Below are 144,179 nucleotides of genomic sequence, written 5' to 3' on the forward strand. Positions count from 1 at the left end.
CAATAGGATGTCATTTAATTCACTCTGCTTCAAAATTTACGTCTAGGATATACGTAATAATAGGTGGCCAAGCTAATCAACATGCCTTTTGTTTCACTTGTGGAAATGGCATCGCGAGAAACTTATGCATTTATTAAATATTAACGCGCAATTTGCTTTACTTTCAGTGCGTCGAAGGTGAAACAGCAACTCCCGAACCAGAACACTGCTACCATTCAACCTTGTCCCTTATTTGGAGCCCGCAAAGTATATCTACGTAGCGAGGAACCCCTTCGGTGTCTGTGTATCCTTCTACGCCGACGCTTTATAGAGTCACACCTGCGGACACTGCTTCAAGCATTTCCATACGTCCTTCGAGGAGTTTGTCAACAGCCACACAGCGTGTGGTGACTATATTGCTGCATTTCTGTCCTAGTAAAAGCCGGGATTCGGTGGTAATGTTCGCTTCCGTACGTTAAAGGAAATCATAGAGGGCCCCAGAAGGTGGATTTTCAGTATCGTGGACTTCGTCGGTGTTGGTGAAGAGCATAGCCAAAAAGAGGAAATCGGAAGCTGTTATACCTAATCGGCGCCGATATACGCGATGAGGCCATATGCAAGAAAGGTGGGAAAAACGCGACACTGTTTGATGAGGAGGTGGCCGCCATCCTCGAGGAATGAAAGGTGCTATGGCTGAAGGGACTGAAAAAATTGGAAACGTCGGAGAAGACCGCAAAGCCCTTCGCAAGCACCGCCCCATCCGGACATGAAGCAGTCAGCTTGAACCGACTCGTAACGGCCGACATGATCGAAGCGGTGCAAGATAAACTTCGCGCTATTCACAGAGGTAGTGGGGACATCATGTCTTTATGAAAATGTTCGTACTGACTTCAGACCAAAAATATTCCCCCTTTGATTTTCGTACAGGAATTTATCCACACTTGCCCCATACGCCACTGCTTTCCTATATAGTAAAAACCCCTTTAATCAAAAATGAATCGCGCATATAGCCGTTATTATGAGCAAGCACAAGTTTGTCCAAGAGAAATGTTTGTGCATAGCCTACACTCTAGCATATTCTTAGCTACCGACCTAGTAAGACATACTCGCTGCGATGTATTGGACGAAGTGCTATAACATCGCTTATCAACTCCATCATGTCAGTCTGTCAAGTATATTAAGAGGCAGAGTACGTGGGCCTGCACAGTGCTACACAGCTACGAAGAGCGTTGAACGCAGCCTTCAGGCGTCTCTCCTGGATATACCGCAAAGTGACACCAACAGAGACTTATAGAAGGAGTTCACACCGAACCACGTGTACTCACATTGTAAACAGGAAAAACTCCTTTGCACACTTGTAATAAAGCGAAACACCAAATCATTCATGCCTCCGCACTTAGAGCGCATCTGCATTCGATTACACGATACATTTAATAGCAGCAGGGGCAGTTACTTTTGTTGCAAACAAACTCCTCCTGAAGAAAATAATACCCTTCATGTATTCCTTCAATGCCATTATTCACAGTTTCAATAACACCAGAAATTCGCAAACGTTTTATACAAATATCTGTTTTTTTTACCCACATAATCAAGTCAGCGATGTGGCATCATCAAATAAAATACCTCCATACAAACTAAAAAAATGCCTGTTCCACCGAAGATACTCTGTTTTCGACCGATGAATTTCTGTAAGCCGGATATCGGCAGGCTGTCTGGAACATATGACTACAATCGTATGACAAGAAAAGTAGAATCTGACGAAAGCCCGTCTGGTCGGGACCGATATTGCCACATGTCTGCAAACATTGCTAAGAACGTCCTCAGCATTTTTTTGTTGGTGTATTCAACTCAATGCAAAGTGCATGAGAAATCGTGCGCTAATTTTATATCAAAAATCAAACTAATTGAACAATCATTGTGTTTACACGCATTTCCAGCACATTCAATTTCGTTTATGTCCTGCGATCTATGCTTTCTATTGAATAAAATGAAAATGTTATCGCAGATTTGGTGGGGTTTCCATTTCTGCAGCAACGAAGGGACGTAGAAAGGCGGGTAGAAATGTGCGTGGTGAGAACAGGCCGAAATATCAAACAGAGTGAGACTGGTTAACGTATGTAGAACGAGGAAGTACGACAATGTGCACACTCAGTTCAAACCCAAAAACTAGGTGGGTCATAACTTTTAAGAAACGCCGGTATACGAAGCGGCTTCTGCGGAATCTGGCCTAAATAACATTCGAAAAAAAAAACACAACTTCTAATATAAATACCCCGTTCCCAACAAATAAAGACATACAAATGTGAAAGACCACTTCGAGCCCTCGCCTCGAGTGTAAGCAAATATTAGAGAGTTTTAGATGACCGTTTTTGACACTCCGCTATGCTCCCAAAGTGCCGCTCAGCACAACTGGAGCATCAGCAACCGAAAGGCTTTTAGCTAAGCGATAACCGTATCTCCCTCGACGGGGAATGATTCGCGTGACTGGTCGTTTCGCACGCGCGTGTAAACCGAAACTTCATCCTAAAGGAAACATTTGAATTTTTATTTAGTCGCCCAAACAAAGCAAAATACCGTGTTTCTTGGACTCATAGAATCTTTTTTTGTATAATGTAGTCGCTGACATGGTATAAGTTTTCTAAATATCAATAAACAAACCGATAAACTTTGGAATAGCCAAGCCAAGGCTGTCTTTCTCGGCGCTGCATAGAAGCAGGCCCGCGCTTCGGTCGACGCTTTTCACTTCCGTTTTAAAAATCTTTGAGGTGTGTGGCACCATTGCCTATATTTGGAAGCGCTTTCGCGGCTTCGTCGGTCGTGTTTCAATGGAGGAAACGAAGTTCGTGTTAGCGCGCTCACATCGCGGCGGAAGCCATGTTGTTATTCCGCACGGTAGCGTAAGCTGCCGCGACTGCCGCTAAGAGGTCCCGGTTAGCGGAGCGGGGCCCCTCTCCGGTATCGCCGGTAGCGGGCTAGCTTGCCACACACGCGCAATGGCACTCCCGCATGCTATCGGAGTGGAGCGTACCGTAAGAAACGGTCAGTAATAATGGAGAGTTTTAGTTTGGCGTTTTTACGCTCCGCTCCGCTCCGGGTAGCCCCGCTAAAGCGGGATTCACACGACGGAGGAGGAGGCGCGCGGAGGTGGATGGATATGTGACGTCAACAGCACGTTACCGGATTATCCGGCTTGGCGGCGCATCCACACGTGCCGAGCTACGCGGACTGACTAGCAGACGACAGCGCCGAGGAACAGGTTTCATTCCCCGCTGAGGGCCACCACCGCCGAACGAAAACATGCGGAGGCATTTTCTTTCCCGGAGCATCCACGGGCGATCCCCACCGAGGGGTGGAGCCTAAAACCGGTCACGTGAGCTGGTCCCGCGGGACAGAAAGAGAGGGTTTCTCCGTCGTGTAAATCCCGCTTAAGCAGCAGCGGAGCGGCGAGCGGTTTTCTCGTTTGAGTTACGGGTAATGCGCAGCGGACCGGTCTTTTTGGACTACCAGCGCCGCCTGGCCAAGTTTTGGCGTTATGAAAGAGAACCGAAAACCATTTCGCCACTTCAACAAAGTAAAACCAGTAGGCATAGCTCGTTTGTTTATGAAGTATTGACATTTGCAATCGTATTGCGTTACTGGTCAATTACAATGAATGAAAATAAATTTTAGACTTCACGATAGCCACACAATAGCCAACAAAGTTGCGTTCCAGATACATTCGAATCCTTTTCGACGGCAGCGATCCAACGCAGCGTTTTGTCGCAGTGAAATTCAATAGTTTTGTGCAGTTTTTTAATCGGTTCACAGTCGCCACGACTCGCAGCAAGCACAAGCCCTCGTCGATGCAGAACCGCTTTCGCGGTTTGCGCGTCAAACAAGAGCCTGAAGCTGCGGCGCTCGTCGCAGGCGTTGCACCCATCTTAGAATAAGCAAAGTCGTCGCACGCGCGCGAGAGGGCGCCCGCATCACCCCGCCGCGCTAGCGGAGAGGGCCGCGACTGTCCACTCAGGCGGCGTTTTAGGTGACCGTGCTTCTCGCTCCGCTAGCCCGCTTAGCCACTAAGCAGAGAGAACATGCGCAGTCGCACTCCCGCTCCGCTTAGCTGCTGAGCGGAGCGTAAAAACGCCCAACTAAAACTCTGTATTATTACTACCCTAGCCAGGTGGGGAGCTTCCCGTGTGCCGGTACCCGATGAAGATACCTACATTGTATTGCCGCATTTATTATCATCAGGTGGATTTATTCAGCTCTGAATACTCGAGCGTCACTCGTCTCATTACGTTATTTATGACTTCATTGTATTTCTATGCAAAACAATGTCTTCAAGCCTAACTTGGCCTCTTCCTTTTGGGTGAGTTTAAAGGTTTACGTAGCCAATGATCGTACTTCGCAGTTAGCGATGGGAATCTTTATATGCCTAGAGTTCCCAGAAATTTGCCTACGGGCGAGCAAAAACGCTTTGCTGCAAAGCCACATTTTTTGTGTATGGTCAGCAACAAACGGTATTAACTCTTCTTTCATCCAAAGTGTCAGAATGCATGTTTATTGTCGCCACACCCATATGAGGAAAACAATATGACAGTTGCCCGCTAAGACCACTGTGTCAATACTACTAGATTATGCGATTTATTACAATTATTTAATTTATGGTGGAGCTGCAAACATTTCAAATTCGTGTCGGCCGTCATTACATCGGTATCAAGGGAGAAACTAAAATTACAGAATACGGCTGTGACCGCTGTTTAATCAAGCCTTTCAAAAAAAATTAAATGGGAGTTGACCGCTAACTCCATTTTGTCACTTCACCGGTGCCTGTGTTTTGTGCAACTTTCGAGGCACCACATTTACACAGAAATTTGATGTTTCCAGGCTTGGTGCAGACAGTGTGTGAGAAGGAGAAGAGACTCCCAGCCTGCACCACCGAAGTATCGCATGCGCAATGGTTTTATGGCCAGAATGGTTCAACTTCGGGGCGGGATGGGACCATTTGCTTTTGGGTGTGGTCTAATTGTGCAGTCGCCACCAAATGAGAGAAATGTGGTCCTATTATAGTTCCAAGCAAAGGCTTGAACAATACGTTTCCGCGACCGCGAAACCTATACACCCGGCAATATACTGCTAGCGAAGCGAATACCCAATTGTGCTTAATATTTAGAAAACAGCCAGTGAAATCTAAGAGCGTGACAGATGTAAATTAGCTACACTGGGGATATATGCTCCATTTTCACAATATGGTATAAGTTCATATATGGGATCACGATTGTGGGTTCAATTCTAGGCATACAAGACATGCAATTTAGCAAAACTTGTTGTTGAGCTAGTTGGTTTATGATCCTTAAAATATTTTTAGCGCAAAAAACCAAAAACCTATTTTTTGTGTACGGTCTTTGGATTTTTCCACTGAAAATGTTTTTTAAGAATACAAGACGTGGTCTTCCCCGAAGGCACAGTCAGTAAATTCAAAGTAGGCTTTTTCCCTGTTGTTAAGTAAGTGTCCTTGATCTTCGTTACCAGTCAATCTGCATTTCACAGCCTCGCAGTAAATTCGTCTGGGCCAGTTACACTATCTGAATGGTATTGAAGAGAGCTCACTTTAAATACGTGTTTCAGATGTCGGTATGTTTAACCTCATAGTAAAGGAGGAAGGAAAAGACGAAGAAAGAAAACGACGGTGAATATTGACATGTGACACGCCCACCCTTACCACGTGCAACCAGTACGGCAAACATCAAACAACTCTTAGGACATGCCCTGAAACCAAGGAGATACAAGGAAAGCCTCTGCTGGTGGCAGGCCTAAATTTGCGGCAAGGCGGTCAGAAACATTCGTGGTTCCATGGACCTGCCTAATGTTATTTGCTTGACAATATCCCCGATGCCAACCTTGAAGTCTCTTTGTACCCACGAGGCCTCTAGGCTGTGAAATAAAGGAATACGTAACAATATAGAAACGTTGGACAATGCTTTCGCGATACGTACACTCGTGAAAACGACTAACAATAGCAAGGAAGCTGGTGCAAGCTTATACACGGAAAGGCAGCTTTCTCTTTCGCGGGCGCATCCTCTCCGCCTGCTAATGGGCGCTAACTAGGCTGGCCTGCACAGGGCCTCAGCGCGTGTGCATAACCCATGTGTCTAGCCCAGGTGCGGCTGTAAGCGGCTGCTTCGTGAAAAGGCTGCACCTCCTGTTTTGCTGTCAACACTTTTGAGAGCTGTGCCTTCTATGAAGGGCTTGGTTCTCCTCGTAATTGTTTTAATAATTTCAAAAAGAAAATCCTCGGTCCGCTGTTTTTTTTTTCTAATTTAGCACTGCATTTCCCCAACAACAAACCTAAAGTGGTTTCCCGTCAAAAGGTATAACAACAGGACGCCATAGGCATCAACCTCTCGCAGGAAGGTAGGCATACCGATTTTCTTAAAGCTACCCAGCCTCGGATAATTGTGCACAAACTTTCAATTCTTCGCGAGTTTTTGCGATAATGCTTTAATGATACCTGTTTACGCCCGGAAGGAAGACGGAGATCACAACAGCGCGCCGACCGGAGAAAGCCAGACGTTTCTCATGCGTGCCCAGAAGCGTTGTTCTCGACGCTGGCGTGGCGGTGGGTCCAACGCAGCAGATGTGCGTCATAATAAATGACACGTAGGACGGTGAAACCAGAATCCCGGCACGCTCGCCGCCGAGTCTGTACACAAAGCAGCCGCCTCGGCGGATTGCCTCGAAAGCGCGTCATCCCTATTTCCTATTTGCCGCGCTTTCGAGGTGCTTTTTCAAAGAAAGTGCTACGAGTTGCGCCGCGCCTTCGCCAGATGGCGCCACGGGTCCCGCAACCGAGAGAAGACGCAGTGAAACATCCCCCTCGCGAGGGGCCCGATCAAATGCAGAGCATTTCCGGGGGCACACGACGTTAAGTAGTTTGCGTTACGGTAATGTTGTTGCACTTGTGGCAACTGTTAACGAGAGAGCGCTCCTCAGCAATAATTTAAATGAGTCAACGATATAAGGCGCGTTCGTAGTGTCCCATTCTGTGTCGGCTTTGTGGCGCAGAGGGTAGAGCACCATGTACATTGCGTTCCGGCCGCAGGGTCGAGGGATCGAAACCGGGCGCCGGATAGTATTTTTTTTTATATGGTAGGGAGGGGTGCGGTGCGGATGACGGACGTCAACGCGGGTGACATCGTGAGTTACTGAAATGCTCTGCATTTAAAAAATATCCCCGAAGTGATGAGGCTGACAAAGACCAGGGCGGACAGAATGTGTTGCTAAATTGTGACCGCTGTGGGCAGTCTTCCGCTACCTTGAGTAGTCATCATAAAGGTGCGTTAAGCTCAGTTCCCAGAACAGCCGCTTCGCGGCTCCCCGTGGCAGCATGAGGCAGCCTGGTTTTATATAAAGGGCCGTTTGGGCCACTATAGCTGCGCCGACCCTGCCATTTGCACGTTACCGACCGTTACATGTGTGTGGTTAATAAAACACTTTCAAATACGGATTTCTCTGATTCTGATGGTAGGGTTTAACGCGCCCACGGAACGCAAGCGCGGAGGCGCACCGTACTGGAGGGCTCCGGAATGATTTTGCCCACGTTGGGATCTTTCACGTGCTGCGCCAAAACCAAATTCTAATTTCTAGCTCGCATGTTAAAATGTTTTTTTCCCGAATGCTTTTTTTAAATGTTAACTTCAAGATAAGAGAAAAATGGCCAATACAAATGCATAGTTCTTTATAAATAAATTATGCAAGTTTTATTTGGTAAAAAAAATTATTGATACACTGGATGTTTTTTCGTTTTAATCTAGAAAAGTTTTGTTAAAACATACGTTTTACTTCTGGTTGTAAATATCCATGAATCTGCTGCTTGTGCCATTAATTGAGATTTAATTGTTAGAGTAGAAGAGCACCAAAAATGTAAGTGTTCTTGTGAAGTGGTGCGTGTGGGTACAACCCAATTTTTAACCTTCTTGGTACAATCACACTGAAATTTTGAATCATCATGTCGCGTGTAACACTTAAAACTCACTCATATACTGCGATGACGCACTTCATGGGGCGTTATTGCAGTGCGTGAGCTTAAGCTTTGATTGTTACACGGCACTAGATGACTGAAAATGCTAGTTTTATCGTTAAAAGACGCGTATGAGCACGTTGTACATAAATTAGTCTCATAAAGTTTTTTGAATATTGATTCTGTTACTTCAAACCTAGCGAGCACAATGCAACACTGAAAATTACGAGGAAACCAAGGCATTCCCTATGATGCAGTGAATGAGAACGCAGTGGTGAATTGCCGAACGTGCACTTCCAAAGTCACTATTATGCTTTTCTCTTTGCTTTGTTGTTTCCCTCTTCCCTCCGTTAGAGTGATTGAAAGGCGTTTATAATTGGCAATGTTAAGTTTATGTTTTTGACTAACGGTAAGTGGCCATTACTCGCTGCCTTACAATGCACCCAGCTACGTCAAAGCCAGAGTGCGTTCAAGCTGCGAAGCCCGGGCAATGGTGCTGTAGCTGAAAGCGAAACGCGTCTTAACGCGAGTCCGACACGTATCATACGACCGTGTTTGCACTGATCGGGTGCCATAATTTTGGGAATGGCCATACAAAACGGGTTTCAGTAGATCTCCCATGATGGCACTTAATAACGTCAGGATACCGAATACCCGAACTAGCACCGCCGTGTAAAGGGGAGATTAAGTGGGCAATTTGAAATAATACTCGCGTCATTGGTACTTATCCAATTCGTCTGCACTAACTGCTCATGCAATGTACCTGTAAACGCTTTTGAAAATCGAAAACCCTACCGCATTTATTACGGCCACGTTTACTCAGCTACAGTAACCGAGCTCTTCTGATTTGTTGGGATGCGTGCTCAACTTACATTAAAAACCTTAGTACAACACCGTAAGATATCAGATCACCAGGATAACACAACCTTATTGACGCACACAAAAAACACAATGCATGGAGGTATCATTATAATTTATTACAAAATACACGTTTCCTCGTACTGTTCCCACCAAAATATTTTTAAGTTGAGTTGGTTTTGTAATACAATAGACAAATAGATTGTACTCCGAAGCTCATCCTGCTCTCTCCCATTTCATGCATTTGCGTCTCAATTATCTTCGTTATCTTATTATCTAAGAAATTAGGCTAGCTAGTATTCTATGTTTGTAAACTCCGCTTGAGATTACTAAGGACACATTGTTTTAAGGAACGACTTGGGCAGAACAAGTGCAAACTAACACCGCATTTATTAGAAGTGAAAAACCTTTTCCTTGGCCATGAAAACATTTAGAATGGGTTTCAAAATACAATGGAAAAGTGGGAGGGCGAAGTAGAAAGCTAATGTTTTGATAAAAATAAGCGCTCAACATCGTAATCGGTTCAATCGCTCTTTTTCATTTTTTCATTAAACTCAGTTACTGCGTGATGTACGCGTGAAGCATTTGGTGACCAAGCCTTCTCGCTATCCTGTGCCGTCTCTGAATTTGATTTCATGCGGACCCAGCACGATTGAGCATGAGATCACGCATTCGGTCTGCTGTGTCTATATGTGAAAGGCTTGCATGGAATTAATAATTGAATAGTTGATAACTGAATAATTGAAAGGTGTTTGTGCAAATTTGCTCTGCATTTTTCTCACGTTTTTTTCGAATGGTTTATTTTTGCGTTTTATAAAAATGAAGTTAGGATGGATTTAAAAACCGCTTGTTGGGTTTTCTGGAAATACCAATTATAAGGAACGAAAATACGTTTTTAAACCTTCGCGCAACTGAAGACGTATCATTGCCGGTGCGCCGAAACAAATTGTTTTCGGGTTCGGTTAGAGTTCGGGTTCAAGCCTTTCGGGTTCGCTTCTGGATTTGCTTCCGGAGCATTATTCCATTCCGGTTCGAACTCGTTCAAAAGGGTTCTAACCAGTGCGGAGAGAAAAACAACGAGCTTTTTTGTGTATATTTTTTGCAGTGCGGCGTTTTCATGTATCTTCACGTCCCTAAAACACAAACTTACAATGTATGTTTCTTTCTGCAAATGTTTTGATTGGGCAAACTTGAATATACAATCCACCGCAAGAACGTTTTGTGGGAGGTCAACGATTACAACACTTACTGAAGCGAAGTAGAAGGTTCGCAGGGACACTTAGGGCTGATTATGTGTATTACTCTTTAATAGGTATGTTAATAATTACTCTCTATTTCCGCCACTTTGGTTTCAATTATTTTGTTTAGTTCAATTACATATTTCAATTTAATTTTATTCGATCTTATAAACCCGCAGTTTTATACACTTCAGTTGTTTCGTTAGGAAACAAAAAATGGCTGACAATTACAATACTCTTAATGACAAATTAGCGCAGGTCAAACTGCAGTCTTTCCAGCTACTGCTCAGCTGCTCTGTCTCAGGAAGTGATCGCGTCATCAGTGAACAACAGTGGCGCGGCTATTCTCTCGCGCTATATCGTAGCGCCTCAGCCCCGAGAAGCATGTCTCGCGTGCCCTCGCCATAACCCCCTCCCTCTCACACACGCTGAATACTTTGTTCCTCCGCTTTCCTGTTCGCTCTACTTCGATGGCCTCCCTGTGCTATTGGCGAAAAAAATGCCTATGCTGAGGGACCACTCGAAATCACAGAAGCACCCACTTAAGGGCTGCACTGTAAACATGGCTCCACGTAGCCGTAGCGCTGCCGCCTTCCCCCTTACCTCCCCTCCCCGACCCGTCGCGGGTCACACCTCGTCTCCAAATTATGCACCCTCTCCGCGGTCTTCTGGCAAGCAGGCGGGTAGCCATTGCGCCCGTGGGCAGCGTCCCGTTCCGCCTTCCCCCCCGCCCTCCCCGCCACTACACCGCTACCGTCTCCTTGCGCATTCTCAACTTATTCATCCCGTAATGGGCGGCCTCCATTCAGGCTGCCCAATACCCCCTCCGTCCACTACGCAGACTACACATCCGCCCACCACCATTTTTTGGTACAATTGAGTGTCACCGTAGTGCGGCTTTGCACACCCTCCTCCGTCCCCCCCTGCCCCCGCTGGATCAGGGTCCGCTGCCCCTCTCCAAATCACGCATTGTCGCTGGAATGTTTTGGCTCTTCGTTAAGGAAACAGACAGGTACTTGACAGGCAAGCGGGCAGCCAGGCAACTTCTCTTGCTAGCACAGAGCCTGCATTGACAAGGTATTTACAAGCCGAGCATCGCCGTGATGTCAAACACGCCTCTGCTTTTCACGCAGCTCCAATATCTTGCCACGGCGACGAAGGCCAGTACGACGGAATACGCAATCCAACTCTACACTGAATGCACACCTCGGCAAGCCTTCATAGGAGACTGCGACCCACTTTGCAGTATCTTGAGTGGGCACGCCCGCTGTCCGAGCACCAACATGATGTCAAACTCGCGTCTGTTTTTCACGCAGGTTACTCACTAGGCTTGAACTATTAGAAACAGTGATTCTTGTTTTGTTCAGCTGGTTCACCCAAAGTGTTTTTGTACTGTATGTGCAAAGGTCCGAAATATTGTTTTGTCACTGTTGATGCTCAGTGGAGACGTTCAAACCAACCCGGGGCCCAATGTCGGGGAGCTTCCGGAGTAATTAATCAATGGGCAAAATAATATACCGAAAAGGCTTGAGGTTATTGAGGGAAAGTTCGCGATGTTAGAATCTTCAGCAGCTGGGATTAAAGTCGCCACAAAAGTGGATTATCTTGAATAAACGGTTTACACTATTCAGAGTAGACTTACCTTTTTTGAGGACCGCAGAAGGCAAAACAACCTTATTCCGTTCGGGGTTCCTGAAAGCGCTAGCGAAACAGCTCAGAACCTTCAGGAAAGCGTAATTCAAGGCATGATTAAAAATGTGCTGGGTGTAAGCGTGAGCACTGTGAATGGAATCCACAGGACCGGGCAGAAACAACATGGCAAGCCCGGACCCATAATATTAAAACTTATACACTACGGCGAAAACAATGTTGTGCTTAGCAACGGTACCAAGCTTAAGGCCACAATCTTTTCCATTGCGGAACACCTTTCCTTGGCCACCCGGCAAAAACATCTGAAACTCAGGGAAAGTGCAGGCTGATCTAAAAGAATCGGACGAAATGTTAAACTGGTCCATCACACAAACAAATTCGACAACGTGCTATTCGAATGGGACGATGCGAAGGGAGAGAAGGCTCCCATAGAAGGCACGGATTGTAAGCAGGCACAGAAAAAACGAGCAAGAGCCAACAAGGCAAGACCTTTACAATATTTCACCTAAATGCTCGTAGCCTCGTAAATAGCTCTTCCCAACTGTAAAGATAGCACTCACTCAAAAACCGCATATATAAGCAATAATCCAAACCTGTTTACACAACGACGTCGGGGACGATGAAGTGACGCCCCCAGGTACCGAATTTACCGCAAAAACAGATATTCTGGGGGGGGGGGGGGGCGCAATTATTAGATGCGGCTGCATCTCATTCACTGGCCTTGTCCCTCCATACAGCGCTGTTGTCCGTCCAAAGCCCTCCCCCATTCTCCTCGCCGCGCGAGCCGCGCTCTCCGCCGCTCACCCCCTCTCCTCTCCGATAGCGAACACTCTCTCGCGAGGGGCATTGGATTGGATTCGATTGCCTTGACTGGGCTTGGCTTAGCTTGGATTGGATTTGGATTGCATTGGATTAAGGTGGATTGTGTTTGATTGTGTTGCGTCATAACCACGCCACGTTGCGTCATAGCCGCGGCAGGGGGTTCACGGCACGTTTCACGCGATGGGAGAATCAATCTAACGGAAACAACAACGGAACCCCCTATGCGTCGCATCTACACAGGGGTTCCCGCGAGGGGAGGTGGGAGAAATTTTTTTTACCATGAAAACCTCTCAATGTAAAGGTTGACTGATATCGCCGGAATAGAGCGATGCATTGTGGTAAATGTTTGCTTGGATCAATTTAACTTAGTTATAGCTGCAGTGTACCGCCCACCAGGTCCCGAAAGTTTTTCCGCGAGAAGCCTAACGAATCCTTCGGTACGTGTGAAGTAACTCCACAACTGTGCAACTCGCGGGCGATTTTATTCGTCCACGAAATAATTGGGATAGCGAGTTGCCTGAACCCCTTGCAGCAACGCATCCATGGGGATACCCGGCCAATATTAAATCTTTATCTTATTAGCAGTAGCGTTTGTAACCGCTACGATCAAGTACACGTACTTGATAGCATATCAGATCGCACTGACAATATTTGGGAGTTCCACCCGTAAAGTGAGTTAAGAAAAATGCGTCGTTCCTGTGTTTTATAAAGCTGATGATGTTAGCATAATAGATCGCCTTGACGGCTCATTTTCAGACTTTATTTCCCTTCTGTGTCCATATCTTTCACTCTCAATAACTTATGGTGCTGTTTCAAAACGTTTGTGTTAAAATATGTTGAAGAAGTTTTGCCAACGAAACTAACATCAGTTCATAATGGGAATCTGTTTATGACCAGAGATGTAGTACGTCTTTAGCGAAAAGGAATGAGGATCCGAAAACATTGTCGGCAACGGCCTTCCCCAGTCAACAGCGATAACCTCTTCGCAATACGATTACAGCTTAGTGATAGTAAAAAAATGCCAAGAAGCTCTCCCCAATACGATTACAGGTTAGTGATAGTATAAAAATGCCTAGCCCATTTTTTAAAGCGTGTCATTGACAAACTTATTTTTGTCATATCCGGCAAAATTGTGGCGACACTTTGCACCAAGAAAACAAGCGTTCCACGGACAATGGGAGACAAACAAAGGAGTCATTGCTGAATCCTTTAAATATTTTTTATTGTTTCTGTTTTGACTAGTGTCAATGGTATTAGACCATAGTTTTGTTAATTTGACGATGTCCCACCGAGTTGTAGCGTTTCTGTAAGCCAGGAAGGAGTTCTGGAGCCACTGCGGGAAGTTGATTAAAAAAATTGTCTAGAATAGACCACGTACCTAATGCGTTTCTTGTACGATTTGGCAAATGGTGCTCTCATTACTTGACTATTACATACAGTAAGTCAGTGTCGCAATTTAAACTTCCTGAAGACTTAAAGTTTTCAAACATCATCCAATTACCAAAAACTAACAACAGTCGCCTTCCATCTTACAGACCAATTTCATTATTATTCACTAGCGCAAAAATTGTCGAGCCCATTATTTTTAGCCATTTATCACAATTCTTGGAAGAACATAACATAATTAATTCTTGCCAACACCGTTTCAGGAAGGGGTTACCTAGAAAAACACAGCTACTCGAAACCACCCATGACGTCGGCCCTGTTTTAAATGAGCTGCCAAATCGACGTCATTTTTATTGACTTCGAGAAAGATTTTGACCGCCTGTCATATCCGAAATTACTATTACAGCTTCCGTCTGTTGGGAAGAACGGCGTTGTGCTTGGTTAAATTGAGACCTGTTTTACTTCCAGGCACCAAAGCGTCGTTATTATCAGCGAGTATTCAATCCCACGTGTAGTTTCTCCCGATATACCGCAAGGGTCCATTCTTGGTGCTCTTTCCTTCTTAATTTATGTCAATGATATCACGAACGACATACCGGTAAAAATGAAATTGTTTGCCGATGGCTGCGTGCTGTATCAGGCAGTACAAAATTCTGCTGACCAAGCCCTTCTCAATTCTTCACTAGACAAGGTTCAATCATGGTGCGAAACCTGGCAGATGAAGGTTAATGGGAAGAAAACAGTATCTATAAGCGTAACGTGAAAGCGGGAACCTATCATCGTTTTTTATTGTATCGATTGTCACGCATTATCATCCTTAAATAACTGCAAATACTTAGAAGCAATAATTTTTCCACCGATTTGTGATGGAACGATTATGTCGCGTACATAAAAACCAAATCCATGAGCACGTTAGGGTATCTCAGAAGGACATTCAGAACGTCTATTAAAGAAATCAACCACTAGCCTACAAAACCTATGTCCGACCATGTATAAGAATATGCCTCAGTGGTTTCGGATCCTCACTCCCAGGTCAGTATTGCTAAATTCGAAAGCGTACAGCGAAAAGCGATCAGATTTGTCATCAACATTTATGGTAGGCGAATATCACCCAGTGTGCTTTTAGAAAACGCACAGTTAGATACTTTACCGTCTGGCTGGTATTATGACATGCAAAACTTCTCTACATTATTTTCCATGAAGAAACAGGCACAAATAAAAAAGCGTACATGGAACCAGTGGTTGCCCATTCAACACGCTCACAACCCTAAAAAAACTAAACGATTTTCCTTGTGGAACGGATGCCTTTAAAAATTCTTTTTTTCTGGGGACCATTTGTGAGTGGAATAGGCTAAGAGCAGAAATTTTGGAATGTGCGTCCCCTAAATCTCGCCTATCAGAGTTACAAAATAACTCTTGATACACAAACCCATTTTTCGTCCTTTTCCTCCACTATCAAGGGGTACGCGCACGACGTCGCAACGCCTACCACTCGCCCTGCACCGTTTCGTAAAATGCCGTTTCACAAGTGATTAATGTGGACAATCTTGTCATTAAACTTGTCATTGAAGGCATCAACGCATTTATTCTTGTTCATCTCTTGTGTTGTGCAGTCCCATTCTATAATTTTGCTCCTCCGCGGCTTGATTTTGTATGAGATGCTGTATGGTTCGCTGGCAGTACCCCATTGAACTATCGTTTACATGTTCGTCTAAGCTGTAGCATTGGTACATTGCCGTATTCATGTGTTCTTGTCCCCGTTAATTTGCGCGCAGTTAGTTTTTCGAGCTGCATTTGTATATTGTATTGCACACTCCTGTCAAGGACCTTGTTTCAAAGCTCGGTAGTATTAGAGAAAAAATAAATAAATAATGAATATTTCCTTTCCTCAAATCTCGAAATTCTTAAATTTCAAATCGCCAATTCATGAAGATTATCAAAACGTAACTTTTTAGTGTTTCTTGTTTATATTCCCTGTTCACAACTTCTCTCACCACATTCTGTCTCTTATTTCACATATCCACATGGTCGACATTACAGAGTTTCTAAAATACTAAATACCACATAAATTGATAGCCGAACTCGTTGAAACCTTACATCCCATTACGCCATTTAACAAAAAACTTGCTATTGAGAACCAAACATAACCTTTCTAACACTACCGGCTTGGCGTAGCAGGCAGTACAAAAGAGTTGACAAAAGCATTAGCACTGTTTTTGACGACTACTTGACGACTTTTGTTTTCCCTCCAGCCAGTAGTAATTCCCGAGAGCGATTCCAATAGATGCTTTAGCACCGCCCGCAAATTCAACTCCCAGGAGAGCGGAAAGTGGAAGCTCTCTAACAAGCCGCAGGGGGGGATGTGTTCGCCGTCAGCTTCCCTGTGTACGGGTCTTAACGGGCTCAGCAAATCTTATTCCGCGTCCTGAACGAAGATGACACACCTTCGACACTTTTATAGAGAGCGTCCAACCTGCCACCACGGGGGATATCCGGTAAGACAACGTTGCGTACACTTAATATCAACCTATAATAACATATTTACTCACATAATGATCGCACTTGCGTAATAATCGCACCCCTAAAATTCATCTTCAAAATATGACTTTTTCTTTCCCGCGCAATGATCGTATGCCGTTGTGTACCAAGACTAGACGACGATGGTCCTGCTTACGTCAGTGTCCTCCTCTTTCAAAGCAGGCACGGCTACGCTATGGCCGCGGACTTGATGATATTAGCGATATCGCCAAGCGTGCATGAGTTAATTATTGGTGCGGAAGAAACTCTCACTAAATGCACTTAACGTGTTCACAAAACATAAAAAAATCCCGCTCGGCTTGCTGCGTGGGCAGCCGTGTCTTGATGTTCCACGCTGTGGCAGCCGCAGCCACTTATTGGTCGACCTGTTCTCACCTCACAGCGAACTCTTTCCTGGGCGTTCTGTAATTCCGTAATTCCGGCGCATTCCGTAATGAAAACACTGCATTTTGCATCACTCGGTGGTCATTCGGTAGTCAGTGGAGTTTTTATTATGTTTTTATTTGTTATGTTAATTATGTTCATGAGACTTATCGTAAACATTCTGACCTGCAACTTGCATTTTCTGCGGTGAAACTTCTTCCCGAAAAAACTACCTTTCGTAATGATCGCACCCGTAACTTTGCATAATATTTTTGGAAGAAAAAGTGCGATCATTACGCGAGCAAATACGGTATATTGCCGCATTTGATAGCATCATGTGCATTTATTCAGCTTTGAATACTTGAGCGGCATGGTTGTCCTTACTTCTTTTATGACTGTATTGTATCTGTTTACAATGGATAACTTGAAGGCTCACTTGGCGTGTTAGTTTCAAGTGAGTTTAAAGGTATAGGTAGTCATTGCGCGTACTTCGCCGTTAGCTATATTTTGTGTTTATTTTTAAAGAAAAGCTGCATATGCGTAGAGTTCATAGAATTTTTACATCGCGTGAGCAAAAAAGGTTTTCGACGAAGTCAGATTTTTCGCGCATGCTCAGTAGGGAACGGCAGTATCTCTCCTTTCATCGAAGATGTCACAACACAAGTTTTTTGTTGCGTCACCCAATTGAACGGAATAGGAAAGTTGCACTCTGAGATGGCTCTTTGAGTACTCCAATATTCTTTTTATTTCTTTTTATTATTATTTTTTTAATTTACGGGGAGGTTTTGAACGTTGCAAAATTTCCGTCGGCTGCAAACACACGGGTATGAACGGGAAAATTCAAAATACAGAATACGGCTGTGACCGCTGTTTTATCTAAACTTTCTAATAAAGTATGTGGAAGTTGGTAACTATTTCGATTGTATTACTACACCGGGTGGATAAGTTTGATCAAACTTTCGTGACACTACAACTACCGAGAAATTCGGTTTGTGCAGGTTTGGCGCCAATAATGCGCGATAGGTCTATGGGCAGAGTGGTTCGACTCAGGGACGGGATGTGACTACGTCTTTTCGGTCTGGCCGAATTGTGCAGTCACCAACAGTGTGGTGGTCTCACGGTATTTCGCGACACATCTACACATACCGCCATAGACTGCCAGCGAGGTGGATAGCAAACTCTGCTGCCTATTTACAAAATAGCATATGAAAGCTAAGAGAGTCATAGATGTAAATTCGCTACATTGAGGTATGAGCTGCTTTTTCACAATATGGAATGAGTTCACTTATGGAACCACGATTGCAGGTGAAATTCGCGGCATATAAGACATGGTATGCCCGAAGGCACTTTCAGTAAATTCACAGTCGGCTCCTCCGCTCCCCCCCCCCCCCTACTACTGAGCTAAATGTCCTTGTCGTCAATTACCACTCAGTCAATTTGCATTTCAGAGCAAATCTTTAAATTCGTCTCTGCAGTGGCACTATACTGAAAGCAATAAATATAAAGTCTCAATTTAAATACTTGTTTCAGACACGCTCGCCCGTATACAGAAGCCTCGCCTATGGCGCGGCTGTATTAGCGCGTCAGAACGTTTGGTGTATAGGCGAGTGCAACCCAGTATATTTGTGATAAATATTGCAGGGCGAAAGCTTCAAATAACTCGGCAGGTGGATAAACTGGCATCCGAAGCGGAGAAACACCGTAGAAAATGGCTGACGTCTTGAGGAATACACACGTTAAAGACAGCTGACATTTACGTTTCAATTCTCAGGACAGATCATTAAAAAAGGCAAGCTAACCTAGTCAAAAACAAGGTCAGGTAAACTTGTGTCGGTGTGGAAATACATTAATGAGACCCCGGAATGTGAGAGAAACATTGAAAAAAAAAAAAATCAGCGCGCATAAACAGAGACAAAAAAGAATGCTACCTAACTTCTGGTGACCCTGCATTATTTTTCAGTTCGTGTTGCAGTGGCTCAATAATTGAACAATGAGCTGGCCGCCAAAAACGCGACTTTGCTTGACACAGTCATATCTGCATCACTTCGCGGATTCGGTGCTTGTTGCAAACAAGAAATATACCTGCAGAATTCGTCTGCAATAAAATATGTTACTGAAAACATGGTGTTACTGCCGTAATAATTTCAGAATTAGTATATCCACGAAGAATAACAACCTACGCAGTTGAAAACATTCTACTGGCCAGTTGCCCTTTTCACTAAAATGTTGGCGTCCCGATTTTCTTGTTTTATTCGCAGGCACCTCAGTGCTTGTACAACCCTACCGGGCAAACTACGCATGGTTTTGGGCATGATCCTGGTGCCCATCGTTATTTGCTCGTTACTGCACCACACATCAACGCTATGCCGGTGGTGTGACGGCGCCACGACGGGGAGCGGGCAGCCATTTGCGGCGAGCACGCAGTGCCCGCCGTTATTATCTCGCACCGCATCGCGTTAGGACTGGGCATCCCACCGAAGTCACCAATGTTGTGACTCGCATCCTAGCTTGTCTCCAATGTTGGAAATCGGCATCGCGACGCTGTCTCCCCGGTTGGCAGTGGTCCCGCTTACTGCAGCCACCACTCTTGCGACTGGCCCTCCGAGCACAGCCACCGGTGTAGCGGAGTTGCCTTAGTCCGTCCGCTGTCGACGCGGCGCAGAGCAGAGCAATGTAGTTCACGAGCGGGCGAAAAGTTGGAGTAACATTTATATACAGTATGTACAAGGGTAAGCAAACATTACATGGCAAGCACAAATTCGACAGCACCTTTCCACACAGTGTCTCATATAAGTGCCGGCAGAGAATGCCGCGATACGTGCCTCCGGGCGGGTTTTAATACCCCCAGAAATTCGTTGAAGCGCCGAAAAGATTGAATTGCTACTCTCAGGACTCTCTCTGACCGATGTTTGAAATCCGACGAATTGAAGCGCAGTGGTTGCGTCAGCCGAGCCACTCGATGAAGAAAAAGAAGCTGACGACGGCCACGCCGTCTCCGCCACGCCGTCTCCAGGCGTGTGGCGACATGTCGGTTGCCGGTCGTTCACCCGATGCACGATTCGGCCGAGCTGCCGCGACGGAGAAGGATGAGGCGACTCTGCAGCGGTGCATGTTTCAGCCTCTCCACCGCGGCCGGTTTGGTCAGGTTTCGACGAGGCGTGAATCGGTCTCGCTGTCGGCGCGTTGCCCCATGCAACGAATTTGGGCCGGGCACTCTGGCATAACAATCGCTGGCAGTTGTTTTAAGCGGCCTTCCGGCATGGCGACAAGGCAAGCATGCGAGCAAAGAAAAGGCAGCACATCGCAGTGGGACACGTACCCCTCGCTCTCGAGATCTCGACTGCGTGTCCCTTTCCTCCGCCGCTGCCAGGTAACGAAACCGGTATCTTAGGCTGTGCGGTCCGCGGTTCGTATTTCAATTGTCCATGACTGCACAGGCGTCAGAAGGGTTAACACCACCAAATCAGCGGGCGCCACCGTACTGACGGAGCGGCCTCCTTCTATAGCCGCGGATGCACCTTCACCGGCTGGTAATCGGCGCTCACGGGGCTCAGCTTCTGCACCTCGCTGCTTCAGGGCATGCATACAACCCTGCCGGCCGAGCACACGGGCACCTTCGTAAGCTGCCGCTTTGTTCACAGGCTGGCACCTCGCCATTTGCTAATACTTTAAACGCAGTAAGTTGTAGGAGTGGCTAGGTAGTCGTCGTAATTCTTTTATTTGTTTCAGAAACAAAACCCTCATTCCGCAGTTTTTTTAATTTAGCAGTACATCCCACAACGCAAATAATATTAACTGGTTTTCAACGGACGGATATCACAAGAAATACCGCCACGGTGATCACACTTGCGAGGGCCAGAAAGAACAGAACGTGTCGCTAAATGGCGACCACTGCGGGCACTGTTCAGCTCCATGGCGTAGTTATCAATACGGGTGCGGTAAGATACTTCTCAAAGACAGCCACTACAAAGCTTTTTGTGACAGCCGGAACCAGTCTGGTTTTATTTCCGGGGCTACGTGGTCCACTACAACATGCCTACTCGCGTATTTGCATGTAGCAGTTACTTATTCAATAGTGATTAAAATTATCTTTCAGACATTTTTAAAACATATTTTAAAATTTATAATTGTTTATCAACAACCAATAGAAATTTTTTAAATAAAAGATTATTGCTGATTAGGATGTTCTGCTGAAAATGTTCAAAAGTGCGTAAAGCGCTATTTAGAATAAAGCCTTTTTAATTATAAACGGGATGCTATGCTTTTGATATAGCAAAAGGGGTATCGAATACCTTGATGTAAAGTACATTAGAGTACAAAATGATTTTCTTCCGTGCTCATACGGTTGTGTCTCTCTCGTGCTGCTTAGCCTGTAATGACCTGTAAGGTGCATGACCCTGGTTGATGTAAAATAGCTGTAGTAAATTTTAAATATGATAAATGTGACTGAAATTATTCGTATTATAGGGGGTATGAGCCAAAAGTAAAAATTACAAGGACACGAAAGGAATCCACGTTATGCAGTCACTAAGAAAGCAGTACTTAACCAGTGAACGTACGTGTCCTCTTCTCTCCGTTAGTGGGATTAAAAACCATTGACAATCGGCAATATTGTTCGGCGTATGTATATCATGTCTGTGACTAGCGGTACGTAGCCATTCCTCTGAGCCCTTGAATGCGCCCATCTACGTCAAACACAAAGTACGTTCAAGCTCCTGGTCCGGGAAACGGTGACGGAGCTGAAAGAGAAACGCTGTTGTAAACACGTGCCGACAGATACCGCCGCCTTTGCACAGCCCGGGCGCCACCGTTCAGGGTCCTGTAATACAACCAAGGTTTTAGCGGATTTCGCGTGGTGGCAATACTGCCGTCAGGCTGCAATGCACCCTAATTCGCGCCTGCCATTTAACGGGGAGAGGGAGCGGAGAATGCGAAAAGCTTCTCATTTAACTGGTACCAGAGTTCTTCAATGCAGGACTCTGCTGGCACTTAGGCAGTGCGCCTGTTCTGACTGCTCATGCAATGCACCTCTTACACGGTAAACTAATAAAATATTAGCAAAATAAAATATTCCCAGTATAATTTGAAATATTTAACAAATTTCTTCCATTGGAACGTTCATAGGGCAACACTAAATTTACTAGGACATTAAGACAGAGAGAGAGAACAAATATATTGAGCCAAACAAAATTGCGGCGACTACATTCCAGTTGGGGTGGTTCCCTCTTCAAAAAACTCATATGCTTTCTCTGCTGCCTGGCCCCTGAAGATGAGGACGAGCTGGTCTTCAAAGGGGTGGCTGGTTATCAAGGTCTCCCATGGCTCTTTAAGGGGTGTGGGAAGGGTGGTGAAGGGTTGGGTAAGGGGTGGGGGATGGTCATGGTGAAGTCGCACTCCCCGAAGGCGTGCCGGAGCGTGCCCAATTGCCCACAGAAGCTACACTTTTTATCGAATCCCTTGGGGTACATTCTGTTTTGGAGATAGGGGTGCAGAAAGGATCCTGCTTGTATTTGCTTATAGATCGTTTGCTGTGCTCTGCTGAGAGTTTTCTGCGGTTCAGGGTACCGCCGTCTGCCTTCCCTGTAGTGGCTCGTTATGTCCTTGTAAGTCGTTATGGCCTGCGGATCATGCTCGTATGCCCAGTGTTCAAGTTCTCGGGTGAGCTGGTGGGCCAGTTCGTTGCACTCTAGCCCTGAGTGAGCCGGTGGCCACATCAGTTGGACTTTCTGCTCGGGTATGCGGCGTATTCTTCCCTCTAGTATTCTGAGTGCTGTCAGAGTGTTGAGGCTGTAATGGGAGGGGTGCACTTGGCCGACAACTGTCGCAGGTGCAAAGGCACTCCAGCATTCGAAAAAACACAGGTCATGAGCCGGGCACGCTCTCAACGCGAACGTGAAATCTCTGAGGCATATTCTATCCATCAAGAGGGTGACGAGTGTATCAGCAACACTTCTGTGGCATTGTCCACTAAAGAACAGGTTCCTCCAGCAAAGATTACCCGCCCACGTGTTGATTTTTAAGTGTGCCTTTCTCCCTCTCTCTCTCTCTTTCCCTCTACGTGTGCGCCGATGTCATTGTATGTATGTGTATTTTCTTATAAATCCAGTTGATGCCTTGCGTTCGTCCTGTGTTTTTCTAACACGTGTGGTCCGTCTTTTGCGCTAGTAAAATGTACCCATTATCACCAGCTCGTCTTGCGTCGTGACCGATATCGCGGCTCGCGTCGAAAATTTGGGTTGTGAGGCGTCCGTGTAGAGGGTGACCCACATCGCGACTTCTTGTTCTTCCGCTTGTCTTAGCGTTTCGATGAGTGCCTTGACCCTGGCCGCTCTGCGCCTATCGTTGCGACTAGGTCTCATGTTTCGGGGCAGGTGTTTGCTGTCGATTTTCTGCGCCCAAACGTTGGGTAAAGGTCGCGTTTTCGTGTGTTCGGCCTCTTGGCAGCCCAGCTTGGCCAGTACTATGCGGCCCGCCGAGGTTTGGCTGGGCCGTACTCTCTGGTTAGACAGGTAGCTTTCTACTAACTCTTCCCCCGTATTGTGTTTGGCCATGCCTGGCAGGTTCTCAGTAGGCGAGTGGCGCTGGATACCTAGCTCTACCTTGGTGTCTTTGCGTAGGACTGCGTTCATTTTATCTCTGTATTTCTTGAGTAGCTGCAGGTACGGCAGGTTGTATACGTTGCGCGACGTCACAAAGGCTTGCAACCAGTGAGAATGCGTCGTTTTCCTTCAGTCCTCTTCGCCTGTTTGTGACACTTCGGGTTCATGTTCGTGATCTAGCTGTTCCGTGGTGGCCTTGATCTTGCTTAGCGCCGCTGCCGTCTTATCATTCGTTATAACACAGTGAATTAAAACGCTGTGCTTATCTGTAGAATGTCTCCTTCAAATTTCACCAGCGTCATTTTTTCTTTCCTTGTTGTTTCGCCCTACTCCGTTAGTATTAGTGAAGTCTATAGACTATCGGCAGTGTTAGTCTTATTCTTACGCACATACATGTCTAAGAGTTACGTAATCGTACATCTGTGCCTTACGATGTGCCCAGTCCGCTCAAACACACGTCCGTCAAGCTGCGGATGCCTATCAGTGGCGTATACATTCTATGTTTGCATGGTGTGGAGGAAGCGTTAGGAAGGAAGGGGTTCCCTATAAGGAGCACCTTAACCAGCGAGGGGTTTTAGATTGTGGCAGCTAACTGCGGGGTGTCCCCAAATAAGACGTCCCGCAAATACATGAAGCTCGAATGTCAGCGGTTTGACGAAACAAGTAGGAATATTCCTTCAATACGTGTTTTACTCGTGACATTTCTGAAAAAATATTGCATGACTGAACCACCAGCACAAAACAGCCGGTCGTCTTATTTTTTTTGTTTAGTGGGCAGTTCAGGAGTAAGAATTTGTTGCATAAATGTAACCAGTAAAACACGCATTCAAGGAATAAAATGAGTAAATGCGTAACTGAGCTAAATTTTGCTGGCCATTTTCGTGAGTAAAATGTATTTTAAAATAATTCCCTGTACACAATATTCCTTTATTAGCGGTGTGCTGCGCTGTCACCATGTGCTTCGTTTTTGCGGAACTTAAAACTGTTTTAGCCTATGCTGGGATGCCGTTCCAGGCACAAGCGTCGCCTGGTCAGCACTGTGCAGTGGTGGTTTAGGGAAGAGCCAGAGAAAGCGAGAAAAATTCGCCGACAGGACACATCTGAATGAAACCAAGTGCCGACATATTTTTTCTGCATCGCTTCCAAGCGGTCACCGAGTTGAGACGTCGATGGAAGCCGTGTATAAACCGCAAAGACTTTTTACCAACGACCAACACTCGGGCCTCTTTGGTGCACTTGCTGCAGGCAAGCAGATGAACTCAGAATCCATTTATCACACGCGTAGCAGCGGCGGCGACAAAACGTAACCCCCGTAGCTGTTAGGAGTAATTTTATCCTTTAAAAATAACGTTATATTTACTTCTGGTTCTTTGTAATCATTTTAAAAGAACGTACAATTTTCGGTCAATACCGCTGGCATTAACAATCCCCTTTTCATCCAACATAACCTTTAAAATCACGGAGTATTGCTTACTTTATTTTAGGCGTTTTTATTACACTGCCAAATGATATGAAAAGATGACGGTCTCCATCGTACACTCCTGGTCGATAGCTGCATAAGCCGGCAGCACAATGTGGAAACGCAGCTCGAGATATGTAAAGGCTTTTTTCAAAAATAGCTCATCCTGTAAACAACGCGACTAATGGAAACATTTCTAATCCCTTTGCGTTGACACGGAATCTAAAGTACTGAAATTTCAAAACAGCCACTCCGGATCGCCTAAAGCTTTCATGGTGCTAGCTGTGGGTCCACAAAAGTAGGCTCCGCGCGACAGGGCGTATACGCTGCGTTGAGTTAGGCCAATTATGGTCACAACCTTCGACTAGTACTTCGACTAGTCATGCGGTCGTGTTCTTGTTCCTCCCAGTCAATTCACACTGGTCAGTAGCTGTAAACGTAGTTCAGAAAGATCATATTATATTGTAGTGTCAACAGCATAGTAATCGCCTCGTCGAAAGTCCATCGCGAGCGCGGGTCCGCGAGAACCAGACGCTGTGCGCGCTCCGCATTAGGCGTCCGCGCTTCCGTAGACATGACTAATGTGTGAACATAACCAGAATGGGGGCATCGAAATTACTTATTTACTCACGATATCGATTGTAATGTCAATAGGCGGCATACCCGTAGCGTTTGCATCGCCTAACTGCAGAGTTCAAGCGAGGCGACCACCACCACTGCTACTGCTGTTAGCAACAGCCGGTGTCGGTATCTTCCCTCTAGCAGCCAATGGGGACTTAAATCCGTCCGCAGGGGACCAGAACAAAATAACGCTTACACAAACGCACTAGAACCAATCACATAACGCCAAACCGCTATGGCTAACTCGGTAACGCACGGACAGCGAACAGACGCACGGGAACGATGGAGAACTTAACAGCCCAGCATGGCGGTTTTGGCGGTCGCTTCGTAGACGGTGCTACTGTCTTTTCAGAAAACGCAAATGGCGGCGCCCAACTCTACAAAGATATATGGTGTATCTACGCAGTGGGGAGAGATCGAAGGGAAATATTTACGTTTGTGCTGTTCTCTGAATGTGCCATTACTCAAGTAGCAGTTTTTTTCTCCAGTTGGTATCGCTTTGAAGGATGGCCGTTCCCACGAAGTCAATTTTGTGGTCGGATGTCTCCAGTGTTCGGCGACGGCAGTGTGCTCTTTGTATATTCTGATGTAATTCATGTGGTGCCTAATTTGTGGCGATATATTTTTAGTCTCGTCAATGTGTGAGGAGGAGAACTCGGAGGAGGGGATCTTGTATGCGTCACCGGTGGTCCCGCCTTTTGTCGCACGGTCTTTAGGGCAGGGAAGGAATTGTTCTAGCGTACACAAAGGTTTGTCGACTTGAAGGTAAACATTTGCCAGATATCCGCGCGCAGTGCTAAAGAAACCAAGAAATTCCCAGAACACTCCGACCAACACTCCTCCGAAAGGCGTGCCGGTGCCGTACGTGCAAGAAACCGGCGAGCCGTTAGCCAGAGTATTCATGAAAGAAGGGGCACACATTGGGGATATGCCTTCGTTTACAATAGGCCACCTCCTCCTCCAGCCTAACGACTGGGCGACAACGGACAAAACTCCCGGCGAAGTGTGCAAAATTCTGTGCGCCAAATGCCCCTCGTCATACATTCGGCAGACTAAAAATCTACCGGAACGAATCAGACAGCATAACAACGGCGTCGGGAAAGAAAACCTAGAGCTCAGAATCATCGCCGAGCACTGCGAGACCCTCGACCACAAAACTGCGTTCAATGAAACCGCCTTCGTCGAAACCTAATCCAATTAGAGAAAGCGACTTCTGCTTGAATCATGGCATATTCACCGAACGCCACGAAACCATAACCGCTCCCATGGAACTCTCCCGTCCGCGTAGAAGCATGAACTGCATTCCACAGCGAGAAGTTCCGGGAAAGATTCACCGCGCTAAAGATTATAAGACAACGTTGCTGCGTGGCCCCAGTCGCTAGTAAATAAGAAACCGAGCTGGTTTCTAGACATTGTGTTTTCCATAGTACTTGTGGTGTGTGCCTGTTAGATTAGTTCCCAGATGAATGGTTAGGCGCGATATGCACCCCTTTCTTCAATATCTGGGGCAAGGCCTCGCTGGCTCCGGAACCGTACGGAACAGGTACACGTTTCGGGGACTAATACTGCGGGACTGCTTCCAGGCTCCATCGCAGGGGCAAACCTCGCGGGGAACAAAAGACCGTGGGGAGTTTTCAAAAGCTCTAGGGGCTGGTTTCTGATATATACGCACCCCCCCCTTCTTTGTACCCTAGAGACCCTACATAGCGCACACAAAGTGTCTCTATTCTGTCCCTTCGTGTATTCGGGCGCCACCGTCCACTCCTAGAAAACACTCTATGCCTTGCTGAGCAGACCTCAGCCAAAACATGTCACCCAATAAGACGCCATCGTAACGCGAGCTGAACTGCAGATATCTCTTTCTGAAGAGCAGGTTTCCGATGTGCAGAAAATTACAAACATCCTCCTACACGTTTGACCAGCACATCAAGGAAACGAAGGGTGTTGTCCTTTTCAAGTTCAACGGTTGCATAAACAATTGTTGGCTGACAGGATGGCCGAGAGTCCATTGTAAACGGGCGCGGAGTCCAGCCAAGCCATTAGAAAATCCTCAGCTCTGCCCCCTCCTTCCTCCCCCCTCCCGTGAAGCCATCTGGGGAGGCGGGCAGCGAGCCCCACTGCCCTCCATATTTGGAGTTTCTGGTCCCTTTGTTAGAGCTGAAGGCCCAACGATGGACTCAACGCCAGTCCTAGACGTACTTCCGCGTTTGCACTGCTCGGGCGCAGTCATTTCAGGACTTGCCATACAATCACAGGTTTCTTTGGATGTCCCATGATCGCGCTTATAAGGCCAGCCTACCACGCACACCACTTCGCATCGCCATGTGAAAGGGAGGATAACAGCGGCAGCGTGAAGTGCTACTCGCCTAATTGGTGCTTATACAGTTCGCCTGTTCAAACCTCTCAAGCAATGCACCTCTCGAACACGCGTCTCTAAGTCGAAACCGTTAGCTCATTTGGAACGTCCGCATGTAGGCAGCTATAGGATTCGTGCTCGGTCGTTATAGGGGGATGCGCGCACAACTCGCATTCATACTGACCCAAAGTTTGATTGGCGTCAGAAAAAAAATGGTGGAGATAAACGGCCAAAGAGAGTAAAAAATTACAGAATCACGCGCCACAAGCATTTGAAACCTAATTGAGAAAGCCGTAACGTGTTGTTTAGTTCACCTTTGTAACCAATCTGATTGGCAAATACAAAAATGACAAAGCATAGATGCATCATCACAAAGTGTCATGAAGAATACGTTACCATGTAGTGTTTCCGCACAATACATAAGTAGAGTTTGCTTCCCAATACAATACACAAATGGAATGCACTCCCATGGTCAGCGCGCCCTCTCCCCTTTTATAAGTTTGCGTCCGAACTATCCTTTTTGTGCCACACTCTTTGTGGAGTCGTCTTGATTTCTTTTCGGAACAAATAGTATGTGACCCACTCCTGCAATAGCCTTCTCGGACTGCAGTGTGTACACCTCAACAAATAAATAACTAATAACGTGATAATGCAGTAGCGCGAACTCAGCGTCCTGTAGATTGATCAATGGGTGGGTCATGCACGTAAATGCCTTTCGGCTCAGTTTACCAGCTTCTACGAAATCACCTTGCGTCTTGCGCACGGGCTTCAAATCCGGGTTTTTCCGATTATTTAAGCTTTACACAAGGCAACCCCATGGGTCGGGGGAAAGTTTTGCCTAAAATGAAGCATCGTTGATTGACTAACTGTGGGGCTTTACGAGTCAAGGCTATGCCTGAGCAATAAGGCGACCCGTTGCGGATGGCACCCGATAAACTTTGATCACCTGTGGATCATTAACACTCGCCGAAATCTCGACACCTTGGCGTTTTCGCTTTTCACCTCAATCACGAACGAAATATCATGCACACGATAACGTGTGTTTAAGCTCCGACCGGTGCGCCGTATCCTAGTAATGCGGGTGCAAATGAGTTCTTGGTTTGCCGGGCCACCCGCTTTCTTCGCACAAATAATGCTTCCTTCCTTCACTCAACTCAAAATGCAGGACTGCGCGAAAGCAAGCTCGGTGGCCTACTAGAAAATTATTTACACCAACTGAGTGTGCGTAATCCCCGCCCTGGGCCCATACAAAACTGTAGCCACACTGTTCGCAGAATCAAGAAACTAACGACCAAGTGCCGACAGAGTGGACCGCATCAAGAAATATATTTGGTCTCATTCATGAAGAGATTCAACAATAAAGAAAGGCGAGCTTGTTGCTGTGGTTGCATAGTTGGAACAGCGCTATTACGAGGAAGACAAAGAAGAAGGGCCTGAGTCGGAAGGACAGTGCTTTTTTCTTCCTCCTCGCATTGTCCCCGTCGTGTTACCGTCGTACGAATTAAGATGTTCAGACAACAAGGAGGCCCACCCAATTACCAGCGAACAGCATTTTTTAACCGTTTGCAACACTGCGAATATTTCTTCTGATTCGCAAGCGGACGCCGCCGCGAACGCCGAAAATGGTGCCGCTTTGCCAAAAACCGATCGGTGGGCCCAAGTTCTAAACAATGGCCGTAAGACATCGAGGCGTTGCTACCCGCTCCCCGTCGTCAATCACCAGTGTATGCCTGAGGCTAAGGACGTCAGAATGGTCATGGCCATTTCTACAAGGGCACTATACGATATTAGGGGGGGGCATCGCACAGACATCGCACTCTAGTAAACATATCACCGGAGTATTGTTCTCTTCGAGGCAGCTCCGGTGGTATGGTTCAGTGCTCAATGTTCACACAGGAGGCTGCCTTTACATTCGGAGCCCCACAATACGATAGACCAATTGTCTATGCTTTGCTCCTCTTTATCCGAGAAGAAATCATCCAGGAATGCTTTTCATTCACCTTTTTAACGCCAGTATTTCCCACCATTTTCCTCGCGCGACCTTCGCGGCCTTTGACCGAGGCGAAGGGCGTATGCAAGTAAGCACTTTTTTTTCCAATAAATGCGTATTCATTCCATATCATCAGTGGTCAAAGGTTGATTTCCGGACAAAACCTCCCCAAAACAATTCAAGGCCACTCTGTGCTGAACCTCACAGAGAAACACCTACCTCCAAAAGAAGACGGAAAGATCCCCAGCGTGCTGATATCGTGGTGGATTTTCCAATAAGCAACACGTCCCAAAGAACTTCGGTACAAAATTGCAAGCGCCCCTGCCGTACGCAAAACAGCGCAGCTTTGATATCCCATGTGCCCAACCCGGCTGACTTCCGCCTCCGCTTTCGATGAACAGCTTTCTATACAGCGGTATATAAAAAGAATGAGCGAGTAGCTGTAGCCGGGCAGTATGAACCACTGTTCGTTCTCAAGAAAATAATCTCTCACTCTCTCTCTCTTTCTGTCTGCCTCTCATCGTTCCTTCCAGTTTGGATTAGTTGTTTCCCTGGCGTCCTCATATTTGAACGGTCGAGTCAAACTCACATGGAAATGTTCACAAACGTTGCCCCGTTTTGATAAAACGCGGTAAATACATAGGGGTAACAGGCTATACTTTAAGCTACTTGGTTATCTCCCCACAGAAAAAAATAACGCGAAGATGCAGTCGCGCCAAAAAGTCCTCGGGCCAAGCCCACCAATGGCTTATTATTCATTTGTTTCTACCTTGATAGCCGTATATACTCTTAGGCAAAAAAGACGAAAAGTTCCTCCTCCGGTATACTGACGGCCTTTGCCGCAGTCATTACTTCTTTTGGGGACTAATGTGAGGATACGAAGGGTTAATGCGTCACCCGGTGGGTCCGTTCTGATACTCCCCAAGGACGAACGGCTGAAAGGCAGTCGAAAAAAAACTGAATCCTTGCTACTAGAAGGGATCGAACCACCGACTCCCGCAACAATACACAAGGAACCTAACAGCCTACCACTACACCACGCAGGTTATTTTATTTATTTATTGGCGATTCTGACCTACTCACAGAAGCAACATTAAAATGCGTGACAAACGGATATGCGTACAGCTCCACAATCCGGTATACTGCCGGACTTTGGCATACGCACAAAAGCAACATCGCTAATCAGTACAACATGAAAAACACTTACAAGTGCCACCATGCGCGTCCATCGGCTGGCTTTGCTATAACATTATTTCACGATTTTCACTTTCTTTACACGTGCCACCCATTCAGGTACCGAGCCTTGCATTTTATTCCCCTCAACAAACAGCGTAACACTCTAGCGAAATATCTGCGTCGCCGGCCGAGCTACCACGTTGCAATGCAGCCAGGTCATGCGTGTTCTTCACATTCTAAGCAGGGACACCCAGGAGCTTCAGTACACCATATCGTACTTCATTCTCGTGTTGGCTGGGAGGTAACGAATACGGTGTTGGTCTTTATGCACAGTTCGCTGTAACACATCAAAGAACTGTACCGCCATGCACCAGTGTAAGAACACATGATCAATGGTTTCTCGTTCCTTACATATTGTGCAATCCGAGCACCACAGCACCTATAACCCATTGTTGTGTCGCCACGTTTTAACTGTGTTTCGGTATGCAGTTTAATTAAAAAGGGAAGACTATGCCCTCGCTTGAACAGGCAATTTTTAATATTTTCAGGACATGTCTTCCTCTGCCCCCAGAGTACAAATGTCGGTACCGTGATGTAGGGGAGAACCGATGTTACAATAAATACAAAAAAAATCACATTTGTTGTGTTCTACAAGATTTTGCACTACATAACATATTGGATATCTTCGCGATGTACACCTTCTATTCACGAAAATTAGTATTTTATTGCGGATGTACTGGGATTTAGACATTTGCAACAAGGACAGGACATAGAAAGTGTGGTACAACTGAAAATGGAGGGAAATGACCCCAATATTCGGCACATTGAGAGGGGTCAAAGTCTATAACAGGAGTTACAACGATGATGTCAACCCCAAATAAAAAGCCACAAAGTAGACGCTGGTCTTAATGCTGAATAAACGTAAATATCTGCTCCCGCTACTGCTGAATCTGGCTTAGAACGCGTTGAATAAAAAAACGTAGCTTTTATTCTGAATACCCCCTATCCTACACATTAAAATATAAATAAGGAAAGACTACTCTCAGCTCTCGTTTCTAGTGGAACCACGTATTAACAATACCCAGGGAAGTTGGGGCGCTTCCGCAGTGTCGGTGCCAGATAAAGATAACTACAGTTATTGATAGCTTCGGCATTTCATTCATCCATTTGATTCATCATTGGCATTTGAAGCGTCAATGCTGTCACGACTTTATTGTATTTATCTACAATCAGTACCTTCAAGGCTAACTTGGCCTTGTGTGTTTCGAGTAGTTTTAAAGGTGTACGTTGCTTTTCAGTAGCCAATGCGCCTACGTCGCCATTAGCAATGTTTCCTGTTTAGTTTTAAACAAAAAGTTAATATGCCGAGAGTTCCGTGCATATTTATTTGTCACGAGCAGAAACGATGTGCGGCAAAGCATGATTTATTGTGCAGCTCAGCACAAAAAGCGGTAAGTTTTGTTTTATCAAAACTATCACTGCACAGTTATATTGTCACGAGGTCCACATGAACAGAACAATAGGACGCTAATACGACTTTATCAATACTCCGAGTTTATGCTACTTATTATAATTACCTAAATTACGGTGAAGCTATCAACGTTATCAAGTACCCATGGCTTACAATGGAACGGTGTCTGTTGGCAATGTAAAGTTCCAGAATATGGGTGGAACTTTTGTTTTATCAAAACGTTGGCACCAAGAATTATATGGTAGTTGGCCGGTAACTCTATTCTATCACAATGTCGAGTGCTATGTCACCTCTGCGTATTGTCGTAAACACTTTCACTGATAACCCACCTCCCCAAATTGGAGTGGCGCATGTTTTCATATTTTTCACTTTGATGGCTTGGAAAGCTGGACGACAGTTTTCTGCCACCCGCAATGTGGCGGCATACCCGAACTCGCCCATCGCCCATGTTTATCAAATGATCACGTTCGCCAGTGCTGCTACAAATGGAATTGCACAGTGAAAAGATAGTTTTCTCAAATGTCTTGTTTTATCTAAATAGAACGCGCATGAGTTTGTTTTTTCGAAAATTCGGTTTGTGTAGGTTTCTTGGTCAACAATGAGCACTGTATCCCTGGCCAGAGTGGTTCGACTGCGGATAGTGATTTGACTATTGTCTTTTCGGTGTGGCGGAATTGTGCAGTCACCAACAAATGGCAGCAGGGTGGCGCTATTAAAATTCGTAAGCGATGCTTCAACTAAACCTGGCCGGTACCACGATATCTTACACACAACTACATATACTCGTAGGGAAGAGCGTACCGCCCTCTGCTGATTATTTAGAAAAGAGGAAGAGAAAAATTAGAGGGTGGTACATGCAAAGGATAGCCACCGGGTTTGGGTCTCCTTTTTTAACATATGGGATGTGTAACTTATGGGACCACTATTTTAGGTGCTTTTACACGCACATCTGACATAGTCTACCCCGAAGCTGCATTCAGTAAAATCCCTGTCCGCTTTTTCCCTATTTTAGTGCGAATGCTTTCGATCACACGACAGGTCGATAAGCCGGTACCTCGGGCGCGCAGACATCGCAGAAAATGGGCTAGGTCTTATCCTCTCCGGTTACTGGCAGGTCACCGTCGATGACAAGGACCCTGAAAAGGCGGCTTTTATCACACCGGACAGACTCTACCAATTTAAAGTAATGCCATTCAGACTTTGTAATGCCCCAGCTACGTTCGAGCGAATGATGGACTCTCTCCTCCACGCCTTTCAATGGTCGACTTGCCTTTGCTATCTTGAAAGTTTGCGAGCCCCCTACAGCGACTGTCGGACGTTCTTGCTGTTTTTCGCTGAGCCGGACATTAAGTTCCAAATGCAAGTTTGGACGAAGGCAAATCACGATCTTCGGCCACCTGGTCGATGCTAAAGGAATGCAACCTGACCCTGGCAAAATTCAAAGTGTGGAAAATGTCCGTTCCACGCTCAGCAACAGGTGTGCGCAGTTTTGTCTGTTTGTGTTCTTATTTCCGACGCTTCGACCGAAATTGTGCCGAAATCTCCAAGCCCCTTACTGAAATTCCCAAGAAGGATACTCCATTTGCTTGGGTCCCTGAACAAGCCGAAGCATTTTCTTGCCTCGTGCACACTCTCACCAGCTAACCAAACCTGGACCACTTCGACCCTTCGGCTCCCAAGCAGGTGCGCACTCACGCCAGTGGCCAAGGCATAGGTGCTGCTCTCGCCCAAGTCCAGTGTGGTCACGAGCGGGTGATTGCGTTCACGAGCCGCCTATTGACACCGGCAGAACGCAACTATTCCATCACGGAACACGAGTGCCTTGCGTTGGTGTGGGCTGTCGGAAAATTTCGACGGTACTTATATGGTCGCGATTTCCCCGTTGTGACAAACCACCATGCGCTCAGCTGGCTATCGTCTTTAAAAGACCCCACCGGGTGGCTTGGTCGTTGGGCACAACAACTACAAGAGTACAACTTCAACGTCGTTCACAAGTCTGCATATTTGCACAAAGACGCCGACTGTCTATTCAGTTACCCCGTCGGAACGCCAGACATCGCTCACATCACTGGCGATGCCCACCTCTTGGCAATATCCGATTTCCTACGCAAGGGCGAAGACAAACGCCGTGACTCTTCATTGCGCGCCATAATCGAACGCCTCCCATGTGACCCATCTGTCCCATCGCTACGAGGATACCTTTTCCGTGAGGTTGTCCTCTGTTGTAGTAACTACCGCTCGGATGGGCCTGGCGTACTCCTTGTGGTACCTGAACACATGTGTCTAGATGCCCTGGAACAACTTCGCGACGTCCCCTTGGCTGGCCATCTCGGTGTTGCGCGCACATATGCCCGCGCCCGCCACCGATTCTTCTGACCTGGTCGTCATGAGACAGTCAAACAATACGTCAACGCTTGCGGTTTGTGCAGCGCCGCAAGAAATTGTCAGAGCTCCCTGAAGGTCCCCTTCAGCCCGTGGATATTCCCACCGAACCATTCTTCTGCGTCGGCTTGCGCCTCCTTGGCCCCTTCTCTTCATCGCTGTCCGGAAATAGGTGGATTGCGGTTGATACCGACTACGCGACCCGATATGTCGTCAGCCGTGCCCTGTCAACTGGCTGTGCCACTGATGTTGCCGACTTCCTCATAGAAAACGTCATTTTGCAGCACGGTGCTCCGCTGGAACTCCTCACTGACCGTGGTCGTTCCTTACTTTCCAGAGCCGTCGCCGACCTGCTTCGCTCGTGCTCCACGCGGCACAAGTTGACCACAGCATACCATCCCCAGACAAATGGTCTGACCGAGCACTTTAATCGCACACTCTCTGAAATACTGACCATGTATGTCTCATCGAGACGTACGGGGAGCCATTCTCTGCACCACTACCAAATGTAACGTGGCGACAGATGACACAAACCATGTAGCAATGAAGCGATATAGTTACATAACAATTAAAAACTATTTAGATTAGTCCATAAACGAACCCTTCCAGGCTGTGCCGCGCACACAGCTCTTATTCGTCGTCCTCCCTAATGGTGGGCCATCGCGAAACGGGGATTGTCACGTCCTGTGACCATTATACCCACATCATAAAACTCCTCACCATGAGGAGACAGGAAAGAAAGAAGAAGCGATAGAACTCATTCAGCCACTGATCATCAGCTGGATATTTCAGAGCTTACCGTTGGACAAATTTTCACGCCCCGAAGAAACAAAAAAAAGCACCATCATCGGGACAACAAATAAGGCAGTCCTCAACCTCGCAATTTTGATCGTGAGACATACTGACTACTGGTGGTCCACCGGGTGGACAAAATGGACAGCCAGAGATGGGTTAAGAACAGGGAAAAGGACATTAACTTGATGGAGGGAAGAAATAGCAACATTCGGAGGCAAAGAATGGACTCGGGCAGCGCAGGGCAAGAATAGTGAACGTCATTTGAAGAGGATCATCCCGCAGTCGACCTAAATAGGATGTTGATGATGATGACGATGAATATGCCCTCAAATTTGGTCTGTAACCCTCTTAAAGAAATATTGGAGACCACTCTCATAGCGCAAAGACAGCGGCTGGGAGAATAAAATTAGGATGGGCTGTCGTATGATACGCAGGTTACCCCTTTGAAAAGAAATACCTGCGCGCCTTCATAGACAGGTCGCCGATTCAGGGAAGCCGCATAAAATCTTTCCTCCGCCAAAAGCGCGGATCCAAGCCTACACGAGAACTGGCATATGTCAGTATCAAGTTCATTTAAAGAATGTTTCAAACTTATGAGACCATAGTATACACCGACTCCCGCGCGTGCGAAAGTACCAGGCAGCAGTTGTCGCAGTTGAATACTTAGGCAATCTTAGTGATTGCATGACCCTTATTCGTACAGCAACCAATAAGTGGAAGTTGGGGACATCCTCTTGGCAATCCAGCTAGCGCAAGTTTTGAATAGAGGCGTAAACATTGTTACAGGCTCTCAAACCCATTAAACTGTTTTCTGCCGACAGAATACCTAAAAGGTTCTGTGCGCCACTCCGTTCCGAATTCCGAATATTGTAACGTCACCTAGAATCTCAGACGCAACGGTCTAGAGGAGAACGAGGGACCGACCAAGAGGCACGGGAATTCACACACCGTGATCCTTGCGACGACCACTACCGCTCTTCCCTCCAAGAAAAACGCCAAGAATTTCTCCTTATCCTACGCCTAGGAACACAATTTTCCCTAGCTATATGGAGGTCTCAATGCTGAAGATTGCCCATCTCTGTGCATGGTAAACCAACATAAGTATCTAGAAATCTATTCGGGCGAAGATGATTGGTGGGGACATCACACATTAACTTCATAATCATCATCATCACCAGCCTATCTACGCCCAGTGCAGGGCAAATGCCTCTCCCATTATTATCCAATTACCTCGGTCCTGTGCCAACTGTGACCAATTTATTCCCGCAAACTTCTTGATCTCATCTGCCCATCTAACTTTCTGCAGCCCCCTGCAGCGCTTGCCTTCTCAAGGAATACACTCTGTTACCCTAAATGACCAGCGGTTATCTTGCCTTCGCATTACATGCCCTGCCCACATCCATTTCTTCTTCTTAATTTCTACTAATATGTCTTTAACACCTGTTTGCTCCCTGACCCACTCCGCTCTCTTCTTGTCCCTTAATGTTACACCTATCATTTTCCGCTCCATTGCCCGCGGAGTCGTTCTCAATTTAAGTTGAACCCTCTTAGCGAGCCTCCAAGTTTCTGCCCCGTAGGTGAGTACTGGTAAGATGCAGCTGTCATGCACTTTCTTCTTCAGCGACAATGGTAAGCTGCTATTCATTATCTGAGAATATCTGCCTTATGCACCCCACCCCATTCTGATCCTTCTAATTATCTCTGCCTCATGGTTGGGATCTGGGGTCATAACTTGGCCTAAGTATATATATTCGCTTACCACTTCCACTGCCTCGCCATCTATATCAAACTGCTGTGCTGTCCCGAGGTTATTGATCATTACTTTAGTTTTCTGCATATTTATTTTCAGGCCCACGGTTCCACTGGTCTGTTAGCCCAGTGCGGAAAGCATGCTTTGCAATTCGTTACCCGAGTTACTTAGCAAGGCAACGTCATCAGCAAATCTGAGGTTACTTAGGTATTCTCCATTAACCCTGACTCCTACCTGTTCCCAATCCAACGTTCTGAATACTTCTTGTAAGCATGCTGTGAATAACATTGGAGAGATTGTGTCTCCTTGTCTGACACCTTTCCTTATAGGTATTTTACTGCTATCCCTATGGAGGATGATGGTAGCTGTAGACCCATTATAGATATCCTCTAGTATTCTTACATAATGCTCATCTACCCCCTGGTTACGTAATGCCTGAATGACTGCTAGGTTTTCCACCGAGTCAAATGCTTTCTCATAATCTATGAATGCTATATATAGGGGTTCAGTATACTCAGCGCACTTCTCTATCACCTGATTGATCGTGTGAATATGGTCCATTGTTGAATAACCTTTACGGTACCCTGCTTGTTCTTTAGGTTGACTGTAATCTAAGGTTGCCGAGATTCGGTTAGCGATTACCTTGGTAAATACCTTGTAGACGACTGACAGTAAGCTCATCGGCCTGTTTTTTTCAAGTCCTTCATGTCGCCTGTCTTATGGATTAGGATGATGTTCGCGTTCTTACTAGATTCCGGTACCATTGCGGTCATTAGGCATTGCGTATACACGTTTGCCAGTTTTTCAAGTACGATTTCTCTGCCATCCTTCAAGAGGTCTGCTATAATCTGATCCTCACCAGGTGCTTTGCCCCCTTTCATTTCGTTCAAAGCCTTCCTTACTTCTTCGGTAGTTACTGGTTGATGCCTATATCTGAACTACTGTCTCGTTCGGCATTATCCTGTATGTCCCGGCTACTGTACAGATCCCTATAGAACTCCTCGGCCACTGTGACTATTTTGTGCCTATTTGTGATGACATTGCCTTGCTTATCCTTAAGTGCATACATCTGATTTTTCCCCACGGCAAGACGTCTCTTCACTGCTTTCATGCTACCACCGTTCTTTACAGCGTATTCGATCCTCTCCATATTATACTTCCATATGTCAGCTGTCTTACGCTTATTGATTAACTTCGAGAGCTCGGCTAGTTCTATTCTGTCAGCTGCGGTAGATATTCTCATGGTTTGCGGTTTCCTGATTAGATCTTTCGTCTCCTGAGAAAGTTTACCAGTATCCTGTCTAGCCATAGTGCCCCCGACTTCTACTGCACACTACCTGAGAATGCGTGTAAGGTTGTCGCTGGCTTCCTGTGTCGTAAGCTCGGCTTCCTCGTTAAGGGCGGAATATCGGTTCTGGAGCGCGATCCTGAATTCTTCTACTTTACGTGTTACTGTTAGCTCATTTATCGGCTTCTTTCGTACTAGCTTGTAGCGGTCCCTCCTCAAATATAGCCTAATTCGAGATCTTACCATAAGGTGGTCACTACACCTTACCCTTCCGAGCACTTCCACATCCTGCACGACGCCAGGGTTATCGCATAATATGAAGTCTCTTTCATTTTTGTGCTCCCCATTCAGGCTCCTCCAGGTCCACTTCCGACTCTCCCGTTTACAGAAGAAGGTATTCATTATGCGTAGGTTATTCCATTCTGCAAGCTCAACTGGTAGGTCCCCCCTGCTATTTTTACATCCCAGACCATAGTTCCCAACTGCCTTATCTCCAGCCTGATTCTTGCCTACTTTAGCAGTGAAGTCCCCCATAACTACGGTATACTGCTTTTTTACTTGAGCCATTGCCGATTCCACATCTTCATAGAAGCGTTCAACTACTTGGTCGTCGTGGCTGGATGTGGGCGCGTAGCCCTGCACCACCTTGAGCTTGTACCTCTTATTGAGCCTAATTACAAGACCTGCTGCCCTTTCGTTAATGCTATAGTATTCGTCCATGTTGCCAGCTATGCTTTTATTGACTAGAAATCCCACTCCCAGTTCTCTTTTGTCCTCTAGACCACGGTAACATAGGACGTGTCCATTTTCAGCACCGTAAAGGCTTCGCCTGCCCTCATAACCTCACTAAGCGCTATTACATCCCATTTAATGCCCTCTAATTCCTCGAACAACACCTCGAGACTTGCTTCGCTAGACAAGGTTCGCACGTTAATCGTTGCCAGGTTCAGATTTCATTGGTGGCCTGTCCGGATCCAGGGATTCTTAGCACCCTCTGCTGCGTCACAGGTCTGACCGCCGCCGTGGTCAGTTGCCTCGCAGCCGCTGGGGGCTGAGGGCCGAGGGTTAATTAGCGTGTTAATGGGAGGTTGTGGCCGTTACTACACCAGGGTGGCCAATCGTGCTCTGGTGAGGGAGTGCATTACCGGCAATGGTCGCCGCGGTCAGGCCGCACCCCAAGCCCCTTTGTGCAATTCCATCAATACGCGGATTTTTTGTTGTCCGGCACCGGGATTCGAACCACGGTCCTTCTGCACGTGAGGCGGGTGTTCTACCTCTACACCATCGCTGAATCGCTTAACTCTGCTGCATTAATTTAACTCTGCTAAAATCAGAGAAATATCCGTCCTCTTCCACAAAATTTAGCTACGTTCAAGGGTACGTTCAGCCAGAAGAACTCAGACATGACATATTCCATTTGTATCAAGACGTTGGAGGCATTTTTGAGCAGCCCGATACTCAATATCAGCGCGAGCGGATGAAATGGCAATAGAATAACCTGCTGTGTCTTGCGCCCTACACATGAGCTTTCAGCGTTCAGCTCCAAAACATCTCTTTGCCTCCTTTTCGTAAAGCTCAACTATTTCTACGGTAATAAATATCTTCATACACACACTCCTCTTTCACAGTCTCTCTCTCTCTCTCTTCGCAAAAAGCAAAAATATTTCATCCGGCGTGAGCATCACAGAACGAACACTTTGAAACACTGACACTGACACCTTCCCACGTAAATTGACCAACAATCAAAACGGCAGCCGCAACATTTTACGCTTACATATTAAGCTAGAGAAACGCAGAAGGACTTTGTCTCTCCTGGGTCATGGCGCTTAAAACCCTTCGCTGCTAGTCTCTACTCGCAGACCTTCAGTGCTCGTATCGTGAATACAGTAACTCAGTCTGAAAATTGTCCTTAGGAGTTGAAGCAAAGCTATGGCGTCTTCCATCTTAAGAACCGTACGTATATGTCACCTAAATTTTATTTTCACGTTGTGTCGATATGCTTGGTCCCTTTCCGAATCTACCTTGGACAACACATGGATACCTGTCGCCACTGATTAGCCGAAGTGGCAGGCCATTGGCCGGGCTCATTTCGCCGCCTGTGCATCCGAAGTTGCGAAGATCGTTTTACGCAACGTCATTCCTCATCATGGAGCACGTCGCCGGATTTCTTACTGATCAGGACCGAGATTTCTTGTCCTGCGCGGTTGAGGACCTTCGTGCGTGTGCAACACAACAAAAGGTCATAACTGCTTACCAACCACGGACAAATACCTCAAGAAGAGGTTCAACAGGAAGCTTTAAGACATGTTGTATATGTACTTCTCCACCGACTATCTCGACTGGGACATGGTGTTACCTGACGTAACGCTTCTTACAATTCATCCCGTCACGAGTCTGTAGGCTCGTCGCCTTTGAACTAGCCCTAGGCCTGCGACTCAGCTTTACCCCTTGACACCCTTCTACCACCTTCTCAGACCACAATTGAGTATGCCGAAGCAGCTACCACTCGTGCCGACGAAGATCATTAGGTTCCTACTATCTTCTCTCCTCATTACAGTCTAGTAGAAAGCGGGAGGTCACTCCCAACACCGAAAACTTCAATTTTCACCGGGACCACTTTTAGTGGTTTGGTCGCCGTCGCGTCGCATGGCATGTTTTGACGAACTCCTCTTCTCCTATTCTGGGACATACTGTGTCATCCGTCAAGTGACAACAGTCACGAACAAAATATCGGCTGCCGTTCTGCGGGTAGCGTGTCCCGTTTAACAACGGACATTCTTCATGCTGCACGCCTGAAATCGCATGACAGTCAGCGCTCTGCGTCGCCATGATAAACCCCGAGACGGTACTTCATGCGCGGAGTTATTCTAAGCCGAACAGGAAGAACGGCAAGACCCAGTACGCAGCATATGTATAACATTCCTACATGTTCCTGGTAGCAGCCCAATGAAGATCACGCTAGAACTATCGGACTCAGGAACAGAGCTACACGTGTAGAAGACGATGTTGCGCCCTGCCTGTGCGGTGCTCCAAGTTTTGTCAGTACACTGCCTGAAGACTTCTTAACTTCGCGTCTTCCTTCACGTCCCCGTAACCATACACTTCCCTGTAAGCATGTGTAGTTGTTCACAACAGCTTCGGTGGACATCCAATTCCCAGGGCAACAAGGCGACGATTTTTTTTCTTCGTAACCTAAAGCAATAATAAACTCTGGTTAAGCATCGTGGCAACCCCAGTGAACACTTTCGTGCGGGGTCTTCTAGTACATACTTGGGAAAAAAACGAAACCTTGCCTTGGAATACGTGCGCAAACTAAAGAGTTGGACTACACACAAGCTAGGATGTTGTGTTTATCTCTGCATATTATACACGTGTGCTATCCCGCTTTTTCTTCGTGCACACGACTTCTTAGACGAGGTGCCGTAGTTTTTACGAATGAAAGTTTTTGAGGGATTTCTTTCTTCCCTTTGAAGTTTTTACGAAGGTGCGAAGCCAAAACTATATGTCCTGAATATGAAAATCATTGCCTCTCAGCCCTAAATATACCAAAAAAAGCACTGTGAATCAGGCGAAGTTTATGTCGGATGTGAAAATTCGGAACGGTAACATCCTTCGCCGGGCATCCTTCGCCGGGATTATAGGCTCGCTGCAACACACAACTTTACAGAACACTATAAAATTCGGGGCTTGCTGTGCACGATAAATGACAGCGGTATCTCAGCAAAAAAACAGCATTTAGAACAATATGATGAGTTAGGCACTGTATTTGTTCAAAAGTCAATACCGTACTTCCGGGGGTTCATTTCTGCCCTAAATTTGAGTTATTTTGTAAATCCTTCATTAGTTCGTTGCACAGAAATTCTTTTCCGATGGCGTATTTAAACAAATGTTATCAATACTTCCTTTGACCAAATTATTCACCCACGGCCGAAAATGCACAGTAATGTTTACAATATACAATAAGAATATTACAAAACTACAAATTAGTGACAGCGTTCGCACATTTACTAATAGGACAAACCACTTCCGTGAATAAAATTTTTAGCTGTTACAACACAAAAAGTACGCTCATTTACTGCAATACTCACAGCTGCCTAGCAAGAGCACCGAAAGCAACTTCTAGTAGCCAAACTTATCACCGATACCCTTTAGTTACTTGAAGGTTTACTAAATATTTTGGTCCTTTGAATAGGCCTCCTGCGCTGGAGTTTTGGCGACATGCAGCGACCCTAGTGGCCGACGCATCTGGGTTGTAATAAAGCAGACAACCCTCACCGCCCTCCATGTGTTCTCAATTACAAGCCAGAGCGGAAGTTGGTTGCAATAATAAATCACATTGTGGTGCCATTAGGTGTCTGCATACTGAATAAAATGTCTTTAAAATTGTTGCACAGGCTAAAAAAATATTATCTGCTACAACATGCCGAATTATTGGCTTTCTTTTGAGCGAGCTGTCGCGATCTTAGTGACGTTGGACAGTATCCTCAAGTCGGGTGGGCTAAGTTCCTGGCGATCCTTATCGTTTTTAATTATTGCGTACCGTTGACAAGGAAACAGTTCGAAAGTATGCCACAAACAGAAAATGCTGCATATTGTTCGATTTCTAGAAATCCTTGGAATTTCTAGGACCATAGATTGAATTGGCGAAAGGCTGTCGACTCTATGGTTTCCTCGGTGGCGCCCAGATTTAATGTACTGCGGACAATTGCCGGTGTGACGTGGGGAAATCATACACCCCCTATGGTCAAGCTGCACGAAGCCTTGATCTTGAACAGCATTCTATATCAGCTGCCTCTCATATCGCCTTCAGAGACAATATACGAGCGGTTGTAATCCTTAGACAGGAAAGGGCTTAGGGTGTCTCTTGGCGTCCCTCAAGCAGCTGGAAACAACAAGATCCTCCATGAGGCGCAGTCAACACCTCTTCGTCTTCAGGCGTCTCAACGTTTGCTTATGCAAGTGCTGCGCCTCGGAGAAACAAGTGCTGACTTAGCGTTACTGTGGCATCTACGATTAAGGGTAGTATCGTGCTCATGCAACCCTAAACACTCTTGGAGTCCTGTGTCCCAAAAGGCCTCGGAAAAGGGCTATTACTTTGGACCCTTCTTGGTCCCACGACAGTGTGGATTGTGCATTGACCATACCTCACTTGCGCCCGAAGCGTTGTACACCTATTGCTGAAGCACGATCGCTGGTGCTGGAGCATTTGAAAGAGGAATACGGGGGACTCTCTGCACATATACACTGATGGATCGGTTGACGCAAAAAGTGGGGTGTGCGTGGCGGCTTTTTGCATACCCACTTTGCATATTTCGTGGGCTGCCAGGGTGACGCCTGTTGTTTCATCTACAGCGAGTGCGTCTGTTGCCATAGAAGCTGCGTTGCGCCAACTCTCATTGTTTGAAAGGCAAAAAATCACAATATTCAGCGATTCAAAGTCAGCCCTTCACCTGTTGCAGCGGGGTATACCTGTTGACAAGACCTGTCAGTGATCTCTTGTTCTACTAAAGCGGCATAAGCATGAGGGCTTCACCGTGCAATTCCAGTGGATCCCGTCGCACGTCGGTGTAGTGGGAAACAAAGATGCTGACAGCTTTACCAAGGACGCCTTATCCTCTACAAGGACGTTGCCAACGCGGTGCGATTTCTAACGAATACAGAAGCAGAGCATTCGCGAGCACTTTAGGGGGCTGTTGCGACCAGTACATCAACCAGTCGTGACGAAAGGCCTGAAAAGAGCCGAAGCCTGTCTGCTCCACCGAGTAACAATAGACTCAGCCCGTACACCAGCTTGACTACATAAAATCAACATTGTTTCATCCCCTTTGTGCCCCTCGTGCAGTGTGACTAGTGACATTGATCACTTCATTATGAACTGCTCCAAAACCAACCCTGAGCGGAGGAAGGTTTTTCGTGATCTCGAGAATTTAGGAGTGCCCCATGCTACATCGGAAGACATTATTTTTCCTAGGGACCAATGGATTGTGCGAAGAGAGGTGTCTCATCTCCTACTCCGATTCTTGCCGTGCACAGGACTAAGTGAGTTGTGGTGAAATTGTGTGTCTGTTATTTTATGACTAAGTGAGGTGTGATGAATTTGAGGGTTTTGATATGCTATTGTGGACGATGAGGTGGAGCAATTGCCGGCAACTATGCAAGGCTATGTCCGCCTTATTCAACAATACTTCCTTGCTAACTTACAAGACGACGCGAGAAGCGATCCTGACTCAGCTGACACTGCTGGCCTGGCACTGCCTTGAAAAGGAGTGAAAATTTTACTTTGTATGTTCGAAAACTAAATGATTGTTGCTTATAGATGCTTCTGCCCCCCCCCCGAAGTACTAGATGTGTTTTGTACTATCTTCTGAGAGGAATTAAGGTCTTAACAACTCTAACAAAGATCGGCGGGGTCGCATTATGTACAAATTAAAAGGCGCCAAAACGCTCTGCACATTTCTTGATGACGCCCGATTGCTACCGAAGTGGCCGACACTGTACGCACAAAAACAATTTCTTTCCTGTACGATTTGAAACCACTTCGCTGGGGCAGCAGCCCAGTGCGCCAACCACATACAACCGGCAAACATTCCGGAATCTTTTGACCACTTTGAGTGCGTTGTATCCACCGCTGAAGGGATTACAAAAACACGTCTTTTCCCGGATTATTCCTGCAGGAGACTAGTATATGGGCTCAATGGGTTTCCGCAGAACTAATCGCCCACTAACCCTGGTCAGAGACCCATTACAGAATACGAACGTATTTTGTAGAATCCTCATTAAAAGTCCCTTCGCGACAAACGTTGAAGATTGCAGAAACAGGACTTCAGGTTTGTGTTTTTAAATACTCGTGGCACGACAGTGCAACAGGCATGCGGAATCAAGAACACCTAGGAAATCTGTCTTGCCGGCGTCATGTTGCTTCCATGAAGTTTTTCATCTCCTCTTTCACGGTCGCATTAAACTCCGTAAAGACGACTACATTCATTCGCCTAGCAATCTTTCTAGTTAGACAAATCACAACAAATACATTCGACCCTCCAGTATGCATACCAATATGTTGAAGCATTTCTCTTAGCCTCGCTCTGTGAGCGTTTGAAACGTGCTACCAAGCAAAGCTTTTCATAATGCAAGTAATGATCAATTTCGTTCATTTGTAGGGCAGCTAACTGAGCTTGTACAATTTTTTCTTTTTTGTTGTGATAGTACGAATACTGTATTGCAGGGTTCCATTGTACTTTTTTAACATTTTTTCTGATGTGTAGCATGTGGTTTGTAGTATTTTCTCGTCTGTGGGAATAGTACGGATAGACTATTTATGTACTCGCTATTGAAAAAGTATCACCCTGTTCCACCTATCACCTGTGAAAACATTGTGTTTCTTTGATCTGCATCCTTGTATATACCTGGTATGTTGTATGCCCACTCCCTTTATTCGTGTCCAGAGAAACTACAGTATTGATAAATAAATAAACAAATATACCCTTTTTTAGGTTCTGCGGAATATGTCCTCCGAAATGCTTACAGAATGAGGATTGCAATCGTCCCTTCATTTCCACATTTCAGCTAACCTGGATTCCTGACCTCCCGTATTCATAAACCGGCACAGAAGAAACATCACAATGTTATCAGGTAAAGATTGCCCCTGTAAGAAGTGATAGGATATGATTTGAATCGATCTGCAATAAAAACGTGTCTATGATATAGGTCATAATAAATGGGCAAGTTAACCATCCTTCTTGTTTGTTTAACGAGTGGAAATGGTTGAAGGACGAACGTTCGGCTGGATTTAAATTAATAATGAATGAACTGATTTAATTATCGGGGTGCTGACGCTGCAACCGCCATTTGCGAAACGGAATGCATCACAATACGCCTACCAGTCAACCTTCTTCCTTATTCGGAGCACACACAGCAGAGCTACGTTGTGAGGAACCCCTACGACATTTTTGCGTGCTTCTACGAGGAAGCGTTAAGGAATCACCCCTACGGAAATGAGTGCTTCAGCTGTTTCTACGTTCTTGTAGCAGTTTCTCAATGTCCACACAGCGTACGCTGAATGTCATGCAAACTTTCTCTCCTGGTACGAGCGAATATTAGATGGCAACACTCTCTTACGTACGTGGAATCTATAGAGTACAAAAAACGAGGATTTTGTGGAATGCGGACTTCAGTGTCGTTCGTGAATAGTTTTGACAAAGGTTGAGAGGTTATCAGAAGCTGCTGTTTGCCAATACTCGTTATGAAGACATGTAGCAGAACGTTGTCAGAAACATTACACTGTTGTTTGCGGTTGTGGCCGCAATCCCCGTGAAAAAAAGCCGCTATGGCTGAAGAGACTGCTGAAATTGGACAGTCCGGAGATAATTCAAAGGCGCTTCACAAGCACCTCAAAAACGGAAAGGAAACAGCCAGCTGACAGTGACCTGTCACACTGGACATGATGGAAGCGATGCAGGCAATGAGTCGGGCGCTGCATAAGAGCAGTCAGGAAGTCTTAACGTCGTGGAAATGTTCTTACTGATTTCGCACCAAAAATTATACCTACCTTAACTTCCGCACGAAAAATTACCCTCCCTAGTCACATGTACTACTGCTGTGCTTCAGCTTAGAAGCGCTTTTCACAACAAATTGTGTAGTGCAATAAAGCCTTTATTAATGGGCAAGCACAACATGGTTGTCCAACAGAAATATGAGTATACTGTAAACAGTAGCATAATCTTAGCTACCGACATAGTAGGGCATAGTCGCAAAGTTGCATTAAAAGAAGGGGTATCAAAATGCTTATCACCTGATCATATCATTCTATCAAGCATATGGGATGCAGAGTAAGCGAGCCCGAGCAAGTGTAACACAGGTACGGAAAGGGTTGAGCGTAGCATGTGAGGCGTCCCTCATGGATATACCGCAAAGTGAAAGCAACAGAGACGTACAGCAGGAGTTGACACCGAATCACGTGAACTCGCACTAAAGCGAAAAAAGTTTCATTTGAGGCCTAAAATAAAGCAAAACACCTATGCAGTCATGCCTCCGATATTACACCACCTCTGCATTCAAGCATTTTTAAAAATTTACTAGCTCCTGGAGTAGCACGTTTTGTTGAAAAAAGGGCTGCTTCTGAATAAAATATTACCCTCCATGTATTCGTCAAAGACCATTACCCAAAGAGTCAATTGGCACCGCCCTTAGCTAATAATTTATATGGGGATATTTTCTGTAGTATCCACATAAGCAAGTCCGCTAGTGCGCATGATCAAATAACAAGGTGAATTTGAAATGAAAAAAAAAAACGCCCGTAGCGCAAAGCGTTCTGCGGTTTTCAACTGATTTATTCCTGTAACCATTATATAAGCAGGTATGCATCCGTTCATACGCTGCCTGGAAAATCTCAATGAAAGAGCACTACAAGAAGTCGAGGGTTAGGCAAAAGCCGTCTGTTCGGTAGACATATGGCGACATGTCTGCAAAAGCTGCGCAAAAGTTCTCAGCAGTTTTTTTGTTGGTGTCTCCTTCCTATTGCAAAAGGTATCCCACATCGCGCACCATTATTAAAATAAATAAAAAGAAAAATTTCACTTTTGGTTGTTCTAAACGCATTTGCAGTAAATACGTTTTCAAATATTTTGGGAATCTACACCTCCTGTTCACTAAAATCAACATTTTATTGCGGATCTGCGGGGATTTAGACATCTGCAACTAGGAAGGGACATAGAATGTGTGGTAGAACTGAGAGTAGAGGGAAAGGAACCAATACTCCACACATCGAGAGAGTTAAATGTCAATAAAAGGAGTAAGAACGATGATGTCAACCCTCTTGGCATAACCACGGAGCAGACGCTGGTCATAACTTCGAATAAACGTAAGTATGCGCTTTTGCTTCTGCTGAATCTGTCTTACAATGCGTTGAACAAAAAACGTAGCTTTTAATCTGAATACCCCGTTTCCAACAAATTAAAAATATAAAAAATGAAAGACTACTCTGAGATCTCATTTCTATCGCAACCAAGTAAAATTAATACCAAGGGAGTGTGGGGCGCATCTGCAGTGTCGGCACCAGAAAAAGATACCTACAAATGTTGATAGCTTCGGCATTTGATAGCTTCAGGTACATTTGTTCACCAGCGACTACTCAAGCATCAATGCTGTCATGACTTTATTGTATTTATCTACAATCGGTACTTTCAAGGCTAATTTAGCGTATGAGTTTAGAGTAGTATTAAAGGTTTAATTTGCTTTGCAGTAGCCGATGCGCATACTTCGCCATTAGCAACGTTTCGAGTTTATTTTAAACAAAGAAAATAATATGCCGAGAGTTCCGGGCATATTTATTTCGATGGAGCAGAAACGCTTTACGCTTTGCGGCAAAGCCAGCTTTCTTGTGCAACTCGCACAGAAAGGAAGCAAGTCTTGTTTCATGTAAACTTTCACTACACAGTTATATTGTCACGAGGCCCTAATGAAAAGAACAATATGACAGTTGGCCGCTAAGACGACTTTATCAATACTCCGAGTTTATGCTACTTATTATATTTACCTAATTTACCAAGTACTCGGCGGCTTACAATGCAAAGGCATCTGCAGGTAATGTAAAGTTCAAAAATGTGGCTCTAACTTTTGTTTCATCAAAAATTTTGCACCGATAATCATGAGACAGTTGGCCGGTAACTCTATTCTATCACAATGCCGAGTCCTATGTCACCTCTGTGTGGTCTCTGTAAACACTTCCACTGATCACCCACCTCCCCAAATTGGAGTGGCTCATGGTTTCTTATTTTTCACTTCGACGGCTCGGAAACCTGGACGAAAGTTTGCTGCCACGCTCAATGTGGCGGCCTATCCCAATGGGCCTGTTTTTAGCAAATGATCACGTTGGTCAGTGCTGCTACAAACCAAATTACGCAGTGAAGAGATTGTTTTCTCAAACGTCTTGTTTTAAGCAAATAAAGCGCGCATGAGTTCGTTTTCCCGGACACTCGGTTTGTGTAGGTTGCCGGTCAACAATGAGCACTGGGTCCCTGGCCAGAGTGGTTCGACTGCGGATAATGATTACTGCAGTAGAACGGATAGTTGAGCTAGTTGGATCTGATTTGTTTGAAGCACGGACAGACGAAACACAAGAAGAGCGCTCGTGCTCGTGTTGTCCTCTTCTTGTGCTTCGTCTGTCCACGCTTCAAAGATGAATGATTTGACTATTGTCTTTTCTGTCTGGCAGAATTGTGCAGTCACCAGCAAATGACAGAAGGGTGGTCGTATTATAATTCGCAAGGTAGGCTTTAACTAAACCTGACCGGACCGCGGTACCTTACACACGACTACATATATTCCAAGAGAAGAGGATACCGCACTCTGCTGAATATTTAGAAAACAGGAAGAGAAACATTATGTGGTGGTACATGCAAACAATCGACACTGTGGTTGGGTCTTTTTTAAAATGTGAGATGAGTCACTTATGCCACCACTATTTTAGGTGCTGTTTCAGGCACATCTGCCATAGTCTGCCCCGAAGCTACATTCAGTGGATTCCCTTTCCGCTTTTTCCCACAGTTCTGAGGTCCTTAACATCTGTCTGTTACGAGTCAGTCAATTTGCATTCCGAGCCTCGCTGTGAATTCGTCTGTGCCAGTGACACTCTCCTAACTGGCATTAAAAAGAGGGAAATATCAATGCTCACTTTAAAGGCTTGTTTCATACACGCATGCCCGTATACTATAGCCGTGCCTCATAACTCGGGTGTGTTATCATGACGCAACGTTTGGTGTATGGGCGAGTGCATTGCGGTGTATTTGTGCAGCCAGTTTGTACGAACCTACATGACTATTTTAGTGCGAATGCTTTCGATCACTCGACTGGTCGATAAACTGGTATCTCGAGCGTGCAGACATTCAGAAAATGGCCTATGTCCTAAGGCATAAAGAGGTCCAGACTTCTCAGATTTGCGAGAAAAAATGTCGGGAAGCTCTTTGCAAAACTACAAGATAATGGAGTTAAAAAGAGGGCTGGGTAATCGTGCGACTTAATTAAAACAAGAAGAATACGGAATGCTATACAAACACACACCCGAGAAAGCCCGAAAAATCGCGTCTATGGATCACTAAAGGTTAATCTAGTGAATCCGTCATGGCCATCTCCCCAGAAAAGTGTTTCATGGGCATTTGATGACGTGTAAATAAATATCAGGGCCTGCAGATCACAGAAGTAGCAATTGTAGGAGTGTCAAAGCACAATTTTTACTGGGTGTCATCTTCACTTGGCCATGCGATCTCGGGCGCGTGCCACCCACAGTAAATTAGAATGAAAAGACGGAAAAAAATTGACGAGAATGATTGACTTCTGAAATGCGCAATGTTCTCCCAAGCCACAATCCTGCAGGCCCTCATCATCTATTAGGACATGCCCAGGAACCTAGAACATTCGAATGAAATATCCGATTGTGGCAGGCCTAGTTTGTGCCGCACCACTGATTATTATCGCTTCGTCCATGGTCCTGTCTACGAGTCCTTCCTAGACTATACCTGGGAATGTAAACTAGCTTACTGGTTATATGTCGTACTCGGTTCGCATCCACTAAGCATCAAAGAGAATAAATAGAACAATTGGAAAATGCCCTACCGACTGGCACACTCGTCAACATGGCTGACGAGTGCGAAGAAGCGGGTGCCAGCCTATTTACAGAACGGCTGCAGTTTACTATAGCCGTGGGCGCACCTTTGCCAACTGCTTGAGGGCGCTCCCGTGGCTGACCATCTGCACCCGGCTGCTCGATCGCATGTGCACAACCTTGTCTGTTTAGCCCATGGGCACTATCGTGAGATGCCGCTTTGTTCCCAGGCTGCGCGGGGACCATTATTTTGTTAAAACGTAGGTGGCTGCACGTTGTAGGAAGGGCTTGGGGGTCCTCCAATACAAAAATATTGTATGGTCGGCCACACAAACTGGTTTTGATGGTTGCCTTTAGCTATTTTGCCCAATTACCTCTTAATGTTTCCATCCGTCTTTAGTGATTCGTATTGACATTCCTATGGGTGTCTTTAGCGTCTTCTATAACCGGTTCTATGGCTGTCTTTAACTATTCGTGTCGGCATTCCAATGGGTGTCATTTGGTTCTGTTACAGCCGCTTATATCGTTATTTTTAGCTTCCTCTATACCAGGTTTTATGGTTATATTTAGCTATTCCTACAGACATTCAGATGGGTGTTTTTAGCTTCTTTTATGGCCGGTTCTATGGCTGTTTTTAGCTCTTGTGTCGATATCGGTATGGCTATAGAAGAAGCTAAAGACACCCATAGGAATGTCGATAGGAATAGCTAAAAACTGCCATAGAAACGTCTATAGCTCATTGGGCAAAATTGTAAAGACAACCATAAAGAGTATTTTTATTAGCCGAGCATACGATATTTTTGCTTGGGCTGCAGCCAGAAGAGAATCACCTCTACTTGAAACACAGCGGCATCAGCAGCCGCTGAGAAATTATTAGCATGCTGCCATGCCGGCATGAACCAAAGCGGATCTCTAGAACTTTTCCTGTGGCACTTAGGTTCTGTGCCAGCTGAGTTCTGTAATATATACGCCATGAACACATTAGCGATGTAGGGGAGTAAAAAGTTGCAATTTCAAACACTTCGCCAGTTTTCATTTACAAAATGCTTAAACACAAGCATTCAAGGAAAGTAAAACCTAGGGATTTAATAATCCCGTTCATTACATAAAGGGTTACTATCTCCGCTACTTGGCCGCCAGTAAACAGTTGTTCACATTCGCCGATCGAAACACGCAGCACACGTATACCAACACTCTTACTCACGCTTACGTTACTTGATCGAGAGCCACACTACTCGGCACATTCCCCGAGAACGGCCGCCGACACACAAATAACTACAGGAGCTGGGTAGTCCACAGAAAAAAGACCACTCCTCAGAAGTCTTTCACTACGCTGAGTACTCAATGCAACAAGCTGCAAGTACGGTGGCTAGATGAAAATGCACTTTTATTGAAAAAATGAAGACGGTCGCACACAATGCTATAGTAAAAACGTTTTCCAAGTGCGCTCAATTAGCTCCTTGTAAGTTTTCTCAGTTCGGGAAAAAATCACTCACGTCACCGCGGCGAAATCTTGCCTTCAGTGCACGTGGCAATGCTTATGTTGTGCAGGGTAGTTTTGGAACGTATTTTTGAACCCCAAAAGTTCTGCATTTGTCGCACTATACAGCATCTTGTGTTCGTAAGAACACTCACCCTGTAGTTTTGCGTACGATGAAACTCCTATAGCGGGCTCGCAGGTATCCATTTTCGCATGACTCGAAGTTGATGTTCAAATATTTGTAACACTGTCACCGTAAATACCGAAATTCACGACAGCGAAAAGCCACACATTTTCTTGGTGTCGCATCATCAACAATAACACATTGCGGTGGAATCGTAAATTCTAACCACCAAGCAACACGTGCCATGCCCGTACACATGAGCAAAGAGACTAAATGTGGCTGAAGGAGGTTCATGGCGCTACCAATAGGGCGGAGATACGTGCTCATCTCGCGACCTTTTTCTAACTTGTTCGCTGGTAATATTTTATTCGGTAAATACAACATTCCTTAACCTTTTGTCTTCTTCATCGGAAAAAAACTATATCTGTTCGCAGTACTCATTCAAAATTTTCCGTCCCTATCATTTTTGCCCGCATGAATACTAACACAGCGCAGAACGCTTGACCCTTCTTTTTGACGAAAAGTTTCCTTCGGTAGAAGAAATGCGGTTGTTCGCAGCTACAACCATATTTCTGACCGTGTCCGCACGTACCGTCGGCCGCTAAAGTTACTTCCAATCTCCTTTGACGCTGAGAAATCCGTTTTCAGAGAAGCCCGTTTTTACCCTCACCGCGGCAGCTTAGGGCAAGTAAAGATGGTTGTGGTTTGTTTCCCCGAAGTCCAGTGTCGATCAGGAACCCAATCGCCTGGGCTCTGGTTGATTTGGCAGGAGTCTGGCAAGGCGATGGTGTTGAAGTTCTTGGAGGCGGCGGTCGGATCGCCTAACTCAAGGCGTTGAGGTTGAATAAGTGAAATGAAGGATTTATATACAGCTATTTACAGTAGGAAAACTGGGTACAAGAGTAATAAAGAGAAAAACTTCGAACTGCAGTTAGACGCTAGCACTAAGTTTGTACAAATCACTAGAGCTTCTCAACTTCGTCTAACTCTCCTACCCTCGGAGCGTACACAAACCGCTGTACAAATGACGGCTGAGACTCTGTTCTCGCCGCAGGATACGTCTAGTTGCCCAATACGGCGCTGTACCCTAAACCTCCGACGCGATCCTAACCTCTAAGGTAGGGGGCTCACAAACCCCAACCTAGCTTTAACAGTCGAGACTCCTTGTCCCGCTGGGAAATGCCCAGCTCAGCGCTCAGACAAGAACAATTTACAACGGCCAAGTTCGGCCTTATGACAACTCGAGCTCACGCTTTCTTGGGAACACCCCTGTAGCATTCGTACACGCATAAAGGAGTGCCCAAATTCACGTACACAGCTGTCACTCAACGCGCTACGGAATGTTCAATGAGGTGCCACCATACTTGTGTCAACGGCTCGCTCTCGGATGAGTAAGCGCGCGCGACCCCGCGGGGTGAGGGCAAAAGGCGGCGACAGTGAATATGCCGACCGGAGCGCCTTAACACTAGAGTCTCGCGTGGCGTGAGCTCCGACGCCGGTAATTCCACCTTTACCGCACGCCACGTCGACGAATCTCGGAACCCGGAGGTGCCGTCTGGGTTGTCAATGGGGGGATTATCCCGGCGGTGTTCCTTCGGCTAGACAATCTGTCTCCCATGCGTGCTGTGACAAATTGGTGTCGACTGCTCTTCAGTGTTGGCAGTGCTGCGCCGCCAGACAGAGTGGCAAGTTATCCCGCGCAGCTCGAGCGCCTGGCCACTGACCTTAACAGTGGTTCTTACAAATCCGTCGATACCCACTGCGTCTGAATGGGGGATCATCCCAGGGGAGTCCCGCTGGCAGGACAATCCGGCGCCCGTACATGCCTTGACGAATTGGCGACGGCTCCCGTGTAGAGTCCACAGTGTTGAGCCACCAGACAGAGTGGCGTGTTCTCACGCACAGCCTGCGTGCCTGGCTACTGACCTCATCAGTGGACCTTACATGGCTGCAGATGAAGAATTCTCCGAACGTATACGTCTTTAGGTAAACTTTCATTTGCAAGCTTTGCCAACGCGCAGTATCCAAATTTACAACCTAAACTTGAGCCTCGTCTTGAGAATCGTCCCGGGAGCTGTTCCAGGACTCCTCGTTGCAGCAGAGGAGTCCCGGAACAGCTCCCGGGACGATTCTCGGAGCACGGCGCGCGAACGCTCCTGGCCTGCCCTCGAATCGCCTCCCGAGAGGAATCCTTGCTCTGTCCCGTCCGCGGTCACTGCCGGCACACACCCTTCTCGTGCTCTCCGCTCGTCGTCTTCTTCTCTTTCACCGGCGTCTCCTGGCGCACTCTCCGGCCCGGGAAGTCAATCATCACATTCACCCCCCTTCCCGAGAGGTTTGTTTAGGAGAAACAAAACTCGGCACAGAATGTCACCACGGCAGCGACGAGACGTATCACACGGAAGAACGTTCTGTCGTGTCAGACGTGCTAGCACCACTAGCACCAGCACAAGAGTACTGTCCGAAACAGTCTTCGAAGTGAAAGCCTAAGACAGTCGCTATTACAACGTTCGGTACACCAGCAAAAAAAGTAGCATGATCATGACGCGGAGATACGGCTCAAGTAATCTGCACCTACGTTCTGGCTAAAGTGCTGTAGCCTCTCGCTAAAGGTAGAGAGCTAAGGTGTCATAGCCGCTCCAAAGATAAACTAATACCTGTATTAGAAATAGTTTTCTAATGCTGTCCCCCTGCTGAAGTAGAATATTTGGGAACTTTCGGCATACAGTCGCTCATAGTCCCAAAGTCCGAGGAACGATCCCGCCTTCAGCTTTATCAATGGGCGCGTGTGTCACCTTGAACCCTGTGGAGGGGTCTCTCTTCTTGGGTGTGGGTTAGAGGTGGACGATCGCGTCGATTGCAACACGCCGAAATGCTTCGATCCCTGGCACGATCTCTCGTGGCTACTCGGTATTGAGGCGCAGCGCTCTGACAAATGTGACACGACTTTACGAAGCCTGCAGCGTCAGCTTTCATCCCAGGCCAGTAGAAATCCTTGCAGACGCGCTCCATGGTTCGCTTGATACCCCTGTGACTACCGAGGGTTCCTTGATGGGCCTTGTCCAAGACGATGCCGCGTAGATCCTGGGGGACGACGATTTGCTTTCTTTCTTTTCCGGAGGGCAACTGATGCCGTCGGTAAAGAACACCAGCAGTCTTCCCGAACTCGATCACCGCTGCGTTGAATGTCCCCTTTCTGCCGACCTTGCCGAAAAACTTTCGGAGAGAAGGGTCTTGCTGCTGTAGCGCACATAAGTCAGCAGAGGTGATAGTGCAGGGGCTGTCAGCAACGGCAGGTACCTGCGGCATTGTTCTTGCGGATTTGCACATGTGGGTGTTCAACCCTGCTACATTTGGCGAAGACAATGGCAGGTTGCGACCACGCAGTTCTGCTGGGACCCGGGTGCTGCCTTCTATAAGAACCGTGCTTGCTAATGCCGGGTTCTTTTCCTGAGACACCTTGCGTCTGTTTCCGCAGTGATACTCGGGCGGAGCGTGGCGTCGGTTACACTTGGTCGGCGCTTCCATCGCAAAGGAATTGGCTCCAGGCAATGAACCTGCTGCTTGGCCCTGGTTCTCGGGCAGGTTTGCGCCAGCTTCAGCCTGGTGTCCGAGAGTCTCTCTTTAGCTTTAGGACAAATTACTCCCTGTAGCTTAAAAAAACAGAAGAATGGTTTAAGTTTGTAGACTTAGAGCCAAACAACGACCTATAGCCAGCCAAATGAGCTTTTATGGCTTTCTTCTTGAGCTTAAGGATCAATGTTTTCCGATTGCTGGCAAACGACAGCTCAATGGTTTTAAGTCTGTAGAGTTATTGCAATAGAACTGCCCATAGCCATCGAAAAGAGCTTTTGGGGCTGTCTGTCTTTACTTTAGGACAAATTATTTCCAATAGCTGGCAAAAGACAGCTGAATGGTTTCTAGTCTGTAGGCTTAGAGCTAAACGACAATCAATAGCCAGCCAAAAGTGTTTGTCGCGGTTGGTCTATTAGAACTAAAGCCATACATTATTCTTTAGCTGGCTACAGTAACCTGAGTAGCTTTTACTTTGTAGACTAAACACACAAGGATGTTCTATATTTGTCCAAAGAGAATTGTATGGTTTACATTCTTCAGTGCAGGATGCAGAAAAACTTGAGCAGCTGGCTGTAGCCTAATTTATGCCCTTTTATGAGTGGTCATATGCGGCCATATCTCACCACTAATTTTTCCACACGCCATAAGCATCTTTGTATGGTATCGTAATTGTTTTAATGATTTCAACAAAATCATCACGACCATTGATTATTTTTAATCAGCAGTACGTTGCCCCCACAACAAAGGGTAACTGGTTTCTAACCAAAGGTGTAACAACGCATCACGCCAAATTTATCAGCTGACGAAGACGAGGAAGGACAGAATGTGCCTGTAAATGGTGATCACTGGGGCACTGTTCAGTCATAAACAGGGGTCCAGTATGATACGTTCTCAAGACAGCCACTGAGCCGCTCCTTGCGGCAGCATGATGGAGCCTAGGGTAATGGAGGCGGCCACGTAAAGCACTACGGCAACGCAGACCTTTTGTTTGCATAAAAGAGGCAGTTTACAGATAGCAATGTAAAATGTTTTTGTTTTTTTATCAAAACGTTTTATGTTTATGTTCATGTTCATATTAGAGAACAATGCAAACTTGTTTACTTATTTATAATAATTTTCAATTGTGAGAAACACTATTTTAGGTAAATATAATCTTAGATATCTCAACGCTTGGGTACTCAACGTCTAAATTTGTTTTTTTAAATATAAAATTTTTTGTCATTAGTTGTAGCAATTTTGAAGTAAACCTTCCCCCTTACAGATGAGAGAGTACATATGCAGGGTGTTGAACGTGTGTCTGCCTTCTTTGCATGGCGCATGAAGCAAGAGTAACAAGTACGAGGACACCAAAGGATTCTTTGTGGCGCAGGTGATTACAAAGCAGTGCTTAATGACAGAACTTGTCCTTTCAATGTCTCCATTGTCCTTTTAGGGGCATAGCTCCTGAGGATAATTGAAGCGGAGAGTTGGTTACTGACTAATGGACACATGCTTCTAGCGAACTTTAACACAGGACGAAGAAAGAAAAGACGAAACACAAGCTAGCGAACTTTAACACAGGGCGAAGAAAAAAAGACGAAACACATGCAAGACAGGTATTTCGTCTTTTTTTCTTTGCCATCTGTTAAAGTTCGCTAGCTTGTGCGAGTTCATCAGTCAGCTTAGGGCTTCGCTCTTTCCGGGCTTGGCGTCCGTGTAAACAGTGATGCGCATAAGTGACGAGCGTTGGATTGGATCGGATTGGATTGAAATAGATTTCATTGTATTGAAATAGGTTGAATTGGATTTGATTGTATGGGTTGGAAATAATAGGATCGGAATAAACTGAATGGGTTTGGTTTGGACTGCATTTGAATTGCATATACTATACACACCCGTTGTCACTCCTTTACATGCGCTAGTGGGCAATGCCACGGGTGATTTTCGATAAGAACGATCCCCAGTGCTTCGCACAGTCGTCATGATTCACTTCGTGGAGATACATAAAATTTTCTTTGGTTTGTTGTTTCTCTCTTCCCTCTACTAGTGCCATTGAAAACCGCGGACAATCGGAATTTTAGGTATGTGTTTTCGAGTAGCGCTCCGCAGCCTTAAATGCGCCCATTAAATGCACCCATGCAGGTCAAACAGCTTACGTTCAGGTTGCGGAGTTCAGTAAATGGTTTAAGAGCTGAAAGCGAAACGCTGGTGGTAACGCGATGCAGACACATACCGCTGCGTTTGCACAGCGCGGGCGCCATAAATTAAAAACCGGCCATATAACCAACGTTTTGAGTGGATGTAGCATGCTGGCAATACTCCAATCAGGCTGCCACATACTCAAAGTCGCGCCTCGATGTAAACCCGAGATTTGGCGGGGTATGTAAAAAGCTTCCCGTGTAATTGATACTTATGCATTTCTCCAGTTCTAACTGCCCATGCAATGCACCTGTCGAATGCACTTTTCCAAGTCGACAGCCTTAGCAATTTTGGTACTTCCAAGTTTTTTATGTTATATTAACCACACTGTGTCGATATAGGGGGATACGTGCACAACTCGCATTCAGCTCGTGTACAGTTACATTCGCGTTAGAGAAAATTGTTCAGATAGAATGGCGACAGGTAGAAAAATCACAGTGCGATGAGCTGTAAGCCGTTACGTGTAGTTCAGTTCACCCTAATATCACAAGCTGATTGACAGATACAAAATAACAAACTATATGGTTATCATCGTAAAGTATCGAAAACGTTATACGTTAGCTCGTTTTCTTTCCGAAAAAAAATATTTTCAACTAATGTTTTTTCTGTTACAATGCGCAAATGGAACCCGTTTAATGGTCACCGCGCAATTTATCCATTAAATACGTTTGCTTCCGAAAATACCTTCCTCGTATGCCACTCTTTGTGAATTCCTTTTTTTTCGGAACGCATTATATCTGACCCACTCCTCCAATAGCCTTCTAGGGCTGCAGTGTCTACAAGTAAACAAATGAAATACCAAGCACGTGATGTCGCAGAAGTGCGAACACAGTGCCCAGTGGATTGAACGTAAGCTTTTTCCGTCTAATTTTACAAGCTTCTACTAAATCTCTCTCCATCGTCTTTCCCTGTGCTGGTCATCCAGTTTGGTCCGACTATTTACATTTTGGACGGTGCGAGGACACGCACGCAGGAACATTTTGCCCATCAACGAACCGTCGTTGATTCACTCACTGTGGGGCTTTACCCTCAAAGCTATGCCTCAGCTATTGTGAACGGTGTTGTGTAGAGTTCCGGTTAAAATTTTAGCACCTGTACACCTTTAAAGCGCACGAAAATATGACACATTGGCATTTTCGCTTGCCGCCTCAAGAGTACCACCTATCGTGCACACGTAAGCGTGTATTGAAGCTTCGCATTTTTTTCCAGATCCTAGGATTGCGAGTGCAAAAAGGTTCTTGGTTTTCCAGGCCACCCGCTTTCTTCCAACGAACAATGCTGCCTTACGTCACTTATCTGAAAAAGCAGGAATGTGCTACCAACAGACTGTGCGCAACACTTGTACTAGCCCATAGAGAAACTGCTGGCACCACTGTTCGTATAATAAGAAACTCATGAGCAAATTTCTGCAGAGTGGAACATCTCCCAAAAATAATTGGTCTCACCCATGAAAATGTGTCAATACCTCTTGTGTGAAATCTGTCAATACCTATTCACTTCAAGTCTTCCTTCATGTCACCCCTGTCATCCCCTCCACTCGTCTGTGCTTCCCGATCCGAATGGCATCATGACCCTTAATTGTGTATCTCAGAAGCTGGTGTCCTATTCTTCCGGCCATCGCGGGCTCATCCAGCAAGGTGGCGATTCCACTGGTCATCGTTTCTCCGCCCCGCGATCCTGGCACTGGCACTATTGACGTCAAAAAGTGGGTAAACATCTACGAGCTGTTAAGCGCCCACAACAATTTGAACCCCGCGCGCATGTTTGGCAATCTCCTTTTCTACTTACGGTACTGCACTCAGGTTGTACGAAACGAATTAACCTGCTCTCACTAGCTGGGATGTCTGTAATAGCAAGTATTTGAAACTATTCGGACAGAGTCGGGCACCAACTACGCTCAAAAAACAGAACTTGCATCCTGCGCCCAGGTATCGACCGAGCTGTACGTCTCCTATATTGAAGGCGTTCTGGCTTCATACTGCAATGTTTATGATAAGATAACTTTGAAGGATAATGTTGGGCGTGTGCGTAAAGGGATCGCTGACGACGCGTTTTAATTCATGATATGTGACGACTCTACTAAAGTTGATGCCACCTTGAAGTAATGCAGATGGTTTGAGCTAGCGAAAAGCCGCAAATAACACAGAAGCACCAACAGTTGCCCAACACCGGTGCGGCTTTTTTCTGCGAAGCACCACTCCTTCAATGATTTCCTCACACGACTCCCTTGAACTTATCGTTCGAAGGATACTGTTCCGAGAACTGGAAGGGACGGCTCCCGCCGATACTATGCCCCAAGCGACCGACAGCCCCGTTCCACCCATTTCGTTGCTTCAAGCTGTCATCCGTGACGAAATTAGAAACATGGCTACTTCTTAAGCGCCAAAAACTACAGGGACATAGAATGAGACAGGGACACGCGCTTACTTCCAACTAAATTTTATTGAGCAAGCGTGAAATATATACATGAAAAATAGTCTATAGGAGATACAGAAAAGAATTACACACAAGGGATAACAGATAAACTCTGTGCTGTTCCACACGTGTCAGGCACTACCATGACCAGTTCTTTTTCAAGAACACTGCTTCCTTTATTGACAAGGCTATCGACGTTGTGCTGACGCATTCGAAATCACCTAATTGCATCTCAGCCGCTTCAACTATTTCACGCGTGCGTTGATCAGAATCATGAAACAACGTGACTGAATTTGAAAAGTAGGGTTCGCACCCCTGGCATTCAGCACAGTGATTTGAGAGGTTCCCATTTTTTCCTTTTAGTACATTATTCTGGTGTTCACGTAGCCTTGAGAAACATGGGTCTGAAGCCAGTATTCTCAATGGCTTCTCCTTCCCTCCACCGTAGTGTTACCCAACACGGACCTCAAATACCTATGGCCCTCTACGTTACCGAAATACCGGTGCCTGGAGACCTGGGGACAAGACCATCTGTTTCACCTGCCAGTGTGTTGCCGATTTCGCTTGGTACTGTCACGAACAAGTTCTTATTGACCGTTACTCGACTGCCGTGCCCAGCCATTTCGCGCCCCGCCGGCCGCAAGAATCTATTGACAATGCGGCAAGCTATATCTCTTGATTTTGATGCTCACCCCCGCTACCGCGCCACCAGTCACGTTCGCCTACACCTTTAACCATCAGCACCTTCTCGACGCTTCTCTCCCGACTTCAGCCGAATGGAGAAGGCACAGGTGACGCTGAATTGCGACCTATGCTTGAAACTCTGGCATGCACTCTTATGGTCACTGGTGCACATATCTTTATAATGAGTGCTCCCCATCGTTTTCGCCTGCGCAAAGTTTTGACGCCCGCCATGTTCCTTGTTCGCATAGCTGGTGGAGTGACGCCGTCTATTCCCAGAATGTGCATGGCTCGTGCAAACATTGGGGATCACGCAACGATAGTCTTATTCTCTGTCCCCATCCACTAACGTTTTCTTAACGAGTGATGTGGTTCCTCCAAACTTTGTTGTCAGCTTCAAGAACAGCCATACCTGCCAAACAATTGTAAATTTGTCTGGCATTCCCAAGTACCTCCCCAAACGATCTCTCTCGCCTCACTTTGGCTGCTGGGCGACACCGAAATTTCAGCCCTGCCATTCGACACGTTTTGACAGCCCTCCTCTCGTAACCTTATATGTACCCGAGAATTACAGTAAAGATTGGCCTGTTTGATCAATTCCGAGCTTTCAAAACCAAACGCCGAATAACTGCGTGAGCTACTTTTACGCCACTGTCATGTTTTTCACGTCGGCACCCGCACCTTGGGTAAACAGTTGAAGTGAAGCCCTCGACGGACACATGCAATGCCACGCCAATCTACAGGCACCCGTATCGAGTGTCCCATGCGGAACGGATGTAATCCAGACAGCGGCAGAAAACTGTTCGTGTAAAACATATTCAAGCTTTCCTGCAGTCTGTGACGTCACCGGTGGATCTGGTCAAACAGAACATTGACCACCAGCGCGTCTGCATCGTTAACCGCCACCTCAATAAAATAACCAAGAAGGATGCACACCCACTCCCAAGAAGTCATGACGCCCTCTACTGCATGTTTCCATCAATACACCTTGTCTCGAGGTATTAACCGATCTTCGACGACTAGATGTACCGCGATGGCCGCCTTTGTAGCGACGATGGCTTTTCCAAAGATGACGCCGTTGGCGGTGTGCAATTCTCAAGCTATTTTCGCAGCAATGATGGATTCCCTACTCCACGGATTCAACTGGTTGAAATGCTTGTGTTAAAACCATACCTTCTTGTGTTATCGCCGTTATTCCAAGCACAACTAACTCACCTTTTGGACACCCTTTTCTGTTTCCTACCTGCCGGACTCCAACCACACTCTTGTAAATCATGATTTGGTCACTGCCGCATCCCGGTTCTCAGCCATCTCGTCGGATGATGTTATTGGATGATGTTATTGTGTTCTCGCCATCATTTTAAGCCCACCTAACCCCCCTTTTGGTCGCCATTTCCCTTTTCCAACATGCCGGCCTACAATTAAACACCTCTACATCTCGATATTCTCCCCGCGGCATCACGATCCTCGGCCATCTCGTCGGCGCTGAAGGGGTTCAGCCTGACCCCTACAGTGTCAATGCAGGGAGGAACATCTCAGTTCCATGTTCGACGGACGGCGTTCGTAGCTTGGATGAGTTTTTCTCTTATTTCCGACGTTTCAACACAAGCTTCGCGGATATCGCTTGTCTCCTCACTGACCTCCTCAAGAAAGCCGCCATGTTCTACGTGGGTACGGTTCAAGCTGGCGCCCTCCCTACGCTAAAATACCTTCTTACGTCCTTATAGGTTACAGCTCAAGTGAAAGAATGCGCTCCCAACGAAGGGCAAACCTGAGCCAGCGGTCATGGCATCTGCACCATCCTCGCTTAATCCCAGTATGGGCATGACTACGTCATGGCGTACGCTCATCTCCTCTTACCCCTTCCCAACTCAACCACTCTATCGCCGAGTGGGAATGCGTTCCACATGTTTGGGCCTTAACAGGTTCACCCCTACCTGTGTGGACGGCCCTTAGCTGTTGCCACAGATCATCAAGGGTTATGCTGGGTCACTTTGTTGAAAGAACCCACCAGACGCTTGCGTGACCGGACACTACGCTTTCAAGTCTATTCCTTCTCCGTCGTCTAAAAGTCTTGTCGCCTTCATCATGACGCCTAATCTGTCTCTCCTTATCCGGTTGGCTCTTTCGAACATCTTCCTCAATTCTGCTTGATCTCCATTTGAGGCTTGCTCCCCATTGGTGATGAGTAGCGTCGCAATCCCTCATTGAAACATGCTATCGACAGTCTAACCCCCGCTCCTCTGCACCTACCACGCCTATGTTTCGACTATATCGTGATATCCTTTACGGTAAGAATCTCCGTCCAGATGGCTCTGAGCTTCTGCTTGTCCCTGACCACCTTCGTGTACACAACCCCAAACAACTTCATCATCTTCCGACTGCTGGTAACCTCGGTAATCCCGCACTTATAACAGTGTGCGTCGTCAAATTTTCTGGCACGTCTTGTTTTTAAGCTTCACTTATTTTCAGCGTTACGTGTGCACGTATGACCTAAGCAAACGCCTCAAGAAGTACCAACTCAGCAACGGGCCGAGTATCGATCTACATCTCAGCCGCGCACGGCACCTACAAGAGAGTAGTTCACAATATCCAACCAGGCACGGTATGAGATTGCCTCTTTAGGCACCTCTCCGCCACAGGTTACACCATCACCTCGGCACGCAAGATTGGCGAAACAGGCACCGCAATTATCACCTTTCTGAGCATCTATATCCCCCGTGCCGGGATCTATGCCGAAGGCGATTATCACTGTCATCCACACCGACCATAAATGCAATTCTGCCGAAAATGCCTCGCATCTGGCACAGGGCAGGCGTATGTACCAAAATCAGCAAACCACTCTGCCCGAAAGGCGGCAAAGGCGGACAAGAAGAACACCACCAAGGCTTCCTGACTGAACGTATTAACTGCGGAGGCAACCACAGCGAGAATTACACAGCCTGCGAGGAGAGAAGAGCTGCGGACAGCGCAGTACGGTACCAAGCCTACCACAAACGAATAATGTGCTGTAGGAACCTCAACACGTAGCAAAACTCACAACAACCCAACCGAGAAGCCCAAGAAAGTGGAAGAAGCCACACACGCTTCGCAGAACACGATACCCACAACGGCATCCGACCGCGATCGAAAAGCTCCTCACGGCAACGAAGCGCAACGAGCCCTGGCGCAACATCCCAATCCCGGGACCTGACCAAGCAACAATCGCAACAAAGCTCCGGTCAGCCCCAGGTGAGCCAGGTAATCCCTAAATCCATACACATACGCACAGCCAAACAAGCTAATAAGTCCTACATAGATGGAGTTAGGACGCAAACACATGCCCGACGAGAACCAATGCTACCCTGGCCACAAACACTACTACAACAAACATTCCTTCCTCCCAACCACTCACCACCAGTTACCGTCACTACAGCAGACATCCATGGCGACATGGATCTAACGTTTAAATAAATCGCTCGACACAGGGCCTGGAACGCGGCTGACCAGATTCTCAAGGAACTCCTAATTGTGGAGGAATCCCTCACATTGTGTTTTCCATAGTACTTGTGGTGTGTGCCTGTAAGATTGTTGCCCAGATAAATGGTTGGGCACGATATGCACCCCTTTATTCAATATCTGGGGCAACGCCTCGCTGGCTCCGGAAGCATACGGAACAGGTACGCGTTTCGGGGACTAATACTGCGAGACTGCCTCCAGGCTCCATCGCAGGGGCAAACCACGCGGGGAACAAAAGACCTTGGGGAGTTTTCAAAAGCTCGAGGGGCTGGTTTCTGATACAGACGCACCACCCTTCTTTGTACCCAAGAGAGCCTACATAGCGCACACAAAGAGTCTCTATTCTGCTTCTGCCCCTTCGTGTATTCGGGCGCCACCGTCCACTCCTAGAAAACACTCTATGCCTTGCTGAGCAGACCTCAGCCAAAAGATGTCACCCAATAAGACGCCATCGTAACGCGAGCTGAACTGCAGATATCTCTTTCTGAAGAGCAGGTTTCCGATGTGCAGAAAATTACAAACATCCTCCTACACGTTTCACCAGCACATCAAGGAAACGAAGGGTGTTGTCCTTTTCAAGTTCAATGGTTGCATAAACAATTGTTGGCTGACAGGACGGCCGAGAGTCCATTGTAAACGGGCGCGGAGTCCAGCCAAGCCATTAGAAAATCCTCAGCTCTGCCCCCTCCTTCATCCCCCCTCCCATGAAGCCATCTAGGGAGGCGGGCAGCGAGCCCAACTGCCCTCCATATTTGGTGTTTCTGGTCCCTTTGTTAGAGCTGAACGCCCACGATGGACTCAACGCCAGTCCTAGACGTACTTCCGCGTTTGCACTGCTCGGGCGCAGTCATTTCAGGACTTGCCATACAATCACAGGTTTCTTTGGATGTCACATGATCGCGCTTATAAGGCCAGCCTACCACGCACACCACTTCGCATCGCCATGTGAAAGGGAGGATAACAGCTGCAGCGTGAAGTGCTACTCGCCTTATTGGTGCTTATACAGTTCGCCTGTTCAAACCTCTCAAGAAATGCACCTCTCGAACACGCGTCTCTAAGTCGAAACCGTTAGCTCATTTGGAACGTCCGCATGTAGGCAGCTATAGGATTCGTGCTCGGTCGTTATAGGGGGATGCGCGCACAACTCGCATTCATACTGACCCATAGTTTGATTGGCGTCAGAAAAAAATGGTGGAGATAAACGGCCAAAGAGAGTAAAAAATTACAGAATCACGCGCCACAAGCATTCGTAACCTAATTGAGAAAGCCCTAACGTGTTGTTTAGTTTACTTTGGTAACCAATTGATTGGCAAATACAAAAATGACAAAGCATAGATGCATTATCACAAAGTGTCATGAAGCCTACGTTACCATGTAGTGTTTCCGCACAATAAATAAGTAGAGTTTGCTTCCCAATACAATACACAAATGGAATGCACGCCCTTGGTCAGCGCGCCCTCTCCCCTTACTACGTTTGCGTCCGAACTATCCTCTTTGTACCACACTCTTTCTGAAGTCGTGTTGATTTCTTTTTCGGAACCAATTGTATGTGACCCACTCCTGCAATAGCCTTCTCGGACTGCAGTGTGTACACATCAACAAATACATAACTAATAACGTGATGTTGCAGTAGCGCGCACTCAGCGTCCTATAGATTGATCAATGGGTGGGTCATGCACGTAAATCCGTTTCGGCTCAGTTTACCAGCTTCTGTAAAATCACCTTTGTCTTGCGTACGGGCTGTAAATCCGGATTCTTCCGATTATTTAAGCTTTACACAAGGCAACCTCATGGGTCGGGGGAAGTTTTGCCTAAAATGAAGCATCGTTGACTGACTGACTGTGGGGCTTTACGTGCCGAGGCTATGCCTGAGCAATAAGGCGACCCGTTGCGGATAGCACCCGATAAACTTTGAACACCTGTGGACAATTAACACCCACCGAAATGTCGACACCTTGGCGTTTTCGCTTTTCTCCTCAATCACCAACGAAATATCATGCACACGTTTACGTGTGTTGAAGCTCCGACCGGTGCGCCCTATCCTAGTAATGCGGGTGCAAAGGTGTTCTTGGTTTGCTTGGCCACCCGCTTTCTTTGCGCAAATAATGCTTCCTTCCTTCACTCAACTCAAAATGCAGGACTGCGCGCAAGCAAGCTCGGCGGCCTACTAGACAGGTATTTACACCAACCGAGTGTGCGTAATTCCCGCCCTGCGCCCATACAAAACTGTAGCCACACTGTTCGCAGAATCAAGAAACTCACGACCAAGTGCAGACAGGGTGGACCGCATCAACAAATATATTTGGTCTCATTCATGAAGAGATTCAACAATAAAGAAAGCCGAGCTTGTTGCTGTGGTTGCATAGTTGGAACAGAGCTATTACAAGGAAGACAATAAAGAAGAGCCTGAATCGGAAGGACAGTGCTTTTTACTTCCTGCTCGCATTGTCCCCGCCGTGTTACCGCCGTACGAATTAAGATGTTGAGACAAGAGGAGGCCCACCGAATTACAAGTGAAAAGCATTTTTTTAACCTTTTGCAACACTGCGCATATTTCTTCGGATTCACGCGCGCACGCCGGCGCGAACGCCGAAAATGGTGCCGCTTTGCCAAAAACCGATCGGTGGGCCCAAGTTCTAAACAATGGCCGTAAGACATCGAGGCGTTGCTACCCGCTCCCCGTCGTCAATCACCAGTGTATGCCTGAGGCTAAGGACGTCAGAATGGTCATGGCCATTTCTACAAGGGCACTATACGAAATTAGGGGGGGGGGGGGGGGCATCGCACAGACATCGCACTCTAGTAAACATATAACCGGAGTATTGTTCTCTTCGAGGCAGCTCCGGTGGTATGGTTCAGGGCTCAATGTTCACACAGGAGGCTGCCTTTACATTCGGAGCCCCACAATACGATAGACCAATTGTCTATGCTTTGCTCCTCTTTATCCGAGAAGAAATCATATAGGAATGCTTTTCATTCACCTTTTTAACGCCAGTATTTCCCACCATTTTCCTCGCGCGACCTTCGCGGCCTTTGACCAAGGCGAAGGGCGTATGCAAGTAAGCACTTTTTTTTCCAATAAATGCGTATTCATTCCATATCATCAGTGGTCAAAGGTTGATTTCCGGACAAAACCTCCCCAAAACAATTCAAGGCCACTCTATGCTGAACCTCATAGAGAAACACCTACCTCCAAAAGAAGACGGAAAGATCCCCAGCGTGCTGATATCGTGGTGGATTTTCCAATAAGCAACACGTCCCAAAGAACTTCGGTACAAAATTGCAAGCGCCCCTGCCGTACGCAAAACAGCGCAGCTTTGATATCCCATGTGCCCAACCCGGCTGACTTCCGCCTCCGCTTTCGATGAACAGCTTTCTATAGAGCGGTATATAAAAAGAATGAGCGAGTAGCTGTAGCCGGGCAGTATGAACCGCATTTCGTTCTCAAGAAAATAATCTCTCACTCTCTCTCTTTCTGTCTGCCTCTCATCGTTCCTTCCAGTTTGGATTAGTTGTTTCCCTGGCGTCCTCATATTTGAACGGTCGAGTCAAACTCACATGGAAATGTTCACAAACGTTGCCCCGTTTTGATAAAACGCGGTAAATACATAGGAGTAACAGGCTATACTTTAAGCTACTTGGTTATCTCCCCACAGAAAAAAATAACGCGAAGATGCAGTCGCGCCAAAAAGTCCTCGGGCCAAGCCCACCACTGGCTTATTATTCATTTGTTTCTACCTTGATAGCCGTATATACTCTTAGGCAAAAAAGACTAAAAGTTCCTCCTCCGGTATACTGACGGCCTTTGCCGCAGTCATTACTTCTTTTGGGGACTAATGTGAGGGGACGAAGGGTTAATGCGTCACCCGGTGGGTCCGTTCTGATACTCCCCAAGGACGAACGGCTGAAAGGCAGTCGAAAAAAAACCGAATCCTTGCTACTAGAAGGGATCGAACCACCGACTCCCGCAACAATACACAAGGAACCTAACAGCCTACCACTACACCACGCAGGTTATTTTATTTATTTATTGGCGATTCTGACCTACTCACAGAAGCAACATTAAAATGCGTGACAAACGGATATGCGTACAGCTCCACAATCCGGTATACTGCCGGACTTTGGCATACGCACAAAAGCAACATCGCTAATCAGTACAACATGAAAAACACTTACAAGTGCCACCATGCGCGTCCATCGGCTGGCTTTGCTATAACATTATTTCACGATTTTCACTTTCTTTGCACGTGCCACCCATTCAGGTACCGAGCCTTGCATTTTATTCCCCTCAACAAACAGCGTAACACTCTAGCGAAATATCTGCGTCGCCGGCCGAGCTCCCACGTTGCAATGCAGCCAGGTGATGCGTGTTCTTCACATTCTAAGCAGGGACACCCAGGAGCTTCAGTACACCATACCGTACTTCATTCTCGTGTTGGCTGGAGGTAACGAATACGGTGTTGGTCTTTATGCACAGTTCGCTGTAACACATCAAAGAACTGTACCGCCATGCACCAGTGTAAGAACACATGATCAATGGTTTCTCGTTCTTTACATATTGTGCAATCCGAGCACCACAGCACCTATAACCCATAGTTGTGTCGCCACGTTTTAACTGTGTTTCGGTATGCAGTTTAATTAAAAAGGGAAGACTATGCCCTCGCTTGAACAGGCATTTTTTTTATATTTTCAGGACATGTCTTCCTCTGCCCCCAGAGTACAAATGTCGGTACCGTGATGTAGGGGTGAACCGATGTTACAATAAATACAAAAAAAATCACATTTGATGTGTTCTACAACATTTTGCACTACATAACGTATTGGATATCTTCGCGATGTACACCTTCTATTCACTAAAATTAGTATTTTATTGCGGATCTACTGGGATTTAGACATTTGCAACAAGGACAGGACATAGAAAGTGTGGTACAACTGAAAATGGAGGGAAATGACCCCAATATTCGGCACATTGAGAGGGGTCAAAGTCTATAACAGGAGTTACAACGATGATGTCAACCCCAAATAAAAAGCCACAAAGTAGACGCTGGTCTTAATGCTGAAAAACGTAAATATCTGCTCCCGCTACTGCCTGAATCTGGCTTAGAACGCGTTGAATAAAAAAACGTAGCTTTTATTCTGAATACCCCCTATCCTACACATTAAAATATAAAAAAGGAAAGACTACTCTCAGCTCTCGTTTCTAGTGGAACCACGTATTAACAATACCCAGGGAAGTTGGGGCGCTTCCGCAGTGTCGGTGCCAGATAAAGATAATTATAGTTATTGATAGCTTCGGCATTTCATTCATCCATTTGATTCATCATCGGCATTTGAAGCGTCAATGCTGTCACGACTTTATTGTATTTATCTACAATCAGTACCTTCAAGCCTAACTTGGCCTTGTGGGTTTCGAGTAGTTTTAAAGGTGTACGTTGCTTTTCCGTAGCCAATGCGCCTACGTCGCCATTAGCAATGTTTCCTGTTTAGTTTTAAACAAAAAGTTAATATGCCGAGAGTTCCGTGCATATTTATTTGTCACGAGCAGAAACGATGTGCGGCAAAGCAGGATTTATTGTGCAGCTTCGCACAAAAAGCGGTAAGTTTTGTTTTATCAAAACTATCACTGCACAGTTATATTGTCACGAGGTCCACATGAACAGAACAATAGGACGCTAATACGACTTTATCAAAACTCCGAGTTTATGCTACTTATTATAATTACCTAAATTACGGTGAAGCTATCAACGTTATCAAGTACCCGTGGCTTACAATGGAACGGTGTCTGTTGGCAATGTAAAGTTCCAGAATATGGGTGGAACTTTTGTTTTATCAAAACGTTGGCACCAAGAATTATATGGTAGTTGGCCGGTAACTCTATTCTATCACAATGTCGAGTGCTATGTCACCTCTGCGTGTTGTCGTAAACACTTTCACTGATAACCCACCTCCCCAAATTGGAGTGGCGCATGTTTTCATATTTTTCACTTTGATGGCTTGGAAAGCTGGACGACAGTTTTCTGCCACCCGCAATGTGGCGGCATACCCGAATGCGCCCATCGCCCATGTTTAGCAAATGATCACGTTCGCCAGTGCTGCTACAAATGGAATTGCCCAGTGAAAAGATTGTTTTCTCAAATGTCTTGTTTTAGCTAAATAGAACGCGCATGAGTTTGTTTTTTCGAAAATTCGGTTTGTGTAGGTTTCTTGGTCAACAATGAGCACTGTATCCCTGGCCAGAGTGGTTCGACTGCGGATAGTGATTTGACTATTGTCTTTTCGGTGTGGCGGAATTGTGCAGTCACCAACAAATGGCAGCAGGGTGGCGCTATTAAAATTCGTAAGCGATGCTTCAACTAAACCTGGCCGGGACCACGATATCTTACACACAACTACATATACTCGTAGGGAAGAGCGTACCGCCCTCTGCTGATTATTTAGACAAGAGGAAGAGAAAAATTAGAGGGTGGTACATGCAAAGGATCGCCACCGGGTTTGGGTCTCCTTTTTTAACATATGGGATGTGTAACTTATGGGACCACTATTTTAGGTGCTTTTACACGCACATCTGACATAGTCTACCCCGAAGCTGCATTCAGTAAAATCCCTGTCCGCTTTTTCCCTATTTTAGTGCGAATGCTTTCGATCACACGACAGGTCGATAAGCCGGTACCTCGGGCGCGCAGACATCGCAGAAAATGGGCTAGGTCTTATCCTCTCCGGTTACTGGCAGGTCACCGTCGATGACAAGGACCCTGAAAAGGCGGCTTTTATCACACCGGACAGACTCTACCAATTTAAAGTAATGCCATTCAGACTTTGTAATGCCCCAGCTACGTTGGAGCGAATGATGGACTCTCTCCTCCACGCCTTTAAATGGTCGACTTGCCTTTGCTATCTTGAAAGTTTGCGAGCCCCCTACAGCGACTGTCGGACGTTCTTGCTGTTTTTCGCTGAGCCGGACATTAAGTTCCAAATGCAAGTTTGGACGAAGGCAAATCACGATCTTCGGCCACCTGGTCGATGCTAAAGGAATGCAACCTGACCCTGGCAAAATTCAAAGTGTGCGAAAATGTCCGTTCCACGCTCAGCAACAGGTGTGCGCAGTTTTGTCGGTTTGTGCTCTTATTTCCGACGCTTCGACGAAATTGTGCCGAAATCTCCAAGCCCCTTACTGAAATTCCCAAGAAGGATACTCCATTTGCTTGGGTCCCTGAACAAGCCGAAGCATTTTCTTGCCTCGTGCACTCTCACCAGCTAACCAAACCTGGACCACTTCGACCCTTCGGCTCCCAAGCAGGTGCGCACTCACGCCAGTGGCCAAGGCATTGGTGCTGTTCTCGCCCAAGTCCAGTGTGGTCACGAGCGGGTGATTGTGTTCACGAGCCGCCTATTGACACCGGCAGAACGCAACTATTCCATCACGGAACACGAGTGCCTTGCGTTGGTGTGGGCTGTCGGAAAATTTCGACCGTACTTATATGGTCGCGATTTCCCCGTTTTGACAAACCACCATGCGCTCTGCTGGCTATCGTCTTTAAAAGACCCCACCGGGTGGCTTGGTCGTTGGGCACAACAACTACAAGAGTACAACTTCAACGTCGTTCACAAGTCTGCATATTTGCACAAAGACGCCGACTGTCTATTCCGTTACCCCGTCGGTACGCCAGACATCGCTCACATCACTGGCGATGCCCACCTCTTGGCAATATCCGATTTCCTACACATGGGCGAAGACAAACGCCGTGACTTTTCATTGCGCGCCATAATCGAACGCCTCCCATGTGACCCATCTGTCCCATCGCTACGAGGATACCTTTTCCGTGAGGTTGTCCTCTGTTGTAGTAACTACCGCTCGGATGGGCCTGGCGTACTCCTTGTGGTACCTGAACACGTGTGTCTAGATGCCCTGGAACAACTTCGCGACGTCCCCTTGGCTGGCCATCTCGGTGTTGCGCGCACATATGCCCGCGCCCGCCACCGATTCTTCTGACCTGGTCGTCATGAGACAATCAAACAATACGTCAACGCTTGCGGTTTGTGCAGCGCCGCAAGAAATTGTCAGAGCTCCCTGAAGGTCCCCTTCAGCCCGTGGATATTCCCACCGAACCATGCTTCTGCGTCGGCTTGCACCTCCTTGGCCCCTTCTCTTCATCGCTGTCCGGAAATAGGTGGATTGCGATTGATACCGACTACGCGACCCGATATGTCGTCAGCCGTGCCCTGTCAACAGGCTGTGCCACTGATGTTGCCGACTTCCTCATAGAAAACGTCATTTTGCAGCACGGTGCTCCGCTGGAACTCCTCACTGACCGTGGTCGTTCCTTACTTTCCAGAGCCGTCGCCGACCTGCTTCGCTCGTGCTCCACGCGGCACAAGTTGACCACAGCATACCATCCCCAGACAAATGGTCTGACCGAGCACTTTAATCGCACACTCTCTGAAATACTGACCATGTATGTCTCATCGAGACGTACGGGGAGCCATTCTCCGCACCACTACCAAATGTAACGTGGCGACAGATGACACAAACCATGTAGCAATGAAGCGATATAGTTACATAACAATGAAAAACTATTTAGATTAGTCCATAAACGAACCCTTCCAGGCTGTGCCGCGCACACAGCTCTTATTCGTCGTCCTCCCTAATGGTGGGCCATCGCGAAACGGGTATTGTCACGTCCTGTGACCATTATACCCACATCAGAAAACTCCTCACCATGAGGAGACAGGAAAGAAAGAAGAAGCGATAGAACTCATTCAGCCACTGATCATCAGCTGGATATTTCAGAGCTTTCCGTTGGACAAAGTTTCACACCCCGAAGAAACAAAAAAAAGCACCATCATCGGGACAACAAATAAGGCAGTCCTCAACCTCGCAATTTTGATCGTGAGACATACTGACTACTGGTGGTCCACCGGGTGGACAAAATGGACCGCCAGAGATGGGTTAAGAACAGGGAAAAGGACATTAACTTGATGGAGGGAAGAAATAGCAACATTCGGAGGCAAAGAATGGACTCGGGCAGCGCAGGGCAAGAATAGTGAACGTCATTTGAAGAGGATCATCCCGCAGTCGACCTAAATATGAGGTTGATGATGATGACGATGAATATGCCCTCAAATTTGGTCTGTAACCCTCTTAAAGAAATATTGGAGACCACTCTCTTAGCGCAAAGACAGCGGCTGGGAGAATAAAATTAGGATGGGCTGTCGTATGATACGCAGGTTACCCCTTTGAAAAGAAATACCTGCGCGCCTTCATAGACAGGTCGCCGATTCAGGGAAGCCGCATAAAATCTTTCCTCCGCCAAAAGCGCGGATCCAAGCCTACACGAGAACTGTCATATGTCAGTATCAAGTTCATTTAAAGAATGTTTCAAACTTATGAGACCATAGTATACACCGGCTCCCGCGCGTGCGAAAGTACCAGGCAGCAGTTGTCGCAGTTGAATACTTAGGCAATCTTAGTGATTGCATGACCCTTATTCGTACAGCAACCAATAAGTGGAAGTTGGAGACATCCTCTTGGCAATCCAGCTAGCGCAAGTTTTGAATAGAGGCGTAAACATTGTTACAGGCTCTCAAACCCATTAAACTGTTTTCTGCCGACAGAATACCTAAAAGGTTCTGTGCGCCACTCCGTTCCGAATTCCGAATATTGTAACGTCACCTAGAATCTCAGACGCAACGGTCTAGAGGAGAACGAGGGACCGACCAAGAGGCATGGGAATTCACATACCGTGATCCTTGCGACGACCACTACCGCTCTTCCCTCCAAGAAAAACGCCAAGAATTTCTCCTTATCCTACGCCTAGGAACACAATTTTCCCTAGCTATATGGAGGTCTCAATGCTGATGATTGCCCATCTCTGTGCATGGTAAACCAACATAAGTATCTAGAAATCTATTCGGGCGAAGATGATTGGTGGGGACATCACACATTAACTTCATAATCATCATCATCACCAGCCTATCTACGCCCAGTGCAGGGCAAATGCCTCTCCCATTATTATCCAATTACCTCGGTCCTGTGCCAACTGTGACCAATTTATTCCCGCAAACTTCTTGATCTCATCTGCCCATCTAACTTTCTGCAGCCCCCTGCAGCGCTTGCCTTCTCTAGGGATCCACTCTGTTTCCCTAAATGACCAGCGGTTATCTTGCCTTCGCATTACATGCCCTGCCCACATCCATTTCTTCTTCTTAATTTCTACTAATATGTCTTTAACACCTGTTTGCTCCGTGACCCACTCCGCTCTCTTCTTGTCCCATAATGTTACACCTATCATTTTCCGCTCCATTGCCCGCGGAGTCGTTCTCAATTTAAGTTGAACCCTCTTAGCGAGCCTCCAAGTTTCTGCCCCGTAGGTGAGTACTGGTAAGATGCAGCTGTCATACACTTTCTTCTTCAGGGACAATGGTAAGCTGCTATTCATTATCTGAGAATATCTGCCTTATGCACCCCACCCCATTCTGATCCTTCTAATTATCTCTGCCTCATGGTTGGGATCTGGGGTCACAACTTGGCCTAAGTATACATATTCGCTTACCACTTCCACTGCCTCGCCATCTATCTCAAACTGCTGTGCTGTCCCGAGGTTATTGATCATTACTTTAGTTTTCTGCATATTTATTTTCAGGCCCACGGTTCCACTGGTCTGTTAGCCCAGTGCGGAAAGCATGCTTTGCAATTCGTTCCCCGAGTTACTTAGCAAGGCAACGTCATCAGCAAATCTGAGGTTACTTAGGTGTTCTCCATTAACCCTGACCCCTACCTGTTCCCAATCCAACGTTCTGAATACTTCTTGTAAGCATGCTGTGAATAACATTGGAGAGATTGTGTCTCCTTGTCTGACACCTTTCCTTATAGGTATTTTACTGCTATCCCTATGGAGGATGATGGTAGCTGTAGACCCATTATAGATATCCTCTAGTATTCTTACATAATGCTCATCTACCCCCTGGTTCCGTAATGCCTGAATGACTGCTAGGTTTTCCACCGAGTCAAATGCTTTCTCATAATCTATGAATGCTATATATAGGGGTTCAGTATACTCAGCGCACTTCTCTATCACCTGATTGATCGTGTGAATATGGTCCATTGTTGAATAACCTTTACGGTACCCTGCTTGTTCTTTAGGTTGACTGTAATCTAAGGTTGCAGAGATTCGGTTAGCGATTACCTTGGTAAATACCTTGTAGACGACTGACATTAAGCTCATCGGCCTGTTTTTTTCAAGTCCTTCATGTCGCCTTTCTTATGGATTAGGATGATGTTCGCGTTCTTCTTAGATTCCGGTACCATTGCGGTCATTAGGCATTGCGTATACACGTTTGCCAGTTTTTCAAGTACGATTTCTCCGCCATCCTTCAAGAGGTCTGCTGTCATCTGATCCTCACCAGGTGCTTTGCCCCCTTTCATTTCGTTCAAAGCCTTCCTTACTTCTTCGGTCGTTACTGGTTGATGCCTATCTCTGAACTACTGTCTCGTTCGGCATTATCCTGTATGTCCCGGCTACTGTACAGATCCCTATAGAACTCCTCGGCCACTGTGACTATTTTGTGCCTATTTGTGATGACATTGCCTTGCTTATCCTTAAGTGCATACATCTGATTTTTCCCCACGGCAAGACGTCTCTTCACTGCTTTCAGGCTACCTCCGTTCTTTACAGCGTATTCGATCCTCTCCGTATTATACTTCCGTATGTCAGCTGTCTTACGCTTATTGATTAACTTCGAGAGCTCGGCTAGTTCTATTCTGTCAGCTGCGGTAGATATTCTCATGGTTTGCGGTTTCCTGATTAGATCTTTCGTCTCCTGAGAAAGTTTACCAGTATCCTGTCTAGCCATACTGCCCCCGACTTCTAATGCACACTACGTGAGAGTGCGTGTAAGGTTGTCCCTGGCTTCCTGTGTCGTAAGCTCGGCTTCCTCGTTAAGGGCGGAATATCGGTTCTGCAGCGCGATCCTGAATTCTTCTACTTTACGTCTTACTGTTAGCTCATTTATCGGCTTCTTTCGTACTAGCTTGTTGCGGTCCCTCCTCAAATATAGCCTAATTCGAGATCTTACCATAAGGTGGTCACTACACCTTACCCTTCCGAGCACTTCCACATCCTGCACGACGCCAGGGTTATCGCATAATATGAAGTCTCTTTCATTTTTGTGCTCCCCATTCAGGCTCCTCCAGGTCCACTTCCGACTCTCCCGTTTACAGAAGAAGGTATTCATTATGCGTAGGTTATTCCATTCTGCAAGCTCAACTGGTAGGTCCCCCCTGCTATTTTTACATCCCAGACCATAGTTCCCAACTGCCTTATCTCCAGCCTGATTCTTGCCTACTTTAGCATTGAAGTCCCCCATAACTACGGTATACTGCGTTTTTACTTTAGCCATTGCCGATTCCACATCTTCATAGAAGCGTTCAACTACTTGGTCGTCGTGGCTGGATGTGGGCGCGTAGCCCTGCACCACCTTGAGCTTGTACCTCTTATTGAGCCTAATTACAAGACCTGCTGCCCTTTCGTTAATGCTATAGTATTCGTCCATGTTGCCAGCTATGCTTTTATTGACTAGAAATCCCACTCCCAGTTCTCTTCTGTCCTCTAGACCACGGTAACATAGGACGTGTCCATTTTCAGCACCGTAAAGGCTTCGCCTGCCCTCATAACCTCACTAAGCCCTATTACATCCCATTTAATGCCCTCTAATTCCTCGAACAACACCTCGAGACTTGCTTCGCTAGACAAGGTTCGCACGTTAATGGTTGCTAGGTTCAGATTCCATTGGCGGCCTGTCCGGATCCAGGGATTCTTAGCACCCTCTGCTGCGTCACAGGTCTGACCGCCGCCGTGGTCAGTTGCCTCGCAGCCGCTGGGGGCTGAGGGCCGAGGGTTAATTAGCGTGTTAATGGGAGGTTGTGGCCGTTACTACACCAGGGTGGCCAATCGTGCTCTAGTGAGGGAGTGCATTACCGGCAATGGTCGCCGGGGTCAGGCCGCACCCCAAGCCCCTTTGTGCAATTCCATCAATACGCGGATTTTTATTGTCCGGCACCAGGATTCGAACCACGGTCCTTCTGCACGTCAGGCGGGTGTTCTACCTCTACACCATCGCTCCATCGCTTAACTCTGCTGCATTACCTTAACTCTGCTAAAATCAGAGAAATATCCGTCCTCTTCCACAAAATTTAGCTACGTTCAAGGGTACGTTCAGCCAGAAGAACTCAGACATGACATATTCCATTTGTATCAAGACGTTGGAGGCATTTTTGAGCAGCCCGATACTCAATATCAGCGCGAGCGGATGAAATGGCAATAGAATGACCTGCTGTGTCTTGCGCCCTACACATCAGCTTTCAGCGTTCAGCTCCAAAACATCTCTTTGCCTCCTTTTCGTAAAGCTCAACTATTTCTACGGTAATAAATATCTTCATACACACACTCCTCTTTCACAGTCTCTCTCTCTCTCTCTTCGCAAAAAGCAAAAATATTTGATCCGGCGTGAGCATCACAGAACGAACACTTTGAAACACTGACACTGACACCTTCCCACGTAAATTGACCAACAATCAAAACGGCAACCGCAACATTTTACGCTTACATATTAAGCTAGAGAAACGCAGAAGGACTTTGTCTCTCCTGGGTCATGGCGCTTAAAACCCTTCGCTGCTAGTCTCTACTAGCAGACCTTCAGTGCTCGTATCGTGAATACAGTAACTCAGTCTGAAAATTGTCCTTAGGAGTTGAAGCAAAGCTATGGCGTCTTCCATCTTAAGAACCGTACGTATATGTCACCTAAATTTTATTTTCACGTTGTGTCGATATGCTTGGTCCCTTTCCGAATCTACCTTGGACAACACATGGATACCTGTCGCCACTGATTAGCCGAAGTGGCAGGCCATTGGCCGGGCTCATTTCGCCGCCTGTGCATCCGAAGTTGCGAAAATCGTTTTACGCAACGTCATTCCTCATCATGGAGCACGTCGCCGGATTTTTTACTGATCAGGGCCGAGATTTCTTGTCCTGCGCGGTTGAGGACCTTCGTGCGTGTGCAACACAACCAAAGGTCATAACTGCTTACCAACCACGGACAAATACCTCAAGAAGAGGTTCAACAGGAAGCTTTAAGACATGTTGTATATGTACTTCTCCACCGACTATCGCGACTGGGACATGGTGTTACCTGACGTAACGCTTCTTACAATTCATCCCGTCACGAGTCTGTAGGCTCGTCGCCTTTGAACTAGCCCTAGGCCTGCGACTCAGCTTTACCCCTTGACACCCTTCTACCACCTTCTCAGACCACAATTGAGTATGCCGAAGCAGCTACCACTCGTGCCGACGAAGATCATTAGGTTCCTACTATCTTCTCTCCTCATTACAGTCTAGTAGAAAGCGGGATGTCACTCCCAACACCGAAAACTTCAATTTTCACCGGGACCACTTTTAGTGGTTTGGTCGCCGTCGCGTCGCATGGCATGTTTTGACGAACTCCTCTTCTCCTATTCTGGGACATACTGTGTCATCCGTCAAGTGACAACAGTCACGAACAAAATATCGGCTGCCGTTCTGCGGGTAGCGTGTCCCGTTTAACAACGGACATTCTTCATGCTGCACGCCTGAAATCGCATGACAGTCAGCGCTCTGCGTCGCCATGATAAACCCCGAGACGGTACTTCATGCGCGGAGTTATTCTAAGCCGAACAGGAAGAACGGCAAGACCCAGTACGCAGCATATGTATAACATTCCTACATGTTCCTGGTAGCAGCCCAATGAAGATCACGCTTGCACTATCGGACTCAGGAACAGAGCTACACGTGTAGAAGACGATGTTGCGCCCTGCCTGTGCGGTGCTCCAAGTTTTGTCAGTAACTGCCTGAAGACTTCTTAACTTCGCGTCTTCCTTCACGTCCCCGTAACCATACACTTCCCTGTAAGCATGTGTAGTTGTTCACAACAGCTTCGGTGGACATCCAATTCCCAGGGCAACAAGGCGACGATTTTTTTTCTTCGTAACCTAAAGCAACAATAAACTCTGGTTAAGCATCGTGGCAACCCCAGTGAACACTTTCGTGCGGGGTCTTCTAGTACATACTTGGGAAAAAAACGAAACCTTGCCTTGGAATACGTGCGCAAAGTAAAGAGTTGGACTACACACAAGCTAGGATGTTGTGTTTATCTCTGCAAATTATACACGTGTGCTATCCCGCTTTTTCTTCGTGCACACGACTTCTTAGACGAGGTGCCGCAGTTTTTACGAATGAAAGTTTTTGAGGGATTTCTTTCTTCCCTTTGAAGTTTTTACGAAGGTGCGAAGCCAAAACTATATGTCCTGAATATGAAAATCATTGCCTCTCAGCCCTAAATATACCAAAAAAAGCACTGTGAATCAGGCGAAGTTTATGTCGGATGTGAAAATTCGGAACAGTAACATCCTTCGCCGGGCATCCTTCGCCGGGATTATAGGCTCGCTGCAACACACAACTTTACAGAACACTATAAAATTCGGGGCTTGCTGTGCACGATAAATGACAGCGGTATCTCAGCAAAAAAACAGCATTTAGAACAATATGATGAGTTAGGCACTGTATTTGTTGAAAAGTCAATACCGTACTTCCGGGGGTTCATTTCTGCCCTAAATTTGAGTTATTTTGTAAATCCTTCATTAGTTCGATGCACAGAAATTCTTTTCCGATGGCGTATTTAAACAAACGTTATCAATACTTCCTTTGACCAAATTATTCACCCACGGCCGAAAATGCACAGTAATGTTTACAATATACAATAAGAATATTACAAAACTACAAATTAGTGACAGCGTTCGCACATTTACTCATAGGACAAACCACTTCCGTGAATAAAATTTTTAGCTGTTACAACACAAAAAGTACGCTCATTTACTGCAATACTCACAGCTGCCTAGCAAGAGCACCTACAGCAACTTCTAGTAGCCAAACTTATCACCGATACCCTTTAGTTACTTGAAGGTTTACTAAATATTTTGGTCCTTTGAATAGGCCTCCTGCGCTGGAGTTTTGGCGACATGTAGCGACCCTAGTGGCCGACGCATCTGGGTTGTAATAAAGCAGACAACCCTCACCGCCCTCCATGTGTTCTCAATTACAAGCCAGAGCGGAAGTTGGTTGCAATAATAAATCACATTGTGGTGCCATTAGGTGTCTGCATACTGAATAAAATTTCTTTAAAATTGTTGCACAGGCTAAAAAAATATTATCTGCTACAACATGCCGAATTATTGGCTTTCTTTTGAGAGAGCTGTCGCGATCTTAGTGACGTTGGACAGTATCCTCAAGTCGGGTGGGCTAAGTTCCTGGCGATCCTTATCGTTTTTAATTATTGCGTACCGTTGACAAGGAAACAGTTCGAAAGTATGCCACAAACAGAAAATGCTGCATATTGTTCCATTTCTAGAAATCCTTGGAATTTCTAGGACCATAGATTGAATTGGCGAAAGGCTGTCGACTCTATGGTTTCCTCGGTGGCGCCCAGATTTAATGTACTGCGGACAATTGCCGGTGTGACGTGGGGAAATCATACACCCCCTATGGTCAAGCTGCACGAAGCCTTGATCTTGAACAGCATTCTATATCAGCTGCCTCTCATATCGCCTTCAGAGACAATATACGAGCGGTTGTAATCCTTAGACAGGAAAGGGCTTAGGGTGTCTCTTGGCGTCCCTCAAGCAGCTGGAAACAACAAGATCCTCCATGAGGCGCAGTCAACACCTCTTCGTCTTCAGGCGTCTCAACGTTTGCTTATGCAAGTGCTGCGCCTCGGAGAAACAAGTGCTGACTTAGCGTTACTGTGGCATCTACGATTAAGGGTAGTATCGTGCTCATGCAACCCTAAACACTCTTGGAGTCCTGTGTCCCAAAAGGCCTCGGAAAAGGGCTATTACTTTGGACCCTTCTTGGTCCCACGACAGTGTGGATTGTGCATTGACCATACCTCACTTGCGCCCGAAGCGTTGTACACCTATTGCTGAAGCACGATCGCTGGTGCTGGAGCATTTGAAAGAGGAATACGGGGGACTCTCTGCACATATACACTGATGGATCGGTTGACGCAAAAAGTGGGGTGTGCGTGGCGGCTTTTTGCATACCCACTTTGCATATTTCGTGGGCTGCGAGGGTGACGCCTGTTGTTTCATCTACAGCGAGTGCGTCTGTTGCCATAGAAGCTGCGTTGCGCCAACTCTCATTGTTTGAAAAGCAAAAAATCACAATATTCAGCGATTCAAAGTCAGCCCTTCACCTGTTGCAGCGGGGTATACCTGTTGACAAGACCTGTCAGCGATCTCTTGTTCTACTAAAGCGGCATAAGCATGAGGGCTTCACCGTGCAATTCCAGTGGATCCCGTCGCACGTCGGTGTAGTGGGAAACAAAGATGCTGACAGCTTTACCAAGGACGCCTTATCCTCTACAAGGACGTTGCCAACGCGGTGCGATTTCTAACGAATACAGAAGCAGAGCATTCACGAGCACTTTAGGGAGCTGTTGCGACCAGTACATCAACCAGTCGTGACGAAAGGCCCGAAAAGAGCCGGAGCCTGTCTGCTCCACCGAGTAACAAGAGACTCAGCCCGTACACCAGCTTGACTACATAAAATCAACATTGTTTCATCCCCTTTGTGCCCCTCGTGCAGTGTGACTAGTGACATTGATCACTTCATTATGAACTGCTCCAAAACCAACCCTGAGCGGAGGAAGTTTTTTCGTGATCTCGAGAATTTAGGAGTGCCCCATGCTACATCGGAAGACATTATTTTTCCTAAAGACCAATGGATTGTGCGAAGAGAGGTGTCTCATCTCCTACTCCGATTCTTGCCGTGCACAGGACTAAGTGAGTTGTGGTGAAATTGTGTGTCTGTTATTTTATGACTAAGTGAGGTGTGATGAATTTGAGAGTTTTGATATGCTATTGTGGACGATGAGGTGGAGCAATTGCCGGCAACTATGCAAGGCTAAGTCCGCCTTATTCAACAATACTTCCTTGCTAACTTACAAGACGACGCGAGAAGCGATCCTGACTCAGCTGACACTGCTGGCCTGGCACTGCCTTGAAAAGGAGTGAAAATTTTACTTTGTATGTTCGAAAACTAAATGGTTGTTGCTTATCCTACCTTAGATGCTTCTGCCCCCCCCCCCCCCCCCCCGAAGTACTTGATGTGTTTTGTACTATCTTCTGAGAGGAATTAAGGTCTTAACAACTCTAACAAAGATCGGCGGGGTCGCATTATGTACAAATTAAAAGGCGCCAAAACGCTATGAGCATTTCTTGATGACGCACGATTGCTACCGAAGTGGCCGACACTGTACGCACAAAAACAATTTCTTTCCTGTACGATTTGAACCCACTTCGCTGGGGCAGCAGCCCAGTGCGCCAACCACATACAACCGGCAAACATTCGGAATCTTTTGACCACTTTGAGTGCGTTGTATCCACCGCTGAAGGGATTACAAAAACACGTCTTTTGCCGAATTATTCCTGCAGGAGACTAGTATATGGGCTCAATGGGTTTCAGCAGAACTAATCGCCCACTAACCCTGGTCAGAGACCCATTACAGAATACGAACGTATTTTGTAGAATCCTCATTAAAAGTCCCTTTGCGACAAACGTTGAAGATTGCAGAAACAGGACTTCAGGTTTATGTTTTTAAATACTCGTGGCACGACAGTGCAACAGGCATGCGCAATCAAGAACACCTAGGAAATCTGTCTTGCCGGCGTCATGTTGCTTCCATGAAGTTTTTCATCTCCTCTTTCACGGTCGCATTAAACTCCGTAAAGACGACTACATTCATTCGCCTAGCAATCTTTCTAGTTAGACAAATCACAACAAATAGATTCGACCCTTCAGTATGCATACCAATATGTTGAAGCATTTCTCTTAGCCTCGCTCTGTGAGCGTTTGAAACGTGCTACCAAGCAAAGCTTTTCATAATGCAAGTATTGATCAATTTCGTTCATTTGTAGGGCAGCTAACTGAGCTTGTACAATTTTTTTCTTTTTTGTTGTGATAGTACGAATACTGTATTGCAGGGTTCCATTGTACTTTTTTAACATTTTTTCTGATGTGTAGCATATGGTTTGTAGTATTTTTCTCGTCTGTGGGAATAGTACCGATAGACTATTTATGTACTCGCTATTGAAAAAGTATCACCCTGTTCCACCTATCACCCGTGAAAACATTGTGTTTCTTTGATCTGCATCATTGTATATACCTGGTATGTTGTATGCCCACTCCCTCTATTCGTGTCCAGAGAAACTACAGTATTGAAAAATAAATAAACAAATATACCCTTTTTTAGGTTCTGCGGAATATGTCCTGCGTAATGCTTACAGAATCAGGATTGCAATCGTCCCTTCATTTCCACATTTCAGCTAACCTGGATTCCTGACCTCCCGTATTCATAAACCGGCACAGAAGAAACATCACAATGTTATCAGGTAAAGATTGCCCCTGTAAGAAGTGATAGGATATGATTTGAATCGATCTGCAATAAAAACGTGTCTATGATATAGGTCATAATAAATGGGCAAGTTAACCATCCTTCTTGTTTGTTTAACGAGTGGAAATGGTTGAAGGACGAACGTTCGGCTGGATTTAAATTACTAATGAATGAACTGATTTAATTATCGGGGTGCTGACGCTGCAACCGCCATTTGCGAAACGGAATGCATCACAATACGCCTACCAGTCAACCTTCTTCCTTATTCGGAGCACACACAGCAGAGCTACGTTGTGAGAAACCCCTACGACATTTTTGCGTGCTTTTACGAGGAAGCGTTAAGGAATCACCCCTACGGAAATTAGTGCTTCAGCTGTTTCTACGTTCTTGTAGCAGTTTCTCAATGTCCACACAGCGTACGCTGAATATCATGCAAACTTTCTCTCCTGGTACGAGCGAATATTAGATGGCAACACTCTCTTACGTACGTGGAATCTATAAAGTACAAAAAAACGAGGATTTTGTGGAATGCGGACTTCAGTGTCGTTCGTGAATAGTTTTGACAAAGGTTGAGAGGTTATCAGAAGCTGCTGTTTGCCAATACTCGTTATGAAGACATGTAGCAGAACGTTGTCAGAAACATTAAACTGTTGGTTGCGGTTGTGGCCGCAATCCCCGTGAAAAAAAGCCGCTATGGCTGAAGAGACTGCTGAAATTGGACAGTCCGGAGATAATTCAAATGCGCTTCACAAGCACCTCAAATACGGAAAGGAAACAGCCAGCTGACAGTGACCTTCCACACTGGACATGATGGAAGCGATGCAGACAAAGAGTCGGGCGCTGCATAAGAGCAGTCAGGAAGTCTTAACGTCGTGGAAATGTTCATACTGATTTCGCACCAAAAATTATACCCACCTTAACTTCCGCACGAAAAATTACCCTCCCTAGTCACATGTACTACTGCTGTGCTTCAGCTTAGAAGCGCTTTTCACAACAAATTGTGTAGTGCAATAAAGCCTTTAATTATTGGCAAGCACAACATGGTTGTCCAACAGAAATATCTGAGTATACTGTAAACAGTAGCATAATCTTAGCTACCGACATAGTAGGGCATAGTCGCAAAGATGCATTAAAAGAAGGGGTATCAAAATGCTTATCAGCTGATCATATCATTCTATCAAGCATATGGGGTGCAGAGTAAGCGAGCCCGAGCAAGTGTAACACAGGTACGGAAAGGGTTGAGCGTAGCATGTGAGGCGTCCCTCATGGATATACCGCAAAGTGAAAGCAACAGAGACGTACAGCAGGAGTTGACACCGAATCACGTGAACTCGCACTAAAGCGAAAAAAGTTTCATTTGAGGCCTAAAATAAAGCAAAACACCTATGCAGTCATGCCTCCGATATTACACCACCTCTGCATTCAAGCATTTTTAAAAATTTACTAGCTCCTGGAGTAGCACGTTTTGTTGAAAAAAGGGCTGCTTTTGAATAAAATATTACCCTCCATGTATTCGTCAAAGACCATTACCCAAAGAGTCAATTGGCACCGCCCTTAGCTAACGATTTATATGAGGATATTTTCTGTAGTATCCACATAAGCAAGTCCGCTAGTGCGCATGATCAAATAACAAGGTGAATTTGAAATGAAAAAAAAACGCCCGTAGCGCAAAGCGTTCTGCGGTTTTCAACTGATTTATTCCTGTAACCAATATATAAGCAGGTATGCATCCGTTCATACGCTGCCTGGAAAATCTCAATGAAAGAGCACTACAAGAAGTCGAGGGTTAGGCGAAAGCCGTCTGTTCGGTAGACATATGGCGACATGTCTGCAAAAGCTGCGCAAAAGTTCTCAGCAGTTTTTTTGTTGGTGTCTCCTTCCTATTGCAAAAGGTATCCCACATCGTGCACCATTATTAAAATAAATAAAAAGAAAAATTTCACTTTTGGTTGTTCTAAACGCATTTGCAGTAAATACGTTATCAAATATGTTGGGAATCTACACCTCCTATTCACTAAAATCAACATTTTATTGCGGATCTGCAGGGATTTAGACATCTGCAACTAGGAAGGGACATAGAATGTGTGGTAGAACTGAGAGTGGAGGGAAAGGAACCAATACTCCACACATCGAGAGAGTTAAATGTCAATAAAAGGAGTAAGAACGATGATGTCAACCCTCTTGGCATAACCACGGAGTAGACGCGGGTCATAACATCGAATAAACGTAAGTATGCGCTTTTGCTTCTGCTGAATCTGTCTTAGAATGCGTTGAACAAAAAACGTAGCTATTAATCTGAATACCCCGTTTCCAAAAAATTAAAAATATCAAAAATGAAAGACTACTCTGAGATCTCATTTCTATCGCAACCATGTAAAATTAATACCAAGGGAGTGTGGGGCGCATCTGCAGTGTCGGCACCAGAAAAAGATACCTACAAATCTTGATAGCTTCGGCATTTGATAGCTTCAGGTACATTTGTTCACCAGCGACTACTCAAGCATCAATGCTGTCATGACTTTATTGTATTTATCTACAATCGGTACTTTCAAGGCTAATTTAGCGTCTGAGTTTAGAGTAGTATTAAAGGTTTAATTTGCTTTGCAGTAGCCGATGCGCATACTTCGCCATTAGCAACGTTTCCAGTTTATTTTAAACAAAGAAAATAATATGCCGAGAGTTCCGGGCATATTTATTTCGATGGAGCAGAAACGCTTTACGCTTTGCGGCAAAGCCAGCTTTCTTGTGCAACTCGCACAGAAAGGAAGCAAGTCTTGTTTCATCTAAACTTTCACTACACAGTTATATTGTCACGAGGCCCTAATGAAAAGAACAATATGACAGTTGGCCGCTAAGACGACTTTATCAATACTCCGAGTTTATGCTACTTATTATATTTACCTAATTTACCAAGTACTCGGCGGCTTACAATGCAAAGGCATCTGCAGGTAATGTAAAGTTCAAAAATGTGGCTCTAACTTTTGTTTCATCAAAAATTTTGCACCGATAATCATCAGACAGTTGGCCGGTAACTCTATTCTATCACAATGCCGAGTCCTATGTCACCTCTGTGTGGTGTCTGTAAACACTTCCACTGATCACCCACCTCCCCAAATTGGAGTGGCTCATGGTTTCTTATTTTTCACTTCGACGGCTCGGAAACCTGGACGAAAGTTTGCTCCCACGCGCAATGTGGCGGCCTATCCCAATGGGCCTGTTTTTAGCAAATGATCACGTTGGTCAGTGCTGCTACAAACCAAATTGCGCAGTGAAGAGATTGTTTTCTCAAACGTCTTGTTTTAAGCAAATAAAGCGCGCATGAGTTCGTTTTCCCGGACACTCGGTTTGTGTAGGTTGCCGGTCAACAATGAGCACTGGGTCCCTGGCCAGAGTGGTTCGACTGCGGATAATGATTACTGCAGTAGAACGGATAGTTGAGCTAGTTGGATCTGATTTATGTTTGAAGCACGGACAGACGAAACACAAGAAGAGCGCTCGTGCTCGTGTTGTCCTCTTCTTGTGCTTCGTCTGTCCACGCTTCAAAGATGAATGATTTGACTATTGTCTTTTCTGTCTGGCAGAATTGTGCAGTCACCAACAAATGACAGAAGGGTGGTCGTATTATAATTCGCAAGGTAGGCTTTAACTAAACCTGACCGGACCGCGGTACCTTACACACGACTACATATATTCCAAGAGAAGAGGATACCGCACTCTGCTGAATATTTAGAAAACAGGAAGAGAAACATTATGTGGTGGTACATGCAAACAATCGACACTGTGGTTGGATCTTTTTTAAAATGTGAGATGAGTCACTTATGCCACCACTATTTTAGGTGCTGTTTCAGGCACATCTGCCATAGTCTGCCCCGAAGCTACATTCAGTGGATTCCCTTTCCGCTTTTTCCCACAGTTCTGAGGTCCTTAACATCTGTCTGTTACGAGTCAGTCAATTTGCATTCCGAGCCTCGCTGTGAATTCGTCTGTGCCAGTGACACTATCCTAACTGGCATTAAAAAGAGGGAAATATCAAGGCTCACTTTAAAGGCTTGTTTCATACACGCATGCCCGTATACTATAGCCGTGCCTCATAACTCGGGTGTGTTATCATGACGCAACGTTTGGTGTATGGGCGAGTGCATTGCGGTGTATTTGTGCAGCCAGTTTGTACGAACCTACATGACTATTTTAGTGCGAATGCTTTCGATCACTCGACTGGTCGATAAACTGGTATCTCGAGCGTGCAGACATTCAGAAAATGGCCTATGTCCTAAGGCATAAAGAGGTCCAGACTTCTCAGATTTGCGAGAAAAAATGTCGGGAAGCTCTTTGCAAAACTACAAGATAATGGAGTTAAAAAGAGGGCTGGGTAATCGTGCGACTTAATTAAAACAAGAAGAATACGGAATGCTATACAAACACACACCCGAGAAAGCCCGAAAAATCGCGTCTATGGATCACTAAAGGTTAATCTAGTGAATCCGTCATGGCCATCTCCCCAGAAAAGTGTTTCATGGGCATTTGATGACGTGTAAATAAATATCAGGGCCTGCAGATCACAGAAGTAGCAATTGTAGGAGTGTCAAAGCACAATTTTTACTGGGTGTCATCTTCACTTGGCCATGCGATCTCGGGCGCGTGCCACCCACAGTAAATGAGAATGAAAAGACGGAAAAAAATTGACGAGAATGATTGACTTCTGAAATGCGCAATGTTCTCCCAAGCCACAATCCGGCAGGCCCTCATCCTTTATTAGGACATGCCCAGGAACCTAGAACATTCGAATGAAATCTCCGATTGTGGCAGGCCTAGTTTGCGGCGCACCACTGATTATTATCGGTTCGTCCATGGTCCTGTCTACGGGTCCTTGCTAGACTATACCTGGAAATGTAAACTAGCTTACTGGTTATATGTCGTACTCGATTCGCATCCACTAAGCATCAAAGAGAATACATAGAACAATTGAAAAATGCCCTACCGACTGGCACACTCGTCAACATGGCTGACAAAAGCGAAGAAGCGGGTACCAGCGTATTTACAGAAGGGGAGCAGTTTACAATAGCCGCGGGCGCATCTTCGCCGACTGCTTGAGGCCGCTCACGTGGCTGACCATCTGCACCCGGCTGCTCGAGCGCATGTGCACAACCTTGTCTGTTTAGCCCATGGGCACTATCGTGAGATGCCGCTTTGTTCCCAGGCTGCGCGGGGACCATTATTTTGTTAAAACGTAGGTGGCTGCACGTTGTAGGAAGGGCTTGGGGGTCCTCCAATACAAAAATATTGTATGGTCGGCCACACAAACTGGTTTTAATGGTTGTCTTTAGCTATTTTGCCCAATTACCTCTTAATGTTTCCATCCGTCTTTAGTGATTCGTATTGACATTCCTATGGGTGTCTTTAGCGTCTTCTATAACCGGGTCTATGGCTGTCTTAAACTATTCGTGTCGGCATTCCAATGGGTGTCATTTGCTTCTGTTACAGCCGCTTATATCGTTATTTTTAGCTTCTTCTATACCAGGTTTTATGGTTATATTTAGCTATTCCTACAGACATTCAGATGGGTGTTTTTAGCTTGTTTTATGGCCGGTTCTATGGCTGTTTTTAGCTCTTGTGTCGATATCGGAATGGCTATAGAAGAAGCTAAAGACACCCATAGGAATGTCGATAGGAATAGCTAAAAACTGCCATAGAAACGTCTATAGCTCATTGGGCAAAATTGTAAAGACAACCATAAAGAGTATTTTTATTAGCCGAGCATACGATATTTTTGCTTGGGCTGCAGCCAGAAGAGAATCACCTCTACTTGAAACACAGCGGCATCAGCAGCCGCTGAGAAATTATTAGCATGCTGCCATGCCGGCATGAACCAAAGCGGATCTCTAGAACTTTTCCTGTGGCACTTAGGTTGTGTGCCAGCTGAGTTCTGTAATATATACGCCATGAACACTTCAGCGATGTAGGGGAGTAAAAAGTTGCAATTTCAAACACTTCGCCAGTTTTCATTTACAAAATGCTTAAACACAAGCATTCAAGGAAAGTAAAACCTAGGGATTTAATAATCCCGTTCATTACATAAAGGGTTACTATCTCCGCTACTTGGCCGCCAGTAAACAGTTGTTCACATTCGCCGATCGAAACACGCAGCACACGTATACCAACACTCTGACTCACGCTTACGTTACTTGATCGAGAGCCACACTACTCGGCACATTCCCCGAGAACGGCCGCCGACACACAAATAACTACAGGAGCTGGGTAGTCCACAGAAAAAAGACCACTCCTCAGAAGTCTTTCACTACGCTGAGTACTCAATGCACAAAGCTGCAAGTACGGTGGCTAGATGAAAATGCACTTTTATTGAAACAATGAAGACGGTCGCACACAATGCTATAGTAAAAACGTTTTCCAAGTGCGCTCAATTAGCTCCTTGTAAGTTTTCTCAGTTCGGGAAAAAATCACTCACGTCACCGCGGCGAAATCTTGCCTTCAGTGCACGTTGCAATGCCCATGTTGTGCAGGGTAGTTTTGGAACGTATTTTTGAACCCCAAAAGTTCTGCATTTGTCGCACTATACAGCATCTTGTGTTCGTAAGAACACTCACCCTGGAGTTTTGCGTACGATGAAACTCCTATAGCGGGCTCGCAGGTATCCCTTTTCGCATGACTCGAAGTTGATGTTCAAATATTTGTAACACTGTCACCGTAAATACCGAAATTCACGACAGCGAAAAGCCACACATTTTCTTGGTGTCGCATCATCAACAATAACACATTGCGGTGGAATCGTAAATTCTAAGCACCAAGCAACACGTGCCATGCCCGTACACATGAGCAAAGAGACTAAATGTGGCTGAAGGAGGTTCATGGCGCTACCAATAGGGCGGAGATACGTGCTCATCTCGCGACCTTTTTCTAACTTGTTCGCTGGTAATATTTTATTCGGTAAATACAACATTCCTTAACCTTTTGTCTTCTTCATCGGAAAAAAACTATATCTGTTCGCAGTACTCATTCAAAATTTTCTGTCCCTATCATTTTTCCCGCATGAATACTAACACAGCACAGAACGCTTGACCCTTCTTTTTGACGAAAAGTTTCCTTCGGTAGAAGAAATGCGGTTGTTCGCAGCTACAACCATATTTCTGACCGTGTCCGCACGTACCGTCGGCCGCTAAAGTTACTTCCAATCTCCTTTGACGCTGAGAAATCCGTTTTCAGAGAAGCCCGTTTTTACCCTCACCGCGGCAGCTTAGGGCAAGTAAAGATGGTTGTGGTTTGTTTCCCCGAAGTCCAGTGTCGATCAGGAACCCAATCGCCTGGGCTCTGGTTGATTTGGCAGGAGTCTGGCAAGGCGATGGTGTTGAAGTTCTTGGAGGCGGCGGTCGGATCGTCTAACTCAAGGCGTTGAGGTTGAATAAGTGAAATGAAGGATTTATATACAGCTATTTACAGTAGGAAAACTGGGTACAAGAGTAATAAAGAGAAAAACTTCGAACTGCAGTTAGACGCTAGCACTAAGTTTGTACAAATCACTGGAGCTTCTCAACGTCGTCTAACTCTCCTACCCTCGGAGCGTACACAAACCGCTGTAGAAATGACGGCTGAGACTCTGTTCTCGCCGCAGGATACGTCTAGTTGCCCAATACGGCGCTGTACCCTAAACCTCCGACGCGATCCTAACCTCTAAGGTAGGGGGGCTCACAAACCCCAACCTAGCTTTAACAGTCGAGACTCCTTGTCCCGCTGGGAAATGCCCAGCTCAGCGCTCAGACAAGAACAATTTACAACGGCCAAGTTCGGCCGTTCGGCCAAGTTCGTCTGGGTTGTCAATGGGGGGATTATCCCGGCGGTGTTCCTTCGGCTAGACAATCTGTCTCCCATGCGTGCTGTGACAAATTGGTGTCGACTGCTCTTCAGTGTTGGCAGTGCTGCGCCGGCAGACAGAGTGGCAAGTTATCCCGCGCAGCTCGAGCGCCTGGCCACTGACCTTAACAGTGGTTCTTACAAATCCGTCGATACCCACTGCGTCTGAATGGGGGATCATCCCAGGGGAGTCCCGCTGGCAGGACAATCCGGCGCCCGTACATGCCTTGACGAATTGGCGACGGCTCCCGTGTAGAGTCCACAGTGTTGAGCCACCAGACAGAGTGGCGTGTTCTCACGCGCAGCCTGCGTGCCTGGCTACTGACCTCATCAGTGGACCTTACATGGCTGCAGATGAAGAATTCTCCGAACGTATACGTCTTTAGGTAAACGTTCATTTGCAAGCTTTGCCAACGCGCAGTATCCAAAGTTACAACCTAAACTTGAGCGTTAATGAGTAGCTGCCTTTATTTGTGCTTTTCCCGTATTGTTGGTACAGTAAGTGACTGGCCTGTTTCAACAAATACTTTCGTATAATCGGCCGATCAACCTTTACATCGTTATCCAGTCTGTGTTGTAGTTGTAGCTAGTTAAATCATGAGTATATAAATTTCGCGTCATCATTCGTATTGAAACCAGCAGAATGGGATTTAAAGGTTGCTCGAAATATACATTTATAGGTAAAACTTTTCTATTAGCTGCTGGAGCCTGATGCCACTATGTAATTAGCTAAGAAAGCTTTTATAGACGCATGCCTGTAAATTCAGAGCAAACGCTTTCCTAAGCCGGGTAAATGTGGGTAAATTGTCACACGTCTAAAGGATAGCAGTTATATAATGCGCTGTAGCCAGCCGCAGAAACTTCAATGGCTGCCTCTCTTTAGCTTTAGGGCAAATTATCTCCAATAGTTTCTAAAAGGTGAATGGTCCCAAGTATGTAGACTTGGAGATAGACAAGAGCCCATAACTAGCCAAATGAGGTTTTATGGCTTTCTCTCTTTAGCTGTAGGCAAATTCTTTTCAATAGATGGCAAACGAAAGCTGAATGGTTTTGAGCCTGTACAGTTAAACAACGGCCCATTTCCAGCCAAAATAGTTTTTATGGTTGTCTCTCTTTAGCTTTAGGACAAATTACTCCCTGTAGCTTAAAAAAAACAGAAGAATGGTTTAAGTTTGTAGACTTAGAGCCAAACAACAACCTCTAGCCAGCCAAATGAGCTTTTATGGCTTTCTTCTTTAGCTTAAGGACCAATGTTTTCCGATTGCTGGCAAACGACAGCTCAATGGTTTTAAGTCTGTAGAGTTATTGCAATAGAACTGCCCATAGCCATCGAAAAGAGCTTTTGTGGCTGTCTGTCTTTACTTTAGGACAAATTATTTCCAATAGCTGGCAAAAGACAGCTGAATGGTTTCTAGTCTGTAGGCTTAGAGCTAAACGACAATCAATAGCCAGCCAAAAGTGCTTTGTCGCGGTTGGTCTATTGGAACTAAAGCCATACATATTTCTTTAGCTGGCTACAGTAACCTGAGTAGCTTTTACTTTGTAGACTAAACACACAAGGATGTTCTATATTTGTCCAAAGAGAATTGCATGGTTTACATTCTTCAGTGCAGGATGCAGAAAAACTTGAGCAGCTGGCTGTAGCCTAATTTATGCCCTTTTATGAGTGGTCATATGCGGCCATATCTCACCACTAATTTTTCCACACGCCATAAGCATCTTTGTATGGTATCGTAATTGTTTTAATGATTTCGACAAAATCATCACGACCATTGATTATTTTTAATCAGCAGTACGTTGCCCCCACAACAAAGGGTAACGGGTTTCCAACCAAAGGTGTAACAACCCATCACGCCAAATTTATCAGCTGACGAAGACGAGGAAGGACAGAATGTGCCTGTAAATGGTGATCACTGGGGCATTGTTCAGTCATAAACAGGGGTCCAGTATGATACGTTCTCAAGACAGCCACTGAGCCGCTCCTTGCGGCAGCATGATGGAGCCTAGGGTAATGGAGGCGGCCACGTAAAGCACTACGGCAGCGCAGACCTTTTGTTTGCATAAAAGAGGCAGTTTACAGATAGCAATGTAAAATGTTTTTGTTTTTTTATCAAAACATTTTATGTTTATGTTCATGTTTATATAAGAGAACAATGACAACTTGTTTACTTATTTATAATAATTTTCAATTGTGAGAAAAGCTATTTTAGGTAAAATTAAATCTTAGATATCTCAATGCTTGGGTACTCAACGTCTAAATTTGTTTTTTTAAATATAAAATTTTTTGTCATTAGTTGTAGCAATTTTGAAGTAAACCTTCCCCCTTACAGATGAGAGAGTACATATGCAGGGTGTTGAACGTGTGTCTGCCTTCTTTGCATGGCGCATGAAGCAAGAGTAACAAGTACGAGGACACCAAAGGATTCTTTGTGGCGCAGGTGATTACAAAGCAGTGCTTAATGACAGAACTTGTCCTTTCAATGTCTCCATTGTCCTTTTAGGGGCATAGCTCCTGAGGATAATTGAAGCGGAGAGTTGGTTACTGACTAATGGACACATGCTTCTAGCGAACTTTAACACAGGACGAAGAAAGAAAAGACGAAACACAAGCTAGCGAACATTAACACAGGGCGAAGAAAAAAAGACGAAACACATGCAAGCCAGGTATTTCGTCTTTTTTCTTTGCCCTCTGTTAAAGTTCGCTAGCTTGTGCGAGTTCATCAGTCAGCTTAGGGCTTCGCTCTTTCCGGGGCTTGGCGTCCGTGTAAACAGAAATGCGCATAAGTGACGAGCGTTGGATTGGATCGGATTGGATTGAAATAGATTTCATTGTATTGAAATAGGTTGAATTGGATTTGATTGTATGGGTTGGAATTAATAGGATCGGAATAAACTGAATGGTTTTGGTTTGGACTGCATTTGAATTGCATATACTATACACACCCGTTGTCACTCCTTTACATGCGCTAGTGGGCAATGCTACGGGTGATTTTCGATAAGAACGATCCCCAGTGCTTCGCACAGTCGTCATGATTCACTTTGTGGAGATACATAAAATTTTCTTTGGTTTGTTATTTCTCTCTTCCCTCTACTAGTGGCATTGAAAACCGCGGACAATCGGAATTTTAGGTATGTGTTTTCGAGTAGCGCTCCGCAGCCTTAAATGCGCCCATTAAATGCACCCATGCAGGTCAAACAGCTTACGTTCAGGTTGCGGAGTTCAGTAAATGGTTTAAGAGCTGAAAGCGAAACGCTGGTGGTAACGCGATGCAGACACCTACCGCTGCGTTTGCACAGCGCGGGCGCCAAAAATAAAAACCTGCCATATAACCAAAGTTTTGAGTGGATGTAGCATGCTGGCAATACTCCAATCAGGCTGCCACATACTCAAAGTCGCGCCTCGATGTAAACCCGAGATTTGGCGGGGTATGTAAAAAGCTTCCCGTGTAATTGATACTTATGCATTTCTCCAGTTCTAACTGCCCATGCAATGCACCTGTCGAATGCACTTTTCCAAGTCGACAGCCTTAGCAATTTTGGTACTTCCACGTTTTTTATATTATATTAACCACACTGTGTCGATATAGGGGGATACGTGCACAACTCGCATTCAGCTGGTGTACAGTTAGATTCGCGTTAGAGAAAATTGTTCAGATAGAAAGGCGACAGGTAGAAAAATCACAGCGCGATGAGCTGTAAGCCGTTACGTGAAGTTCAGTTCACCCTAATACCACAAGCTGATTGACAGATACAAAATAACAAACTATATGGTTATCATCGTAAAGTATCGAAAACGTTATACGTTAGCTCGTATTCTTTCCGAAAAAAAATATTTTCAACTAATGTTTTTTCCTGTTACAATGCGCAAATTGAACCCGTTTAATGGTCACCGCGCACTTTATCCATTAAATACGTTTGCTTCCGAAAATACTTTCCTCGTATGCCACTCTTTGTGAATTCCTTTTTTTTCGGAACGCATTATATCTGACCCACTCCTCCAATAGCCTTCTAGGGCTGCAGTGTCTACAAGTAAACAAATGAAATACCAAGCACGTGATGTCGCAGAAGTGCGAACACAGTGCCCAGTGGATTGAACGTAAGCTTTTTCCGTCTAATTTTACAAGCTTCTACTAAATCTCTCTCCATCGTCTTTCCCTGTGCTGGTCATCCAGTTTGGTCCGACTATTTACATTTTGGACAGTGCGAGGACACGCACGCAGGAACATTTTGCCCATCAACGAACCGTCGTTGATTCACTCACTGTGGGGCTTTACCCTCAAAGCTATGCCTCAGCTATTGTGAACGGTGTTGTGTAGAGTTCCGGTTGAAATTTTAGCACCTGTACACCTTTAAAGCGCACGAAAATATGACACATTGGCATTTTCGCTTGCTACCTCAAGAGTACCACCTATCGTGCACACGTAAGCGTGTATTGAAGCTTCGAATTTTTTTCCAGATCCTAGGATTGCGAGTGCAAAAAGGTTATTGGTTTTCCAGGCCACCCGCTTTCTTCCAACGAACAATGCTGCCTTACGTCACTTATCTGAAAAAGCAGGAATATGCTACCAACAGACTGTGCGCAACACTTGTACTAGCCCATAGAGAAACTGCTGGCACCACTGTTCGTATAATAAGAAACTCATGAGCAAATGTCTGCAGAGTGGAACATCTCCCAAAAATAATTGGTCTCACCCATGAAAATGTGTCAATACCTGTTGTGTGAAATCTGTCAATACCTATTCACTTCGTCTTCCTTCATGTCACCCCTGTCATCCCCTCCACTCGTCTGTGCTTCCCGATCCGAATGGCATCATGACCCTTAATTGTGTATCTCAGAAGCTGGTGTCCTATTCTTCCGGCCATCGCGGGCTCATCCAGCAAGGTGGCGATTCCACTGGTCATCGTTTCTCCGCCCCGCGATCCTGGCACTGGCACTATTGACGTTAAAAAGTGGGTAAACATCTACGAGCTGTTAAGCGCTCACAACAATTTGAACCCCGCGCGCATGTTTGGCAATCTCCTTTTCTACTTACGGTACTGCACTCAGGTTGTACGAAACGAATTAACCTGCTCTCACTAGCTGGGATGTCTGTAATAGCAAGTATTTGAAACTATTCGGACAGAGTCGGGCACCAACTACGCTCAAAAAACAGAACTTGCATCCTGCGCCCAGGTATCGACCGAGCTGTACGTCTCCTATATTGAAGGCGTTCTGGCTTCATACTGCAATGTTTATGATAAGATAACTTTGAAGGATAATGTTGGGCGTGTGCGTAAAGGGATCGCTGACGACGCGTTTTAATTCATGATATGTGACGACTCTACTAAAGTTGATGCCACCTTGAAGTAATGCAGATGGTTTGAGCTAGCGAAAAGCCGCAAATAACACAGAAGCACCAACAGTTGCCCAACACCGGTGCGGCTTTTTTCTGCGAAGCACCACTCCTTCAATGATTTCCTCACACGACTCCCTTGAACTTGTCGTTCGAAGGATACTGTTCCGAGAACTGGAAGGGACGGCTCCCGCCGATACTATGCCCCAAGCGACCGACAGCCCCGTTCCACCCATTTCGTTGCTTCAAGCTGTCATCCGTGACGAAATTAGAAACATGGGTCTGAAGCCAGTATTCTCAATGGCTTCTCCTGCCCTCCACCGTAGTGTTACCCCACACGGACCTCAAATACCTATGGCCCTCTACGTTACCGAAATCCCGGTGCCTGGAGACCTGGGGACAAGACCATCTGTTTCACCTGCCAGTGTGTTGCCGATTTCACTTGGTACTGTCACGAACAAGTTCTTATTGACCGTTACTCGACTGCCGTGCCCAGCCATTTCGCTCCCCGCCGGCCGCAAGAATCTATTGACAATGCGGCAATCTATATCTCTTGATTTTGATGCTCACCCCCGCTACCGCGCCACCAGTCACGTTCGTCTGCACCTTTAACCATCAGCACCTTCTCGACGCTTCTCTCCCGACTTCAGCCGAATGGAGAAGGCACAGGTGACGCTGAATTGCGACCTATGCTTGAAACTCTGGCATGCACTCTTATGGTCACTGGTGCACATATCTTTATAATGAGTGCTCCCCATCGTTTTCGCCTGCGCAAAGTTTTGACGCCCGCCATGTTCCTTGTTCGCATAGCTGGTGGAGTGACGCCGTCTATTCCCAGAATGTGCATGGCTCGTGCAAACATTGGGGGTCACGCAACGATAGTCTTATTCTCTGTCCCCATTCACTAACGTTTTCTTAACGAGTGATGTGGTTCCTCCAAACTTTGTTGTCAGCTTCAAGAACAGCCATACCTGCCAAACAATTGTAAATTTGTCTGGCATTCCCAAGTACCTCCCCAAACGATCTCTCTCGCCTCACTTTGGCTGCTGGGCGACACCGAAATTTCAGCCCTGCCATTCGACACGTTTTGACAGCCCTCCTCTCGTGAGCTTATATGTACCCCAGAATTACAGGAAAGATTGGCCTGTTTGATCAATTCCGAGCTTTCAAAACCAAACGCCGAAGAACTGCGTGAGCTACTTTTACGCCACTGTCATGTTTTTCACGTCGGCACCCGCACATTGGGTAAACAGTTGAAGTGAAGCCCTCGACGGACACATGCAATGCCACGCCAATCTACAGGCACCCGTATCGAGTGTCCCATGCGGAACGGATGTAATCCAGACAGCGGCAGAAAACTGTTCGTGTAAAACATATTCAAGCTTTCCTGCAGTCTGTGACGTCACCGGTGGATCTGGTCAAACAGAACATTGACCACCAGCGCGTCTGCATCGTTAACCGCCACCTCAATAAAATAACCAAGAAGGATGCACACCCACTCCCAAGAATTCATGACGCCCTCTACTGCATGTTTCCATCAATACACCTTCGCTCGAGGTATTAACCGATCTTCGACGACTAGATGTACCGCGATGGCCGCCTTTGTAGCGACGATGGCTTTTCCAAAGATGACGCCGTTGTCGGTGTGCAATCCTCAAGCTATTTTCGAAGCAATGATGGATTCCCTACTCCACGGATTCAACTGGTTGAAATGCTTGTGTTAAAACCATACCTTCTTGTGTTATCGCCGTTATTCCAAGCACAACTAACTCACCTTTTGGACACCCTTTTCTGTTTCCTACCTTCCGGACTCCAACCACACTCTTGTAAATCATGATTTGGTCACCGCCGCATCCCGGTTCTCGGCCATCTCGTCGGATGATGTTATTGGATGATGTTATTGTGTTCTCGCCATCATTTTAAGCCCACCTAACCCCCCTTTTGGTCGCCATTTCCCTTTTCCAACATGCCGGCCTCCAATTAAACACCTCTACATCTCGATATTCTCCCCGCGGCATCACGATCCTCGGCCATCTCGTCGGCGCTGAAGGGGTTCAGCCTGACCCCTACAGTGTCAATGCAGGGAGGAACATCTCAGTTCCATGTTCGACAGACGGCGTTCGTAGCTTGGATGAGTTTTTCTCTTATTTCCGACGTTTCAACACAAGCTTCGCGGATATCGCTTGTCTCCTCACTGACCTCCTCAAGAAAGCCGCCATGTTCTACGTGGGTACGGTTCAAGCTGGCGCCCTCCCTACGCTAAAATACCTTCTTACGTCCTTATAAGTTACAGCTCAAGTGAAAGAATGCGCTCCCAACGAAGGGCAAACCTGAGCCAGCGGTCATGGCATCTGCACCATCCTCGCTTAATCCCAGTATGGGCATGACTACGTCATGGCGTACGCTCATCTCCTCTTACCCCTCCCCAACTCAACCACTCTATCGCCGAGTGGGAATGCGTTCCACATGTTTGGGCCTTAACAGGTTCACCCCTACCTGTGTGGACGGCCCTTAGCTGTCGTCACAGATCATCAAGGGTTATGCTGGGTCACTTTGTTGAAAGAACCCACCAGACGCTTGCGTGACCGGACACTACGCTTTCAAGTCTATTCCTTCTCCGTCGTCTAAAACTCTTGTCGCCTTCATCATGACGCCTAATCTGTCTCTCCTTATCCGGTTGGCTCTTTCGAACATCTTCCTCAATTCTGCTTGATCTCCATTTGAGGCTTGCTCCCCATTGGTGATGAGTAGCGTCGCAATCCCTCATTGAAACATGCTATCGACAGTCTAACCCCCGCTCCTCTGCACCTACCACGCCTATGTTTCGACTATATCGTGATATCCTTTACGGTAAGAATCTCCGTCCAGATGGCTCTGAGCTTCTGCTTGTCCCTGACCACCTTCGTGTACACAACCCCAAACAACTTCATCATCTTCCGACTGCTGGTAACCTCGGTAATCCCGCACTTATAACAGTGTGCGTCGTCAAATTTTCTGGCACGGCTTGTTTTTAAGCTTCACTTATTTTCAGCGTTACGTGTGCACGTATGACCTGTTGCCTCAAGAAGTACCAACTCAGCAACGGGCCGAGTATCGATCTACATCTCAGCCGCGCACGGCACCTGCAAGAGAGTAGTTCACAATATCCAACCAGGCACGGTATGAGATTGCCTCTTTAGGCACCTCTCCGCCACAGGTTACACCATCATCTCGGCACGCAAGATTGGCGAAACAGGCACCGCAATTATCACCTTTCTGAGCATCTATATCCCCGTGCCGGGATCTATGCCGAAGGCGATTATCACTGTCATCCACACCGACCATAACTGCAATTCTGACGAAAATGCCTCGCATCTGGCACAGGGCAGGCGTATGTACCAAAATCAGCAAACCACTCTCCCCGAAAGGCGGCAAAGGCGGACAAGAAGAACACCACCAAGGCTTCCTGACTGAACGTATTAACTGCGGAGGCAACCACAGCGAGAATTACAAAGCCTGCGAGGAGAGAAGAGCTGCGGACAGTGCAGTATGGTACCAAGCCTACCACAAACGAATAATGTGCTGTAGGAACCTCAACACGTAGCAAAACTCACAACAACCCAACCGAGAAGCCCAAGAAAGTGGAAGAAGCCGCACACGCTTCGCAGAACACGATACCCACAACGGCATCCGATCGCGATCGAAAAGCTCCTCACGGCAACGAAGCGCAATGAGCCCTGGCGCAACATCCCAATCCCGGGACCTGATCAAGCAACAATCGCAACAAAGCTCCGGTCAGCCCCAGGTGAGCCAGGTAATCCCTAAATCAATGCACATACGCACAGCCAAACAAGCTAATAAGTCCTACATAGATGGAGTTAGGACGCAAACACATGCCCGACGAGAACCAATGCTACCCTGGCCACAAACACTACTACAACAAACATTCCTTCCTCCCAACCACTCACCACCAGTTACCGTCACTACAGCAGACATCCATGGCGACATGGATCTAACGTCTAAATAAATCGCTCGACACAGGGCCTGGAACGCGGCTTACCAGATTCTCAAGGAACTCCTAATTGTGGAGGAATCCCTCACATTGTATTTTCCATAGTACTTGTGGTGTGTGCCTGTAAGATTGTTGCCCAGATAAATGGTTGGGCACGATATGCACCCCTTTATTCAATATCTGGGGCAACGCCTCGCTGGCTCCGGAAGCGTACAGAACAGGTACGCGTTTCGGGGACTAATACTGCGAGACTGCCTCCAGGCTCCATCGCAGGGGCAAACCACGCGGGGAACAAAAGACCTTGGGGAGTTTTCAAAAGCTCGAGGGGCTGGTTTCTGATACAGACGCACCACCCTTCTTTGTACCCAAGAGAGCCTACATATCGCACACAAAGTGTCTCTATTCTGCTCCTTCGTGTATTCGGGCGCCACCGTCCACTCCTAGAAAACACTCTATGCCTTGCTGAGCAGACCTCAGCTAAAACATGTCACCCAATAAGACGCCATCGTAACGCGAGCTGATCTGCAGATATCTCTTTCTGAAGAGCAGGTTTCCGATGGGCAGAAAATTACAAACATCCTCCTACACGTTTCACCAGCACATCAAGGAAACGAAGGGTGTTGTCCTTTTCAAGTTCAATGGTTGCATAAACAATTGTTGGCTGACAGGACGGCCGAGAGTCCATTGTAAACGGGCGCGGAGTCCAGCCAAGCCATTAGAAAATCCTCAGCTCTGCCCCCTCCTTCATCCCCCCTCCCATGAAGCCATCTAGGGAGGCGGGCAGCGAGCCCAACTGCCCTCCATATTTGGTGTTTCTGGTCCCTTTGTTAGAGCTGAACGCCCACGATGGACTCAACGCCAGTCCTAGACGTACTTCCGCGTTTGCACTGCTCGGGCGCAGTCATTTCAGGACTTGCCATACAATCACAGGTTTCTTTGGATGTCACATGATCGCGCTTATAAGGCCAGCCTACCACGCACACCACTTCGCATCGCCATGTGAAAGGGAGGATAACAGCTGCAGCGTGAATTGCTACTCGCCTAATTGGTGCTTATACAGTTCGCCTGTTCAAACCTCTCAAGCAATGCACCTCTCGAACACGCGTCTCTAAGTCGAAACCGTTAGCTCATTTGGAACGTCCGCATGTAGGCAGCTATAGGATTCGTGCTCGGTCGTTATAGGGGGATGCGCGCACAACTCGCATTCATACTGACCCATAGTTTGATTGGCGTCAGAAAAAAATGGTGGAGATAAACGGCCAAAGAGAGTAAAAAATTACAGAATCACGCGCCACAAGCATTTGTAACCTAATTGAGAAAGCCCTAACGTGCTGTTTAGTTCACCTTGGTAACCAATCTGATTGGCAAATACAAAAATGACAAAGCTTAGATGCATTATCACAAAGTGTCATGAAGCCTACGTTACCATGTAGTGTTTCCGCACAATAAATAAGTAGAGTTTGCTTCCCAATACAATACACAAATGGAATGCACTCCCATGGTCAGCGCGCCCTCTCCCCTTTAATAAGTTTGCGTCCGAACTATCCTTTTTGTGCCACACTCTTTGTGGAGTCGTCTTGATTTCTTTTCGGAACAAATTGTATGTTACCCACTCATTCAATAGCCTTCTCGGACTGCAGTGTGTACACATCAACAAATAAATAACTAATAACGTGATAATGCAGTAGCGCGCACTCAGCGTCCTGTAGATTGATCAATGGGTGGGTCATGCACGTAATGCATTTCGGCTCAGTTTACCAGCTTCTACGAAATCACCTTGCGTCTTGCGCACGGGCTTCAAATCCGGGTTTATCCGATTATTTAAGCTTTACACAAGGCAACCCCATGGGTCGGGGGAAAGTTTTGCCTAAAATGAAGCATCGTTTATTGACTAACTGTGGGGCTCTACGAGTCAAGGCTATGCCTGAGCAATAAGGCGACCCGTTGCGGATGGCACCCGATAAACTTTGACCACCTGTGGATTATTAACACTCGCCGAAATCTCGACACCTTGGCGTTTTCGCTTTTCACCTCAATCACCAACGAAATATCATGCACACATCAACGTGTGTTGAAGCTCCGACCGGTGCGCCCTATCCTAGTAATGCGAGGGCAAAGGGGTTCTTGGTTTGCCAGGCCACCAGCTTTCTTCGCACTAATAATGCTTCTTCGCTTCACTCAACTCAAAATGCAGGAATGTGCGCAAGCACGCTCGGCTGTCTTCTAGAAAATAATTTGCACCAACTGAGTGTGCGTAGTTCCCGCCCTGGGCCCATACAAAACTGTAGCCACACTGCTCGCAGAATCAAGAAACTCACAACCAACTGCCGACAGAGTGGATAGCATCAACAAATATATTTGGTCTCATTCATGAAGATATTCAACAATAAAGTCGAGCTTGTTGCTGAGGTCGCATAGTTGGAACAGCGCTATGACGAGGAAGACAAAGAAGGGCCTGAATCGGAAGGAGAGTGCTTTTTTCTTCCTCCTCGCATTGTCGCCGCCGTGTTACCGCCGTACGAATTAAGATGTTCAGACAACAAGGAGGCCCACCCAGTTAGCAGCAAAAAGCATTTTTTCAATGCAAAAACCGATCGTCGGGCGAAGTTCTAAACAATGGCCGTAAGACATCGACGCGTTGCTACCCGCTCCCCGTCGTCAGTTACCAGTGGATGCCTGAGGCTAAGGAAATCAGAACTGGCATGGCCATTTCTACAAGGGCACTATACGATATTAGAGGGGGAGGTGCACAGACATCGCACTCTAGTAAACATGTCACCGGAGTATTGTTCTCTGCGAGGCAGCTCCTGTTGTATGGTTCAGTGCTCAGTGTTCACACAGGAGGCTGCCTTTACATTTGGAGCCCCACAACACGAAAGACCAATTGTCGATGCTTTGCTCCTCTTTATCCGAGAAGAAATCATCCAGGAATGCTTTTAATTCACCTTTTTAACGCTAGTATTTCCCACCATTTTTCTCGCGCGACCTTTGCGGCCTTTGACCGAGGCGAAAGGCGTTTGCAAGTAAGCATTTTTTTGCCCAATCAATGCGTGTTCATTCCATATCATCGATGGTCAAAGGTTGATTTCCGGTTAAAACCTCCCCAAAACAATTCAAGGTCACTCTGTGCTGAACCACATAGAGAAACACCTACCTCCAAAAGAAGACGGAAACATCCCCAGCGTGCAGATATTTTGGTGGATGTTCCAATAAGCAACACGTCCCAAAGAACTTCGCTACAAAATTGCAAGCGCCCCTGACGTACGCAAAACAGCGCAGCTTTGATATCCCATGTGCATAACCCGGCTGACTTCCGCCTCCTCTTTCGATGAACAGCTTTCTATAGTGCGGTATACAAAAAGAATGAGCGAGTAGCGGTATCCGGGCAGTATGAACCACTGTTCGTTCTCAATAAAATATTCTCCCTCACTTTCTCTCTTTCTGTCTATCTCTCATCGTTCCTTCCAGTTTGGGTTAGTTGTTTCCCTGGCGTCCTTATATTCGAACGGTCTTGTCGAACTCACATGGAAATGTTCATAAACCTTGCCACGTTTTGATAAAACGCGGTAAATGCATAGGGGTAACAGGCTATACTTTAGGCTACTTGGTTATCTCCCCACAAAAAACATTTCGCGAAGGTGCAGTCGCCCCAAAAAGTCCGCGTTCTAAGCCCCCCGCTGGCTTATTATTCATTTGTTTCTAACTTGATAGCTGTATACCCTCTTAGGAAAAAAAGACCAAATGTTCCTCCTCTGGAGCACAGACGGCTTTTGCCACAGTCATTACTTCTTTTGGGGACTAATGTGAGGGGACGAACGGTTAATGCGTCACCCGCTGAGTCCGTTCTGATACTCCCCAAGGACGAGCAGCTGAAAGGGAGTCATAGAAAAGCGAATCCTTGCGACCAGAAGGGATCGAACCACCGACTCCCGCAAATATACACAAGAAACCTAACAAGCTACCACTGGACCACGGAGCCTATTTTAGTAGTTTATGGATGATTATTACCTACTCACAGCAGCAACAATAATATGCGGTACAAACCGACATACTTACAGCTCCCCCATCCGGTAGAGTGCCGGTATTTGGCATACGCACACAAGCAACATCGCTAATTAGTACAACATAAAAAAACGTACAGCACCACCATCTGCGTCCATCGCCTTGCCTTGCTATAACACTATATCACGATTGTCAATTTCTATACACGTGCACCCATTCAGGTACAGAGCCGTGTATTTTATTTCCCTCAACAAAGAGCGTAACAATCTCGTGAAATATCTGCCTCGCCGGCCGTGCTCCCACGTTGCCATGTCGCCAGGCCATGCGTGCTCTACACACATCTACGTTTGTATCATAAATGTAAGCAGCGCTAGTGATACTTTGACTCCCAAGGAGCGTTCCCTTATGCACCAGCTGCATTTCCAATCTATGCTTCAGAAGAAGAACGTTTATCGAAAACAGCAACCATGGTTTTTAAAACGACATTTACCAGGAGAAACAAAGACTCTCTTCGCTTCTGTGGCTTAAAACGTGACCGTGAAAGGTTGCAAATACGTTGTATTCGTCCGTTTGAGCGAGAAAGAATCAGGTTGAGTGTATCAAAACTGTTTACTGCGTAATTTCAGGGCCTGGTTTAACAACTTTGGTTTTTTCAGAGAGCAACAGACAGATAGAGAAGATCTCTGTTCAGGAAAACAATTGTTGTGGTTGACGAAAATAGAGTATAGATATGGCAGGGAGCTCAAAAGCTAGAACCTGTGTTTATGTCACCAGATGTAGTAGCTCCTTCCCTTGCTATCTGAATCAGTTCGCATTGATCTAGAGGTAACTAGCTTGTCGAATCTACCTTCCATGCTTCGAGGAAGTGGAATACGTTACGTTTGAGTTGTTCTCTCCCGGCTGTTAACCCAAGGACATGGCTAGCTTCGCTCAAGAGGTTGGATATTTCCCTTATATTAGCTGAGCTCTAAGTTAAAGTCTTGTTACAACCCAACGCCTTAGCGCACAGGGGTTTTTCGTGTTGCTGTTTTTTCCGTGTTGGTTTTTCGTCCATATTTTGTAATTCGTCGGCATTGAGGCCTGGTCGTAGCAGGAGTAAGATTGTGTTCGCAGGGATAGGATGATGATTCGTTGTTAAGGTTGTTCGAAGAGGGCAGGGTGGTAGTTATGGTCACAAGGAGCCCAGTATGTGAGCTCGTGTGCCTCTTGCATATTGCGGCGTTCGCTTTCAGACCTTTGGAAGCGGGTGTCCAGGTGACGTTGTTAACTTTCTGGATGACGGTTTGGAATATCTTGCCGGAGCGTTTGGGGTTCTTCAACCAAAAACCTGTATAACATCCTTTGTGAGTCTGTACAGATGTTTTGCTTTTATTTGATACTCCCGCTGTTCCGATTGCCCTGAGGACGGTTCGTACTTTCAATTCTTTGTTCATGTATGTTGGATTGTCATGCAGTCAGAATGATTTCCAGAGTAGTTAACTACGACAATTGGGGCCTCGTGCTTTCTTATATCCCTGAGTCGGTGTATGTTGTGTTCTCATGATAGTCAAACTTTCCCCGAATGAACCTGAGCCTGCCATGCCCCCCCCCCCCCACATTGTGTATGATTGTATATATATTTTCGGTCAAGGAGACTTTCTATGCGGTGTCCCTGGATTTGTGCTATATCTATCATGGTGTGCAGTGGTTTTCTTTCAAAGGGTAGGGGGTACCTGTATTTTCTTTTCTGTTTGGGGGTGCCTGTTACTTTTCAAAGTGAGTATGATGGCCCTGATATTTTGTTTTCCATCCGCTTTAATTTGTTTTCTCCTGCATTGTCTTCTCAATTCCTTGTAATGCGTTAGGAAGACGAACGTTGAGGACCTATACATCGTCGTTATCACCAATTCCTTCCTTAGGACGACTGCAGCGTGAAGACCTCTCCTGTCGACCTTCACCCGCTTTTGTCCTGCGCTTCCCGAGTACCTTCTATGCTCCCAATACTGTTATTTCATCGCTTTAACGAGTAAATGGCTGTCTCCTACTTCTGGACCCGTCTATGCCTGTTAATTGTGTTACCCTGGTGGCCCACCATTTGTTATTTTGTCTCAAGGTGTCAATACCGAGGTTGGGAACTGCATTATATGTTGTCCTAATTATGGTGTTTCCTTGACATTTTCGTAAGGGTAAAATTCTGGCACGGCGGGCTCTGCGATATTCTGGTCATGATCAGTAGTTGCATGAGTATTATCGTTTCTTTTCTTTTTTTCTTACTCTTTTATGTTGGGACGTTTTGCTTGTGGGCCGCTTAAAGATTTTTTTTGTTTTTGGCGATTGTGTGTTGTCTAGCACCTGACTTGTGTAGAACCCACTTGTCTAGAATCCCACCGATGATACTTACGTGGCTGTTCCCTGGAAGAATACTCGCACCCATTTTAGGCACGGAGCACCTTAGCATTACACAATGTCCATCCGGGTCCGAGCGCATAGCATCTACACTCGCGAAAAATCACACAGGCACCGGCAAGATTCGACCCTGTGTCTGGTAGACCTGTTAGAGTTACTGTGAGTCATCTTACCCATTGGGCTATCATAGTGAGCTAAGTGCCCGAGGGTAAAACTGCTTACTACCTCGCCTGTAACGGTGAGGAGTACCTAAGAACCTCCCAATGGCCGTCTGTGTCCATCCCTGCGCACACCACCATCAAGCGAAAATCAAGCAAAATTCGATTTGAGCCGTGAGTTGCAGTTTCATTTGGGGAATTATCAATGTGCAAATCAAGGCTGAAATGGATTGACGGTCGGGACGCAAATTGGATGTCACTCGGGGCACAAGTTCGATGTAACTCGGAGTCCCCGTACTTCGCATCGTCGCCATTATCCACGGAGTGGAGATGCTGCCATTTTTAGGGTGATTTTAACATCGCAGCGCGTGGAGCCACTGCCGTTTACCAAACCGCGCTTTCAGCGGAGAGATAACAGTGAAAAATTTTAAAAGTATTTTGAAAACAAGTGATTAGAATTTATATAACGGCTTTATTTGAGCTATTTTCGGCTTATAATCTAGCCTACCTTGATTTCTAAGAGACCGGCGTTAATGCTTTGTACCCTGTTTTAATTAGGTAACCCAGTGTGGTGCCGGCGAAAGTCCTGTGGAAAACGCAGCAAAGTGGCGCAGTGGGTAGGCGTTGGGCTGCTGGGGCCAAGGAGTCTTGTTCAATTCCCCGCCGCGGCGGTCACTTCTTATAATGGAAGCAGAAAACAAAAACGCCCACGTATCAACATTTCAGCGCACAATAACGATCTTAAAGTAATCAATGTTCTTCCGGCCGCTTCCACTGCGATATGCCTCGTAGCCGTAGGCTTGTAGACGTTCCTCGTCGCCCTCGCTCCCTCGAAACATGAATAACCGGAAATTTATATTTTTATCTACTAGTGGAAATACGCTTTGGTGTGATGACGTAACGTGCGGGCATGGTTGGATCCCGTTTCTGGCGAGCACATTACCACTGACTGAGCATAGAACCAACTTCACTGTGCAGGCGCGGCATCTGGTAGTAACGCGTCTTTTCTTTCGTTTCCGACGTTGTATCATTGTGCTCCCTTCAAATCTCCTGTTGCCGTAGCGCCACATTAGGGGCTCAGCGGCACCCTCTAATTTTTCTGCCTTAGTTGTAACTTAGGGATAGAAGTGGTGACGTATTTCCATCGACGGCTGGTGAGCACGGCTGGTGAGCATGGCTGGTAGCAGTCAAGTAGGAGCCACGGAGGAATCGAAAAATGAGCTTAATAACGCTATGGTGTTAATAGGCACAGAGTCGTACAAGCTGGTTAACACGCCCGCGGTACCCTGGGCGCGTTTGGGACTTGCACAACTTTCTTCTGGGCAAGACCGTTCGAAGCTCAAAACGTGAACAAGGGACGGCGAGAGGGCACAGGGACACGCGCTGCTTCCAATCTGCGTCCCTGTGCCCTCTCGTCGTCCCTCGTTTACGTTTTGCGCTTCGAACGGTCTTCCAATGAAATACCAACTTGCCCAGAAGTCCACCTTAATCAGTTACATTTCTTCTGGGAAACGATTAAACTAGAACCACACATGCGATGAGATAACAAAGAGGCGACACAGTATAGGCCGATAATATAACGTCGTCTCTCGCTACTTGGAGGTGTCGACGCTGCAGGAGTTGCGTCATTCATCGACCTAAGTGTGAAGTACGTCGAGCTGAGCGCTGGGCGGCTGCGCAGATCCTCATTTGAGGCACACCTTCAAGGGCGAAGTAAAAAGAAATGTTCCAAGCTAATTGAAGCCAATTGAAGGGTTCATTTCAAACATGTATGCTAACAATATTAACACCGAAAAGAAATTTTTAGTGCCTAGTAGATAGATAAAATGGACAGGTACTATTATGAGCAATACGAAAGAGAACACAGGAACGCGTAGAAAACGCCCTCAGACCCAGCTATTAGTGATACGAAGCAGCCGCCGTTGGAAACAAAGTGGACAGGGGGACGCTCTTGTAGCAATTGTTCCCATTCCCGCAATGAGTATTATATGCCGTCGGACTGTTCCATATTTTCGGCGAAATGACGTAGGCTGTTGCTTTGTACAAATGCCACCGTGGTGGGAGTTCCAACAGTTAGCGGAAAAGCGCCCTCATTTCCCCCTTGATTTTTCACAGCGCCACCGACGTACCGCTCCGAGTCTGTTTCGAGGCTGTTTGCCACGCGTTCCTGTGTTCCCTTTCATATTGGTGAGAATAGTTTATGTCCCATCAGAACACACGGGGAAAGCGCGACCACAGAAATTACACCAATGGCAGGCAATACGAATTCATCACAATGAAAAGGGAAGTAGCTGCTTAACTGGAAGACAGTTGTCGTTTTGAGCCGAGTGCTTTTGGCAAACTTGCTTGGTAGGCGTAACTTTTTTCCTATCCGACGGTTCCGTGTCCACACCGTCTTAAGAGGCGTATGGTCTGCTCCTCGCGGAAAGCGGTAAAAGTATGCCGTGCTGTACAGTTAAACCTTCGTGTAACGAAACTGTATATTAGGAATTCCTGGATTTACAATTTTTCAATTCCCCATTGCCAGTCCCATTGAAACCCATTTTTTGCGACTCTATGTAACCAAGTTGTTGTGATGGGTAACTTTGATGTAACGAACTCCCTACCCTGATGCGGCATTGTTTCTTGCACATTTTGTGAAAGATCGCTAAGACAAATGCATTAATTTAGCGAATTTCCCCCGCCGCGCAAACTACCGTGGGTTTCCGGGTATTAGTGCAGTATCGGTTAGGTGCTAGGACTGCTTGATGGCGTGTAATCTCTCGTCTCCAAAGCTTTCTATGGTGTGGGTTAGTCAGGGATCATTTCTCTTACCAGAAAACGAAAAGCATTGTCTTTCCAAGATAGAACGTAAATTTTGACAATTTCAAATGAACCTATATAAACAATTTTGAATGCTCTCAGTGCAAAGAAAGAACAACATCGCCGCCCGCTGCAGCATCCGGCTACGACCCTCTCACCGGTCCGATTCTGGGTGAGGAAAAAAACATCAATTTTTTCCAAAGTTTCGTTCTTAAAACGAGTTGATGTGCCAAAAAGTGTTATAAGGAAGAGAGATACTTCAGTTACGTTTGTGAATACGGTTCTATATGATCTTGCTTCTTTAGAATGCCGTGTAGTGAATAAGCTTGGGGAAAGCAAGCTGAAATCACGCAGTTCTTTACCGTCACCTAAATTCTTGAAAGGCGAGTTCACCGTCACTGATGTCTAGCTTTTTCGTTTTGTTTCTACTTCATTCACGCGAGCCTTAGCTCGAAATCTGCACGCAACAAAACCCTGCGTGTTGGGAAAAACTGCGAAATTTTATAATGTTCGTCATATCCAGGTTTACCTGTACTTCAGTTGCGCCGTCGCAACGAAGGGGACGCAATAGAGCTCCTTGCACGTCCGCTTTATCCTCTGTGGGTCTTCTTTCGGCGGTATTGTGATAACTACGCAGTTACCACACTAAACACACGTGCTGTAACGTCGGGTACTCCGCAACTGGACCTGAATAAGGCGATTCTCGCGACGACCGCTAGGTAGGGAGCGCCAACACGGAGTCGCCAATAGCCGCAGACGCACATTCACAAGCTCAAAATTGGCGCTCACATGCGCAGAACCCTGTCTGTTGAGCCCATGGGCGACATTGTAAGCCGGCGCTTTACTAACAGGCTGGCACCCCCCCATTTTCTAATACTGCAAACGCACCCGCCGCGGTGGCTCAGTGGATAACGCATTGTGCCGCTGAGCACGAGGACGCGAGTTCGATTCCTGCACGTGGCGGCAGCTTTCCTGATGGAGGGGAGAAGCAAAAACTCCCGAGATTTCGGAGCACGTTAAAGATCACCGGGTGGGCAAAATTAATCCGGAGGCCTCCACTACGGCGCGCCTCATCGCCGGCGTTGCGTCGGCGCGTTAAACACTACAATCAAAACATACCTTAAACGCAGTACCTTGTATAAACGGCTTGGATGTGCTCGTAATATTTTGGGTAGTACATTGCTCCCGCAAGAAATAATAACTGGTTTTCGACGGACGGGTATAGCAAAACATTCCGCCGACTTGATCACGCTGGTGGGGGCCAGAAACGACATAATGTGTCGCTAATTATTTACCACTGAGAGCAGTGTTCAGCTGCATGGCGTAGTCATCAATAAGGGTGCGGTAAGATGCGTCCGCAGGGCAGCCGTTACACAACTCTTTGCGAGAGCCTGAACCAGACTGGTTTCATGCAGGGGGCCAGGTGAGGCACTACAGCAGCGCGGACCCCGATTTTTACATTTAACTGCTATAGTCGATAATTATATTAAGCAGTTTTTTAAATAACTTTAAAACACAAAATTATTTTAGTTTTCATTATTAATCGCTAAAAATTTATTTTTAACTAACAGAACAATGCTGAACTTCTTGTTTTATTTTCATTTGTTTTAAAACAGAGCCTTCTTTTGTAATAAAAACACACTTTTTTATATAAAACGCGCTATGCCTATGAATCACGAAAACGTATCTTCTAAATTGCTAGGTTGGGTTTTTCTTCGCAATAACTGTGTGACGTCATGGTGGCACACCTCCCTTTTCTTTGTAGTGTTGCATGATGCGGATTGTCAATTTTATGATTGAGACGTTGCTATGTGTATGGCTATTGTTAATATAAAATCTTTGAAATATGGAATATTTTACATGTGACTTCAATCCTAGAGGGTGTTGAGCCAAGGCGTGGCGGGAGCCGAGAAACGAAGCTCTCCATTGTACAAAAATATATTTGCCCTCCTCCCTTATGTAATGCCTTCGGGCCCTTAAGGATCTAATAAACGAAATGAAACAGAATAGGATTTATAGCGGGCACCCAGGACGCGCGATCGACGTTCGATGGCGCGAGGAGAGAGCCTGGTGCCGCGAGAAACTAGCTCTGGGCGCCAGCTATGCCTCCAACATCTCCGACGCATCTAGCTGTATTTTTCGTTTTCTTCATGCATTGGACCAATTACGGATGAGGCCTGCAGTGGTCCATGTCAGGTCAGGGATGGTGTCCCGTTGAGATGGATGAAGCCCCACCCTTGTTGCGCAGGCGAGGTCGTGAACAAGGTGTAGATTGCATAGTTCAGCAGTTTCCTCAAGAGCCGCTCCTCTCTTGTCTGTATTGGTATAGTCCCAGGTGTGGCTCTTTGCATTGAAGTCGCCTCCAATAACCATATTTGTGCAGGGAAATTGAGACTTAAGTTGGTTTATCCAATTAAAACTGACATTACGGAGGGATCCTGCAATGGGCCTGTAGTAGGCCGAGGCAACCACTATGGTTTTTCCACTATGTAGTCGAGCATGAGCGACTACGACTTCATGCTGAGTAGACGTGAGGCCCGGCACAATGACTTGTCGGCTAGCGAGGTCTGCACGGACCAGTACGGCCGCATAGCCGGGTGTGAGGGTGGATCCATTTGAGTTACCATGCGGTTTGCAGGTAATGCAGCGGCTGGTGTAGGTCGTATAGCCGCGAACGTTAGGAGTTGTGCGAGTTTCTTGGAGCAGTAAAAATAGCGGTTGGATTTGGCTCATATGTTGTCACAATGTGAGATGATTCTGCTGGTAGCTGCGGCAATTCCTCTGTAGAATAGTAGGAGTAGCCATTATTTCTGCATAAGGACTTTACGCGGGGGTTCCTCTGGAGCCTCTGTTGGGGTTAGCCCTTCTGAAAAACGTTGCAGTAAGGCCGTTGTTTGTTGTACATGACTTTCGAGAAGACTTCGAATTTTACCGATGTCATCTTGCCGTGTTGTACGTTCACGCTGAATGTCGGTTCGGATAGCGTGGAGAGCCTGCGTGAGCTCTGACTCGATCCTACTTTGTGATGTGGGAGTACGTCTTAATCCGGGCCTCCGGCTAGGGTGCGTATTGTTGCGCGAAGAGGGTTTATTGGGGTTCGTTTTGGTCAGATTCTGATTCTTTGCAGCTAGGGCTTTTTTGAGTTCCTGGTTTTCCATCTTGAGCTGCTGGATTTCTTCTTGCAAGGCAGCCAGCTGTGCCAAGACGGCGGCTAAGGGGGGGACCCGTCGAGTGTCACAAGAACCTTGGCTCTTGTTTGGTTGGCGCTGAGTTTCCTTCTCACGTATTCTGTCCGCCCAAGAAATGCCCTTGGCAGAATCCTTAGCGGGGGTGCTATTGGAGGGGAGCCTGCTGGGGCAAGTTGGACTGACAGCAATGTTGCCTAATTCATCACATCCAGCACAATATACTGTCGGACCGCATTCCTCACCTACATCATGTGGTCTACCTCAGGTCCCGCACACCATCTGGCTGGGACGGTACTTGGACATATGACCGATGCCCTGGCAGTTGTAACATACCATTCTCTTGGGAACATAGGGGCTCACTTTAACGATGGCCATGTAATACTTCACCGCTTTTGGCAAAGTTTGGGAGTCGAAAGTGACTACCGCACGGTTAGTTTTGCCGATGCGATGTACCGAGAGAATGTCTGCATGTTTTCAGCGAAGCCATTCGAAAATATCTTCGTTTGAGTCTTCAGGCTCAACTGTAATTACTCCTCTTGTGGTATTTGGACGGTGCGGGGACTTTTTGACCTGAACTGGGATAGAGGTGCATTTGCCATTTTGTTTAATCGTGACTTGGGTAGTCAGGATGCGTGAGGCATGTTCGTCATCGTAAACTGTGACGTAAAGGCAATTGCCGGTGGCGTCGTACTTGTGAGAGGCTATATCGGAATGAAAGGCTTGTGGGGCCGTAGTGCCTATAAGGTTAGCGAAAGCACTCTTAGGTATTTCGCGAATGTTGATTTTGGATAGTGGCCTTAGCACTAACAGTGAGGGGGGTCGACTTACCCGGTCAGTCTTGGTGACGAGTGTTGTTCCGGTGCTCTTGTTGCGGTGCCGAAAAGTCCAGGGCGCTGGCTGGCTCGGTAAGCCGGGCCCTTCGTCGTGTTCCACTTAAACAGGTTCTGGTTGTTGTCCGGCATCAGCCGAAGTGGTTGCTACTTGCAGCGAGGAGGTCGGAGGACCATCTTGAATAACGGGATCCCCACCGAACGCTGAGGAAGACGCTGCGTTCAGAGGCGCTCCCAGCCTCGCGGGCCGGAGCAGTGAAGGGGGGACCGACGGCGTGGCGGCGGGTTAGGCTTAGCTTCGCCCAAAAAAGAACAGGACAATAACTGGCCCCAGAGGGGTCGTTTAGAGTCACAATTGGCACGTACGTGTAGCGCTGGACTTCACGAGTACGTTGGTACCATTTTCAACAAGGAGGAAACACAATGTCCGCAGCAGAGGCCACTTAGAAGCGAAGCTGACATTACGCGGCAAGCGACTCCGCATGACGAAAACTATCACTCGAACAGACTGGTGTGCCTTTCGGCAAGCTCTCAATGCACATGAGGACCACTATCTTTCGGCATTCATCGCTGGCGTCCAACAGGCCTCGCACACGGCTTCCGAACAAGTCACCCGTTATGAAGACACCCCTACCATGGACGGGCATTTATCGAATTTGTAGAAGCGAGTCGAGCAGCTCACTCACCGCTACCGTTACAATGGTCATCGCCATGGGGACCTGATGCGCATCAGGCATCAATACGAACTGATTAATTCGTATCAGAAGGAATTCATGAATGATCATTGAAATGACTTGTGCTCCTCACTTAGCAAGGAACGTGGCCTCTCCTAGCTGTGGCGAATTTCCAGAGGCCTCACCGGGAAATCGAAAGAACCCCAACCACTGTTCTCCACCCTTGCACTGACGGACGATCCAGCCACAGTAGAGCACCAACTTATTACTATCTTCGTCCCCACGGCACCACTCACCCAGCCCCCCTCACTACCGGTCATCCAGGTCCCCCATTCACGCGAGGACCTAGACTCTCCGTTCATTCTGGCAGAACTCCGGGCGGCCATAATGCAGGAAAAACTACGTTATGCACGTGGCCATGACGGCATCACCTGGCAACAAATTAGGAACATGGACGATTTTACCCTGACACGACCACTAGCCCACGTGCACAAGCTATGGGAGATGAGTAAGGTACCTGATTACCTGAAACTCACCCTTGTCCATCCCATTCCCAAACCAAACAAAGACCCAAATATTATCACAAACTTGCGGTCAATTTCACTTACTCCTACTCTGTGTAAACTAATAGAACGTCTCTTCCATGCCCGGCTACAATACTACCTCGAATACGCTCAACCCTGGTTTCACCTCTCCCAAACCGGTTTTCGCCCTCATCTCGGTACACACGACTGTCTGTGGCTTCTACGTCGTGTTATCAACCGCTCGGCAAGGAGTTGTGGCCTACCAGACTACTTTTTCGCCGTCGACATCCGCAAGGCCTTCGACAGAGTCAGTCAAGCCGCAATTCTAGAGGAATTAGCCCAAGCGTATCCCAGCCAAAAAGACAAGACTGGGTGCGCCACTTTCTCAGAGTACACCCATAAAACGTAACGGTTCGCATCCAGGCTGGTCGCCCCGCACTTACTTTCTGGACAGAGGAGTTCCTTAAGGGTCTATACTCGGACCAGTCCTCCTTAATCTGGCGATGACCCGGATGGCTCGTCAACTCGAGCGAGACACATCCACCCGTTTCGCCATCTACGCGGTTGATATTACGATATGGACAGAAGGTAATGACTTCGAAAACACGGACAGTATGATTACTGAACTTCAGGCGGCTGTCGCAAGCCTTCAGAACCGTCTGCCTCAACTCGGGCTTGAGATGGCGCCTGAAAAAACTGAACTCCTCCTTGTTCACGGAACCAAGTCCTCGCCTGATACGGAACCAATCGCCCTCCACATCGCAAATAACACTATCCGTGCCACTTGCGGCCACATAAGGCTGCTTGGCACCCCGCTGGGCAGTCACAACAGTCCAAAGATCTGGCTAACCAAATTAAAAAAGCAATGGAAACCGATGCTTCACCTTATTAAGCGCCTCTCTAACAAGTACGGCGGTGCACATCAAAGTTCATGCTTTGCTTTGGCTCATGCTGTGGCCATCGGTGCCCTTCAATATGGTGCCCCTGTATATGACTTCAGCAAGACTAATCTCAAATTCCTCCACACCCTCCACAGAGCCACACTGCGAACCATAACTGGCTTACCTCGGCATACACGAATTACGGCACTGGAACAAGCTGCTCCACTTCCCCCCATCGATCTGATAATGAAGGAAACTTGAATGCAAGCGGACTTCAAGCGGACTATTACCCTGCAAGGACTGGTGCTCTCAGATTAGGACAACCAACGGCCCATCCAGGTGCACAACCTTCTAATCCCAATGGCTCCATGGACTCTCCCGGATGTCGCCCCTAATGCACCTTCGAATCCAGTCCCGCGCGGTCACTCCATGCTGCGCAAACAGCGCCTAGTAAAGCTCAAGCGGTCCCGTTTGCCCGGAGAGATTGACATCTATACGGATGCCAGCGTCAGGGACCACATCGTCGGTCTGGCTTGGCACTGCGCGGAGAACCCAGATCTCAGCGGCACAGCAAGCCTCAACCTTGGCCACATCACGCCGTTGGAGGCTGAGCTCCACGCTATCATCAGTACCTTACACCACATAAGCTTCGACGTCTCGCAGATGCCCCCATCCCACCTTCGAATTCTCACGGACTCCTTCGGCGTAGTTCAAGAACTCAGACGCCAATCCTCTCTCAACCCCCTCACACAACAAATCCTGACCCATGTTGCCCTGCTCCGTCGCAACGGGGTATCTGTACGGATTGATTGGGTTCCCGGCCACGAGACAGCTTGCACGGGTAACCAGGCCGCCCATTCTGCGGCACAGGAGAGCAGTATCACACCTCCGCTGGTTCCCGGCACGCCGACGCCGTCACCGCTACCTCCTTCCCTGTAGTTACTTCGACATAAGCGCGACAAGAGGAACCGCAACATCGCTGCCACACCACAAAGGTTCTTAACCGGCATTCCTCCCCTGCCACGAGCCGGTGAGGTATTTCTCAACAAGCTCCTAGCAAATGCCGCCTACACCCCGCACATAAAAAACTGGCGCTCTTTGCCTTTGTCGGCCTTGCGCCATTAAACCCAAAATCATCGAACCCCGCACATAATCCGAAAATGGCTCTCACCCAATCTGCCTCTCAAATGTACATTCTGCATTACCCTCACATATGCAGACCTCACCCTTCTCCTTCGGGATTGCTCCTTCTTCTCGCAACATCGCTCAGACATCATTACATCTTTCCACGCACCCACAAGCACCCCAGCAGAAGACTATCATACTATGGAGAAACCTCTACTGCACAAAATAGGGCTGTTTGCTATCAAAAGTGGCCTAGCACGGGCAGTGTAGCTGGGGTCGACTCGGGTCCCTGCAAGCTGCCACTTCCCTGTAAACGGCGCTGCATTCCCCTCCCCTAATCCCCCTTCCTATTCTCTAAACCAGCCTCTGGCTCTCCTTACCACAAAATGTGCTACTACTACTACTACTTCATGCATTGGAGAAGCATGGCGATTCTACAGGGGTATCAGCCAACAGTAAAAATTACGAGGACACCAAACGATTCTTCGGGATGCAATCAGCTATAAAGCACTACTTAACAACTTAACGTGTCCCTCTTTCCTCCGTTAGTAAGACTAAAAACCGTGGATAATCGGCAATATTGTTAAGCGTATGTCTTGTCTGTGACTAGCTCGCTACGTAGCCAATACTCTGAGCCTTTCCACGTGCCCATCTACGTTCAACTCGGCGTACGTTCAAGCTATAGGCTCGGCAAAAGGTGTTGGATATGATAGCGAAATGCTGGCGTAAACACGAGACCAATAGATTCAGCCGCCTTTGCACAGCTCGGGCGCCATCGTTTAGGGACCTGTCATACAGCCTTCATTTGTAGCGGATGTAGCATGATGGCCCTACTAACGTCAGGCTACCACATACCCGAATTCACCCCGCTATCTGGAGAGGAGATTAGGCAGAGAAGGTGCAATGGTACTTGCCTAACTGTTACTTATACAGTTCGCCTGTTCTAAATATTCATGTTCATGCATTACACATCTCACATGCTCAACTAATAAAATATTCGGAAAATAAAATATTGCTAGTATAATTTTAAACATTTACATATTTTTTCCATCGAAACAAGCATGAGGCATTAGTAAAATATTCCAGGTCAACAAATCATTCATTATGGTTCGGTGCATTAAAAAGCAGCGCTTAGTGTTCGAAGGTGTCCTTCAAATTTTACCATTGTCGTTTTCTCTTAGCTTGTTCTTTCTCTCCTCTTTGTTAGTAGTATTGAAAACCATGGACAACCGGCCCTCTTATGCCTATGCCTGAGCATATCCATTGCTCAGAGTTACCTAGTCGTACAACTGTGCCTTTAACTGCGCCCAGCCCGGTCAAACACATGCGCGTTAAGCTGCGGGTCACTATGTTAGAGCTGAACCCTCAACGGTCGACTCAACGCCAGTCCGAGAGGTACTTCCGCGTTTGCACTGCTCTGGTGGAGTCATTTGGGGACTTGCCATACAATCAAGTTCTATTGCGCTTCTAACAGGAGGCTACAACCCACCACACTTCGCATCGCCATGTAAAAGGGAGAGTCAGAGCCGGAGATTCAAGTACTAACCGCTTATGCAATGCACCTCTCGAACACTTCTTTCCAAGTCGAAAGCGTTAGTTCATTTGGAACGTCGACATTTATGCAGCTAGAGTAACGGCGCTCAGTTGGTATAGGGGCTATGCATGCACAACGGCAATTCAGCTAAGCCACAGTTCCATCGGCACCAGAGAAAACAGTGCTCACAAAAAGCGACAAAGTTTAAAAAATCACAGGACGACGCTTTGCTAGGAATTCGAACTTAATGCAGTAAGCCGCAATATGTATTTCAGATCATCTCGACAGCACAACCTGATAGACACTCACAAAAATAACAAATTATACCGGTATCAATATTAAGTATCATAAGGTACACGTTACCTCGCATTGTGCCCGCACTATATATTTTAAAGCATAGTGTGTATTCCAATACATTACACAAAGGGAATTCACTCCCTTTGTCAACGCACACTCTCCCCTTTATATGTTTGCGTCCGAACTATCTTCCTTCTTTAACACTCTGAGAAGTACTCTTGTTTTTTTTTTTTCGGAACAAAGTGATTCTGACCCACACCTGCAATAGCCTAGTCGAGTTGCAGTGTGTAAAAATAACTAAATAAATAAAAAAAAAAGATAAATAAAGAAGTATGCACATGATGTTGCAGGAGGGCTCCCTCTGTGCCCTTTCCATTGAATGGTGTGTGGCACATGCACGTGAATCCCTTCCGGCCCGTTTTACAAGCTTCTAAAAAACCCCCTGCGTCTTGCTCCTGTGCAGCACATCCCGGGTGTTCCGACTATTCACACTTCAGACGGGGCAACGCCATGGTTGCGTACATCCCGGGTGTTCCGACTATTCAGACTTCAGACGGGGCAACGCCATGGTTGCGTGATAGCTCTGCCCATAAACGAAGCGTCGTTAAATGACAGACTGTGGGGCTTTACGCGGCGAGGCTACGACTGAGCATAAGGCGGGCCGCAGCGGAGTGTTCGGGATAAAATTTGAGCGCCTGTGTATCTTGAAAGCGCGCCGAAACCCAACACATTGGCGTTTTCCCTTCTCGCCCCAATCACCAATGAAATATTGTGCTCACGTCAACGTTTGTTGACGCTCCGACCGGTCCGCTTTATTCTAGTACTGCGGGTGGTTAGGGGTTCTTGGTTTGTCGGGCCATTTGCTTTCTCCCCACCAACAATGCTTGCTTGCTTCACTCAACCAAAATGCAGGACGGCGTGGGAGCATGCTCGGCCGTCTTGTAGAAAATAAATTGCACCAACTGAGTGTGAGTAATTTCCGACCAGGGCCCATACAAAAATACAAACCACACTGTCCGCAGAGGCAAGGAACTCACGACCAAATGCCATTACGCTGGACCGCAGCAACAAATATAATCGGTCTCATTTATGAAGAGATTCAACAGTAAAGAAGTCGAGCAAGTTGGTATGGTTGCATACTTGGAAGAGCGCTAACACGAGGTAGAAAAAGAAAGAAGCACATCATTCGCAAGGACAGCGCCTGTATCGTCCTCCTCGCATTCTTCCTGTCGTGTGAGCACTGTGCGAATCAACATATTTAGACAACAAGGCGGCCTACTAAATTACTCATGAGAACCGGTATTATAGCCCTCTGCAGTATTGTGCCTATTTGTTGTCATTCAGACACGGGGGCCGGCGCGAACACAGAAAATGGTGCCGTTTGGCAAAACCCGTACGCAGGGCCGAATTTTCCAAACAAGGGCCGTAAGAACTTGACCCTTTGCTACACCCTCCCCGCCATGAATAAGCTGATCGGCGAGAGTAAAACTAGGGCTAAGCACATCGGAGTGAGCTTTGTCATTATCCAAGGGCACTATATTATTTTTAGGAAGTGGGGGGTGGTGCGCCCACACTGCATTCCAGTAAACATAGTATCGGAGTATTGCGCTTTCCGAGGGACCTTCTGTGGTATGGTTCAGTTCTCAGTGTTCACACCAGATGTGCGCACACTAATAAGAAGAAAGATTCTTGTCCCGCTTTTAAAAATGCGAAACACCAAACTAGTCATGCCTTCGCTCTTATAACGTATCCTAATTCAGTGATGCGACAATTTTATTAAGGGCTGAAGCAACAAGTTTCATTGGAAACAAACTGCTTCTGAATAAGGTATTACTTTTCTTGTATCACTCTAAGACGCACGGATTCATTTCGCACACCCCTTACCCAACAATTAAACACGAAAATTTGTGCTAGTTGGTTGGTCCTGTGTTTTTCTTACTCGTGTGGCATGTCTTTTGCGCTAGTAAAATGTTCCCACTACCCTTACCAAACATTTTACACCAGGATGTTTTCTTCATTAACCCCACAATAAAGTCAGCGAATGCAGCATCATCTAATGCAATAGATTTATATGAGCTAAAAAAGCCTGTTGATCGATGAATTCATGTGGCCAAACTATAGACAGGCATTCAACTGCAATGTCTGGCTACAACCGTGTGACAAGTCGGGCGTTTGACGGAAGCCCGTCCGGTTGGGAGGCATATTTAAACATGTCTGCTAAAACTGCTGACACGCTTTTAGCTTTTTTTTGCCGGTGCCTTGGTCCTATTGCAAAGCGTATGCCCAAACGTGCACCGATCATACACTAAAATTAAACCAAATTGCACTATCGTTGTGTCCTTCACATTCAATTTCGTACATCTCACAGATCTGCGCCTTCTTTTGAATAAAATCAATACATAATTATGGCGGCATTCCAATAGTTGAAACAAGGAACGGACATAGAAATGCTGCTATAGCTCTGCATAGAGGGAAGCGATCTTAATATTCAAGAGAACGAAACTGGTTAATGTAGATACAAAGAGTACGAACGATAATATTAAACTTCAGTGCAAAACGACAGACTAGATGCGAATCTTAACATGGAATTGTAATAGCACCGAATGTCGGCTGCTGAAGGAGGTCAGAAAGGAGACGTGGAGCTGGTTTGCAGTTTCAAGACAAGTCTATTTTCAAACGATGAGTACTCTTAGGGCGTCCCTCGACGAGGGAAAGAAGGGGAACACCCGCGTCCTTCAAAAGAGAGAGGAAAAGGCCCCCTCAAGCGACCAGACGGCAACGGCGCCAAGACTAATGCCAGGAGTCGGCCGGACAACAAGAGTATGCCTCCTCCGACGTCGACCGTTAAAAAGAGCGGGGGAATTACCCCAGTAGTAAGCCATCGGCGACGTCGCCAATACGCGTATCCACAAAGGCGCACTTTCATTAAGCCGACGGCAGACCGGAGAGAAAAGAAAAGCCCCGTTTTGCGGGAGACGCTTGCGCTGGGGTGCCTAGTGGCTTCCGCTACACCTCCATCAGAAACGCGAAAGCCACGGCCGGGAAGCAAACCGGCGTCCTTGGGCTCTACAGCACAACGCCTTAGCCACTGATTACCGCAGCCTCTTGTCCTGTTTTCTTCTGCGCGGGCCATCATTAATCAACACTTATTCATGCAGATCACAGAAGCAGCAATCGTAAGAGTTTCAATGTACATTTTTCAATTGCTGTCCCTTTCGCGGGGCAATGCGAATGATGGTATGTGTTAGGTCATTATAAAGGGTAGAAAAAGACGCCCAAAATGGCGATGAATATTCATAAGTGAAATTCCTGAAATTCCCATCCTTCTCCATGCAACGAATTCGGCAAACCTTCCCCTTCTATTAGGACATGCCCTGGATCCAAGAACATTCGAAGAAAACCTCTGGTGGTGGCTGGCCTATAATTGCGGCAAGGCACTAATTAAAATCGTTATCCCTTGATCCTGTCTGCCCTTCTTTGGTAGACTATATCCGGGGTTTTAAACTAGCTTCCCCGATATACCTCGAACTCGCTTCGTATCCACTGAGCCTCCAGGCTATGAAATAAACGGAAACACAATAAGAATATTGAAAAATTGCACAATGCTATTGCGATACGTACACTCGCCCACCGGGCTAAACATAGGTACACCTGGATATATATTGAACTCATTAAGCATTCACTAAGCCTTCGGGCTATGAAAGGAACACAAACAAAACAATATTGGAAACTTCGACAATACTTTCGCGATAGCTACAGTAGTCAAATGTGCTAACAACAGCAAAGAAGGGGGTGCCACTCCATCCACAGAACGGCAGCTTACTATAGCAGCTGGCGCATCTTTGTCGGCTGCTGATCGGCGCTCACGGGGCGGACTTTCTGCACCTGGATACTCCAGCGCATGCGCACGACTATGTCTGTCTAGCCTACGTGTCATTTGACAATGCCGCTTTTTGCACAGGCTGGCACCTTGTCATTTTGTACTGTTAACATTTTTGGGGGCGGTACGTTGCAGGAAAGGCTTGAGTGTCCTCCTAATTGCTATATTAATTTGGAAAACCAAATCCCACGTCCACTGTGTTTTGATTAGCAGTACATTGCTCACACATCAAATGTTAACTGGGCCCGCTTGCACGAACACACGTTCTTATTGGCAGTCTTATTCACAGTCTAGTCTTATTCACGGACTTCAATAAGACCACGAATAAGATTCGGACTAGTGCGCTTGCTCGAAAGCACTCGGGCCAGTCTACAGAGCGGTCTTACTGAAGACTATAGGGACAGCGGGTACCTAGATAAGCACGAGAGAGGCCCCTAGGGAAAAGCGGGGAATACGCCGCAAAACTGCTTGTTGCCGTCGCCGGCGTTGGGCAAGCGTTTATTTTCAACCATGATTGGATAGATTCAAGAAATTCTGACCATCAGACGCCGTATTTGGTCCTTGTGACACATACGTTACAATGATCCGCCATCCTTGGTACGCCAACTCACGCAGCCGGGCCTCGGTCGCCCGGCCGCGTAAAACAAAGATCGTCTGCCCGAAGCATGGGCCCGAGAAACCCGGAGAAACCCACTGGGCTGACGCAAAAAGCAGCGACGTTGTCTGACGTTGTCGCAACACGAGTCGTGCGTTTCATCTCACCGTAAATTAGAAATTTGCGAATTGGCTTCGGGTTCATCGTCGTAGACTCGGATACAACGAGCACTCCAGCGGCCCACGCCGCCTGGAACGGCGACACGTAACACGATCGCAACAACCCGCTGCCTAGCCGGCAGCACGTTAGCGAGGGCTGCCGATTTAAACAATCGCGCTGTAGAATATAGCCGAATGTTGGTATTATGATGCTGCTTTTACGTGTCGCCTCCGGATCCCATTTGCTCAAGCAGAATGCGCTGCGTAACCGCCACTTTCGAAGAGAAGGATGGAAAGACGTGAGTCTGCGCAGCTTCTCGTTGAAAACGTGATTTTATTTGACGCTCATGGGCACAGGTACTACAGGCTGCTAGCGTTTTGATGATGTGTGTAATTTTGTTGTCACATTGTAGTTCTATTGTGAACGCCTATTTGTTGTTCCTGGGTTAATGGGCATGGTTTTATAAAACAATACATTTGTTCCGTTCTTTCCGTGCCACCTTTTCGTAGCTGGTGACAGCCGACATAGCAGACGATCACACATTCACACCGCGCGCTTGGCCGCCCGATGTCTTCTCGGGACTAATATCGGGCCGCAGACTATCATTCGTGTCCATCTTTGTTTGACCTGAGGGAGAAAAAAAGCCGCCCTACCCGGGAACAACAAAAACACGCCCATAGCGCGCAGCGAAATTTGAAAACGGTGGTTGGCTGCAGCCATCGGTGCCACTTCAAAGTAGGTAGCGGCTTCCGGCGCCTGCGTTGTCTGTTGCTTTCCATCCGACCGTGTTTCCAACAGCGTCGATCTCCTCGGAACAGGCATTTATTTGTTCCAAGCAAACGGTCGAACGGCCACCGCCTGGTATCGTTCGCCACTTGTACGGCTACTGCACTCGTTTTTCACGGTATGGAGGTCGATCGTTATGATGAAACGACCGACCACGTCAGCATAAGACTGTAAATAAAACTGCTCGGAGCAGGCTTATTCACAGTCTTATTGCGTTCTTATTTAGAGTCTTATTCGCTGTCTTATAAGTTTCCAGAAAGCGTCTTATAGCCTAGGGAACATAAGATCCTGAATAAGACTGCCAATAAGATTAGACTGCGAATAAGACTGTATTATTTGGCTTCGAGCAAGCGGGCCCTGGTTTCCTTCTACAGGTATAACAACAAATTCTGAAAAATTGATCATGCTGACGAATACCGGGAAGTACAGAATATGTTGCTAAATGCGAGTTAATCAGGCACGATTCCGCTGCATGGTGTAGTCATCATTTGAATGCGGTAAGTTACGTCCCTGGGGCAGCCGATGCTGGTTCCTGGTTTTATATAGACGGCACCACTTCAGCCACTGTTGTATACCGACCCTCCCAGTAGCACGTAACGGACTGTTACGTGTGTTTAGTTATATGACTACTTAAAAAATTATACCTGCATGATAAAATTTTAATAATTTCCTAGACAAGATAATTATTGTTTGTTTTTAAATAAGGGAATATTGCGACTGTGAAATAATTTTTTTCTTGTTTTCCGAGAAATAAAATAAATTTGCTTTCAGTTAAAAAGCTCTATTATAGACAGGATGATACGGTGCTGAATCCCCCAAAAGTTGTTTTAAAAACATACGTTATATATGTACTGCCCCAACTTTTACCGAGGGTTGCGGGTTCGATACCCGGCCGCGGCGGCCGCTTTTATGATGGAGGCGAAAAGCAAAAAAGCCTGTGTGTACGAGATTTCGGCGCACGATAAAGATCCCCAGGTGGTCCAAATTAAGCCGGAGCCCTCCACTACGGCGCGCCTCATCGCCTGCGTTGCGTCGGCGCGTTAAACCCTACAATCAATCAATCAACTTTTACGGAGGTTTGTGGTCATTCTTAGAGAATTGTAGGATTGACTTGTGATGACCGGAATCGGCATATTTATCGTAGCAAGACCGGAATGAACACGTTTAAAATTATTTATTCGCACCAGAATTTCAAATATATAACATGTCACTCCCATCTTAGCGAGCGTGAGGCAACAGTACAAATTTCAAGGAAACCGAATCATTCTTCTAGATAGAGTGAATTAAAAAGAAATGCTTTGGTTCATAACATGTCCTTCAAATTTCCCATCGTCCCTTTCCTTTTGCTTTGGTTTTCTCTTCTCTCCACCAGTGGGATCGAAAGTCATTGACAATCAGCACTCTTACACCCATGTCTGAGCATGTGTAAGTCTCGGAGTTACGTAGCCGTTATTCTGAACCTTACAATGTGCTAAGCAAAGTCAAACAGAGTGGACGCCAAGCTGCGGATCCCCGTGTTGGAGCTATAAGCAAAACGCTAGACTCAACGCCGCTCCGAGACGTACTTCTGCGTTTGCACTGCTCGGGCGCAGTCATTTGGCGACTTGACAAAGAATCTCAGGTTTAAGGGGATGTCGCATGATGGCGCGACAAACGTGAGGCTACCACGTCTCCCCTATATATCTCCCATATCTACAATATCTCCCCTTTTTAAGGCGACGCGAATAGGGGAGACTCACAGCGCGAACGTGAGCTGGTACTCCCCTAAATATACTTCAGCAACTCGCCTTTTGAAAATGCTCATTCAATAAACCTCTATATCTCGCGTTTCTAAGTCGAAAAACTAAATTCATTGAGTTGGTATCTGTTGAGTTGGCTAGATGAACGGAGCTGCGCTGGCAGGGGATTGCGTGCGGAACTTGCATTCAGCCCGCCCAGAGTTAACATCATGAAAAATAGTGCAGAAAAATGCGACGCAGACTAAAAAATCACAGGACGACGCGCTGCATGGTGTTGGAAACTTCATTCAGGTAACATTAGCCTATAGTTCAGTTTAGCTTGATAACACAAGATGATTGACATTTACAAATATAACAAATAAATCTGAAGTCATTATAAGCTAGCATAAAAGAAGTGACCTCGCATTTGGCCGCGCAAATGCTATTTTTAGGAGCCGTTTCTTTCTCAATGTGAATTACAAAAATAAATGCACTCTCTCGGTTCAACCAAATCCCCATATGATAACTTTGCGTCTGAATTGTCTTCCTACTATCAGATTGTTTGTGAATTGACGTTCTTTCTTCTCCACGCTTTGCACCTCACCAACTTCTTCAATCGCCCTCTCACAAGAAGTAATCGAAAACATTTCACCCGCCTGATTATAAGGTTTAGGCGTTCTTTTACGTATATAGTTGTAAATGTCGCTGCCGAATATTTTTACAGCGTAGCTCTTAGCCTGTGGTGGGATGGAAATTTTTATGTATACATAAAACACAGGTAGAACTTGCCAAGCACACCGAGTCCGCGTGTTAGGCTCTGAGACATAAAGCGTACAGCTCAGCATTCATGTAAAAAAGCACAAAACAAGCACAGATTCCGCATACCAAATGGATGATAATGCGTCTGTGAACAACGGTAACCCCCTCTACCAACGTGTTCCTAGGAAAGATTAGGTCGCAGTTGCTCCTGCAGAGGCTAGGGTGAGCGTGTGGGTCAGGCTCGGCAGGACCCACCATCTGCCGCCACAGACCCCCACGCGCAAGTGAAATGCCCGCCGAGAAGACGAGGAACAGTTTATACTGCTACACTGTCTTAGCTGAAGAGGAAAAACCGCAAGACGTAGTACGTAGCCTATATATTTACAACATTCGTAAATGAAACGTGTACCAGCCGAAAGATGAATGACACTAGCACGCTCGGACTAAGGCACGGAGCTAGAAGTAGAAGAGGATCTAGCGCCCTGCTCGTGCGGTCCTCTCGGGCTTGTAAACACACTAAGTGAATATCTTTTTGCTTCACGTCTTCCTTCACGTAACCCCAGACATTCCCTCCCAATCCTCTCGGCTTCACAATCGAAAGGGCATCGTGACCCTTTATTACGTATCTCAAAATCGGGCGTCATATTAATCCGGACAGATGGCTTCGCCAAGCGATTCGCCGACTCCACTTGTCGTCGTTTTTCAGCCCCACGAGTGCGGCAGTGGCGATGGTGACGTCGAAAATTGGCTAAACCTCCACAAGCGGGTCAGCGCCCCCAACCATTGGTACCAACGCTCATGCTTGGCTATCTTTCTTCTTATTACGTGCTGCAATCATATGGTACCAAAGAAAAGAAGCTACTCTAACCAGCTGGAAAGTCGGTAAAGCGAAACTTTCGAAAATATTCGGCAAGCCCATAGACTATCAGCTACGCTCAAAAACAGAACTTGCATCCCGTGCCCCGATATTGACCGAGCCCTACGTCTCTTATATTCAAGAGGTTGCGGCTCTCTTTTGAAGGTCAATAATGATATGTCTGAGCAGGACTCAATTGGGCATGTGCTTAAAGGAATAGCTGACGACGCTTTCCACTTCATCATATGTAAGGGCTGTACAAAAGTCCATACCACCTTGAAGGAATGTTAACTCTTCGAGCAACCAAAAAGTCACCCCAACACGCAGCACTTCCTACGATTCCCAACACCGCTGCGTCGTCTTCCTGCAAAACACTATCCCTTCAGTCATATTCTCCCAAAAGTTCTTGCCACGACTCCCTCGTACACACTGTCCAAAGTATACTGTGCCGACAACCGGAAGCGACTGCCCCGGTCAATACTATGCACCAATGCGGCCGACAGCCCTGTTTCAGCGATTTCGTCGACTCAAGCGGTCATCCAGGTCGTAATTAGAAATATGGGTCCCAGTCCGATATTCGCAGTGAGCCCTCCTGCAATCCCCAATGGTTTAGCACCACCGGGATATTGCAAAGTGTATGGTCATCCGCGTTACCCGAATCCCGCCTACTGGAGGACCGCCGACGACAAATTCATCTTTTTCACCTGCTCCCGTGTTGGCCATGCTGCTCTGCACTGTCAGAGCTATTGGCTTTGAGGTGCGGAAAGAAGTCCCTGCAGATCGTAATTCGAGTGACGTGCCCCGCTATTTTGCCCCTTCGCGGCCGCTAGAATCCATCATCAATGCCATCAGCTCTGCCTCCCGATTTGGACGCTCAACACCACCGCCAAACTAACAGTCACGTTCACCGCCGTGCCCACACATTTAACTGTCGGCACCCTCTCCAAGATCCTCACCGGAACTCTGCCGGATGCAGTGCCCACAGGGGACGCTGCTTTCCGACCTCAGCCGGAAAATCCTCTTTTGACGTTGCCGACTTGATTCAATTTAATTGAAGAGGAAGTAGACGCTGTTCCGGTCACTGCTCTTACGGACACTCGTTATTATATCTCAATAATGAATACTCACCTTCGTCGACGCCTCCCAAAAACTTTAATGCCCGCCATGTCGCATATTCTCATTGCCGCTGGAGTGACGCCGCGATTTACCGGAATGTTCCCGGCTCGTGTAACCATTGCAGGTCACGCAAGGAGAGTTTTGTTCTCAGTTTTAGAAAAGTGCACGCACGGTTTCATCCGCGTCCTTGAGGTTTTGTTGGAACGATCTGCACAAATTATTTGTGTGGAACGTTTACTCCGCCTCGAGGTGCCGCTATCGCCCTGTGGTCCCGAAGTCTCAGATTCCCAGTGGTTATGTTCATGTGAGTTCATCCGTCTGCGCCCCATGTTTCCTTGACCTTTCGCCACTCTCTACGTGATAGCTTGTATTTTAAGTCCCCCTCCACCAGCGTTCACCTAACGCGCATTGTGAACCTTGTAAACTCTGTTGTCACCTTCAAGGAGACCCATACCATCTTCCATTTGCAAATTTTAAACTGTAGTCCCAAGGACTTCTGAAGAAATTTCACTTGCGTCAGTTTCGGCACTACACGACATCAAAATTCCAGCGCTACCCTTCAACGCTTTTCTATTGCCCTCCTCTCGTGATTTAATACCTACCCCGTAGTTAACCGAGAAATCTGGCTTCAAGATCAGCTCCGAACTTTCAAAGCCACACATCCAAGAACTGCGCGAGGTGCTCGTGCGCTGTTGGGACATTTTCGACTTCCCCGACCACCCCTTCGGTGAACACATAAGTGAAGCACTGGAAGGACACATGCGATATCAGGGCAATCTACAGGCGCCTGTATCGAGTGTCCCATGCAGAACGCGAAGTAATCCAAAAAGAGGCAGGTAAAATGCTCCATAAAGACATCATCGAGCATTTTTACAGTCCTTGGGCGTATCTGGTTTTTCTGGGCAAACAGAAAGACAACCCTTGGCACTTCTGCGTCGATTAGCGCAACCTCACAAAATAAGCAAGAAGGATGTATACCCATTGTCAACAATAGACGACGCCCTCGACTGCCTTGACATTGCCAAGTGAGTTTCATCAATCGACGTCTGCTCAGGCAATTGACACTTCTCTGCACGCGAGATGTACAGAGCAAAAACCGCTTTTGTAACACCCGATTGTGTTTACCAATTAAAGGTTACGCCCTGTGGATTTTCAATCGCGCCAGCGACCTTCAAATAAATGGTGAATTCTCTTCCCCGCAGAATAAATATTCCACTTCTTATGTTACAATGGTTATAATATTGTCTTCTCGCCATTAGTCGAAGCACACCTAACTCACCATTGGGACATCCTTTCTCTTTCCCGTCGTGCCGGACTCCAACCACACTCTTCTCAATCTTAATTTGCTCCCCGCCGTATCCTATTTCTCGGCCATCTCGTCGGTTCTAAAGGAGTTCGGACAGACCTGAGAAAGTCAACAGCGTAGAGAACTTCGCAAATCTGTGTCCTACAGACGCCATGCTCAGCTTTCTCAGACTTTGTTATTATTTTGGACGTTTCATAAAAAAACTTTCTTCACATTGTCCGTCTTCTAACCGACCTTCTCAATTAAGACGTCCAGTTTTTCGGGGGTGTGGACCAAGTTGAGGCCATTCATGTGCTCAAATTCCTCCACGTGCTCTCACCAATTTTAGCCGACTTCAATGCGGCCACACCTACCGAACCGATGCCAGCAGTGATGGCATCGGCGCCGTCCTGGCGAGGATGGCCATGTCCACGTCATCGCAGTTCGCCCGTCACATCTTTTCCCCTGCCGAACACAGCTACTCCATCAACGAGTGGAAATGCCTTGCATTTGTGTGCGCCGTAAAAGTTTCGCTCCTATTTGTATGGGCGGATAATCATATGATATGCTGGCTCTCTGCATTGCAGGATCTCACTAGACTCTTTGGTCGCTGAGCACTACACCTTTAAAAGTATTCTTTCCCTGTCGTTTAATATTTGGTCGCCTTCATCACGGCGACCACTGTCTCTCTCATTATCCGGTAGACCCGCCCGATCATCTGCCCCAATCCTGCTTGCTCCCTCTACAGCATGCTTGCTTCACATCGGTTATGAGCAGCGTCATGACCCCTCTTTGAAATACATTATCGACAGTCTCACCCACGCTCCCCTTCCCCTACCACCAATCTGCTGCGACTAGAAGATGACCGCCTTTCTTCCAGAATCTCCGTCCAGATTTCTGGTTGTTGTTTAAAACCACCTTCGAAAAGACATCCCCAATCACTTCATTAGCTAGGTGCGGCTGGTCATTTCGATATATCCCCCACTCACATCAGTGTGCATCGTTCATTTTCTTGATCCGGCCTTTGCGCTTTTTGCGAGTTTTATGTGGCATCGTGTTACCTACGTCAACACTTCAAGAAGCCTACCGCGTCCCCGCCAGGTCTCATACAACCATTGGTACATTCCCACTTAACGCTTTTACGCGATAGCATTATTAGGCTCATTTTTCGATTTCCCCATGGCTGCTATTCGTCCTCTATCCGCCTTGCTCATCAAATGTCCGCAGAAATACGTCATCGCTTCAAGCCTGAAGCTACGGCAGAAGCAACAAGTTTGAGGGCGGGCCTGAACCGGTGCCACTGAAGTGTGAAAAGGAGGCCTCTAACACTACGGCGGACACGAAAGAAAGGACGCGCACTTTCAGAGGGTGCCGCGCTTGCGCAGTGAATTTTGTTGAACCCAAGGTTGGTGGTAGCATACTTCCTTCCTTCCACAGGAAGATAAGAACAATATTCCAGTAGCCCATGAGCCGAACCTACATCATAGCTGCGAGGCACGCCGTAGCGTAAGTTTCCAGAACAATTTTGACCAGCCAGCGATCTCTAACGTGCGCTGAAGAATCGACACATGGACGCTTCAGTTTTCTGCTTCCATTAGAAAGACGGCCGCTGGAGACGGGAACCGAACCCACAACATTGGGCTCAGCAGCATTGTCACGCCAATTCGCCAAGTAGACCGGACGCACAGAAAAAACTGTGTAATAGATGGCGACGGTATTAAGGCACAAGACAAAAAAACGGTAAATAGTCATGGGAGCGTTCTTGCGGTTTGAGTTCGCGTTTAAGTCTTCAGGTGTGACGTAGCCTCACGTTACTGTCGATGCGTCTCGTCGCGTCTCGTAGAGGCTTGCAGGAAGCTGGCCCACCCGACGCCGCCGACAGCCAAGGGAGCGTAGCCCTAGTTTTGATGTCGCATTGACGTCGCAGCGTAGCACGAGCGTCGCCGCCTGTAGCCCAGCTGCATCCTGTTGCAGGAGTTGCCGACGGTGCGTTGCCGCGGGGTCTCCCTCCAGGATCGTCGCCTAGAACTCCGGTCGGAAGGCCTGAGGCGTGGTCAGGCCCCGATGACGCTGGGGTCGGCTCCAGGAGCGTACCCTGGTCTTCTCCTCTTCTTCCTTCTCCCAGCGCTTGCCTCACTCCTCTTCTTCCTCACGTCTCAGAGTTCACTTCAATGCTGGCACATTTCACGCCCGTCTACTGGGCACATGCCCCTTCGGCGGGTTTTGACACATACCCCTTCGGGAGGTTGCTCATGATATTACCTCCCCCTTTTAAGCGTGTTTTCCATAAAAAAACGGCTCATTCACACCCCAAAGATTGGCCGCCGGGTTGATCCTGTAGAATTCACTAGCTTGGCTCACACTGTCGTTTTTCACACTCGCGGTGTCACCACGAAGTCCTAATAGTCTGTAAGAAACTAAGTTCACACAAAGTTCGCCATGCCATTCTTAAGTTCACACGTGTGCAATGTTCACAGTCATTAACGAATGTAACTAAATACAGCACTAACTGTCTATGAAGCACGTCGAACGTTCTGAATCATTTATACTTCCATAGTTTTCCCTTCTTGTAAACAAGTGCTCTTAGCACTTTGTATCCTCCACTATTTCCACGCCAGCTGAACTTAAATGGCCACCTGGGGAACTTCTCCCGTGCTTCGTTACTCCATTTCCGTTGGACATTGTTTGCAATCGCTCTTTGGACTGGTAGCATAGCATTCCACTGTCCTCGACGTGGTGGATTTCCAGAGGGGTCCTTAAAAAATGCTGGCCTGCAAACTTGGCACGATTTCACATAACGCCTCGTGTCACTCTGCATGTTAGGCCAAAAGAACTCCTCGGTGATCCTCCTAATAGTTTGATTTAACCGTCGGTGCCCCGCCCCCACGTTTTGATGCGTTGTTGCCAAAATTGCATCTCGTAGCTCTTGAGGTACGACCAGCTGCATTGCTTGTCTACCACAATTGTATTGGCACCTTCTGTAAAGGAGTCTATTTACTACTTGGAAATCGTACCCTGTACGATTCCGTTTCCACTCAGTTCCTACTTGCAGATAGCAGCCCCGTAGAGATGGGTCTTGTTTTTGTCGTTCTTCTAATTCACTAGGAGTTAGTGCCAATGGTTGAAAGGATGGAACCCGCAGCATTGTCTTTTCCTCGTCCAATTGGTCAATCGCTGAGCCAACTACTACTGCTTCAGCTTTATCTTGTTCTCTTCCCTCATAATCTTGCTGAAGACCTGGCGTCCGGATCTGTGTGCACAAAACACTCCCCGCCTTGTCTTTGGTCCTAAACCGCCAGTCTTCAGTCTCGTGTCCACTCTTGTAGCAAACGTTGCACACAAGGTCTGCTTTGCCACCTGAATTATTAGTGCGGCAATATTCTGGCAGATGCCCCACGCCATCACACAAGAAACATGTTCTAGGCAGGCGGGAACCTGTTGGACAATCTCTTGTTTCTGGAGTGTTTGCATTGAGTTCCGGCTTCTTGTCTGGCTTGACTTTTATTTCACCCAAATTTTCCAAACCCTGCTCTTCGATGTATGCGTCTGTCGACTCGGCCAGGTCGTCGAGAGCCTGAAGCCGTCTCTCTTTTAAGAAGTCCACTAAATCGGCATTACAGCAATTTAGAAATTGCTCCACGATGATCCTATTTCGGATTGCCTCGTAGGTCCTTTCGGTGACATAAAGCTCAATCCAGCTGTCGAAGTAGTTGCTAAGCCGGACAGCAAACTGTCGGCCTGTCTCTGCATCTTCTGGCTTGCACTGTCTGAACTTTTGTCTGAACTCTTCTGCACCTAGCCGAAATCTTGGGAGGAGAGCAATCTTTACTTTGTCGTAGTCGTTAGAGTCTGACGATGGCATTCGTTCAAAGATACTCAATGCCTCTCCTTCCAAGAGCAAGCTCAACGCTATAGCCAATTCTGACCTTTCCAATCCCTGGCATGCGGCTATCCTTTCAAATTGTCGAAGGTACGCGTCTACATCGTCCCGGCTCTCGTCGAACGGTGCCATCACTTTCTTTGGATTGATGTTTAGGGCTCGGTGTTACACAGAACCTGCCCTCTCACATGGCTCTGTTATCGGTCCATGCGAAACGTGTTCAGCAAGCTGCTCCTTAAGTTCTTGTATTTTCTGCTCTCTCTCTTCCTTCTGCCGTTCTCGTTCATCTCTCTTCTGCTTCTCTCGGTCTGCTCTTCCCGATATAGCCAACGCCTCCTCCTTCGTCAATCCCAGTGCCTCGGTAAGGGCTAACAGTTTTTCTGGATCCATAGTCCACCTGGGTGAATTGACAGTGACAATACAAAATTATGGATCCTGGCAGGCTCGCCAAAATTGTCACGCCAATTCGCCAAGTAGACCGGACGCACAAAAAAAACCGTTTAATAGATGGCGACGGTATTAAGGCACAAGACAAAAAACGGTAAATAGTCATGGGAGCGTTCTCGCGGTTTGAGTTCGCGTTTAAGTCTTCAGGTGTGACGTAGCCTCACGTTACTGTCGATGCGTCTCGTCGCGTCTCGTAGAGGCTTGCAGGAAGCTGGCCCACCCGACGCCGCCCACAGCCAAGGGAGCGTAGCCCTAGTTTTGATATCGCACTGACGTCGCAGCGTAGCACGAGCGTCGCCGCCTGTAGCCCAGCTGCATCCCGTTTCAGGAGTTGCCGACGGTGCGTTGCCGCGGGGTCTCCCTCCAGGATCGTCGCCTGGAACTCTTGTCGGTAGGCCTGAAGCGTCGTCACGCCCCGATGACGCTGGGGCCGGCTCCAGGAGCGTAGCCTGGTCTTCTCCTCTTCTTCCTTCTCCCAGTGCTTGCCTCACTCCTCTTCTTCCTCACGTCTCTAACTTCACTTCAATGCTGGCTGTTCAATGCTGTTTAAAGGGGGGAGGTAATGTCATGAGTTGAGGTCAACCCCGCAATGACGCGGGAGAGAACAAGGTGGAGGAAGACGAGGAAGAAGAGAGATTGAGGCAGGTGCGGCGAGAAGAGACCGTTTTTTAAGTGCAATGCACTTCTTAAGCGACCCTGAACCTGCGTCCACCGGCGATGTCCGCGCACGTGGAGATGGGCGCGCGCTGCCTGGCCGCTGACATGGCACATACCCACGTGGGGAATTGGCCAAGAATCGGGCGTGAGAAGGGCTAATGCACCTGCTTAAAGGAGTACTGACACGAAATTTCAAAGCTGAGATCCGCTCTAGCAATCAAGTACAACGACAACACAAATAGGTGTCTGTGAATAAATGCATCTTTCTTTCTTTGTAGTTGTGTGTGTGTGTGTGTGTGATCTCTCTTTCGCGAACATTACCGAACCGCGCAAATTCAACTCGTGCATTCGCACTTTCACATTCTTCCCCTCGGGGAAATGCGGGGAATTTTCTGAAGAGCCAAGCCGAAGGTGACGCAACCCGAGGCACCGACGTCGCCACACAAGACTGGGTGGGAGCGGGCCGACGACGCTTCGGCTCCGGTCTCGCGACACTCCGCCAACCCACGCCTTGGCGGCTCCAGCGGCGACGGGCGTGTGACAAAATATTTGGCGAGCCTGCCAGGATACTGGCGCAATAACTGCCAGGACTGGCCCAGTCACACGTCTTGGCTGCTTGGAAGAATGGATTCGGGAAAATTTCTAACATTAGTTCAAACACACGGTTTGAACAAGGAGCAGGCGTTTAAAATAGTCGAGAAAGAGAGTCCCAGAGAGCAGCAGGCGTTTGAGGCAGAAAGAACAATATTGCAAGAAGATATACAACGGCTAGAGTCAAAGCTGCGGCTCGTCCAAGAAATTTACAAACCAGCAGAAAGAATCGAACTCGCCGCACGTGGAAGGCAAGACACGCCCATCGTATGCAGTGATGAGTGCGCACTATACATAGAAGAAAACGAAAAGGGCTTTCTGCAGCTAACTCAGGAGGAAGCCGAGTATGAAGCGCCACTCATTGAATGTTCTGGTTCTGGTACGGTGGGAGTCCAGCCGCAGGGACATGAACGCTGTGAGTGTGTCACGGCAGCAAACCAGTCGCATGGAGGTCACCATGCTGAGAATACATCGGGAGAGGGAAGGCTGATGGCTCCCGGTACACCTGACTTCTGTGGTTTAGAAGTATCCAAAATACTCGTTACTGAGACTGAGGTGCCTGCCACTCCGCATGCCTGTGTGAACAGTACCACGTCTGGAGGGTGTAGTAAGGTGCTTTCAGAAGTGCCTATGGCTGCGGATTGGAACTTAGTCCTTCAGGACAGAGCGACGTGTTTAGACAATCAAGTGGACTGCTCAGGAGCAGAGGTTGTTACAGAGGCCAAAACAGAACAGCAAAGTACCATTTTTTATGACCTAGTAGGCCAGCGCCATTGAACCGAGTTGTCTACAGTCGTGCAAGAGCACCGACTTCACGCGTTTGACCGGTATCTAATGCATGGGCCATTGATGCAATGCAAAGAAGGCTTGCAAGCACTGAGTAAGCAAGTTCGAAAGCATGGCATTGAACGAAAGAGCCAGCTTTTTCAAACGAGCGAAAAGCTAGAGGAGGCAAGGTGGCCCAGGCGTCTTCTGGGCAGAGCTCAGAAGCATAGCATTCAAAAAGTACCGGTTAGCAAGTGTTGGGGCTGTAGGCATGTCGATGAAGAAACGGGGACGCATTGTGAAAATCTAAGTGACAATGTAGCCAAAGGTTCTGAATGGACGCGGCGGAAAAAAGTTGAAATGAAACGGGATTCCAATAACAGTAGGCTTCGAACATGGCGACAACTTTTCTGGGAAGACAACTATTGTGTTGTAGTGCAGTACTGGGTGTAGTATATTAAGTTATAGAAGCACTGGTGGATGTATAGAGGGGTAAATTAGTCGGTACAGTGGTGTTTACAAACAAGATAATTTCGAAACAGCATACCCGTGTGTCATTGTGAATTATGGTATATTTAGAGAAGTGTTCATGGGGATAATCTAGTGTCATCGAACGGTATGAGTAACGTGGTGTGCGAGAGACGGTGGTAGGTTGGTTGGGACATTACTGAACATTGTGTGAACAGAACGTGAATAGTGCGCGACATCAGTGAAGTGCACGGTAATAAAAAAGTGATGGTGAACCATGGTGACGCCGATGGTGAACAGTGAGTGCGTGATGGTGAACAATGTGAGGCAGAACAATGTGACGGTGAACAATGACTGTGTGATAAGTGAACAGTGGTTGTGGACCTAGTGACTCATGGTCTTCCCAGGGGAGGTTGGTGAGAAGTTTTTTTTTTAGAAAAAACTCTTAAAGAGGGGGGTATTGTCATGAGTTGAGGTCAACCCCGCAATTACGCGGGAGAGAACAAGGTGGAGGAAGACGAGGAAGAAGAGAAATTGAGGCAGGTGCGGCGTGAAGAGACCGTTTTTCTGAAGAGCCAAGCCGAAGGTGACGCAACCCGAGGCACCGACGTCGCCACACAAGACTGGGTGGGAGCGGGCCGACGACGCATCGGCTCCGGTCTCGCGACACTGCGCCAACCCACGCCTTGGCGGCTCCAGCGGCGACGGGCGTGTGTTCTCGGTCAGCGGCATCGAACCATCGTCTTCCGCTACTACGGACACCACGACGGCAACGCTCCCGAAACGAGTCGCACTACGCCAGTCCCCCCAACATCGTGATGACAGAACGTGGGCACCAGCTCTTCACGGCCATACAGCGATTCCCGCCCGTCATAGCCCGTGAGTTAAGTAAGCTTTACATTCTGTAGAACATCTTCCCGGGACATTGTGAAGCTGTGAGGCAGAGTTGTATTAGGACATTGTTTATTGGGTTTGGTAGTTTGTTATAGCGTGTGCGTTTCTTTACTCGGGTTTGGTTTCGACGTGCGTGTTTTGTGTGATAAATCTGCTTTGCCAAGCATGTCTGGGTTCCCCATTTCCTTCTTCTCTGCCGGGCAGGACGCGTGACAAGTATGACATCTTATCCACAGGGCAACCGCGGAGTCTTTTCACCGAGGGTGAAGCTGGCGCCAGCGTTGGGTCATCTGACCAAAACAGGGGCAGATGAGTAACGCCAGTCTCACCGATTTTGCGGAGAACCCGCAACGCTACGCCATATGGTCGGAGGGTGTGACCAATCCCCACTGATTCCTCCTAACGTGCTACGTTCTACTCTCGAGGTTTTGGAGAGCGCTTTGGCGAGCACCAGCCTGGACGACCAGCTTCGGCTGGCTTAAAGGGCTGTCGGTGCTGCCGGCGCTCAAGGCATCCTGGACTGAGGACGCCTCCCTCAAGCTTCAGTACACTCCCCCCTGTTGATTTAAATAAACGTTTATTCTCTCTCTCTCTCTGCACACACGGAAGGCAATGATTATGAGTTGAAACGACCTAAAATAAAACCCAAGGATCTAATCACATCAATTTTCAAACTACTTTGCAACATTCCCGTGGCTCTGTGTCCGTTTGGCAAACGACGGAGAGCGCTGTGCGGCCAAGTTAAAAATCACCCTTAAATACTTACGGATGTCCTCCCCGAGAAAAGTCACGTAAGTGGGGTGAGCATAGCTCTAAAATAAAGGGGCAGAGCCGAACTCACATTCGCCAGAAAAGAGACTCTCTAGCTAATTACCCACATTATAAAGTGCCTAACCAAGAGGAGACTGGAAGGAAAGAATGATGAAGCAGTAGAACTCATTCAGCGAGTGACCATCACCTGGATATTGCAGAGCTTACCATGGCACAAATTTTCCCGCACCGAAGAAAATTTGAAAAACATCACCATTGCGATAACAAATAAGGCAGTCCTCAAACTCGCAATTTTCACCGTGAGAGAAACTGACAACCGGTGGTTCACCAGGGTTACAGAATGGAGAGCCAGAGGTGGGTTTAGAAAAAGAAGGCCATTAACTCGATGGAGGGGAGAAATAGCAACATTCGGAAGGAAAGAATGCACTCAGGCAGCGCAAGACAAGAGTGGCGAACGTCAATTGAAGAGGATCGTCCTGCAGTCGACCTAAATTGGATGTTGATGATGACGACCATGAATATGCCCTCAAATTTGATCTTTCTAATGTTCTGAAAAAATCTGGGAGACCACTCTCTTAGCGCGTAGTGAGCGGCTGGGAGAAAGCTCAACTATTTCTTCAGTAATAAATACCTTCATACACACACTACTCTTTCACAGTCTCCCTCTTTTCGCAAAAAGCTAAAATATTTCATCCGGCGTAAGCATCCCAGAATAAACATTTTAAAACACTGACATTGACACCTTCTTGCTTAAACTGACCAACAATGAAAATGCAGCCGCAACCTTTTGTGCTAACATCTTAAGCAACAGAAACGCAGTAGGACTTTGTCTCTCCTAGGCCACGGCGCTTAAACCCCTTCGCTGTTAGTCTTTCCTCGCGGTACTTGAGTGCTCGTATCGTAATTATAGTAACTGCGTCCGAAACTTCTCCCTAGTAGTCGAAGCAACGTTATGACGTCTTCTATCATAAGACCCATACGTAAATGTCACCTTAATTTATTTTCGTGTTGGTGTCCATAGGCTTGGTCCCTTTGCGAATCTACCTTGGACAACACGTAGATACCTGTCGCCACTGATTAGACGAAGTGGTTATGCCATTGGCCGTGCTCATTTCGTCAGCTGTGCATCCGACGTTGCGGAGTTTGTTTTACTTGACGTCATTCCCATCACGGTGCATGTCGCCGGTTTCTTACTAATCAGGGCCGCTTTTCCTTGTCCCGCGCTGTTGAGGACCTTCTTCGTGCGTTCGCAACACAACACAAGATCATAACTGCTTGCCAACCGCATATAAATACCTCACGAAGAGGATCAGTAGGAAGCTTACAGACATGTTGTATATGTACGTCTCCGACGGCCATCGCGACTGGGATGTGGCGTTACCTCACGTCACGCTTGCTTACAATTCATTCGTCACGAGGCTTCAGGCTCGTTACCGATCTATGTGCCCTAGGGCTGTGACTCAGCTTTACCTCTTGACACCCTTCTACCACCTTCTCAGACCACAATTGAGTATGCCGAAGCAGCTACCACTCGTGCCGAGAGAGTTCATTAGGTTACTACTATTTCCTCTCCTCATTACAGGTGTATAGAAATCGGGATGTCACTCCCAACACGGAAACCTTCAATTGTCGCCGGGATCACTATTAGTGGTTTGGTCGCCGTCGCGTCGCGTGGCATGTTTTGACGAACTCTTCTTCTCCTATTCTGGGACTTACTGTGTCATCCATCAAGTGACAACAGTCACGAACGAAATATCGGCTTCCGTTCTGTGGGTAGCGTGTCCCGTTTAACAACGGACATTCTTCATGCTGCACGCCTGAAATCGCATCACAGTCACCGCTCTGCATCGCCATGATAAACCCCGAGATAATCCTTGACGAGCGGAGTTATTCTAAGCCGAACAGGAAGAACGGCAAGTTCCAGTACGCAGTGTATGTATTACATTCCTACATGTTCCTGGTAGCATCCCAAAGAAGATGACGCTAGCACTCTCGGTCCCAGGAACAGAGCTACACGTGTATAAGACGATGTTGCGCCTGCCTGTGCGGTGCTCCAAGTTTTGTCAGTACACTGCCTGAACATTTCTTAACTTCACGACTTCTTTCACGTCCCCGTAACAATACACTCCCCAGTAAGCATTTTTAGTTGTTCACAACAGCTTCGGTGGACATCCTATTCCCAGTTAACATGGCGACGATTTTTTTCCTTCGTAAACTAAAGCAACATTAAACTCTGGTTAAGCGTCGTGGCAACCCCAGTGAACACTTTCGTGCTGGGCCTTTGAGTGCATACTTGGGAAAAACAACGAAACATTGCCTTGGAACACGTGCGCAAAATAAAGAGTTGGACAACACACAATCTAGGATGTTGTGTGTCTCTCTGCATATTATACACGTGGGCTATCCCGCTTCCTTCTTCGTGCACGCGACTTCTTAGACAAGGTGCCGTAGTTTTTACGAATGAAAGTTTTTGAGGGACTTCTTACTTCCCTTTGAAATTTTTACGAAGGTGCGAAGCCAAAACTATATGTGCTGAAATGGAAAATTATTGCCTCTCGGCCCTAAATACCAAATAAAGCACTGTGAATGAGGCGAAGTTTATGTCGGATGCTGAAATTCGGAACAGTAACATCCTTGCAGGTATAACACACCACTTTACAGAAGACAACCAAATTCGGGCTTGTTGTGCACGATAAATGACAGCGGTATCTAAGCAAAAAAAAAACAGCATTGAGAACAATATGATGAGTTAGGGACTATATTTGTTCAAAAGTCAATACCATACTTCTGGGGGTACATTTGTGCCCTAAATTTGAGTTATTTTGTAAATCCTCCTTCAGTTCTTTGCATAGAAGTTCTCTTCCGATGGCGTATTTGAACAAACGTTATCAATACTTCCTTTGCGCAAATAATTGACCCACGGCCGAAAATGCAAAATAATGTTTACAATTTCCGTTAGGAATATTACAAAACTACAAATTAGTGACACGGTTTGCACATTTAATAATAGAACAAACCACTCCCGAGAATAAAATTGTTAGCTCTTACAACAAAAAAAGTACGCTCATTTACTGCAATATTCACAGCTGCCTAGCAAGAGCGCCGAAAACAACTACTAGTAGCCACACTTATCACCGATACCGTTTAGTTACTCGAAGGTTTACGAAATATTTTGGTTCCTTCGAATACGGCTCCGGCGTTGGAGTTTTGGCGACATGCAGCGCCCTAGTAGCCGACGCATCTGGGTTGTACAAAAGCAGACGACCCTCACCGCCCTCCATGTGTTTTCAATTACAAGCCAGAGCGGAAGTTGGTTGCAATTAATTAAATCACATTGTGGTGCCTTTAAGTGACTGCATATTGAATAAAATGTCCTTTAAAGTGTTGCTCAGGCTAAACAAAATGATATCTGCTACAACATGCCGAATTATTGGCTTTCTTTTGAGCCAGCTGTCGCGATCTTAGTGACGTTGGACAGTATCCTCAAGTCGGGTGGTCTAAGTTCCTGATGATCCTTATCGTTTTTAATTCTTGCGTTCCGTTGACAAGGAAACAGGTCGAAAGTATGCAACAGAGAATGCTGCTTCATGTTCCATTTCTAGGAATCGTTCTCTACCATAGGTTAAATTGGCGAAAGGCCGTCGACTCTATGGTTTCCTCTGTGGCGCCCAGACTTAATTTACTGTGGAGAATTGCCGGTGTGACGTGGGGAAATCACCCAGCCTGTATGGTCAAGCGGCACGAAGCCTTGATCTTGAACCGCATTCTTTATCAGCTGCCCCTCATATCGCCTTTAGAGACACAATACGAGCGGTTGGAATCCTTACACAGGAAAGCACTTAGGCTGCCTCTTGGCGTCCCTCAAGCAGCTGGAAACAACAAGATCCTCCATGAGGCGCAGTCAACACCTCTTCGTATTCAGGCGTCTCAATGTTTGCTTATGCAAGTGCTGCGCATCGGAGAAACAAGTGCTGGCTTAGGATTACTTCGGCATCTACGATTAAGGGTAGCCTAGTGCTCATGCAATCCTAACCACTCTTGGACCACTGTGTCCCAAATGGCCCGAGAAAAGGGCTACTACTTTGGACCCGCCTTGGTCCCACGACAGTGTGGATTGTGTACTGACCATCCCTCACATGCGCTCGAAGCGTTGTACACCTATTGCTGAAGCACGATCGCTGGTGCTGGAGAATTTGGAACAAGAATACGGGAACTCTCT

This window comes from Haemaphysalis longicornis, unplaced genomic scaffold (genome assembly GCF_048455015.1).
Source record: "Haemaphysalis longicornis isolate Haplotype H1 unplaced genomic scaffold, Haemaphysalis longicornis Haplotype H1 scaffold_15, whole genome shotgun sequence".
Lineage (NCBI taxonomy): Eukaryota > Metazoa > Arthropoda > Arachnida > Ixodida > Ixodidae > Haemaphysalis > Haemaphysalis longicornis.